The following is a 117,958-nucleotide window of genomic DNA, read 5'->3' on the forward strand; positions in this document are numbered from 1 at the left end:
ACCCTCAGCCTCACCAGGTACAGGAAGAACCCTACAGAATCATCTCCTTTCCTGGAGACACCTGAGCCAGGCTGGATTCATTATCCCTGGGCTGGGAGGGGAAAGGAAGGGAGAGAATGGAAATAAAATGTGTCATCAGTGGAAAAAAACATCCATTAACTCAAAGGGGTTTTGATGGGGAAAAGAAGGGGACAAAAAGGTTCAGATTCTCTCAGGCCCAGTTTGGGTAGCCAAACTGAGATGCAGCTACAGTAATACAGTGTCCAGTGCTAAAAAGCCCTGGTATGATGCTCTGGAAAGATCCATCCCAGTTCCTGGGGTTACAGGAATTAAAAAGCCCCAACTTTTTCTGACTAACCACAGCAATGCTTGAGCTCTCCTTCCCTCTGGCTGCCTCTCATCCAGGGGGCTCAGGATCAGAATATAATGAACCTCTTCCCTTGCCCTTCCCAGCACCAAGGTTTGTAGAAGAGGGTAATGAACGTCCTTGTCTCGCAGGGTCTGGGGATATTTTACACGAGCCTGACGGAGGAACACGGCCAGCAGCACGCTGCTAACAAAAGATGCTTTATTGCAGGAAGATGAAAGGCAGGATGGATCGAGGCAGGGGCTGGATTAATTGGATATGGGAAAATACCTAAATATATACATGGAGGGAGAAGCAGCGAGGTGCTCCTGCAGGACTGAGTTCAGGAAAAGCCAAATTGATGTGCTTAGATAAAGACGCTGAGAGATGATTCCTCAGCTGCAAGTGGTGCTGTCAGCCTTCTGCAAAAGAGGTAAGGGCAAAAATGTCCCCAAAACTGCTTAAAATAGCCCCTGTACCTTCCCAAAGGGCCCCAAGGCATCATGGCAGGGGAAGAATACTCAGCCTGGGGCTCAGGCAGGACCTTCCCTCCTCCTGGCCTAAGAACTTGCTAATGAATTCAATGAAGTCAGTCCACAAGATCTGGGAAACACAAAAGGTTGAATGAATTTGAGTTGCTTAACCCAGAGAGGAGAGTGTCAAGGGCAAAACCCAGTTTTGCAAATACAAGTGGTGATGGCTGCAAAGTGGGAGAGAGAAAGGTGTTCCCTGCATCCAGGGTGAGAGGGAGAGGAAGGGACAAGTTAGATGTTAGCAATCCTCTTTCCAGCAGCACTGGGGAGGATCTGGGCAGCCCAGGTCCCATCAAAGGGTAGTTTTTATTGAGGAAAGCTGCAATTTTTGAAGTTCCCAGGGCAGGTGGATTGCTGGTATGTCGTGGGTAATTACACCAGTACATCTTCCCACAGCATCCCACACCCAAACAGGGCAGCTCAGCCTCTGTCAGAGCAGGGACTGGAGGAGGAATATGGCCTGATTCTCCATCAGCTCAACAAACAGGTGAGAAAATAACATGCAAATAACACTGCCCTTCACCTCCAGAGAGCAGAGATTAACAGGGATTTATCTCAGCACTCCCCCTGATAAGCAGCCCCTCTCTGAGCTGGAGAGATGCTGGGTGCAGGGAAAAAGGGAGGAAGGCAAACACCCGTGGGACCTTGAGAACCACAATTCACTGCTTTTCACCTCTCACTGAGGATAATTCAGTGGCTAGAGTTCTTCTGGAGATCCCAAACCCATCTCTGCCTTCCTATGTCTCACTTCTGCCTTATTACAGTGCATTTCCCTCTTCTTCTCTCAAAAAAGCAAAGAAAACCCAACCCAACCCTCCAGCTTTTCTATGATGAGGTAAGAATGTTTCTGCTCACCTGAAAGCCTTCAAAATCAATATATAACTTACCTGTAATAATCCCACACTTCAGAAAATTGCTTCAAATCACATCTATTTGGGGGAGACAGTAATTTAGACTGGCTTCCCTCAGGAATTTCTCCTCTGTAGGTGCATGGCTCAGTCCTGGGAGCAGCAGGTTGATAGAGCAGGCACATAAATACCCTTAGATAAAAGCCTGGCTGTGTCTCACCCACCTTGCAGCTGACCATGCCTCTCCTGGCTGCAGCCCCAGCTGATTTCCAGGCCTCCATCACTTCTTAACACATTTTTTTTTTATTCCCCCTGGATTCTTGAAATTAAATGCTGCTAATTTATTTTGCAGAAAACTCTGCAACCTGCTGGTACGTCTCTGCCAGCTGTGACCTCATCCCCCAGTGATTGGATTTTGGAGTAAATTAATAGAACCAGTTCATTAATTAATTGCAACTAACTTGTGCGGTGAACTGGACACATCTCTCATGTTCCCAGGCTGCCCAGGAACTGCTCCAGATTCCAGCTCAGGAAGCATTTTCTGTGTTTTAATTTCAGCTGAGTGGTTTGGATGATCACTTCCTGGTGTTCCAGCTGTTAGCAAACCTTAAATTACCCCCACTCAGCTCCTGCATCTGACCCCCAGAATAAAGGGAGAACGCTGAAAACAGCATCCCCAGGCATCAAAGCTTCTACAGGCAAGGATAATACTGAACATCTACATCCTGTTGTAGACAGGAGCTAGCAGCAAGTGAATGCTCCAGCAAAATCTCTAAACACTGCACATATATTTCGGGTTTATTTGCTGGGCTTACCACTAAATCTTATTTGCTGGCGTGGTTTGCGTTTTTATTTTATTTTTTTTTTTTCTTTCCTTCTTTCTCCCTGGGAGAACTTAATAAATCTTTGAAATCATCAAAAAGAAATGCAGCTTCAACACTTAGAGAGCACGGTTAAGTTACTTCCCGGCAATATAAACTAAGGCTGTAAAGTCAAACATTTCCACGCCATAACACAAGGCAAAAATGAGGGTTTGGGAACAGAAGGAGCAGGAACAGCCCAACCTCAGCTCTGCTGTCCCCAATGCTGAACAAACCTGGAAAGCTGGAGGTGGTGACAGAGATGTTGCTTGCCATGGTTCCCCTCCTGCCACATGCAGAATTTCAGCTGCTCTCATTTTGGTGGCCACCTCTGCACGACCCCATGAACCTCACCTGCACCGAGGGACTGGCAGAGACAGAGTGAATAACCCAGGGGTTCCCACCTCCTCCCTCTCTCTTCATCTCTTACTAATGTTTTGTCCAGTGGTCTCAGAGATGGGAGAACTCCTTTGAGGGAGAATCCTGGTGGCACTCACTGGCTGCAGGAGCAGGGAGGGAGGCAGGGAGGACCGAGGGTGGAAGCAGGACACAGTCAGGACCACGGCAGGATGGAGGCAGACAGGACCAGGGCTGGATGCAGGCAGCATTTCCATGGCAACAGAACAAAAAAGCAGCAGTGCCACAGCTCCAAGAGGAGAAAGGGGTCAGGAGAAACTTTGTTGTTGTGGAGGGCACAGGGACACAAGCGCTGCAGCACCAGGGAGGAGCTGAGGTTCCCACCCCAGGACACGTCACCCACCAGCATCTCGGGGTGCTGTGGGGACCCCAGCTGCAGGTCCTGGTGCTGGGGTCCCTCACCCTTTCCCGGTGCCAGGGAGCTCTGGGTAATTGGGATGCAGAGAGCTGAGGCTGCGCCGTGCCCTTGATTTACTCTCTCCAGCCTCCTGCTTTCTAAATCTCTCTTTATTAGTATCACCACACAGCAGAGTGCAATTAGCAGTATATTAGCAATAAAAAAGCAGCCAGAGCCAGAAGTACCGCAGGTTATGGCTTTAAATCCTGCATCTGACAGGGTGGCTGTGGACACGCACCCTTCCAGTGACCCCAGCCTGGGCTGCCATGTCACCCATGGCCACAGAGGAGGGGAACCCCAGCACCCTCCTGCAGCTCATCCCCCCTCTCCAGAGCTTTTACAGGTGCTGCAGCAGAGCTAACACTAGTCCTGGCCACATTTAACCATTGATATTGATTACCCTGTCAGCTCATTTGAATAATTAAAACCAGATGGAGTCCTTTTAAGCATTTAAAGGAACAGCACCAGGAGCATCCCCGGAGCTCCGTGGTTTCGGCAGATGGGTGCAGGGGAAGCTGGGCGGCTTTTACTGTCAAATCTTCCTCTTGGTGACATTTGCCACCCTGAGTGGCACCTCCCATGCCCCTGCTGTCAGGGATGGGGTGGTGGAATCAGCACAATTCCCACCCCTGGGCAGATTGGTGGGAATAATTGCTCTTGTACAGTGCTACCGTTCCTTATGTAAACAGCATTAAAGCTGCCAGCCAGCCACGAGCCTGATTAACAGCAGCAAATAAATGAACCCAGTGCCAACAGCCCAACATCCCAGTGTGTGTAGAGAAGGAGGAGCCCACCATCCAGCCCCAGCTCAGCATCCTGACAGCCAGCTCCTGTTCCAAATTTCACCCACCTGCAAAGCTCTTACAGCAGGCCTCTTGCCAGGGACCTCTGCTTCTTGCAATGGATGGGTGATACCAGCTCAACCCTGGGTACTTGTTATTCCATCATCTTTTCAAAGGGAGTAAAATATTCCTGGCGTGGTGCTGGTTATGCACTCCTGCCATCACGCAGGGATGAGTTATCTTTACAGAAAGAAGCATAGATTAATACGTCAAATGAAAATGAACTATCGGCAGAATAAGATGAAAATGCAATGGCCAGTGACAGGGAAAAAAAGAAGAGAAAAAAGGAAGCGATGCTTCTTGGGAGGACAGGAACATTAAAAACAGGAATTGATCAGGTTGGTGAGGTTGGATGGAGTTCAAACACCCTGCATGGGCCAGGGACCTTTTTCTCCTGCCCAGATCAGACCTCCACAGCCTCACCGAGACTGGGGATTGTCCTTGAGACCTGGTCCCACCATCCCCACCTCTGCCCCGAGGTAAAGGAGATCTCCCAGGGGCAGGTGAGCAGCTGGGGCGAAGCTGGGGTGCTCAGAGCAGCTCTCCTCTTGCAGGACACCACCCCTGACCCTGGGTCTGCTCAAAACCTCCTGCTCCAGGCTGCTTTGAAGCTTCTGGAGCAGTTGCAGAAGGCGACCCTTCCAGTGAGTGTCCACCCCACCATCTGACATGTGCTCCCCTTTCCCATGCCTTGCTCCCCACTCTTGCTCTCTCTCAGCTCCATCCAGCCCTGCTGTGACTTCCCAACCCCAGAGCTAACCACCAGAGATAAACACTACTCCAAAATATTCCTCCAAGTAGGAATGGGTGTGCTCCAGCAGCGAGGCACAGACACCTCACAGTGTACAGGTGTTTATTGTCTGGGATGAGCAGTTGAGCCGAGCTGGTTTTATTTAGACACACTTCCAGTACCTGGAAATAACTATTTATATGTCCCAGTGTTTTAACATGGTTAGGAGCCTGGATTTTGATGGATCAAACCTATGAGCAGCAGGCTGGCAGGTTTCTATTTCCTTTCCTCCCAGCAGATTCCCGTGCTCAGGCGTCAGGATGGGAACTGGGAGCCCCTCTGCTGGGCAGAGTCCAGCAGCCTCCCTTACTCTTCAGCTCCTCAGCATGGAAAAGCCAAAAAAATCCCTTTTCCTGCCTGCTGCTTGCTGCCTCTGTCAGAGATAAGAATTAATTAAATTTCCCTGCTTTTATAACTGCCTGGGGAATTTTTCAGCTCCCTCCACCACAGGGTCCATCTGATTGAAGGGGGGAACAGGGATATACTCCGTTACACGTGTGCTAATATTGCAGAGGGGATATCACCCCTGAGCACTGAACACATTGCAACAGGAATATTTGCAGAGCTACTTCTTCATTCCCCAGTCCCCAGGGTGCCACAGCTCCCTCCAGCAGTGCTGGAGTGGCCAGGGCCCAGCCTGACCATAAATCCCACAGGCCTCCACCGCCTCAGGCTCATGGCCAGGCAGGAGCTTACACAGCAGAATAAGGGATGGCTCCCTTCAAAGAAAAATCCATCAGTAATTTGGCTTCCCCTGCTCCCTGGGAGTTCAGAGCTGAGGGGACCCTTCCAGAGCCACAGAGGTTGGTTCACCCACACCGCAACACCAGGAAAAAGAAAGAGGCTGCTGTCAACCAGAGGAAGAGGACCAGACTGTCCCATCTTCATGGGACACCTGATGCCACTCAGAGCCACCCTGGTCAAGAGCTTCAGCCCGTGAAGAGCCAGTGTGCCTGGTCACAGCTGTCCCCCAGCTCAGCACAGGCCACCCGTGCCCTCCGCCCTGTCCTTGCCTGCCCAAGGGTGGCAGGGCTGGAAGTGCTTTTGGTGGAGGGACCTGCCATGAATCACTCTGAATTTACAGCTGAACCACAGGAAAGGGAATTATATAACTCTCAGGAGACAGGCTGGTGTGGAAGGAACATCCATCAAGCACAAATTCTGGATTATTTACCACTGCTGGATCTTGCCAAGAGAAACTCCCCCTGCGCCGGACAGCCTGTGAATGGAGTCAGCCATGGGGGAATGTCCAGCAGATGGAAAGTTTCTGTCCTCCTTGTCAGAGGAAACTGGGATGTTTAGTCCCCTCCTCTGCCCACAGGATGAGCCCAGTGCCTGGCAGAGGATGGGTCTCAGCTCAGCATCTGGATCATGGATCCTGGAGCCAGAGGAGTCCGACAGCAGTGCCAAGCAACCCTTTTTATGAGCAGTACTTAATTATTCACCCTTTTAAAACGTTTTGCATCATAAACCTGGAATGGAACAGAGGAAGGTGATTACTCTGCCACTCGTTCTCCCTTGCTGGAGGCCAGGGGTGTGTGCTGGGCACAGTGGCCACAGCCTGGGGATCCCATCTAAGCCAGCAGCCAGTCTCAGTGACACCTGCAGCATCATTTTGCACTGAGTTAAGACCCATACAGAGAGATTTAGGGAGGTGAGCTGTACCTCAGATAAGTATCACAGGCAGCAGAATCCATCATCAAATCACTGTGTCCTCAACACCAGCAGCCTTAAATCGAGGCAAGGTAAGGGGGCAGAAGAACTCTCCAAAGCACAGCCTGGGTGGCCACGGGGCTCCCTGTGATATACAGGAGCCATCTTACAGGCACAGGCTGGATTTTGTTCTCTCTGAGTCCATGCCAGGCTGTTGATCCCACCTTTTGGGAACATGGCTTTTCTGCTTGGCTCTAGCAGCTGATTTAGGAGCAGACCAGTGGGATGGCCCAAGAGCTGAACTAAACCTTTGTTACATAAATATCCCCCTAATTGTGCCCTGTTACATCCCTTTAATTTAAGGGAAGTATTTCCTCAGCTAGAGAAGGATTTGAGCTTTACTTTTAAGGTAGGACTTGCAAATCCCAGGAAACCTGAGCACCCTGGTCTAGTGGAAGGTGTCCCTGCAGGGGGATTGGAACTGGCTGATCTTTAAGTCCCTTCCAACCCAAGCCATTCTGGAGTTCTATGATCTGAGCCATCACAACGAGATTCCCAGTCTCCTCAGCCCTTACAGAAAGAAAAACAGTTTCAATCTGCCCAAATGCTGGCTTTTTAGGAGGGATTTTGGATTCTCTCCCAACCTGGAAACTTTATATCACTTCTTTGCCATTTTCCTTAAATTGGCAGTAAAAATTGAGGGAGACTAAAAGTCTGTGATTTGTACTTTGCACATGGGGAGCGGAACAATCTTTTGTTCATTTACTGTGACAACTGCAGTTCAGATTTAATTATTTACGATAATGTTCCAAGGCGCATTAGGGAATGTTCTCTTAGTTCATAAAAAATAATGACGCCTTGGTGCTGAGTGGCACCTAGCTACAGGCTCTGCTACTGCACTGGGGGAGGCACGTGCAGCTCCAGAACAGAGCAGAATCCATTTGTCACAGCTCATCTGTCCACTGGCTCGGCTGCTTTGCCAAGCACAGCCCACCCCCCCAGCCATCCAAGCCATTCCCAAATGCCACACTCCCCACCCAGAGTCCAAAATAGGATCACTCCAGCAGCACCCTGAACTGCTGCAGCCTCTGCACGAGCAGAGGCTCCTCTCCAGCAGCCCCAGCTCCCCTGGCTGGTTAATAGCTGTATCCATGGGTGCATTTTTATTCCCCTGAATTTTTATTTCCTCCTGAAATCCAGCCTGGAAACCTCCATTCCCTCCTGAAGCTGCTAGCAGCCCTCGGTTCATGTTTTCTTTTTGTCCTTGTCTAAACATCCGCTGCCCCACCTCAGTCTGTCTTCCAGCACTTTTTACCATGTCCTTCTCCATTAGTCACAGGAATTAGGGGAGACAGTTGGTGTTTCATTATTAAATGTCTCACATCCAATAAATAGATCATTATTCTCCTCTGATTAGCAGCTCCACTTCCATCAGTTCTGAATAGTTATGGGTTTTTTTTCCCTTCCCATCTTCAAGGAGTAGCACAGTTTCTCCTAAGATCTGTTATAATCAAAGGATTAGAGCTCTGGAAATGTCCTCTGCATACGCAGGAAGGTTTTTTCCTGCTCTCCCTCTCTCAGAACGAGCGTGCTTTGAAACTCTGGCTCCTGGATACTGCCTGTACCTGACCTGGTTTAATTTTAGTTTTGCCCAAATCTGCCACCAGCTCATTTAGCTGCAGCACTGAGAGCTCTCTATGGAGCTGGCCACAGGTCAGCTCACATACTTTTATTACAATTGCAGAGTCCAGGCGTATCCTGCAGCTCTGAGCTGGCCCCTGGATGTTGGACCCCCTCCCTCTCATGGCCACAAATCCCCTCTCCTCCAGCCAAGCAGCAGCGCTGGGATGGGAGACAGGAGCTGCACCCCAGGCACAGCTCCTCTTCTCTCACAGTACAGCTGCCAACATCAGGCTTCCCATCACATCCACAACTTCAAAGGCTGCAGGGAAAATCAGAGGTGCATGCTGTCTTTTGGGACATTTCCAGCATTTCTGACAGGGCAAGAGATGCCCAGAAAGCGCTGACCCAGCTGCCCAGATACAGCCATGATGGACCAAGCAAGACATAAGGGCATGAAAATTCCAATGAATATTCATTAAAATCTTGCTCAAATATTCCTAAGGTAAATGTGGCTCTGTATTAATTTCACTCTGCACACTGAGCACATTGATAATGTGGAGACAAAGCTGTACAACCAGATAAAAATAGATTTGGGGGTCTCTCACCAGGGCAGGAAAATTTTAGGGCCCCCCAGCAGCTCTCCCTCCACTGAAGGAACATCTTCCCCCAGGCACAGCTCAGGCAGGACTGGAACAGCAGGTCCCACCAGGCTCAGAGGAGAGGGTAATTCCTTTCAGCTTGTGTTTTTCCAGAGGTGTGGAAAAAGGCCACTCTGAAAAGAGCCATGTGAATGCTCTCTCTGGACATTCAGTACAATTAGCTTTGCTGACCTCAGAGGCAAGGCTTTAGCTGAGTCTCACAGGTCACTAGGAACAGGGCAGCATAATTAGCCAGTGAAGTCTGAATCAGCAAATCCCAGTGGGAGGCAGATCTTCACCAATCTTCACTGGAGCTCCTCCTTCAATCCCAGCTCCTCCTTCATTGATTCTCTGGCTTTTCAACACCTGAGGTCTCTCCATGCAGCAAACCCTAGCTGGTCCCGCTGTGCTGACACCCCTTCCACCCATTCCCATTTCTCCCACCCTGCAGCTCTCCCCAGGCCGGAATTGGGATGGTGGCCACGTTTGCAGATATGTCTGTCATCCAGCTCGTCCTCCCATCTCTCCACAACACAAGACCCACTCCTGTGGATGCATCCATCATCCCTGTGTGCTGCTCTGGCACTGATATCCTTGTGACGGGCTCTGGATTGCCCGGGAGATAATAAGTTTGCATCTTTAACAGCTCCTCCAATATTTGTAGCGGGCTCCATCCCTGCCTGGCTGGATCTCTGCTGTTCCAGGAGGTCTCTAATTGCTGTGTGCTGTGTCGGTTCAGCCAGCTGATCACAAATCACTCTGTCAGCCAGGCCCTCAAAGCAGCACCTTGGGACCAATTCGCTTCGGTGACATCTCAGACAGCTCCGCAGAGTCCCAGCAATGGGGATAAGGATGGAGGGGAGGGGGACAGTGGGGACCAGGATGCAGACCCACAGCCAACACAGCTCTCTGCTGTGCAGGGGCTCCAGCAACAAAAAAAAAAGAAAAGATGTGAAGTGTTAGAGCTGGGCAGCTGTAGGGATCAGCAGCCAAGCTCCAGAAAGACAGGCAGCTCCTGCCTCAAATCAGGAAGCACTGGATCTCTGCCTTGTCTCTCAGCCCTGGACACCAGTCCCACACTCAGGGTCAGCTGCTGCCTGGCCCTTCCTCATTCCCATAAATCACAGCTCCTCACTTTCCACTGTAAATCTGGGGAGCAGCCCCTTGTGCTCCATGGGTTAAAAGACACCATGAACTATTTGGAATGCTGGTTGGGCCCCTCCATCCCGTGCCACAGGGAAGGTGGCTACCCCAGCTCTCCCCATATCCCATGTGCACCAGGATGAAAAAAGTGATACCAGAACTGAAAAAACAATGCCCAGAGAGGAGGGATTTGGGGTGGGACCAGGGCTGAGCCACCCCCAGTCCTCCCCTCACCCTGGTGAGGATGCTGCAGCTCTTTCCCTATCCCACTCCTTGTTCCGTGGCTTGTTCTGCTTCGGGCTCAGAGGGTATTTCAGCCATCTCAGTGCTTCTAATCTCTTTGGGAACATTGCTGAGAAACACAATTTCAAGCCTCCCAAGATGTGACATGACTTGTAATTTGAGGCAGAGGTGAGAGCCTACCACCCAAGGGACACAGAACAAACCGCCTCTGCACAATTCTGCTCCAGCCCTCCTCCCCTCGATGCTTCCCTTTCCAACCCGAGCCCCAGAACCTGGGGCTGGGGTCTCTGGGCAGCCCCCCCTGGCAGGAGGGACCTCTGGCCTCATTCCTCACCCCCAGCATGGCAGGAGAGCCAAGCAGAGGCAGGAGAGCAGCCGGAGATGTGGGGCACAGGGGGATGTGCAGGCAGTGAGGGGATGGAGGGCAGGGCTGGAGAGAGCCAGCCCCAGCTCAGAGAAGCCAGGGAAGCCCTTTGGGAGCAGCCTCCCAGAGCAGGAGGCTGAGTGGCTCAGTCTGTGATGCACCCAGCCCCACTCCCCACCTGCCAGGAGCCCCCAGCACCACTCAGGTCCCGCTTCCCTGGACCAGGATGGCTCTGCAGGGATCCAGGGAGCCTCACACCCCGCTGCACCCCCAAATCCCACCTGCTGACCAAACCCCCCTCTGACAAAATGTGCTCCTGCAGCTCCACTTGGATTTTCTCTCCATAAAAACAGCTCTTGGATCAGACCAAGGCCCCAGCTCTCAGCCACAGTCTCTGGCTGAGCATCTCATGGGAGCACTCCCCAAACTGAACTGTCCCCAGCCCCTGGAGCAGGGGCTGCCCACACTAGCACCAGCTAATTCTGCTACATTCCACCTGATGTCCCAGTGCTCTGGTGGGTGCTGCTAAAACAAGAGGAGAAATAACACTGCCAGCTAGCCTTCACATTTCTGGGGCCAAAACAAAGCTGAGGCAAGGTGGAAACAAATCAAACATTAAATCTCAGCACTGGGCAAAGCCAGCAAAGCACCCTAAATTTCACTCTTTAAAAAAAACCCTATTATTGATTTTACTTGAGAACACAGGGATTTTGCAAATCCATGGACAGGTGCAGGCAGGACCTCAAAAATCCTCAAGCCCCCCATGAGGGCCTGCCTGGATGGAAAAGGCATGGAAAGGAAATGAGTGGGATGGAGCTGGCCATGCTGGCACATGTGCCTTTGTTTCACATTAGAAGAGGAGATAATAACCACCTGTGATCCTGTAAATTTTGATTTACTCTGCAGCATCCCCAGCAATGCTCTGTTCATGGCTCAGGTGTTAATTGGGAGAGTCGTCATTTGTGAATGTAGCAGCTCCCCAGCCTCTTGGCTGGGTGATGGTTTCATTATCATTTCCTATATGTTAGCTTTAAATCCCCAATAATCCCACATGACTTGAGCCCATTCCAAGTGAGCAGCAAAATCCAATTTAGGATCCTATTCTCTCAGACTATGTAACCAGAGCCTACTCCGTGCAGGCACAAAAATCCAATTCAGCTTCTTTGCCTCTCAACAGCTGCCCCCATGAGAGTTTTCCAGATGAAAAAAAGCATAAACACAAAACCCCACAAGCCAGACTTGGAGGTGAGGTGAGCTGAGCCCCTGTGGGAGGACAGGCACTGGGGGAAGGGGGCTGTGGGGCTGCAGGCAGCTCTGCTCCTTCATCTGCCCTGAGCTTTTGCAGGGTGAGGTCCTCTCTCACATCATCCCCCAGCTCCCCTCACCATCCATCCATCCCCAACTCCATCCTCTGCCAGCAGCCACCTCCCCAGGCACTTTCCAGGTAACATTTCTCCCTTCCAGCCTATTCCCAGGGCAGTTCAGTCCTCTCAGACTTCTCAACCATTCTCATTTAATTTCCATTAATTCCCATTAACCACACAACATTCACAAGTCACTCCAGCGCAGAATATTTAAAGACTGTCCAAGTTCAGTGCCTTACCTTGTGTCAATACCAAGCTGAGGATGTTCCCTACATCCCAGGGCTGGAGCCATGCTGGAAAATCAGGGTTGGGGGTCAGTGACAGCACTCCCAAAACCAGAATTTGGGCAAGACTGAGTTTTCAATAGAATTGAATTTCCTGTTTCCTGAATCCCCTTCTCAGGGTTCTGGATTTCAGACACTTTCTTGCTAGAAATGACAGGAAAGAGCTTTGTTCATGCAAAAGGACTGTTGTCCTCCCTGCAAAGACAGAGGTGGCCAGGAAGAGCTGCAAGGAAAGAATAGGAGCCAAACCCACCCCACCAGAAATCCTGACTGGATTCAGTCATCAGGGTTTGCTTCATTTTTTGTCTTCAGAAGTTGCACTGCAAATTCACATTTCCTAGGCAAAAAGTCCTTTGAACCAACTCTTCACTGTTTTGGATGCTTACAAATCACAGGAATGGACATTCCAGGGTGTTTCTGGATGCCTGCTTTCAAACTGGGGAGATTTATCGAGCCTGACCTTCCCCACACACTCTTTGTTTGACAAAGGAGCAGTTTCCAACAAATAAAACCCAAAGCTACTCCAAAAATCCATCCTCACAGTCTCTCCATGCTCTCTCTTCCTTTACATCCTTTCCTCCTCCTGCCTTACTCTTCCTCCTCCAACTTGAGTTCTTCCTCCTGTGGGTCTGGGTTGTCAGGGCACCATCTGCATCCCAATGAAGATTTCTCGATCCTTTCTCCACACATATCCTGGCAGCCTTGGCTTTCACAGGAAAGTCTTCTGGGGTGTACCTGGCCCTTCTAACAAGCTAGAAAATAAAAAAAAAAATGATGACCTGTACAGGAGTTAAATTTGATGTGCCTCTCAGAGTCTGTGGAATGAGCAAAGTCAGTAACAACTGGGAATTTCCATCCATTTAAGGAGACGGGATTAGGAGAGGGATGCATGATTTTGTGGAAGCAGGTACAGCTCCATAACTGGAGCTCCTGATGGGCATGGGAGAGGGTGGGAATGAGGATGGGGTCAGCTGGAGAGATGCAGGGGATGGGGCAGTAGGGTGAGAAGAGGGACATTGACTGGAGAAGGCTGAGGAGGTGATGGAAAGGCTGAAGCAAACCCATGCCCCAGGGGTGGGGGCTCTTCTCTCACCTTAAACATTTTCACCCCATTTCCTTCTTGACTTAGTGTGTCTTTGGTGGCTCTTGTCCCATTTCTGTCATTTCTACTTCCCTCTCTTCCTCTGCAGTGTGACCCAGGCACACCCGAGTGCACAGAGCCGGGGGTTCACCGCGAGCACATCAGGTGGAAACAACACAGAGGATGTTTTGTCTGATTTTTTTCCCAGTAAAACAGCTCTATTTGTGCCATGTCAGTGGATGACAGCTTTCCAGAGGCTCCGTGAAGCTGCTGCTGGGCTGCAAGGTCCTGGCAGGAGATGAGCTGAGATGCCACTCTCCCTGAGATTTTTGGTGTGCCCAGAGAGCAGCTCTCCACTGGGCATCACCTGAGGTTTCAGTGAGGCTCCCTGCACCCTTACTGAGTGCTCCAGCCCTACCAGCAACTCCCCATGCACAGCACATCCATGGTCCCACCAGGTTTTGAAGCTCAAAGAGGTTCAAGATACCTCAGGAATATTTTTCATGGGTAAATAGACCCTTTTCCCTCCATGTCCCTGGCTCAGCTCCAGCCCAGGGTCAATAGAGACAGAAAGTCATTGCCAGCTGATGAATTCATGCAAGGGAATAAGGCATTGGTCTCACTCTAGTTATGAGGAGACAGATGTCTATATTGCAGCTGCTCCTGTCACACCACTGCTAACCAGCACCTTCTGCCCAGGCCAGAAGATTCCCATGCCACCAAGACAAATCCAAGTACCCACAAGGGGATTACTTCTGGAAGCATCTTCTCCACTGCCTTGTACCTTCACTGGCTTGTTCCTTCCCACCAGCACATGACCTGGATCCTCCACATTGCCAGCTTTTATCGGGAATCAGCTCTGCCTGCTCAGGCAGGGAACATTCACAGAAACCCTGAGTGGTCTGGGGAGAAGCTTATCCCCAGGACCTTCTCTCTGACTCTTTCCACAGCTACTGCATTGACAGGAAAATGTCACATGCTGGGATTCACAGCTGGCCCCCATCCTCATACCTGCCATCTAGAAACTGCTGCTTGTCTTTGTGGATTGAAACAGCTCATGGAAACTCCAACATTTCACCCTCCAGAAGGAAAAGTCGATGACCCAAGCAGAAACCATCCTGTAAGCATCTCCCTCTTGTGTTAGTGGAGTGTGGACACCAGAGAGTCCCTACATGCAGCCAAAGAGGCAGTTTCTGCCCCAAAAGTCCCAGCTTTGACCCCTGGATTTATGGAGCCTCCTCACTGCAGGACTTGGGTCCTTCTAGCACCAGTCCAGGTGCTCCAGGGCAGTGCAGGGCTGAGAAGGAAAGGGCAGGGAGAGGAGCCAGGAAAGAAGGCAGCAGGTGATGGGTGGGGTGAGGCTGCTGTCACAGAGAGGAGGAGGGCATAACACCAATGTGTCCTTGAGGACACAGCCCCACTTTGCCACGCAGCCAGGGGGACAAATCCTGCCAGAAATAAGTCCCTCGTTACTATGGTGATTAGTGCTGCCTTGCAAACACAGCCCCATGGCACCAGCTGGGTGTGACAGCACCAGGAGATGAGACAGGCAGGACATGGTCCCACCACCCTGAGCCCTCCCTGATGGGGACAGTGCAGAGGAGATTCCTGGCAGAGATCCATCTTCCAGCCCCCAGTGACACAGCCTGGGGGCTCCAGCTGAAAAGCAGGTTTAATTGAATGTTTCTCTCTTTATGTTTCTCTTTCCAGCAAATAAAACCAGAGCAAGATAAAAATATATGACGCTTAAAGGGGACACTGCCAAGGAATTTTTATCTGTTCTAATCTGCATTTTACTCTTCGTTTGTTTGCAGCACTGTGGCTGCAAAACCTCATTTTTTTTTTTTAAAAAATATTTCCTGTCCTGAGTTTTGTCATGTTTTTAGCTGGCAAACAGTGACTGAGGGCCCTTGTCCACTGCTGTCCCCCGGGCTGCTCCCAGAGAGAGGTGCAGGTAACCCTGCAAACCACAACAGGGTGATGTGGTTTGTCCCACCCTTGTTGTTATTATGGCTTCATTTATACCCTGGCTCCTGGAATTAACAACTGGAAGGAGGATATTAGCTTTTGGATAAAACCCCAATGCTTGAGAGAGCCCAGTTATTCTGCCCTGTAAATTTTGATAGAATTTATTGCTCGCTGCCACATCAGGACCTGAAGGTGGAAATCCAAGGCTCTGGTTTTCTTCTCAGGACAAACTAATGCCAAGCTAGAAACAGTCCAGCTAGAATTCCCCACAGCCTCTACTTAGAGCTCCAGGACAAGCCCAGTTTCCCTCCTCCCTGCTCGGGCCCTGCTAATTTCCCCAGCCGCCGTGATAAATGGCTGTGCCGGCAAAGTGACATCTTTCTAATCTGCTCCAAGACAGATGGGTTCCTCTGCCAGGAGAGAAATCCCACGGTTAAACCTGACTGGGAGGGAAACCACACCACTGGAAGCTGGAGCAATGTGAAAGGGGGGGTGGTGTCATCACATCCTTCTCTGCTTATTTATCCACACATTAGACGGGAATGAATAAAAGCTTTGGGGGCTTCAGGCACCGTGAGCTTTGCTGGGGATGGAGAGAGGGAGTACAAGCATCTTCCCCGAGCAGGTCAGTGCACCTGGAGCAACCACCACTTTCCCAGGTAAAGAAGACACCTTCACCTTCCCCCGAGAAACAGGTGAAGCAGCAGCCAGGGCTTTCCAGGATCAGGGCTTCGAGTTGCTGCTCTTCTGGTGCTTCTGATCCACCTGCAAATGCGTGTTTGGGAAGGCAGCAGCTGCTGAACACCTTCCCAGTCTGGATTAGTGACACCAGAGATGGACAACAAGGGGCCAAATAGCGGCAAGGCAAGACCCTCCCAAATTAGCACGAGTGCCAAACCAGGAGCAGGGGGATCAGTCCCCAGCCTGTCCCCACCCAGACCTGGGAGAGACAACGGCCCGAGCTGGCAGTGGGGTCTGCATGGCCCCTGCCCGCCCCAGCCCCGCCGGAACATCGCTACCCTCCCCTCCGGGATCATCCATCCCTCCATCCATCCCTCCCCTCCGGGATCATCGCTACCCTCCCCTCCGGGATCATCCATCCCTCCCCTCCGGGATCATCCATCCCTCCCCTCCGGGATCATCCATCCCTCCCTCCCTCCATCGCTCCCGTTCCCGGCCGGGCGAGCGCGGAGCGCTGGTGCCATCTCCTGGGCTCCCGAGCCCTGCCCGCTGCAGGAGGGTCCCCACAGTGACATTCCCTGGGACACCGAGACATCCTGAACACACGCTCCGTGTCGCACCCAGCCGAGCAGGGCCGCCCCACACTTCCTCCTGCAGCAGCAGCAGCAGCACCACATCTTCCTCATCTTCCTCACCTCCCTCCCTGCTCCCAACGCCCCCAGTGCTCTGCCCAGAGCCTGCCGTGGCCCCAGGCTGGTTTCCATGGGCTGTAGCTCTGGCTCGGTGAGGAAGAGCGTTTCTCCAAGCTGACACTGTGCTTGTCTCATGGAGTGACAGGACAAGGGGGAACCGCTTCAAACTGACGGGACAGGGTTAGGTTGGAATCAGAGAGAGAAATTCCTCCCTGTGAGGGTGGTGAGACCCTGGCACAGGCTGTCCAGAGAAGCTGTGGCTGCCTCACAAAAAAGTTCAAAACCAGGTTGAGTAAGGCTTGAAGCAGCCTGGGATAGTGGAAGATGTCCCTGCCCATGGAAGGAACTGGGTGACCTTCAAAGTCCCTCCCAACCCAAAACCCTCAACAATTCTATCACGAGGTCCCCAAGCCCAGGCCTGCCCCAGCCCAGTGAGATCCCGAGACCTCACTGGATACACAACACCAGCCCAAGCAGCCAGCACAGCTCACCACTGCTCTCCCACGTGCTCCAAGCCCTTCCCATGCCCTCAGAGAATTCTCCACTCACACAGGGAGGCATTTGTTCCTTGAGAACACATCAGTCAATATCTACCTGGTGCTAAAAGCTGGATCCTCTGTCTGACAAGCTCTGGAGAAGATGGTGAGTCTGCTGCCTCCAAATCACAGCTCAGTTCCTCTTCCAAAGCATCCTAAATCCAGGCTGAAAATAAATGGGCTGTATTGATTTCCCTTTTAAAACTAATGCTGGGGAGTGATGTGTTCTGTGCTCAAGGAAGAGCACAAGGCATTAGTCACAGGGAAGTACAGTCACAGCCCTCCAAACCCCCAGAGGTGTAAATAAAGCCCATCTCACATCAAACCCCTTGCAGGGTCTGGGGGAGCAGCAGCAGTGCTGTGGGGCTGGTCCAGAGGGGTTGTCCCATTGTCCAGCACAGCTCCAAAACCCCAGCAAGTGACTTTTCAGGGATCTAAGACCCCATCCCTGTACAGAAGCTGCCTGTGAGGTTACCCAGGTGGCAACACTGCAAAGTAGCACCAAGCGAACAGAGAGGAGAGGTTTATTCATTCTTGCTGGGGACACATCCTCACCCCAATCCTCTGAGGGCAAGGGACTCCCCCAAACTGGGTAAGACCCTCTGCCCAGGCCTAGCATCTGCTCAGCACCACGGCACAGCTGTAGCAAGAGCTGAAGGCACCTGAATTTAAAGGCAGCGTGGGGGGTGTGGTGAGAGCCCAGTGCAGCTTGTCAGGACAATTAGCACCTCCAGCCCAAATGTTTGTCTCCTTAAATTAACAGCACCACAAACAAAGTCTGGTTTGTTGGTGGTTACAGAGACGAAAAAGGCTTCTGATTGTGCTTCTCCCATCTAACAGAGGCAGGCAGCCTTCCCAACTTCCCTGCAGCATCCCTGGCTGCCTACAGCACCCCCAACGCCCTGCAGCATCCTCTTCCTCCTTGAGTCCATCCCGAGACAGGGCAGGCAGGCAGAAACACCAAACAAACCCTGTGACATCCCCCTGTACTCCCCTGGGTGAGCCCAGCACATCTGGCCAGCTGTTTCAAACCACAGACACAAGGTTCACATTGGCTTTTGCCCTGAGCACACAGAGGGAACCCACCTTGCTCCCGGGGAAATGGGTGCATGGCCAAGGCTGCAGACGGCCAGGGCACTGCTTCAGCCAGGTCAGATCCAAGGGCTTTGTTTCTTTTCCTTTTATAATCCCTCCAGCACATGAGAAGGCAGATGCTGAGCAGCTAAATCCCAGCAGCATTCATGAATGTTCTCTCTCCTGCCAGCGCCGGATGGGATATTCCTTCCAGGCGCTCGCGGTGCGCTCCAAGCACGCTTCCCTCAGATAGAGTTGCTTCCCCAGCTGCAGCCCCTCACATCCTCACTGTGCTGGTGGTGGGATGGCAGAGGGGAGCCTGAGTCTGGCACAAAGCCCAGCCGGGGTGCAGCAGTTTTGGGGGGAAAAGGCAAAGTAGAGGAGCTGAGCTCTGCTTTATTGAAGGGTGCACAGGGAGCCTTTTCCCTGCAGGTGAATGTTGGCATTCCAGGGAAAAACAGTTGCCAGGGATGGCTTTGCCCATGCCAAGAAAACAGCCCCACAGCTGTCCAAGGAAAGGGCTCTCCCATGGAAAGGGCTCCCAGCTTGGGCAGCCCACACAGGGTTTAGGTGGGGTTCCCGTGCAGATGGGGTGGCCGAGAGGTGCGCATGCTGCAGGCTGCCCCGCAGGCATGGCAGGGCTCTGGGTGCAGGGCTGCAGCTGCAGACCCCCTCGGCAGCCCTCCACACCTCCCTCTGTACCGGCTGCCCTGGAAACATATCCTAAATAAAGCTGGGATCGGATAAATAAATGTGTCCGGAGGCCGGCGGGTCAGCCAGCACCGAGAGGAGGAGAGGAGCAGCCAGAAGGGATGGGAACTGTGGCTGCCTCAAACACTGGCCCCAGGATAGCAGGGGAAGGAAAGAATTTAATTTCTCTTCTTCTTTTTCCCTCCTCAAAGTCCCCGCAAGCCTCACCAAAGGGCACTCACCAAAGGGCAGGGGCAGCCCCTACTGCCTGGAAATGGAGCTGGCGTTGGCATTGGCTCCCTGGGCTTGAAGCTGCCTTGTGGGGGCAAGGACAAGGGTCCCTTGTGCAGAACCAGCCCTGCCCAGAGGGCAAAGACACCGCTCCACACCGCCTCTGCCCCTCTGCCGCTCAGCCAGATGTTGGCTGGGAAAGGGAAAAACAAATCCCTGGCTGAGGGATGGGAAATGTGCTGGCCAGATGTGGGGCACAGGGCTCGGGGCTCGGTGAGGGGGGCGGCCAAAGCTGCCTGCGGCAGGACTTGGGGATGTTCCTCTGGATAACACAGGAAGTTTCAAGCAGAGGTTGTGATTTCCGTGTTGGAGGGGGGAAATTTAATAATAATTTAAAAAGCAGTGGAAGTTTTCCTCTGTCCTTGCTGTGGACAGGTTTGTCTTGGATATTTTCCCACCAGCCCCCTGCCTGTGGAGTGGATCCTGAGCATCCTTGAGGGGGAGGATACTCAGGTTGCTTGGAACCATTTCCTTGCTCAAGCTGTACTTGCTGCCCTCATCCAAGCCTGATGTTCCCCTGGCAAAGGGTGGTTCATTCCCAGTGGCCCCGTGAGCAAAGCAAACCTGAGGACAGAGAACATGAAGTAAAGCCAGGGATGCCTGTTGGTGGGTTGGAGGTAATCATGGTGATTTGGGGATTGTCCCAGTGAGTTGGAGGTGGTTCTGGTGGGTTGGAGATGGTCCTGGCAGGTGGGAGAGGAATGGATGTGTTCAGTCCACCTGTTGCCCGTGACATGATGGGGACAGTAGAGATCGAGCTCCACCCTGAAGGCTAAAGCTCTGCGCTCCCTCTTCCTTCATCAGTCCCTAAAATGGGCAAGGAGAGAGGCCTGCTGGGGACAGACAGAGAGAAAAGCCTCCCAGAGTCCTTGGTAGACCCTAAGATAAAGAGCAGGAAAGGGAATACTTTGCAAAATTGAATCTGTACAAATCAGCCAGCCTGGCTAATATGAAACCCCCAGACTAAACAGAATTAGCTAATGAACTTACTGAGCCCCTGGCAATTACTCAGAAAAAGTTACTGAAAAAACAGCACATCTCAGGTTTATTTAATGTCTTTATTAATGATCTGAAAGCAAAAGTAAACAACAAATTAATTATGTTTGCAGATGACTGTACGCTGGAAGGTGTTGCAAATGCTGCCAAAGACAGCAAAGTCACGCCGAGGGCCCTAGAGGGGTTAGAATTAACCCAGCAGGAAACAAGCCACATGTAATCCATCAGCCAAACATGGCACGGGGGGAAAAGGGGCTGAAATCCAGACATCCATGAGGAAGGAGGGGTGTGCTGCACAAGAGCCAAGGAGGAGGATGGGAGCATCATTGGAGAGGGTTGGAAAGATGGGACATGAGCAAGGAGCAGGTTGGGTGGGATGCTGGCTCATGACTTGTCCTGGATCAGCTTTGCATCAGAAGAAACGGAAAGCTCTTTTTCCCAGTGTTGTTGGAGTGCTGTGAGCCCTGAGGGCCAAAGGTCATCCTGATTGCCAGCTGAGGGGGGTGTGAGGTTTGCAGGGTCACTTCAGGAATATGGCCAGGGGTGGGTAACAGCAGCTTTGGGACCAAGTCACCGATTTAGGTCTGTGTGGACACCAGGAACTGGCTTTGCCCCCCCACAAGTGCCCAAGGGACCTCCAGAGATTAGCCCAGTTGGTTAGAGCATCATGCTAATAACAACAAGCTTTGCTCCCTGCACGGGCCATTCACTTAACAGTTGGATTCCATGATCCTCGTGGGTCGCTTCCAACCCAGAATATTTTGGGATTCTGTGGCATCCTGCTTAGCCAGGAGCAGGCGGTGCCTCCGGAGCCGCCCCTCGCACCCCACGTCGGGCTCTTTCCCCGCTCCTCCCTCTCCTCGCCCGGCCGGGACAAGGCTGCTTTCAGGAGCGGCTGTGGGTGGCGAGGGCCTCTAGCCCTTTAAGAGAGAAAATTTGGTTTGTAATCTGAGCGAATTTCTCCTTTCTGACAGGCGGGAGAAGTTACAGATCCCTCCCTCGCTCCGCTTTATTAAATATAGTAGTAGCAGGAGCCCTGGAAGCAGGAGCCGGCCGAGGTTGTGCCGTCCCGGAGCTCTGCTCGCTGCTCCAGCCCCGGGGACACGATGGGTACCCGGGCTGGCATCGCCCCGCTGCTGCTGCTGCTGCTGCTGGCCGGGCACCCGCAGAGCCTGAGCGCCGGACCCCCGGCCGGAGGTGAGTCCTGTCCACCCGGGAGTGAAGGGGGGAAATCCAGCTGGACAATCGTCCTGGGAGAGCCGGGGAACCAGCGGGGAGCGGTGTGGCCGTGGGTGACCCGCGGGTGCGAGCTGTCCCTCCCCGGGGGCTCCTGTGGCCGAGCCGGCAGGAGCGCTGCGTTTTGGGGCAGGGCGTTCGGGGAAAGCCGGGGGTGGGAGGGGAGCGGCTCCCCCAGCGGGGCTCGCAGGGTGCTGGGTACCTCGCAGGGTGCTGGGTACCTCGCAGGGGGCTGGGTACCTCGCAGGGTGCTGGGTACCTCGCAGGGTGCTTTCCCGCAATGTGCTGCTCTGTGGGGCGAGGCTCGGAGCAGCTCCCCGGCTCCAGGCGGGGGAAAGGCACGGTGGCTGCCCCGCCGAGCCCGGCGCCATGCGGAGGGAGCTCGCCAGCCCTCCCTGCCCATGTTTGGCCTTGCCACGGGAACCGCCTGCGAGGGCAGCCCCTCTTCATCCTCGGCAGCACGGCCGGGGCTGGGGCGGCTGCCGGGTGTGAGTTACCCCGCCCGGCTGTCCTGAGCGCTGGGTGCCGGCGGCGAGGGGTCAGCGGCTCCCCTCTCCCACCAGCACAGCCCCAGAAGGGCTCGGGAACACCCCTGAGGTGACAGAACACCGGGGACCAGCTGGGCTGAGGCTCCCCCCGTGGTGCCACAGGGCTCAGCAGTTCCAGTGAGACACAAGTGGGGGATTTATACCCAGTTTTCCCCATGTAGCAGGAGGGTTTGCCCACCCAGCTCTTGTCACAGGTGTGTGTCCAGCCTCAGCATCCTGACAGCCGTCCCACAGCCCTGCTCCCTCCCTGCTCCCTCCCCTGCTCCGTGATGCTCAGAGCTGCCGTGCTCTGATCCTCAGCAGGCTCTGTGGGTCTGGACAGAGGTCTCATTCCACTGGGACAGGTCTGACCCTCCCAGCTGTGCCTGGGATCTGACTGGGCACTGCACTGCATCTGCAGCATCTACAGCTTTGAAATTAAGGGAATTTAAAAAGCACTTTTATGTTCCTAACTCACCCAAAAAATAATATATCATTTCACTGAGCAGTTTCTCTTCCCCAAACTTCCCCCCAGGGACCAGGACTCTGACCAGCAGTGAGGCAGGAGCTTGCTCCCAGCAATTCCCAAAGGAATTACTGAAAACCTCCAATCTTTTGCTTCCCATCCATGCTCTGCATCCCAGCCTGTGTCAGTGCAGGGAGGAGGATGATCCCAGAGCCCAGCCTTGTGGCCCTCAGCACCTGCAGGGCTGCTGTTTGTCTCTTGTTGTCCCTGTTCCCTCCCAGAGAGCAGGTGGCCTCTGGGACATGCTCCTTCATTATCTTAGGACTTGTTATTACTATTTTTTGTCATGTGCCAAAATAGGAGGGTGCCTGGCAAGCTGAGTGGAAAAAAATCCCTTTTGTTAATGAACAGAGTGGTCTCCTTCCTCCCAGCCCTGGCCTTCCCATCCTGGAATGGGATTTCCCCACATGGATCTGTTGCTTGTGCGGTGTCCAGGGTGGGTCTGAGGGCTGCCCTGGCAGAGCCAAACTCTTTCATGGTGAATGGGCTGGAGAAACCCCCAAAAAATCCCTGAAACCCCCATGGCTTTCACTGACATCTGCCAACAACCCCAGCCTCCCCCCATGGCTGTAACACAGCGCTGGGGATCTGTGGACGTCTCCCTGGCATCAACACGTGGGGCTGGGGAAGAAAAGGGGATTTACACCCATTTTTCAATACTGGGGACTGTTTCTGCACTGGGCTGAAACAGATGTGACAGCTGTGAACCTGGGTCTGGGTAGCAGCTTCCCACAGGCTCCCTGCAGTTGAGAACATCCCTGCTGAGACCAGCAGCACTTCCATGGGCTGCCCACTGTGGGACATCCCCGTGTCTCCATCAGGGAGAGCCACGAGCAGCATGCTGAGCATGGGGCTGAGGGCTTTGGGGGTGTTTTGTGTTCCCTCCAAGCTCAGGTTCAGGAACCCAAGGGCTTCTTGCCAAGCCCAGCATGGGAAAAGTCATCATGCACTTCATCAAATACAGGATTATAACAAAAAGAAAAAACACCCATAAAACTTGTCCTCTTGACATCAGAGTGTGAAGCTTTAGTAAACTGTTTTTCGACAGCCTGGCTCCCCTCCGGTTCCCAGAGAGGTCACCCACAGGCTGGGCTCCCCCTTCCCAAAATCCCTGTTACTGGAGGTTTGGAATGAGGGGGGAAGAGGGAATTGGATGTGTAGACTCCCCGTGAGCACCATTCACCCCGAGATTTCAGCAAGTGGGTGCCAAAAATGTGACAGCCTCCAAAGTTTAGGGGGACCCCAGAAGCAGCGATGGGGTCCTGGGGAGGCGAGGGCTTGTCCAGGATACCTGGCCATGGATTGGGAACAGTGTCTGCCCTGGGGTATCCATCCAGGATCCCTTCTGCTTTCTCCAGGCTCCTCAGCTCCACGGAGCCACCTCAGCTCTTCCTTTCCTCCACTTTTGGAAATCTGACCGATTTATTCAAACTTTCTTTTTTATGATCGCGCCACATGTTTTAAGGTCATAGCTCAAAGCAGCTGGAAAAGTTTCCAGCTGATGGGAAAGAACAGGAAAAATGCTGAAAAGGGGGAGAACGCAAACTGGTATCGTGGGAATCGGGGAGGAATATTCCTGTCTCACTCATATTTAGCAACAGAGGGCTGTGGGCAAATATATAATAAGCGCATTCCTGCAGGATTGCAGGACAGGGTTAAGCTCACCCCGAGGAGCTCACGTCAGGTTGAAGGCTGGACAGGAACAGGGCCTGGGAGGCGGGAGGGAGTCTGCGTGCCTAAATAAAGCTCAAAGCACAGACTGTTCGCAACAGGCGTTGGCTCAGCCCAGCCTCGGCTCCCCGGGGCTACTCCCGGGGCCCTTTCCAGGTGCTGAGCTCGGTTTGGTTCCTTTCTGGGAAGCCAGCTTCCCTCCACTGTGAGCATCACCCCCAGGTGAGGCTCCTAGAAACTCCTGTGCCCTTCCCAGCTCTCACCTGGGCTTCCCAAGCCTCGTTTGCCACCAGCCCCAAATCCCCATGAGACACAGAGAGAAGAAGGTGTCCATCAGAGCTCCTTCATCCCCAAACCAGCCCTTCCCTGGGCTGTCTCCATCGTGCCCTGTGTTGGGTTGGACAGTGCCATGCTGCACAGGGATCTGACACCCCTCAGACCAGATAAATAGACCAGAAAAAGGGAGGTGGAGTTTTAATGTTGTGTTGACCAATACAGCAGAATATTGATAGATATTTTTATATGAGGATAATTTTTAGTCTGTTGTATTGATGGAATATCATAGATACCTTCTATAAAGAATATATTCATATATGTATATAAAGAATATATACATCATATAAACATTCTGTAAAGAATATTCCAAATACATTCTATGAAGTCAGAGAACCTTTCACAAAGCCTTTGCTTCTCAAAGCAGAGCTGAGAGTCAGGGCAGTGCTGGACTCTGCAAAGCCAGGCTCAAATCCTTAGGAGCAGGATGGCTGTAGCTCTTCCCAACACCAGGATGGGGACAATGCAGGTTTGCTGCCCGATTTGTCACACATTACCAGTGGTTTATCCTCAGGCCAGACCAAACAGAGCCTCTCAACTGTCATCAGGGTGGGGTGGGAGATGTTTATGCCCTGAGTTGTGGATCCCAGAGGGTGATAAATTCCAATTTTCCATCCTTTTTCCCTGGGGTGTGTCGCCCGTTGCGAGTGGCTCCGGGCAGTACCTCTGGGAGCTGCCCTGTGCCCAAGGGCTGTGCTTGGCTGCCTGACAGCCGCTCAGACAGAAAGCAGCCTGGAGCAGGACGGGCACTGCCAAAAATTGCTGGGAGTGGAGAAAGTCACGGGGCAAACAGCACGGTTTGGAGGTGGCCAGGCCCATCATGTGCCCCCCAGACAAGGAGATGGAGAAGCAAATTCATCCATGGCCGTGACTCACTGGCTGGGGAAGGAGCTGCCGTGAGCTGTGAGTCAGCTTGGGACGGCCCTCTGAATCCCTGCTGCTACTTTTGACCAAGACTTGGCTTTCTGGAAGTTGTTTCTCCTCTTTGCTGCAGGCAGGCGAGGGAGGGAGGGTTTGGAGTCATCAACTGCTTGTGGTGCCATCCCCAGCTGTGTTGATGGGTGCTCCCCATCCTCAACCACCTCGTACCCCTGGCTTGCTGCAACACTGGCAGAAAGAGGGGCAGCAGTAGGAATTTCCCTTTCCCAGCCTCTGGCTGGGCTTCAGAAGGGCTTCAAGGTTTTCAGCATCCCATCCCACAGAAATTTCTGAGCCCACCAGGGTCATTTCCTCTGGGAGCTTGGGAGAAGAGAGGGAAGTCTCGGCCCGAGGTAGATGTGGCTGAGAAAGCCCTGGGAGGGGATGTGAGCACCCGCTTCCACACCCCCACAGCCTCCCCCCGCCAGCCGTGCCTCCACCCCGAGCTACAAATAGAGCAGGCATTTATTTTCTCGATAAACATCACCCCAGAGGATGTTTCTCATGGATGGAAAAGTCAGGGGATGGCAGGAGTGGGGAGGGGGAGGAGAGGAGAGGAGAGGAGAGGAGAGGAGAGGAGAGGAGAGGAGAGGAGAGGAGAGGAGAGGAGAGGAGAGGAGAGGAGAGGAGAGGAGAGGAGAGGAGAGGAGAGGAGAGGAGAGGAGAGGAGAGGAGAGGAGAGGAGAGGAGAGGAGAGGAGAGGAGAGGAGAGGAGAGGAGAGGAGAGGAGAGGAGAGGAGAGGAGAGGAGAGGAGAGGAGAGGAGAGGAGAGGAGAGGAGAGGAGAGGAGAGGAGAGGAGAGGAGAGGAGAGGAGAGGAGAGAGCTTTCAGCTCTAGAAAGAGGGGGAAAAAAAGAAAATGCTAATTTTCTTTGCAGACAGTTTAACATGTCAACCCCAGAGGAGCAAAAAATATCCTCTTTCCCCCACCCACACTGCAAACCCCCATCTCTGTCAGTGGAGACACTTTTCTCTGCCCCTCACAGCACCCAGCATCACCAAAAGGCCATCCTGGCCCTCAGGTCAGAACACCTCATGGTGCCCTGTGAAGTGCAGGGTGCTGTGGGCGCTGTCTTGCCAGCACAACTAAAGCTGAATCACCCCAATGTACACGTTTTACACAGCATTTGCATGTTTTACCACCTCTGTTGAAACATTTCCCCATCCCTGAGCACTGGGTGCTGCAATGAAGGCAAGCAGGTATCTTCTGGCAAGTTCTCAACCCTCCCGCTCGTGCTCATTCTTCCCCCACAGTTTTGGCTGATAACTCCCCCCGATCCTGGCACGTCAGGAGCCACTTGACACCAGCGAGGCTGGGAAACATCAGAGCCGGGCGGCTGGAGCCGGGCCCCTCTCCGGCAGCTGTTTGTTGACACCAGGCGAGGATCTCTCCGGTAACACCGAGCCGTTCCAGGCATGTCTGTGAGCATCCTCTGGCCTGGCTCCTCCAATCCCCCCCGCCAGCTCCTTCCCCTCACCGGCTCTGGGGATGAGCTTGGGAACAGGCACTGGCTCTGTTGGACAGGCAGGGATGGGATTCAGGGATCTGCAGGTGGGATGTGCACCCAAGTGCCCCATTCCAAGATCCCCCAGCACGGGGCTGGCCGGGATTGTCCCCTCGTGTGCCACCATATGCCCTTCTGCAGCTCTGCAAGCTCTTCCTTCACTGGCTGGGAAGCAGCTGGGGTAGGGAACGCAGTGGCAGCGGGTGCCAGGATGTGCAGGGTGGAGCTGGAAAACCTGCCAGCCTGCGAGACAGGGAAAGAGGGCTTGGGAGAGAGAGAAACAGAAAGAAAAAATAGAACAAAACCCGTCTTCAAATGGTTTGGAAACCACGTCCTCTGGGGCTGATACAATATTTCCAGGCCAACTTCTCCTGGCAGCAGGAGCCTGAGCGAGCCTGAGTGAGCCTGAGTCACGCTGCAGGGGACAGCACAAAAGCCCCATTGAGCCTCCCGCTTCCCCAAATCCTCCCACTTTCTCCCCCCGCTTCACTTCCCAGGGCAAACACTCCAAACACTGCTTCCAGCTTGGGCTTATTCCTTAAGTCCCTCCGGAGCCATTGAGCCACACATCATTAAAAGCTCCTCATCCCTGCTCCTGCTCATGCCAGACTTTGGGGCTGTTTGCTCTGGGGCCGCATCCCCCCAGCTCTTCCCAAAAGCACTGGGACCCTTGTGGGGGGCTTCAGACTGGCTCCCAGCTCCTTGCCCTCCCCTCCATGGCTCTGCATCTGGCCAAGCAGGAGAGCTCAGGAAATACCATCAGCTTTAGGGCTGTGCTTGAATCATCGTAAAACCATGCCGGATAAGCGATGGAGCTCTGGAGCTCTGGAGCTCTAGCCAAGCTTCCCGGACCCTGCTTTATGGCCTCCAGCTCCCACAGCTCCTAATGCTGCTCCATAAGGGCTGGGAAGGTGGGCAGCAGCAGGCACAGGTGCTGGCCAGGGGGTTGGGGACTGGCAGGACATGGGAGGGTACAAGCAGCCCCCATCCCAGACCACACAGAATTAGCAGGGGGCATGTTTTCCTGTCTTCCCCTGACCCCAGAGTCCGTGGGCTGTAAAAAGGCTGTTTTTCCCCAAAGCTGTCAGGCAGGAGGCTGGGGAAGGCGAGCGGAGAGCAGCTGGCCAGGGAACGGGGGAGAGGAACTGGATGAATAAACACAGGGGGAGGGGTTCAAAGCGATGTGGTGCAGCCAGAGGCCACCGGGGTGGGATGGGGGAGAAGCAAAGCACCCCTGGCCAGGACTCTCCTCCCACGCCCAAAACAAGGGTGATGGCACTTGTGGTGGTCGGCACACCTGGGAAGGTGACCGGCCACGGCTTCTCTGGTGGTTTTGTGGGTGCTGCTTTCCAGCAATCTCTGCTGGCCAGCACTCCTGGAAAGCACCGGCCCCTGGGAGCTCCGCAGTGAGGGAGGGCCAGATGGAGGCTGGGAGGTGAGAACCAGAGCACTCATTCCCATCGCTGGGGTTGGAAAAGCACGCACAGCCCTTGCTCAGGATGTGGGAGCAGCAGTCACTGGAATCACTGGGACTGGGGATAAAAGAAAAAGTCCTCCTGCATGCCAGGAGCTATCACAGCAGGGATGGATCTGTGCCCATGACCATGCCCATCCCATAAATCTTGAGACAGAACCCCAAGCTTTCCTGGGGCAGGCACAAGGGGACTGTGGTGTGATCCCAAGGTCCCCACTGGGTTTGAATGCTCTTGCTGCAGACTAAACCCAGCTCATCCTCATTGCACTGGGATTCTTTTGCTGTGGAGACCCAGATGGGTGCTCAGCTCTGGTCTCAGGGCATATCTGATGGCAGCAGCCCCCCATTTGTCCCCCCAGCACACCCTCCCCTCCCCAGCAAAGCCCCAGCCAAAGCCAAGGGCTACTGTGTTTGCCTTAAACCTCCTTGCAAGCTGCTCATTTCCTTCCCTGGCCATAAATAAAACCACACCGGTAAACGAAGGGAATGTGGAACATAATGAAGCCTTTCTCCAAAAGCCCCTTGGATCCCTTCCTCCCGTGGCTCCTCCACCCTGTGTGGGGACAGGGGCAGCCCCAGCTCCGGGGGGCTACAGGTCCCGTTGGGCATCAGAGAGCCAGGCTGGGGCCACGGGAGCCTGAACCCCCAGGACCACCCAGTGTGCTGGTCCTGCCCACCCTGCCTGTGCTGGGAGTGGGACGGGAGCCTCATGCACACACATGGGGGGAACAGGAGGGGATCAAGCTGCTGAGCAGCATCCCCAGGGCTGGGCAGCCACCCCCGAACCTCTCCAGTGTTTGCATCTCCCTGAACCCCTCTGATGTTCACATCACCCAGCCTCCCTGCTGTTGGCATTCCTCTGAACCCCTCCAGTATCTTCATCCCCTGAACCCTTCCCGTGTTCACATCCCCCCGAATCTCTCCAGTGTTCACATCCCCCAACCCCTCCAGTGTTCACACAGCGGGTGGGGGTACCGCACAATGGGGCTGGCAACGGGTCACTTCACTACCTTAAATTAAAAACAAAAACAAAAACAACCCCAAACAACTCAGGGGGCCTCAAAAGCAGCTCCTGAGAAGAGAAGGAACGCAGCTGGCTGTCCTTGGGGTGGCCCAGCAGCACCCCAGCAGCAGCAGCAGCAGGCACAGCAGCGGCACAGGGGCCGCTTGTTGGCACAGGTGGGCAGGAAAGGAAGGAGGCAGCCGGGGCCTGGGCTGCACCAGCGGCCGCACAAGCCCGGGGCTGTTCGGGCAACAAGGAGCATTCACTCCCCGGCTGTTTTTCCACCGTCGGAAAAGCGGTGTGGCCGGGGTGGGAAGCGGCTGCGAACACAGGGAGTCTTTCAGGGGGGCGCGTGTGTCTGCACGGGGCTCTCCTGGCACCCGCTGCGGTCATTAAAGAGCTGTTTTAATGAATTCCAGGTTCCTCCCTGCAAACACAGCCGGCCCTGGCCCCCACCTGCCCCACCGCAGCCTGAATGGAGCCTTGTTGAGCATCCAGCCCCTCCCCGGCTCCACACCCCGATCCCCAGGCAGGGTTTGCTCCGCTCCTTCCCCCTCAGCCTCAGCGTCCTCCAGGGCCAGAGCAATGGGAGACCCTGCAGCCCCTCAGGGGCTCGCTTGTACCCCAGACATGCTGTGCATCTCCTCCTGCACACCCAAAATGCGGCTGGCTGGCCTGTGCTGGGGCTGGGGATGCCCCACGCTGGGGTAGGAGCCTTCAAAGCATCCAGCCACCCACATGTCCTCCCACACAGCCAGGAGACATCTCCCTGCTCCAAAAACCCTTCGTGTCCAGTGCTGGTTCTCTATGAGCTGAGCTTTCCGAGTACTTCCCCTTTGCCTGGGCCTGGAGTTGGCTCCTTCAGCCTCCTACGTGCTGGGAAGGAGGTGGGAGAAGTTTTTGTTCTGAGCTGTCTGTTAAAACACAAAGGAGAGCCCAAAGGAGCCTTGCTGAGCCTCAAGCTCAGAGACCCCCCAGCCCAAAGCCCCTTGAGCGGATGGGGATCCCCCCAGGCTCTGCTCCCCCAGCCAGAAAACTCTCAGAACACACACACAAAAAAAAAAAACAACCAAAACCAGCAACTGGAGAGGCCAAAGCAGCCGTGTTTTGAGCTGGAGGAGCAGGGGAAGAGGGCCAGAGCGGCCTGGAGCGGCGCGTGTCCGGCGGCTGGGCTGGGTGCCGGGGCAGAGCCGGCTCACACACAGCCCTCGCTTGTTCGCCGGCCCCAGGAGCAGCCCAGAGCACCCGGGGCCTCACTCCCAGACCCCTCCTTAGAGCTTTTGGCTCATCTCCTTGTTTTTGTCAATGCAAAAGAAAAAACCCCAAGCCCAAGTGACACTGCAGTCTATAATCTGCTGGCTGCTGGCTGGCTGCTCGGAAACTGTGACGGAGGCTCCTCTCGCCTCGTCAATGCCTTTCAATCGGCTTGGCAAGGCAGGATGGTGATTTCCTGTGGGACGAAGCAAGCTGGGAATGTCAATTGTTTTTATCTGGGGTGAGTGGGACATCCGGGGTGTCCAACCCATGGCCAGGACGCGGGGATCTGTTGCTCCCCATGACAGGAGAGGAGGGTCCACCTTGGCCATCCAGGGATGAGGGGTACAACACTCCTTTGGTATGGTCATGGCATCCTTAGATCACTTGAGATAGGTGCTTCTGGGGCATGGGAACTCATCCTCATGGGATGATCCCAGGAGCTCCCCTGAGCCTGCCCACAGATGGGGATGGGTGCATGGAAGTCCCTGCTTGCCCCAAGGGATGAACCAGGATGGGGCATCCTGTTCTATGGAGGCTCCTCCAGAGCAAAATGCATTTGACAAAAAACAAAACAAATCCACATTTTCTGCGTCTTTTCCAAAGTGGAGGGCAAGGAAGAGGGGAGATGGAGGTGAGAAGCTGAAGGTCCCTTGTGAAAGTGAAATGTCACAGGCCAAGTGGATTCACATCCTGGCTGGGCTGATGAGGGAGGAGGAGAGTGGCCCTGAAATCAAGCAGGAATTTGGGAAGACAAACAGCAGTAACTCACATGGCTCTGCTGCTGGAGAAAAATCCCAGCACCTTCTGGATCCGGGCAAGGGTCCTTCCTCCTCCCCAACGAACAGCACCACTCCCCTAGGCATCCGCACCTCTGGGAGCTTTTTATTATTAGTATTTTATGAGAGAAGAAGAAAAACACTTCTGGCAGCTTTGGGAGAGTGCAGGCAGGACAGAATGTGCTGGCTGCAGGAGCTAGTGCCCCCTGGCACACTGGAAACAAGCTGGTCTTGCTGGAGCAGCCCCAAACCCTCATCCCCAGCACCCACGGCAAGACACTGCCCAGCCCCTGGGTGGGCATGGGAGCTGCTGGTGGGTCCAGCCCAGCCAAGTTTTCCCTCCCCGTGAGAGCAGCCGCTCAGTACCCAACTGAAAAACGTTTTTTTAGTTAGGGGAAGCCACTAAAATGTAGTAAAATCCCGGTGGGAGCTGGAGCACAGAGCACGCACAGGGAACCTCGACGGGAGCCAGCACATAACGTACAGGGATGTCACTGGGGACCACATGCGCACACACGTGTGCCTGTGGTTGTGCAAGGAGGGACAGCAAAATTCCCTTTTCCACTGTGCCACGTCACTCCTGCTCACCAAGCCCCAGGACAAGGCGGTGCTGAGAGCCTCAGCACCCACCACCCTTGGCCAGTGGGCAAGGCTGCTTTTGCTGGGACCATGGGAAGGAGGGAGGTCAGGGAAGGACAGAGCCCTGCAGAGAACAGCACAGCTCCTCTGAGTCACTGGCTGGGCTGAAGAGGACAAGGGAGCCAAAGTGCCCCATGCCAGCAGCAGGCATGAAGGCCAGGGAATGAGCAGGCACCCTGACAGCCTTGTCCTGGGCTGGGCAAAGGGCTCAGTGTTACAGCAAAGGCCAGATATTTCCATGGTGCCATTTCCTCCCTGTCCAGAACGGGTGGGGTGATGGTCCTTGCAACACCCACGTCATCCTCCCAGACCACAGGGGAAAACTGAGGCGCTTTTTTCTGCTGCCAGTGGCAGGAAATTATTTTTTGTGGTGTCCTGAATGAGGATGTCTCCCCATTCCCAAAGGGCTCAGAAGAGCTTCCCTCATGCAGGGCACTGCAGGGCTCAGCTCTGAAGAAATTGTGAAAAGCTAAAACAGAGCGCTCCAACTCTGTCCCTGCCACACCAACTTTTGCCATCACCTCTACAGATGGTCCCCTTCCAAATGCCTCAGTGACTGTGGCTGTCTTGCAGTCTTCCACTTGCTGCACCACCCTGTGAGCAAAGCCTGCATTCCCCTTTCCCACCCTGGTCATCCCACAGAAATTTGGGCAAGAGGAAAATGGAACCAAGGAAGCAGTTGTAAGAGCAGATGTGAGTGTTTATACCCAGACCTCACTGTGCAGAAGATTGGTTTCACACCAGCATCCAACATCCACCCCTGCGTCCTCCAAAAGAGATCAGGGGCTGGGACTCTGAAAGCCAAATTCCTATTTTTATTTGCCCATGACATCTCAGCAAGACAGATCTGGGACTCCAAATGTAAGGGTAGGTTGGAAGCTGGGTGGATCTGATAAGTGCTCTAGTAAAGCACAGCAGGAAAACTTCACATAACAACTCCAGCAGAGTCTTGACTACATATGGACTGAAAATGTGCATTTTTCCCCCATCCCTGACCTATCCTCCCCAAACATTTCCAGTTTGCAGGGCTGGAGTGTTTATGCTTAAGCACAGAGTTTTGCCACAGGCTGAGCTGGAGCCAAGCAGGATGGGTGGCTGCACACCCCAGCCACACACATTTAACGTGTGTGAGATGCACATGCATGCATTGAGTCAGCCAAAAACTAAAAGCGCTCTAAAATTAAGCCTCGCCGCTCCCTGTACTCTTAATCCTGCACTCTCCTGCCTCTGCCCTGTGACACAGTCTGTCATTTCATGACCACATGCCATTGAGCTGAGTCCTCCAGGGCTGATGTATATTGAGCGTTGAACATGTTCCAGATACATCTCCAGGCACCTACTTTGAGCCAAGGTTTCCATACACTCTCACATCCACATATGGATCACTGGCACTCATGTTTATTCCTCCAGCACTGAGAAGAAACACAATTTCTTTAATCAGAAGGTGCTGAGGCCCTGGCACAGGTTGCCCAGAGAAGCTCTGGCTGCCCCATCCCTGGAAGTGTCCAAGGCCGAGTTGGACAGGGCTTGGAGCAACCTGGGATAGTGGAAAATGTCCCTGACCGTAGCAGAGGATTTGGACTAGATGAGCTTTAAGTTTCCTTCCAACCCAAACCCTTCTAGGATTTCTTTAGGAAAATCAGAAAAACAGACTGCCCTAAGGGTATTTTTAGGCTGCTGGACTCCAGCAACCTGTCAGATGGCAAACAAGGGAAGAGCTTGGGATGTCTTGATGGATGAGCTTGGGAGTCTCCATAATCACAGCACCCACCCAGATGGGGCTTGCAGGAATCGTCCTTCCCTGCCTGACCTTTCTCTCTTCTCTCCCCAGCCTCTTTCTTTGGGGACAGCTTCGTGGAGATGCCTCTGGCAGATGCCTCGCGCACAGTGCGGCTCCACCTGCAGCTGTTCACCAGCCAGGGGAATGGGCTGCTCTTCCTGGCTGCTGGCCAGCCCGACCACCTCCTGCTCCAGCTGCAAGCCGGCCGCCTGCAGGTACACACCCCAGTCCTCTCCCCAGGCTGGGGTCTCTGTGTCATGGTTTCATCCAGTGAGAGGATGACGGGGCAGCCCAGCTGCCAGGACCCCTGACAGGGAATGCCAAGAGTACCAGAGGAAAGCGGACACAGTCTTGGAAGATTTGGTTAAATACAGAGAAACAGGCTCCATCTGGGGAAGCAACTCACCCACTGTCTGGGTGATGCTGGGGGTGGTCATGGGGGCACCCTGGCACTGGCACCCTGTGTGCATTGCATGGTCAGACACGGTGCACAGCACCCTCAGGTGTGAGGAGGTGAGAAAAAAGGATCCAGGGAAAGAAGTTCCCAACTGGAACATGGGAAGCAATCAAGACAGAGGAATAAAATTCCCTGTTGTGGTTATGGTGTTGGCATCCACCACGAAGGAGAAGCGCAGGGAACATCTGAGGCACACATCCTGCCTCTCCTGCAGCCTGGGCTGGGCTACCAACCACATTAAACCAAAGCCGAAGAGCTTGTGAGCCACTGGCCAGAGGTGTCCCTAATGCAGGCCATGTGTCTCCAACATGTGTCTCAGCTAACCCTCTACTTAGGCAGGCTCCAGGCTGCTGCCCACGAAGAGCAAAGCCTGCTATTTCCCCTGCCAGTTCCCAGGAAAGGGCTGGAAGCAGCCCAGGTTGCAAGGTTGGAGGGCAGTGGGCAAGATAGAGCAGGGGAGGAGAAGCCAGCATCTGGCAGGGCTGCTCTGTGAGGGGAGAGGAGAAGCCCCCAGTTGTGGGACTGGGAGATGGAGGACCCTAGTCCTGAGACGGGTTTGCTGAGAATGAAAAAGGAGAGAAATTCAGAGAGCGGGACAAAGAGGGCAGGCCCATGGGGAGGATGAAGGAGGAGCACATCCAGAGGTGGAGGAGTGAACCGAGGGACCTGGGTGTGGGTCCATGCTTCAGCAGGTGTTACTGGAAGGTGGAGAGGTCTCACTTGAGCTGAGGATTTTGTGTCTTTCCCTGCAGGCCAGGCTGCAGTTGGGCTCAGAGGAGGCGACCGTGCAGTCCCCGGCAGGGCTGCAGCTCAATAACCTGGCAGTGCACAATGTGGAACTGCTGGTAGAAGATGGCAGGATGATGCTGACTGTCGATGGCGTCTTCAACAGCTCCACAGACATTGCAGGGCCAGCGAGGGAGCTGGACATCCAGTATGGCCTCTTTGCCGGCGGGACAGGCAGCCTGGACCTGCCGTACCTTGCCGAGGCCAGCCCTCCCTTCAGGGGCTGTCTTCACTTGGTGACATTCAACGGCCTGGATGTCCTCTCTCATCTGTCTCCTGACGGCAGCTCCAAGACCTTCTACCATGTCCAGGAAGGGTGCAGCACACAGTTCTCTGCAGAGCCTGAGGACCCCTTTGGCTTCCCAGGGCCACACTCCTACATTGCTTTTCCCACTTGGGACGCAAGGCAGGAAGCAACTATCGAGTTTGTGATAACGACGAGCATCACTCAGGCACCCCTCATCTACCACGCAGGGCTGGAGAATGACTTCTTCTACCTGGAGATCTCCAATGGGCGCCTACGAGGGTTTGTGGAGAAGGGGAACGGCGTCATCGTCCTGCACAACAACGTCTTCATCAGCGACGAGCAGCAGCACTACGTCAAAGTCCACACAGACATCCACAAGTTTGAGATACTGATAGATTACTATGCTTCATCCACATCCAACCGGGGCATCAACAACTACCTGGACCTTCAGGGAAACCTCTTCATTGGAGGCATGGATGAAAAAGCTTTGCAAAGGCTGAGGGAGCACCATCTTTCTTTCATCTCATTGTGGACCATGACCAACCACTCATTTGTTGGCTGCCTGGAGGACCTCCGGATAAACCTGCAGAGGAGGAGCCTGCAGGACGCCGTGATCACAAAGGACATCACAGCAGGCTGTGGGAAGCAGGACCACTACTGGGACTATGAGGAGGTGTACGAGCAGGATGAGGCATCCACCTCCCCGCCTCCAAATGGCTTTTCGGGAGCACCAGGTCTGGTGGTGGAACCATGCCAGCCCGACAGCAGCTTCCCACCCACCTTTGCCAACATCAGCAGGCTGCTGCACGTCAGCCCCCTCATCGTCTCTGAAGGGGGCATGGCCTACCTGGAGTGGAAACACGCCCAGCCAACGGTAGACTTGAGCCTGGCCAACATCCGTCAGTCCCAAATCCTCTTCAGCATCACCAGTGACCCCCGGCATGGCCAGCTGGAGCTGGACATTCCTGGCTCCAGGAGCAGAAGGAAGTTCACCTTGTTAGACATCGTGAATCGGAAAGTCAGGTATATCCACGATGGCTCCGAGGGGCCCATGGACCAGCTGATGCTGGAGGTGACAGTGACCACCCAGCAAGGGGTTCCAGAGTGCCTGAGGCAGGGGCAGGTGTACCTCCTGCCCATCATGATCAACCCTGTCAACGATGCCCCACAGGTGATCTTTCCCCGTGGGAACCAAATGACAATCCTGAAGCACACACGGAAACACCTGACCACCGAAATCCTGCAGGTCCTGGATGACGACTCATCCTGCGATGCCCTCGAATTCCAGCTGCATGGTCAGCAGATGGAGGAGGGTTATGTGGAGTTAGACTTCCACCCTGGAGTGCCCATTGAAGAGTTCTCCTGCAGGGACCTGGAAGCTGGCAATGTAGTCTACGTGCACCAGGGTGGGACAAACTTACAGCTCACCTTGCAGGTGAGTGATGGCACAGTTCCGAGCCCCACTGCCACCCTGAGGATCCTCGCCATTGATCCTGACATCCACCTGCTCAATAACACCGGCCTTTCCCTCTCCCAAGGAAGGGCCGCACTCATCACCACGGCCAACCTGTCAGTGGAGACGAACGCTGTGGAACAACAGGTCTCCATCCTGTACGTCCTCACGGAGCCTCTGAAGTATGGTGAGGTCCAGAAACAAGGGAGCATGGGAGGGGAATGGAAAAAAGTTGAGTCCTTCCACCAACAAGACCTGGAGCAAGGGCGCATCCAGTATTTTAGCACAGACCCAGAGCATCGTCTCGAAGACAGCGTGGAGAAGGTGAGATTCAAAGTCCAGGTGGGGCAGAAGCTCTTGCCAAACAACACCTTCCTCATAAGGATCAAAAGAGCCACCATTAAGATGAGGACCATGGCTCCCCTCCAGATGAAGAATAAGCGGCACAGAAATATCACCAACAAGGAGCTGGAGGCAATGTTGGAAGATCCAAACTCTGCCCCGGTTCCCTTCCACTACGTGATCATCCACGCTCCCAAAAAGGGAAACCTGGAGCTGCTTGGCAACAGGCTGACTGAAGGCTTTGGATTTACTGAAGAGGACCTGCAGGGAAACCGCCTGAGCTACAGCGTGACCATCAGGAACTCCCAGCAAGCCGAGGACTTCTTCCAGTTCCGTGTCCACGCCGGTGAGCAGCACTCGCCCATCTATACCTACAGAATTAGCATTGGTGGGGACCCTGATGCACCAAATTTGACCAACGTGCTCCTGACGGTGCCGGAAGGTGGACAGGCTGTCATCTCCAAGGATCACTTGTTTGTGCAGAGCATGAACAGCATGGACTATGTCTACGAGGTGATTGAGGGGCCAGCACATGGGAGGCTGGCCTGGGCTGCGTCCCATGGTTGGGCCTCCAGAGAGGAGATCACGGAGTTCACCAATGACGACATCCTCCAGCGGCGGTTGCTGTACCAGCACGATGACTCCGAGACACTGGAGGATGATATCCCCTTTGTAGCCATCAAGCAGGGTGAGGGCAGCGCTGAGCCCGAGGCTGAGGAGGTGAGGGGCGTTTTCAGGGTCTCCATCCAACCCGTCAATGACCACAGCCCTGTCCGGGCAGTGAATAAAGTCTTCAACGTGGTGCGCAACGGGCAGCACCTGCTGACCACTGACGACATTGCCTTCACTGACAAGGACTCCGGCTTCTCCGATGCGCAGCTGGTGCTGACCAGGAAGGATATCTTATTTGGCAGCATTGTGTCTGTCGATGACAGAAGCCACCAGGTCTATCGATTCACACAGGATGATTTGAGGAAGAAGAAGATCCTCTTTGTGCATTCTGGAGCTGACCAAGGCTGGATCCAGCTACAGGTCTCGGATGGCCTCCACCAAACCACAGCCCTCCTGGAAGTGCAGGCATCAGAGCCCTACATCAAAGTAGTCAACAACACTGGTCTGGTCATCCACCAGGGCACCCAAGGGAGCATTGACTCCTCTGTCCTCAGCCTGGAGACCAACATGGACATCAGGTCAGATGAAGAGATACGGTTCCTGATAACCACCCCCCCAAGGTGGGGGACTGTGCTGAGAGGGGAGCAGCCGGTCATGGCCTTCTCGCAGAGGGACCTGCTGGCAGGAGAGATCTCCTACCACCATAATGGGAGCAGGAACACCCAGGATGAGCTCCAGTTCACTGTAGAAGCAAATGAGGTGGCAGTGGAGGACACACTGGCCATCAGCGTGTTCTTGGATACCCATCCCAGCCCCCTGAGCATAGTCAACCATAAGGAGATCTATGTTTTCCAGGGGGAAGCGGCTGGGATCAAGGAGGAAGACTTACTGGTGAGTATCCCCTTCTCTAATCATTCCCCATGCCTGCATGATTTCCCTGGTTTGATGGCCACCCATGGGACTCCATTTTACTCCCATCTGCTCAGAGCCAAGACCTTGTGTTCTTGTTAGGCTTTGCCCAGGGGCAAAGAGGCCTGCAGGCATGGCCTCAGTAAGGTGGTCCTTGCAGTTCATCCCACAGCAAAGCTTTGAGGGATTGATTGCACAGCAAGTGAGCTGTGGCGCAGCCCAGCTTCAGTTACCGGCCCTCCCACTCATGCCTTGTCTCCTCCACACTCCCAGGTGACCCACGAAGAGATAGCTTCCCGAGACATAGTCTACCTGGTGAGCAGCCCCCCAGCCTCCGGCTTCCTGGCAATGCTTCAGCACAGCCAGGATGTGAACGAGCAGCCCAGCCTGGACCCCATCCAGTCCTTCACCCAGGAGGACATCAACAGCGGCAGAGTCCTCTACCTTCACTCCAAGCCCAAGGAGGAGCGTGACCGGTTTGTCCTGGACATCACAGCCCGCAGTGCAGACCCTCTGGAGGGAGTGGTGGTCAGCCTGATTGTGCTCCCCATCACCGTCCCCTTAGATGTCCAAAACATCACGGTGCCAGGAGGTGGCTCTGCCACCATCTCCTCGAGCATCCTCCATATTCCCAATGTCTACTACCCAGCTCTTGGCATGCAGTTCAGCGTGCTCGAGCCCCCTCGGTTTGGCACCCTCTGGAGCAGCCAGCAGCCGGAGCAAGGAGGGCTGCACAGCTTCACCTGGAGCGAGGTATAGCACCCACGGGCACCCACCTGCCCAGCAGGCTGCTTTCCCAAGAGTTTGGGGAGAGCCCGGGGCAGGCTTCACCCCCCAGCCACACTGGGAGTTTGGGGAGGCTGCAGGAGTCTTCTCCCCATCAGAAGGGACGGAGGCGTTTGGGAGTGATGGGTTTGCTCTGCAGCCCCTGGGGATACAGGGTGGGGATGCAGGCAGTGCACCCGCGCTGGCCTCCAGGTCTGCTTCCCAAAGAGACCCCGCTCCTGTCCTGTGGATCCACCCTGCAGGGCTGCTCCTGAGCTAGTGGTGGGTTGCCATCATCCTCCCAGGATGGCTCACGGTCCCCTCTCCAGAGGGGCCGGTGGCCTGTGTCCTCCATGGAGGATCACCCGGCCCTTGCCCCGCAGGTGAAGAACCAGCAGATCCAGTACAGGCAGGATGGTCCCCGATCCCTGACTGACAGTTTCACCATCCTGGCCAACGCCTCCGAGGTATCCCGACAGAGCCATCCCCGGACTCTCTTCATCACCATCCTGCCCCGCAGCACCAAGGGGCCGCGGCTGAAGGTCAACGCCGGTTTGCAGGTAAGGGTGGGACACCACGGGGCCGGGCGGCCAGCCCAGCGTGGAGACCCCCGTACACTCGGGGTAACTCGCTCCGGGGATCTGGGGCTCTGCGCGGCGGGGCTGCCTCCCAGAGGCGGGCCACGGCGAAGGGGGAAAGGAGGAGCGTTTTCCCGACGGGGCGAGGCTCTGGAGGAGGCGGAGAGCGATCTGTGCCCGTCCCGCCCGCCGCTGCTGCGGGGATCGGCCGCGAGGTGGGAGCATCGCCCCGCGCTCCCAGCGCGGCCAGCGCTGCCACGGCGGCAGCGGCGCCTTCGCAGCCCCGGCTCCAGGGATAATCCCCGGCAGCTCCGGGAGTAGCTTGTCCACGTTTCGCCAACGCAGGCTGGAATTACTCAATCGTCTGGGCAGCTTTCACACCTCTCTTTACGTCCATCCCAGAAAACGGCAGTAGGGAAGAGGTCTCACCTGCTGCTGAACTCCCACCTTCTGCTTCCAACACCTCCCTGTCCCATTCGGGGTCTCTAATGCAAAATTCCAGCAAAGAATTTAGTGGAAAACATGGAAGCACAACCATACCCCCCACCCCCCCTGCACCTACTGTCACTATCCCAGGATTTCCACAGCTGGCAGCTGGAAAGCTGTCTGTCCATCAGGATCATCACACAGTTGCCTTGGGAAGGGTTCTGGGAGCCTGGACTGTGGAGAAGATGCCCAAGGGGAAGGGGCTGCCCTGCCTAGCCCCAGAGACAGACATTTTGAAGGATACCAGCAAAGTTTGGGAGGTACCCCCAGCCCCAGCTCTGTGCCTGCCCCAGTTTTTCCCCTCCAGCCCAGGAAGTTTCCCACCAAATCCCTTTTGTAGACCTGCCTCACCTGGACCAAAATTCAGGGAGAAGTTGACCCCTCAGCTGCTGGGCTCGGGCCAGCCCCTTTTCCCCACTCCAAACATCCAGTGTAAGCATGGCCTTCCCTCCCCCCCAGCCATCATGCTAAGAATAAGGGTGAAAAGACAGAAAAACCTCCTAAAATAAACTCAGAGGCAGCAGCTTGTCTGCCTTTCCATGGGAATCCCTTTGCACCCTGGGAAGAGTAACCACGGCTGCCCAGAGGAGCTCTGGAGCTGGGAAAGGCTTCCTTCCCCCAACGGGAATGATGGGAGAGGCCCGGCTCTGCTGTGTTTGTGCTCTGCTGGGGGATGACTTCAGTGTTTAAAGGTCAGGCCAGGCCCGGGACAGGGATTGCACAAAGGTTTCCAGGGATGCCGAGTCCTCGCAGGGCTGGGAGACAACAGGCTGGGTCTAGATACCAAAGTGGAGCCCCTTGGGAAGGAGCAGCAGGTTTTGGGCTGGATCTGAAGGAGGGATGGCTGGATGCCACCAACAGAGACGCTTCCACCGCCGCCCCAGAGCACACGGCCACGCTCCCGGCCCTGCTCCGCCACCTCCCTGCATGCTCTCCCCGGGAGCAGAGGCGACACGGAGGCTGAGCAAACACAATAAGCCCAGCAAGCGAGCGCAGGAGCCAGGCGGAAGGCTTTAATAATTCAGGGAGGATGAGGAGCGTGGAGAAATGGGTCAGCTCCCGTGGCGCGGGCTCTGGGCGGGGAGCAAAGCTACTCCAGCCACTCTGATTGTCCCTTCCCAGTGGACAGCGATGCCCTGGGGCTGCCAGTCCCCCCCTGCTTTGCCCACAGGGAATTTTCTTTGGCTCCAAGCCCCCATTGTGATTGCAATTCCAACTGCTGTGGGTGCTGGGGAGACAAAGTAGCCCAAAAAACTCAGGGCATGAACAGTGAATCTCCTGTCCCGGCTGTGTCCAGCAGCACTTCCCCCACCCTGCCTCTCCAAAGCTGTGTTTTCCAGCCTGCCTCTGCCATCCCGTGGGGACGGCTAAGGGATTTAGTTTCTCTTTCGGCACCCACACCCACTCAAGCAATGTTTTGGGTTAGGCGAGCTGAAAACAGCAGAAAAGAGCTCAGCCAGCAGAGCACCTCCTCCAGCGCCTGCCTGGGTGTTGTCTTGCAAATTCCCAAGATCCCAACCTCATGATTCTGTGGGTTGCTGCACATCCCACGTGAGCCTTGGCACGGCTCCATCCATGCACCCCACAATTTCCAGGCATCCTAAGGGCAAAGGGCAGCTCTGGGCTGTTTGGGCAGAACCTGTTTGGCAGCACAAGATTCATCCCTGTGGTCTGCCAAGGTGGAGATGTGGCACAGGGTCACGAGCAGGGAAAATTGTTGCCTCCAGCTGCAGATGGGAGACACCAGGGCTTTGGGGTGGCAGTGTTCCCACAGGAGGGTCGGCACCACTGGATGGGAGGAAGTGGTCCTGGGAAGTTCCTCGATGGCTCTGAAATCAGCTACATATTTGTCATTCCTGGAGGGTATGCTGGGACAGGGGGCCTTGCTGCAGCCTTGTGAGGGGGTGGTGGGACCGGGATGGGAGCAGGAGCGAGGAGAAACACCCAGCCAGGGGGAGACAGGGCTGCTTGTGGTCATGTGTACCCAGCAGCAGCTTGTGCACCCCACTAAAACCCCTTCCCTGCAAAGCAAGGTCTCAAAGGCACAGCCCCTGCTGCAGGAACTGGGGAAACTGAGGCACCCTTGCCCTCCAGCACACACCGTGCAGAGGCACAGACCCAGCTGTGTGGCACGTGCTGGCAAACACGGCAGCGGTGACGCGGGGCTGGGAAGAGGCCAGATGATGGAGGCATCACCCGGGACACAGACAAGGCGCCCTTGTTGGGCTGGGATGCGCTCTGGCACCCAGCAGAGTGGGCTGAGCTGGGATGGGAAAAAGGGGAGAGGTGCCAGGGGTATCACAGGGGGGTTACAGCCTCTCCCTGTCCCCCAGCTGCGGGAAGGAGCCACGGCTGTTCTCAGCCCCCACATCCTGAGTGCCGAGGATGAGGACTCCACAGCGGACGAGGTGACCTATTCCATCCAGCCCCCAGCCAACGGGAAGGTTGTGCTGAGGTCAGCGCCCGGCGCTGAAGTCCAGAGGTTCACTCAGGCCCAGATAGACAACGGCCTCATCCTCTTCGTGCACCAAGGTAGGGCAGGACTGAGGTGCCTCAGGCCCCCTGCACCACCCCAGGGTGATGGGGACACTGTGCCACCACAGGGAATGCCAACCCCATCCCTGGTCCAACACTCTGACAGGTTAATGGGGAGCTGCATCTCCTCTGGCCCCAGAAAATTCCCAGGTCTGTGCTTTCCACAGGACCCCTGGATGGCGGCTTCGCCTTCGATCTGTGGGATGGCGAGAACTTATCTCCTGGGCACTTCTTCCTCATCAGGGCCCAGAGAGAGCCCATCATCAGCCTGGCCAGGAAGCAGAGCCTCACTGTCTGCCCAGGTGGGTACCAGCACGATCCCCATTCTCCCAGCTCAAATGGGGCCCCCTCGGACCTCCTACCCTTGTCCAAGCACTGCTGAGATGCCCCTGGCGGAGGCTGCAGGTGGGTGGCAAGGTGACTGGTTGAAATCCATACTGGATGTGTTTTCCAGGTGCCCTGCAGCCCATCACCAGCCACAACTTGCAGGCAGTGAGCAACAGTCCCACGAGCTCCACCACTCTGTACTACAGCATCGAGCAAGCCCCACGCCTGGGCAGGCTGACCACCTCACAGGGGGAGGAAATCAGGAACTTCACCCAAGCCCAGGTGAGACTTCAATTCCTCCAGCCCCTCAGAACCCCAACCACAGCCCTTCATCACCCCCCACCACAGCATGGGGGTCCCAGTCTGAGCCCACTGCCACCACAAGCATCTGATCCCAGGCAGGAGGAAACACAAGGCTCCAGCCCTGCTGTGACTTTCTCAGCTCTGCCAACAGCTGCTAAGAGGGATTAAGAGCTGCTACCCCAGCCATGGATTTAGCACTGGGGGAGGCTGAGGGAGCTCTAATCCCTTTTCCTAGGCCATCTCCCTGCTGCAGAGACAGCCAGCCTGACTGCTGCTGAAGGGAAGAGCCAAGCATGATTTTTTCACTCCTGCTCTGAAAAAATTTGGCTGCCATGGGGCCAAATTTTGCGGGGCCCAGCAAGGGTCTTATTTTATTCCATCACTGAGAGACACACAGGTTTATCCTCCCTGGAAGCTCCTCTGTGCTATGCTTACCCTTGGAGGATGCTGAACAAGCTCAACCCTTCCTCTGAGCCTCAGTTCCTCTAACTGCTGGGAGAAACATCATAGAGTGACAGAACAGTTTGGGTTGGAAGGGAGATTAAAGGTCACCTTGTTCCCCCACCACAGACAGGGACACCTTCTACTATACCAGGTTTTTCATATCCTGGTAAAGAAACACCATGAGCTCTCCATGGTCACTACCATGCCATGCTTAGTGAAAATCCCCATTTCTTACCTAATTAGAGCTTGGTTGCTCCATCCTAGAGTCAAGATAGGAGCTGATCAAGGATTTTTTTTAATTTTCAGGTGGACAGCAAGCTGATTTTCTACCAGCACAAGATGCCAAGCAAGCCCTTCTGGCTGGCCCAAGATGCCATCCGCTTCCGTGTGGTCACTCCCACGACCATCTCAGATTCTTTCATCCTCCTTGTCCTGATCTCCTTTGAGGAAAATTGTCCCCAGCGCTTGACTCAGCTTTGGAAAAACGCAGGTAAGGGTAGGATGGAGAAGCATGGGACAAACCAGCTCTTCAGAAGGGCTTGTTTCTCTGAAGAAGACACCATTTTGTTGTTTTCCATGGTTGATACATTACATCAGACATCTAAAACTGCATCCAATTCCTTCCATCGTTGCATCAAACTCTCACCAACTTTTAGAATTTGATTCTTATGCCTTTTCTCTCCAGGTCTGCAGCTCACAAGGGCTCAGCAGGCTGAGATTGACACCTCGATGTTGGATGCCTCCAACCTCCTGAGCCAAATCCTGGTCCCTGAGAGGGCTGGATATGATGTTGTCTTCCTGGTGACGGAGCCACCAGCTCATGGACAGCTCTTGGTGGCCGGTGTGCCTCTGGAGCAGTCACGGCCCTTTTTCCTGCAGTCAGACCTGGCAGTGAGGCGTTTGGTCTATGCCCATAGTGGGGACAGCATCTCCAAAGATCATTTCAGTTTCAAGGCTTGGCTCCAGCCCCGGGAACAGCAATCTGTCCGTCCTCCACAGGATAGGGTGGTCATCTCTGAAGCATTCAACATAACAGTGACCAGCAGCACCAAGTCACCGGGGGTGGTGAAGAAGCAAGAAGTGCTGCAGGTCCCACCAGGCTCCGTGGTCACTGTGTCACAGGAGTACCTGGATGTGGCAGACCCAGTGGTGTCCCCACAGGAGATGGTGTACAGTGTCCTCCAGAGACCCCTCAGTGGCCACGTGGCCAGCGCACACAACCCACGGGAGCCCATCAGCCACTTCACCCAAGCGGATGTCAATGCCGGCCACGTGGTCTTTGTTGCTACTGGGAGCTATGCCCCAGGCTCCTTAGTCCTGAGTCTCTCCAGTGGCCACCACCCACCCATCCAGACTTCACTGGAGATTGAGGTGCTGCCTGGTCTGAGCACCACTGCCAGCCCAGCACTGCTGGAGGTGCCCCAAGACCTGAACAGGGCCCTCGTGTCCCACCATCACCTGCTGGGTGCCGCCCCACGGGGGGCAGGCAATGTCCTGTACAGGATCACCAGGGAACCCAGGTTTGGACAGCTGCAAGTCAACCAAAAGCCATCACGGGGCTTCTCACAGAAGCAGCTGGATCGCAGGGAGGTGACGTTCACCTTCAGTGACCTCAGGTCACCTGAGGACAACTTCCAGTTCGTTGCCATTTCGCGGGCAGGAAACAGGACCGGGGTGGTGAACGTGACTGTCCGTGCTGCGGTGAAGAGCCGAGCGGGCAGTCTGTGGCCCCGAGGCACCACAGCCCTCCTAGACACCAGTGTCCTCGATGCCAGTGAGCTGGCCAACCGCACCAACAGCATCCCAGTCTTCAAGGTGCACAGGGCGCCCCGTGCCAGCCGTCTTGTGAGGGTATCCAGGGATCCAGGACAGCCCACCTCCCCAATCGAAACCTTCAGCCAGAGCGAGCTGGAGCAAGGGCTGGTGGGGCTGGAGGTGCTGGATGCTGGGGACACTCACCAACCCCTGCAGAGGGACAGCTTTGTCTTTGAGCTGGTGGCTGCCGGTGTGCCACCAGCGTTGGCATCCCTGGAGTACAGCATCGAGCCCTACAATGCCTCAAAATCCTATGGTGTCACCCTGCTCACGGTCCCGCTGGCACCCTCACCCCGAGTGCCCCATGGCACGGTGTGGAGCAGCCCCAATGCCAGCGAGCTGGGCATGCCCCCCACTCCCTGGTTGGCCCCCAGTGCCACCACGAGCCCCAGCCCTGGGGCGGGGGGAACCTTCCTCAGCTTTATCGAGGCCAACATGTTCAGCATTATCATCCCCATTTGCCTCATCTTCCTCCTGCTGGCCCTCATCTTGCCCCTGCTCTTCTACCTGCACAAGCGCAACAAGACGGGGAAGCACCATGTCCAGGGCACTCCCGCCTCCAAGGCCAAGAACGGGGCTGTGCCAGACCATGAGACCTTCCGGAGGACAGACCCCAGCCAAAACATCCCCCTAACGACTGTCACCACCCTGGAGGGCAAGGGGACAGGTCCCCCACCCTCAGGGGCACCTCCAGACCCCGAGCTCCTCCAGTACTGCCGGACTTCCAACCCCCCCCTGAAAAACAACCAGTACTGGGTGTGAAGGGCTCAGGTGCGGTGGCACGAGGCCACCTGGGCGTCCAGCCCCTCCTGCAGCACCACCAGCCACCTCCTCCCGGCTCTCCTCCTCCTCCCTGGGAGCTGGTATCCCACAGATGCAGGAGGGCCCTGGAGATACAGGGGCTGCTGCTCCAGCCCACCTTGTAGCCCCACATCTGCTTTGGGCAGGGCAGGGGGACACTGCATAAGCAATTGGGGACAGGCAAAATTCCTGAGCATCACTGGGAATCGCTGACTTTGGGTGCTCATTTGGGCCACCCTGATGGAGGCCACAGTGATGGGGGGCACCTGATGACACTGGCCCCCACAGAGTCACCCAGGCTGGTCCAGTGGGGGCTCCTCTGAAGGCAGCATGGTCACCACAGGGGAGCTTTTCACAGCTCTTGGTGAGGGAGGATGAGGAGCAGCTTGTGCTGAGTCAGGCTGGGGATGAAGCTGCCCAAATTCCCCAGGGCTAGGAGGGCTTAGACACTGGAGCAGAGGCTCAGAAAATATTCTGTGGCCAATGCCAGGGGAATTTAGGAGTCCCCACCCACTTGGAAAAACACCCGCCTCGCTCTTTCTCTACTTGCCATGTGCTGCATGAAACCAATTGCACGGAGCCCGGGGGGGTTGCACAACAGGTAGAATGCCCTTGGCAGGGAGGGATGGCTGGAGCTCACCTGGGCAGTGTGAAACCAGAGAAGAGAACACAGAAACAGAGCCAGCATGGTTTTCCACTGTATAACTCCAGTATGGCAGAAGTAAACAGAATAAAGTGCCTTTTCCTAGGTGCATCACTGTTTTCCTAAGCTGTGTCCCTTGCCAGCCCTGTTTTAAGCTGCTGAGCGACATTTGGAGGTAATGGACCATATTCTGGGCTCTTGCTCAAATTTTCCCCAGCCTGGAGTCTTAAAAACTTAAATAGAAACTGTCTGAGGGAGGGCAGAGGAAAAACTGAGCGCTGAGCTCAGGATGGGACCCAACAATAATACCCTGCACTGCTCCAGCTGGGAATCTCATCACAGGGCACATCCTGCTCACACATGTCTGATGGGAAGCTGACATGAGCCCCCAGGGACCACAGGGGACCACTTGCACCCCTCTCACCCAAGATAAAATCCACCACATGATCCCTTCCCAAACAGCGACTCTGTGTGGTCCCACTCCAAGGCTGCAGCAGAGATGGGATGTTTGTGTGGATCATGCCAGCAGCTTTCCTGGCTGTGTTTATGGGTTTACCTTTTCTGAATAGCAAATCACACCTGTCCTGCTTCAGCTGGTGCTGGCACATCTCATGGGCACTTCATGTCCCCACATCCCACAGGACAGGGCACGGTGGAAACTTGGCATCTCTGAGCCTGTTTGGTCCAAGGGGGAGGTTGATGGATGTCTGCTCCTCACCTGCGAAACCTTCTTCCTGCCTCATCTAGTGGGAAAAATGAGGTTTCCTTTTGCTCAGAGGCAAATTACACCCTCTCCCCTCTGTGAAATGGGGTCAGGGTGACCAAGCTGCCCACGCCATAGCTGGGAGATTGCCAGGGCTGTACTGCTCCCCAAAGGTTGGGACAACTTCTGCCATTGACTCCAGATCACAGCTCTGCACCTCCCCATCTCACTGATATTTTTATTATCTTCATTATTTACATATCCCCAGTGAGGGATGGGGGCTGCATCCACCTCCATCCACCAAGGGCTGCCCTGGAAGCATCGCTGTGTTTTCCTTCCCCGTGATTCTTGCCTTGTGCCCAGGGATTAAATAGAAGGAACGTGGCCTATTTTGTAGGGAACGCTGAAAGCAAACCGGGTTATTTTTAAGGCTTGTGGTTGTATCCCTGCTGCTGGGAAACATCCCCTTCCTGAGGTCAGGGGAGGACAGGCAGTAACCTGGAAAACGGCAGTGAGGACAGCGGCTCTCCAGGGCCAAGCTCTGCTGGCAGGGTTTAAATCCTCAAAACTGAAGGATTGGGTTATTCCGGGTTTGCAGGATCAGAGTGCTGCCACTGCCACTCATCCACCTGAGGAAGGGCTGAGGGCCCAGGTGGGCTCCTGCCTGGACATGAAACACAAAACACAGCCCAAACAATCTCAGAAGTTTCCTGGCCAGGCCCTTCCCCGGCACCCTTCCCTGCCAAGCTGGATATAAAGCTAGCAGAGGTTCAGGGAAGATAATGGAATTTGGGTTGGAAGGGGTCTTAAAGGTCATCTTGTTCCACCCCCCTGCCATGGGCAGGGACATCTTCCACTATCCCAGGTTGCTCCAAGCCTCATTCAACCTGACCTGAACACTTCCAGGGATGGAGCAGCCACAGCTTCTCTGGGCACCCTGTGGCAGGGCCTCATGACCCTCACAGGGAACAATTTCTTCCCAATATTCCATCTATCCCTGCCCTCTGTCAGTGAGAAGCCATTCGCTCCCTGTCCTGTTACTCCAGGCCCTTGTCCAAAGTCCCTCTCCAGGTCTCTTGGACCCCATTTTGGCCTTTGAAAGGGCTCTAAGATCTCCCTGGAGCCTTTTCCTCTCCAGGTGAACACCCTCAGTTCTCCCAGCCTGTCCCCAGAGCCCTTGGAGAGGATCTCGGGAAGAAGGAAGGGGACCATAAGCCCACGGCCATCCCACCTGTGCCAGGCTGGATCCAGCACCTCTCCTGGGTAACAACAGCAGTGTGGGCCCAGGTCAGGTTTCAGCAGGAGCTGGAGGCACTGGGGCTCCCAGGTGGGGATGGACACGGAGCAGGAGGGGAGGTTGTCACAGCTCCAGTGACATGAACCAGTTTCCAGGCACCTATTCAAATGCAAACAAAGAATCCACCCAGGGCAGGTTGGATCCTTGGGTTTTGAAACCCGCCCTCACCCTCTCCTCTGGGAAGCTTTAGCCATGCAAATGTAGGGCTTCAACAAATGTGCGACTTTATTCCCAGCCCGGCTTCAGGCCAGCACAGGAGTCTGGGACCCATGTAAGCATCACATACCTCCAAAATCCCCCCCTGCTCTGGACCAAAACAGCTGCAGGACCTTGGAACAGCATTGTCCACATTTCTCCTGGCAGTGAGCACAGGAACCCCCTGTGCTTAAGCAGGGAGCCCCACTGTTATGGGAAGGCTTGGTTCCATGGCTCTGGCCTCTATGTCCTAATCCCAAAACCCCCCTGGCAGCTCTCACCAGCCCCAAGAGATGCTCTGGACTTCACTGGGAGTCAGGAGCAGCATCCCCTCGGGGGGCACAGGTCATGCTGCCTGATGGCAGGTGATGAGGAGCAGTCTCCTGGGAGGGCAGGAGGACACCAAGGCAGGTGAAGGGGGGGTCAGGTCCTCCTAGGAGCTGTCCTATGTGGAAAGCTCAGAGCCAGACCCGAGGCTGACTACAGCTGCATAGTGTGACGAGGCTCAGCACCTCCACTTGGCTCCAAGCCCAGCCCAGTGCCCTGGGATGCCAGGAGCCCTCCCTCCCTGCTACGTGCCTGTCTGATTTGGGCCAGTCATGCCCACAGCCTGCAGAGCAGGCTCAGCTGGCAGCACGCCCGGCAGGACGGGATGGAGCCCGGGGGAAGAGCTGGAACATCACCCTGGGAGCACCTCAAACAAACCCACACAGGGACAGTGCTGGCCCCAGGAACCCGCCCACGTGAGATAAAGCACACGGATTTATGCTGCAGGGCCAGAGGTGATTCCCAGGTCCTAGGGAAAGCGTGGAGCGGTGAGGACCCGGACACCAGAAAGCATCCCCCATGCCTGCCATCGTTCCCCAGCCCAGCTGCGATTTAAATTTCTGACAAATCGAGCCTGACCTCTGTTTCCACACCCAGCAACTCCAAGGCAGACAGACAATGACGGAGGGATAACCACATCCCAGAGCCTGGGCTCCCCACCCCTCCTGCACAAACAACACACCCAGAGACACAGCTCCCTGGCAGTGCAGGACCTACCTCCCTGTGCTCAGCACCTTCCCAGGGACCAGAGAGAGCGAATCCAGGCTGGCACAGGGTCTGACCTGAGCATCACACTGACTGTGCCTAGGAGGGGGAACCTGGAAGGCTGACACACCCCCATTAAAGCTGATTCCCATCTTATTCTCTGAAACAGACACTGCTGATCCCCCATAATTTCCCTGGGCTGGGAGCAGGAGGGAGCATTTATAGCCACAGCCAAAGGAACCAGCTGGTGCTCGTATCCTTGCCTGGAGGAGCTAACTCAGGGTCATGCTTCGGAAATATTTGAGAAGCACAGCAATTAAAAGATTGGAGCTGGCAGGCTGAGCTGTCTCCCTCTGCCCTGATCCATGCCTGTGTCCTCCCACGTGCATCCGCCCAGAATCACTCCTCAACACGGCCACACGCTCATCCATCTCCTGACATGCTGGGGGTGGCAGTGAAACTCCAAAACCCCACTTGGCTCCATCCCCCGAGTTACTGCTGACCCTAATGGGCAGGCAAGACTTGTCCCCACTCCCCCAGGGTGCTCCCTGCTCCCCGTTAGCAGCTGTGCCTCTCCACCCTCCTTGCCAGCGTGTGCCAGCAGTGTGGCGTGCACAGCAAGCCTCATCCTGCCTGGCCGCCCCGCCAGCAGCTGCACCCTGTGCTCCCCCTTGCATGGGAGGAGCTGGGTTGGGTCACTGCGCTCCTTTGGTGCCTGATCCCGAATTACTGAGCACTGCTGGGTGTATCCTTGTGGTTGGCAAGGCTCTGATCGGCGGCTCTGCTTGTCCCAGCATTCCCATCCTTCACCCTCCAGCTGTTTGGCTGGTCCCTGCGGGCCCCCAGCTGATTCTGCCCACCCTGGAGCATCTTGCTGGGCTCAGGATACACACACAGGTTGTCCCTACAGCATGACAGTCTGGCCCACACACAAACCCAGAGCTCAGAACAAGGATGCCAGGTTTTCTTCCCATGGTGGAGGGAGGCCCAAAGAGGAGAAGATGCAAGACAAGAGCTCCAGGAAGCCACAAGCAGGAACAGAGGCTCTCTGATGCTGGCTGCAGAGCTCTCCAGGGAGGATGCTTCAGCCACCACCACTGCTGCCACCTCCCAACCCTGCTGTCAACAGTGGCAGGACTCACACAGGGCCTACCTCAGCCTTGGCTTTCCCACGCAGGAGCAGCCTTGGGAAGTGGGAGGAGGAAATGGATCTGCTCCATGTTCCCGGTGCTTCCTCTCAATGCCCTGATTTTTTTCTCTTGTGGGAGCAGGGAACAGCCTGTGTCACAGATAACAAAGGCAGTGACAGACACTGCTGGGGCACCTGAAGCACTGTGAACATCCCCAGAGTCCTCCCCACCATCATCCTGCACCCCAGGACAGCCACCAAAATGCTCGGAGATGGTTCTATCCTCCAACACATTTGCAGGATGCTATCAGAGGTGTGGGGGGCAGTGGCAGGATGCTCAGCCCCCACATCTGGCCAAGGCAGGCTCTGAAATGCCCAGCCATGGACAGTGAAGGCCCAGCTGCCTGCTGCCAAGTGGCAGAAGGAAAAGGCAGGAATGCTCATGGAATACAGGTTCTAACCAATGGATTTGCTGTGTTCTGGGAGTGTGGTCCAGACATGAGGGTACAGAGGGGATGGATGGTGGTGCAGGGAAGCCTTTGTGGATGCTGAAGGACCACAGAGAGCACAGGTCCACCTTTGGGGAATCTGAGGCACAGCCTTCTGAAGGGGGGCACACAGCCCACAGGGACCTTAGCCCATCCCTGTCCCCCATTCCAGGACATGGAGGATGAACTCCTGGGACGCTGGGACATCTCCTTGCTCCAGCTGCACACCCCATCTTCAGGATATCCCAGGGACTGAGCTGCCACAGGACACCCCAGGCAGGGGATCCCCTTGCCAGCCAGGTCCAGGGGAGCTGGCATGTTGGCTCAGCCCTGGAGGCTGCTTGCAGTGCCAGAGGCTGGCTGCCTGCCCGGGGACAGCAGTGGCAGGCTCAATCCCAGTGCCCATTGTGCTCCTGAGGGAGCAGGGCTGGGGGAAGGGACATGTTCTGGCCTCAACATGGGGACAAGGCCACCAGGATCACCCAGAGCACGGCCAGCGGGGCTGGAGACCCGGCACTCCTGCAGGATTCGCACAAGGTTAGACATCATTCCCACGGCAGCTGAGCTGGGATGGGGCTGGGATGAGGAGGGAATGGGGTGAGACAGTGCCGAGGAAGGATGTGGTCAGGTTAGGATGAGGACGGGATGGGATGGGGCTGGGGCAGGATGGGACCAGGGCGAGACAGTGCCAAGGCAGAACACGGCCAGGGTAAGATGGAAACGCACTAGGAAGGGGTTGGGATAGGATGGTATCAGAGTGGGATAGGACTGGAATGAGAATGGAGTGGGATGGTGCCATGGAAGGATGCAGCCTGGGTTGGATGGGACTAGAGTGGAACAGGGCCAGGCTAGGATGTGACCAGGCCAGAATGGAGCTGTGGTAGAATGGGGCTGGGATGGGATGGGATGGGATGGGATGGGATGGGATGGGATGGGATGGGATGGGATGGGATGGGATGGGATGGGATGGGATGGGAATGGGAATGGGATGGGATTGGGGTGGGAATGGGAATGGGATGGGATTGGGGTGGGAATGGGATGGGATGGGATTGGGGTGGGAATGGGATGGGATGGGATTGGGGTGGGATGGTGCCAGAGCATGCTGGGAATGGAGTAGGACGGAGCCACGGCAGGAGCCACAGCAAGGGTGGGACTGGTGTGAGATGGACCCAGGCTGGGACGGGGCCACGGTGAAGGGGCCTGTCCTGGCTGTGGGATACAGGAAGAAGCATGTCCTGCCTGGATGGAGGCTCCGTGCCAGGCTGTACCTCAGAGTGCTCATCCCTGCAGCCTGGGGCTGGGGAGGGCTCCGGGAGGATGGAGCGCAGCCCACAGCATTCCCAGCGTCGCTGTTAGTTTAACAATACCCCGCTGGCCTGCATGCCGGGGCTAATTTTATCCCTGGAGCCAGGCCAAGACAGCCCTAACTTTCCTCGCTGTGATTTATCCCAGCCATTTCCCTTCAAAAACAAGGCCCCCGTGCCAGCCCTGCAGTCTCCCAGGCAGCGGCACAGTGTCCTGGCCAGGGCAGAATGGGGCAGGATTCGCCCCTTGGTGGGCAAATGTTCAGAGAGCAGGAGGGGGGTTGCTGTGGGAACCCCTCCTGGGGTCATTTCCCCCACAGCACAGGGATGTTCAAAGCTGGCAGGAAGCCAGGGGATGCTCAGGCAGAGCCTTCCCCAGGATCCTGGAGCAGCTCTGTTTTCCACAGACATCTCTGGGAAGGAGGTGGGTGTTTTTTCTACCAATGATTTTATTGAAAAAGCTGTGGGGCTATTTTTTTTTTTCCCTTTTTTTTCCTTTTTTCTCCCTTTTCCCAGTCAGCAGCCATACTTGAGAAAGAGATTTCTCTTTGCTTCTGTGCATCTAGTTAAAAACTGATCGGTAAAAACACTGCAGAAAAATGGAAAATATTGAAAATATCTCATGACAAACAAAAAAATCTCTTCCAAATAAAGATCTCTTTTCTTCTCCTTTTTTTTTTTCCATCAGAAAAGCTTTTAGTGTGCAAAATGTCGACCACTTGGATTTCTTCTCCCCATGGGCTGGGATTCACCCACCCCTGCTCCAGGAGAGTGGGTTTTCAGAAAGCTAAAAATCCCTGGGCAGAGACCCCAGCACCGTTACCTCCACATCTGTCCCTCTTGTGACCCCCCCTTGCTCCTGCCAGACCCGTGGCAGGGTGGGAGGTCCCCAGGGAAAGAGAGAGGTGGCACAGCCAGTCCGTGGGTGAGCCCTTTCCTGCCAGCCTGGGAAGGGGGAAGAAAGCCCCGAGTCATTTGGTCACTAGCGTGATGAGTTCCCATCCATTCTCAGCCTGTCCTGGACACAGGAGGCCCGAGGGGCTGCAGGCAGAGCGGGAGGAGGCGTTAGAGGTTGTCGTACATGCGCAGCGTCTTCTCCAGCTGCTGGCTGACGCGCTGGTAGAAGACGATCTGCTGCCTCAGGTAGGACTGCATCATCCTCTTGAAGTCGGCCACGCGCCGCTCGTGGAAGTGGTTCATCTCGGCCTGCAGGGCGAAGCCCACCACGCGGCAGCGCTTGCGGATCCCGTCCGCCTCCTCCTGGTCCATCCTGCCCTCGTCGCTCATCCGCTGGCTCTCCTTCACCTTGGCGAAGGCGCCTGGCGAGGCAGGGAGCAGCGTCAGGGGATCCGTGCGACCCTCGGGCCCCCTTCCCTGGGCAGCCCCGCTCGATCCCATCGCCTCCCCCGTGCCGGGGCGCTGGCCTGGCCCCAAAGCAGAGGCACAGACCTGCCCCATGGAAGGGTGGGATCTGCCTGCATCTCCCCTTGCCTGTCAAATCCATCCCTCTCCTCCAGGCAGGCAAAGACCAGGAGCATTTTCCCTCTGGACTCTGGCATCTCCAGCTCTTTTCCCATCCCATCCCTGGGCAGTCAGCCTCATGTATAGCTGGGGGTCTGGGCTCCTGGAGTGCTGTGACTCGAGGCTTGGGGCGCCAAGCTGACGTGGGGCAGTGCTAGCACAGCCAAGCATCCCAGCCAAGCCTGCCCTCCAAATATTCCATGCCATTCCATGAATGGGAGTCAGGAGCAGCCCTGGGAGACCCCAGCCCCAGGAAGCAGTGAACCAGGATGTCACAAGGGCATGTGGTGGTGTCTGGAGCTCGGCTGGGAAAGCATCTCTCAGAGGCAGCTGATGCTCTGACACCAGTTTTTCTCTCTCCTTCCATGTGTTTTTACAGCTCGGTTTCGAAAGAATCCTGCCTGGATCCAGCCCTGCATTCCTCCCCCTCATTAGTACAGAGGCTAAAAAACTAAAAACAGGATCTGGCCCGCGCTGGGCTTTTTTCCCTTCTCACTGCCCCTTGCCAGGAGCACCAGACCCGGGGTTACAGTGCTCCCGCTGCGCCAGCCCTGCTCCCAGAGGAGAGGAGGAGGAGAAGGAAGAAGCAAAGTTTGGAGGCCAAATCCTGCCTTCCGCTCTGCCCACGCGGCCTCGCTTCCGGACGGGATCCAGCCCCTCTCCATGGGTAAACAACACTCAGAGGAAAGGCAAGGAAGATGCCTGGGCAGGACTGAATCCTCCCGGGCCCCCTTTACCTTCCCAGCCTCCCCCAGGGATGTGGAGTGATGCACAGACATCCCTGCATTCTTGGACTCAGAGAGCCCTGGCTGGAAGAAAACCTGGGAAAACCTCTGGAAAACCTCCTTTTCTGGGGAAAACCTCTCCTCCAGACTCTGGGGACACTGGTGTGGGTGTCCCCTCCCTGCTGCGGGGAGCTGGGCGGGGAGGAGTGTATGGACTTTGGCCCCACACTGGTGGCTGCCTGGGTGCAAAAGGACACTGAGCTCCTCCCTGCCTGCTGCCTGCCCCAGGGAGAGAACAGCAGACACTTCTCCCCACCTCTGATCCCACCAAATCCAGGGAGCCGGGAAGAATGGGACATGGGGAGCTCTGATGCCCTGGGGGTGCTAACCTCTTCCTGCTGGGCTTGGAGGTGCAGGGACATGCTCCTGAAAAGTGCGACCCTGGCTGCCCCCAGAGGCTGTGTGTCCTCTATCCCACTGCCCTGCACAGCCCCCTTGGCCCCTCTGGCCAAGCCAAGGCCGTGTCTGGCCATGTCCCAGCCCTGGGGGAGCAAGCTCTGGTATCCCTGCTGGCCACCCATCCACTGCCTTGGCAGGAAGGGAGGATGAGGAGGGACAAGTGGCAGTGGGTGGGGATGCACAAGAGGTGCCAGGCAGGTCACCCCAGAGCCAACAGCAGCAGTGCTGGCTCCTGTGCATGGTCTGGGGGGAAGTGACATCCATGATGACCCTCCCAGCCAGTGCTTTGTGTAGCACCAGCAGCAGTTATGGAGTCCACAGCATCACTGGGACAGACTCTGGAGCCCACAGCCCTAGCAGACTCTCCCAGGCTGGGGTGACTGGAGGGCTGTGCTAGCAGGGACCACACTGCCTCCCTGAGAGGCACAGGCAGTGGTTCCCACTCCCACCCTCATTCCCCATTCCCTTCGTGACCCAACAGAGGATTTCCTCATCCCACTTGCCACACCATTCCCACTCACATGGGGCCATTCCTGGGGAGAATGCCACCTTACCTTTCTGCAGGTGGATGATGTCTGGGAAGTTGGAGAGGAGCCCTTGATACAAGGAGAGAGTGTCCAGCATGAGGAACAGGTCATTCTTGGGCTGCTCAGCGAACATCTCCCCCACAGTCTCGTACGTCTTGCCCGTGTGGGAGATGGCATTGTTGAGGGCATCCAAGCTGTAGGGAGGGTCCATGTGGAACGAGTGGCTGATGGCTTGGAAGGCATTGCCCAGCTTCTGGAACTCCTTCCGGAAGCCCCCGACGTGCTTGCGCACCAGCTCCGACGCCACGTTGGTCAGCTGCATGACGCTGTCGTCCATCTTCTTACTGAAGGCCTTGAAGGCATCCACGCGGTCTTCCACATCCTGCAGGTCCTGGTGCTCCGTGGGAATCTGGATGGTGAGGAGGAAGCTGGCGCCCACCATCTCATCCTTCTCTGCCCGGCGTTTGCCCAGCTTCCACTGCTTCTCGTCGCGGCAGCAGAGGAAGTGCTGGAAGCCCTCGTACTGGGAGAGGACAGGGTGGCTGGTCATGTGCTCCATCCAGAGGATCAGCCGCCGCTTGCGCTTCTCGATGAAGTCCTCCTCGAAGCGGCCAGTGGCCTGCTTCTCGGGCAGGTGGGGCACCGAGATCACCGTGAACTTGTGCAGAAGGCGGTTGTAGAGCCAGTCGAAGTGCTTGTACCGCCGGTACACGGGCGAGTTGATGTTGCTGGGGGTCAGCTTGTAGGAGATGTAGCTCTTGATGCCCTTGAACTTGGTTTGCTTGGTGGGGTCCTCCACGGAGCAGATGAACGGGTGGGGGTTGGCCCTCCATTGGGGGCCTCTGGAGCCCATCTCGATGCAGTAGGTCTCAGCGATCTTGGACATCAGGGGCACGTCGCCCAGGATGAAGGCTTCCACCCCAGAGCGGACGAAGCAGGAGAAGCGGTTGAGGTTTCTCCCCACCACACTGCCCCTCTTGGAGGAGCTCATGCTGTCCTGCCTCTCCAGCACTGGCTTGGGCCGGTACCCGGCGTGCTGGGGGTGGCCATAGGCCGCTGGGTACTGAAGGCTGGGCGAGGGGTGCCCGTTGGTGCCCGGCGCGCTCCGGGGCTCCTCCACCACCGTGCACGCATCGTCCCAGTCATCCCAATCATCATCATCATCATCCTCAAAACTGCCCTGGTAGGAGATGCCAGGGTTGGGGGATGCTGAGTACAAGGAGGAATCGTGCCCCGGGGAACCGACAGGGCTGCTGGAATAGTCCGTGTAGTTGGAGCCCGAGCGGGAGCGGAGGATCTCGACGTAGGAAGCAGGGAAGAGGCCGGTCTCCCCACGGCTGTTTTGGCCCTGTAACCACCCGTCCAGGGAGTTCTCGCTGAAGATGACGAGCTCCTCGTTCTCCTGGATGCTGATTTCCTCTTTGTTTTCGCTCTGGAAGTTGTAAAGCGCTCTGGCTTTCAACGCCATGGCCGGTCCCGGGTCGGGAAGAGGGGGGGAGCCAGCGGAACGCAATCCCCCCCGGCCAAAACAGCCCCCCCACCCCCGGCAATACCGCGGGCTCCGCGGCTCCGGGATCACCACCACGCGCTGTGGGAAATGGCTTGGCCGCTTTCCCAGGAAAATAACAAAAAAAAAAAAAAAAAAAAAAAAAAAAAAAAAAGAAAAAGAAGAAGAAATCCCTTACGAGGCGACGCCAATGTCCCAATGTCCAAGTGACCCCTCCGATCCCGGCGCCCCGGTTAAAAAAAACATTCCCCGTTTAAAAACGACATTCCCTGGATAAAAACAAGATTGCCAGTCAAGCGAGCGGCGTTCCCCTGGCTCCTCCGGGATGTGAGTCCCGGCCGGCCCAAAAGCCGGGCTCTGCCATGTCCACGCAGGGTTTATCTCTCTGGGAGGCTGATCCCGAGGTTTCACTCTCCGGGAGGAAAACCCCTGGCTGCCAACGAGGAAATAAATCCACAGCGATTTTTCTCGGGGCTCCTGTGAATAAACCACCCTAAATTTCCCGTCGGTGGGGGCTGAGAGAGCGCCGGGAACGACCCCAAACCCTGCCCAACCTCCCGGCGATCCCGGGATTTTGCAATTCCTTCCCGGGCCGACTTTCCTGATGGTTGGCGCCGTTTGGTTTTTCCCCGAAATCCGTAAATCTCACGCAGGACGGAGGCGGCGCCGGCGGTGGTGCCCGTGTCGGTGTCGGGGCCGGTCCCGTTGCCACTGGCTATGGCGGGGTAGTGCCGGGGCTGTTCCGCTGCCGCTGCCGGGGCTGCTCCCGTTGCCGAAGGGGTGGCGGAGCCGGCCGCCAGCCTCCCGTGACGCAGGGCAGCGCCGCGCTCCCCGCTCCGCCGCCCGGTCCGCGGCGGGGAGCGGCCCGGCCCGGCCCGGCCCGGCCCGGCCAGCCGCACGCTGCCCTCTGCAGGCAGCCGGCCCCGGGGGCACGAATCCCCGCCCGCGGGGGCTGCGGCCGCTCCCGCGTCCCTGCCGGGGTGTCCCCCTCGCCCGTGCCCGGTCCCGGCCCGCAGCGCCCCGTCCCGGTGCCCGAGGGAAACTGAGGCACGGGACGAGCGGGCTGTGGGGGCGCGGGGCCTCCGCGCCGCGCAGTGGCGCTGCGGCCGGGGGAGCGGCGCGGGCGGAAGCGCGGCGGCCGCGGGGTTGCCATGGAGGAGCTGAGCGCGGCGCTGGCTGCGGGCGTGGGGCTGGCGGGGCCCTGCAGCCCGGCCGCGCCGCACCCCCGGCTGGCCGCCTACAAACCCCGCGGCGGCCCCGGGCAGGCCGAGCGCCGGCAGCGCCTGCTCCGCATCCAGAGAGAGTGAGCGCCGCAGCGGGCGGACGGGAGAGCGGGGCGCGTTACGCCGGCCCGGGGCTGCCTGTGGGGAGCGGGCCGGGCTGGGGTGCCTGTGGGGAGCGGGCCGGGGGAACCTGCCTGTGGGGAGCGGGCCGGGGCTGGGCTGCCTGTGGGGAGCGGGCCGGGGCTGCCTGTGGGGAGCGGGCCGGGGCTGGGCTGCCTGTGGGGAGCGGCCCGGGGCTGGGCTGCCTGTGGGGAGCGGCCCGGGGCTGGGCTGCCTGTGGGGAGCGGGCCGGGGCTGGGCTGCCTGTGGGGAGCGGCCCGGGGCTGGGCTGCCTGTGGGGAGCGGCCCGGGGCTGCCTGTGGGGAGCGGCCCGGGGCTGGGCTGCCTGTGGGGAGCGGCCCGGAGCTGCCTGTGGGGAGCGGGCCAGGCCGGGGCTGCCTGTGGGGAGCGGGCCGGGCTGTGCGCGCTGTGAGTGACCTGCCTGCCCGGCGGGTTGTTTCCTCGACCCCAGGAGGCGGCTGGACTATGTGAACCATGCCAGAAGGCTGGCGGAGGACGACTGGGCAGGGGTGGAGAGCGAGGACGAGGACAGAGAAGGGGAAGATGCGGAGGAAGAGGCAATGGACGTGGATGCTGGCAAAAAGCTGCCCAAGCGCTACGCCAATCAGGTGAGGAGCCATCCTCATGGGGCAGGGGTGTGCGGTGGTTTGAGGCCCCGGTGGTGGCCATTTGGGGGCTGAGAGGAGTGTGTCCGGCCTGGCTTGGTGCTCACAGAGAAACTGTGCTTAGTTCACCTCCAGAACACTCTAAGTTCAAATGGAGAACACATGGAGATGGGATGTGCTTTAGAATCACTTAGGTTGGAAAAGACCTAGAAGGTCACTGATTCCAGCCTCTGCATTGCCGTGTTCTCCACTTTAGGAGATTTCAGCTCAGCTAGAAGCATGAGTAACCTGTTAGGCAATATTCAGCTAAAGATTTCTCTTTTTCCCTGTGTTTGGAAAGGAAAGAAGGGCAAACTCAGCTGGGTTTCATCAGCCTGGGTGCTGTATTGGTCCTAGATAACACACAGCCACTTAGGCAACCTCTGAAGAGGTTAACTTGTCCAGGCTCTTTACTCCTAACATTTTGAAATCTCTAATCCCTGCTATGTTTTTAAAAATAAAGTGTTGGAGTGGGGACCAAGGTGTGGGCTGCCCAAACAAGGGCTGTGAGCCCTGTGCTGTAGTCTGAAGCTCAGTCAGCAGCGGGGAAGCAAGAGAAGGACTTGGGGAAGAGTGTGTTAGGCAGGTTAGACTTCATTAGAGGGGAGGAAGAAGCCCTTTGGTGGGTGACAAGCAGTGCCAACTGCCTCTAAAGTACCCAGTGTAGCTGTCAAAGCAAAGTCAAAACCTCCTTGCTTTACCCTTGAGCTGTTGGTGTCCATAACTTCAAGAGAGTTGTTACTGACTGGTTCTTCTCCCTGGACTCTCCGTAGCTGATGCTGTCAGAGTGGCTGGTAGATGTCCCCTCAGATCTGGAGCAGGAGTGGCTTGTGGTGGTGTGTCCCGTCGGGAAAAGGGCTCTTGTTGTGGCCTCCAGGGTAAGTGGGCTTCCACCAGCTGCTAAAGGACCTGTACCCATTCACAGCCAACGTAAAACTGGCTTGACTGGGTTTTTTCTCTTTTTTTTCCTCACAGGGCACAACAGCAGCTTACACCAAGAGTGGCTTCTGCGTCAACAGGTTCCCATCCCTGCTGCCAGGGGGAAACCGGCACAACTCAACCAGTGACAAAGGTACAGGTGTGAGGAGGCATTTGGGATAGAGAGAGGGGAAGTGCCTGGGAGTTTGTGTGTGCTGACAGGCCCAATGTTGTTCCTGCAGCTCCCCCAAGTCCCACAGCTGTGCCCCTTTTTTGTGCTAGGGGTGGTCAGCTTCAGGCCTGTTTCTGTATCTCTGGAGATAACTAGATGGGAACAATATCAGATGCCTTTATGCTAGATAAGCACATAGAATCCCCCAATAGTTTGGGTTGGAAGAGACCTTAAAGCTCATCTTGTTCCACTGTTCTGCCAAGGACAGGGAACCTCCCTCTAAACCAGGTTGCTCCAAGCTTTGGACACTTCCAGGGATGGGGCAGCCACAGCTGCTCTGGGCAACTTGCGCCAGGGACTCAGCACCTTCACAGGAAAGAATTTCTTCCTAACATCTAATCTAAAATTGCCCTTTTCCAGTTTAAAACCATTGTCCTATGTCCTGCCACATCTTTTAATAAGCTCCCTGTTTGACTGACACTCTTAAACCCTGACAACCTCTCTGTCCTCTAACAGAGACCTTTGTATGGTGTCAACTTCCTTAATACCTCTTGGAACTAATTTTTTTTGCCCCACAAAGAGAGGCTTATTGTCTGGCAAATGCCATTTTCTGAAACATGCCCTTACTTCTTGTGCCTCTGACTGGACCCTTTGCAGCCCTGTGGGACTCCTCAAGCTCAAGGCCTTCTGTGGTTGCAGTTTCTGTTAGCAGAAGGGGATCCCTCTGCACGCTGCAGTCTCGCATCAGGGCAGGATTCATGTTGGAGAGCTGGGACCTGGTATTTGCCAGCTGGGTTGGACAGTGTTTGGAGCAGGTCTGGAGCTCCCTGTGTTTGTGTGTGCAGTGTACAGCATCCTGGACTGCATCTACAACGAGGCCAAGCAGACCTACTATATCCTGGACGTGATGTGCTGGAGAGGACACCCTGTTTATGACTGCCAGGTACTGAGTCCCTGCCCTCCCTGGTATTTCCTGAGCTGCTTTGCTCCAGCACTGCATGTAGCTCACTCTGCAAAAGGTGGGTATTTCTCCTAAGCACCAGCATCTTTACAGCTTTAGGGCTGCTGGATAACTGTGTACATGTTCTGGGGGGAGCAGCAGGGTTTGGGGTCTCTGCAAATGAAGTTGAGTTTGTAAATCTCCCAGGTGAGTGCAGAAGAAGAGAGACACTCAGCAGATGCTGTCAGGTGATGAGTGGTGAATGGTCACTAACTCTGGCTCCTTTCACAGACTGACTTCAGATTCTTCTGGCTCTCCTCAAAAATCCAAGAGGAGGAAGGGCTGGGAGAGAAAAGCAGGATTAATCCGGTAAGTCCTTTTGTACTCAGGAGAAGGCTGGGGGAGGAAGCTCTCCTGTTCAGCAGGCTTCAGCAGTTTCTTTCACAAGTGGAAGCTTTTTTTCCTGTTCTTCCTTTCCCCTCACAGATCAGGCTTCAAAGTGTAGCTCTTATGAAATGGGATGCCATGGTCAGGATGTAAATAGAACCACTGCATATTGTAAATGAGTTCAGTGGGGTTTTATCCCCCCATCCAAAGTGCTGAGGGAGATCACCCTGCAGGGTATCAGCTAACTTCCATGCTGTTTTTAGCTTCCCCTTGTAATGGAATGGAAAACAGTGTGGTTTCTTCAGGAGCAGCATTGGTTGGCAGCCTGACTACAATGGGGTTTATTCTTGCAGTCTTGTGGGTTTGTAAAGCTTTAAGCCTTCCCGCTGTTTAAACTGATCATTGAAGTTGTCAGGATGAATGCTGGCTTGCCACCCAGAGTCCTTGCTGAGCCAGAATAAAAAGTTGTCTTTGAAGACTTACACATGGGGGTCAGACCTAGAGCCCACTGCAGCAGGGAACGTGATTTTTGGGCACAGACACGAGAGATTTGTCTGCTCAGACACGGCCAAGCAGAGCAGCTCCTGTGAGCTGAGCATCTCAGTGATGAATTGGGCTGACTGCAGTGAGGGTGTCTGTGTTCAGAGAACATCCTGTCCTGACTCCCAACAGGAATATCCAGAAGATAACTACCTAATGAAGGGGGGGTTCGTTTCAGCTTTCATTTCCTGGGTGGAAAGATTTGCTTGGCTGAGCCAGCAGCCTGGAGCAGACATCTGTCTGCTTTGCATCCTGCCCGGAGGTCATCATTTTCTATTTTGGTTAGAAGAGCAATTCTGGGTCAGGTATCCTGAAAAGTCCTTCCTGCAGTCTTAGGTGCTTGGGAAAAAAAGGTATCAGGAGTACATGGGAGCTGTTCCTCACCCTTTCCCTCTTATGCCAGATCCTGCACCAGAGGAATCCTTCCTTCTTAGCTGCCTGCACACCAGCGCTGGATTCACCAGCTTGTTCTCCTGTAGACCAGAAAGTTGCCTCTTCTAACCCTCTCTTACTCTTTCAGTACAAATTTGTGGGCCTGCAGAACTTCCCCTGCTCCTCGGACAGCCTGTGTGAGCTGCTGGCTACAGACTTTCCCTTTGAGGTGAGAACACACAGGTGGGAGCCTGGACCCCAGCCTTAGCAACAGCTCTGCCAGTACTGGGAGAGAGGTGTATCTCCTCTCTTTGGGAATTTGCTCTCCTGAGGCTGCAGAAAGTTTGCCAAGTTGCTGTTTCCTGTATGTGGGATGGATGCCTTTATGCCTGTGTTTGATCTGTTGCCTTGTCACCAACCTCATTCAACCACACAAATGGGCAAGAGTTAAACCATGGCACTCCCTGAGTTTGTGCTGCCCTTGCTGCAGTTGGCTGTGCCTGAAAGAGCCTTTTGGGATGAGAGGACACTCAGGCTGCTTCCAGAAGCAGCACAACTCAGGTTCACATAGCAGTGTAATGGACAGCTGACCTTTTTAGGGCCAAAACTGGTACTGACCACTGCCCTGCATGGCGCTGGTTCTCTCAACAAGGCACCTGGCTGTTTTTTGGGGAGGAAGAAGAAGGGTGGTGGTAAGTTCCCAATGGTTTCTGGGGGGTTCATGATGGGTGCCTGAGGTGTACTGGAGCTGGGGACAGTTGGCTGTGACAGAAGTGACTGAGCAGGACACCTGTGTTTGCTTCATCAGCTCTAAAAGTAGAATCATACAAGATTAAGTGGAAAGGGACCTGCTAGTAGCATCAAAGTCCAGCTCTGGCCCTGCATCAAGAATCCCACCTGAGATTGTTGAGATTGGCCTGAGAGTGTTGTCCAAAGGCAGCCTCGGGGCTCATGACTGCTTTGGGGAGCCTATTCCACTGCCCGACCACCGTCTGGGAGAAAAACCTTTTCCTAATATCCACTCTAAACTTCCCCTGACACAGCTGCTGTGCTGTTCTGCCCTTTGGGGAAGGGCAGAACAGGAAAATCCATGTGCCACCCAGCTCTGTTCCATGTGGTTGTGAGCAGTGAGTTGCAGACCCTTGTGGAATCAGCTCTGGCTGCTTTTGCCTGCCCTGGCTGACTTGTCACTGCAAGGGAAGGGGATGGAGGAGGCAGTGGCATTCCAACCCAGTGACAGTGACAACATCTGTGAGCCAGAAGCTCCTCCAGTGGCTGCAAGCTGTTTCTGGGAATGCCCAGTCTCAGCCCTATGTCAGGAACAACTTCCACAGAGATTTCTTGTCCCACAAGAAGCCAAAAGCCACATTGATGTGACAGTGTCTCTCATGCTCTCCAGTCCCGAGTTAGCCATTAAAATAGTGTAGGTTTAAGTTAAGACCACTAACTTGGCTGTGAGGGCTGGCTTTGCTTTCTGCTTGTGAAAGCCAGGACAGTCATCAGAACAAGTTGGAAAGTCCCAACCCCTTGCTGGTTTTGCCAGACCCTGCTCTGAACATGGATTGAAGGGGCTTCCCAGCTTTCTTACAGCTGGCTTGCTCAATAATAAATGCTCTGAGTGCCTCTGTAAAAACAGTCATTCCTGGTTTTCCCACGTAAAGTCTTCATTCTTTCCTGAGGCATCTACTCCCATGAGGTAAAGCTGAGGAGCATTTACCCGCTGCAGTCAGAGCAGCAAACTTGTATGCTACAGAAGAGGCTGTTGCAAAACTGTGGAGCAGGAGATGGAGCTGAACAGACTCCAGCTGTGTAATCCAGCAGTGATTTGCCCCCTCCAGGCCCTCTGCTATATCAGGGTGTGACCCCAAGAAGCAAAGCGTGGTGTAGGTTGGCCCAGAGCAGCCCCAAGAGCACAGGAACCTTGGTGCTTTTTCCAGGAAGAAGGGAGCTGTGGGTCTCTGCGGTGTGCCACAAGAGGGAGCCCAAAAATCCCTAAGAACACCTTCTACCATGGGCATAGAGCAGAATAAACTTTACAGGAGGCAAAATACATCCTGACTATGGATGAAGGGTAACAGAGGTGGTCTTAGGTCTGGACCCAGCATCTGTTGAGCCTGACAGGGATCCTATGTGTGTGGTGGCCACAGAGGAGGTCAGTGCTTTTAGATCCAGGTCTTCAGGGTTAATCTGTAACCTCGGAGCTGATGCCTGATCCACTCTATCCAGTGGGCTCTTATTCCCCAGAATTCAGGAGACTTTGGATCAGTTGACTGGCTCTGAATCTCAAGTGGTTTTTGGAGTGGATCTTAAGAGCTACTGTCTTTCTCACAGATCTGAGTAAAACCATGCTTTCCATAGAGGCAGGGGAGCCAAAGCCTCTGAGAAACCCTGATGTTTAGGAACGGGAGGACTGTTAAGCACCTAAAATCTGGAAAACATGGCTGTGGAATGTTAACTCCTGCCAGGCCAGTCTCTCCTCAGGTTCGGTCATTTAGGGACAGTGTCAGTCCTTGTTCTGATGTGGCCACTGTCACTGTGGTGACTCAGGGTAGGGACCCAGCCAACAAATTAAATAAAAGAGAAGGAATATAGGAGTCACTTAAATCAGGCAATGGAGAACATGACCTAACTCCACCAGGCTGAACTCCTTTGAATTCTCTAGCTTGGGGAAGGTATTTGGAGTGATCTGGAAGGCCTTTCCAGGCTCTGATCTTTACCAGAACATTCCTGTGGGTGCCAGAGAATCCCCATTGCTCATCAAGTGCTATGCATCCGCAGGAATGGGCTGGATATGCTGTAGTGCTGCAGAATCTGATTCTTCCTGGGAGGCAGGGTGGGGGAAAAGCTTCTCGCTTTATATATCCAGAGGGGTTGCACAAGCTCATCATGATGTTTACTGTTCTGGTTTTACATTTTCCTAGCACAGAAATCCCCCTTTTTCTGTGATTATTTTGCGAGATGTTAACAGTGACTGAAAATTTTGGACAGAATATTGCCAGAAGTTTTACCCTCTCTGCCAGAGGTTAGCATCTGTGTAGTAGAAGTGGATATATGCTGCTTGGTGCTCAGCCAGTGTTTCTATTCTGGGGGCTGTAGGATCAGGGAGGGGCCTGAGAACAGTTCCTCCTGAAGTAGGCTCTTGTTCTCCCCTCTTCTGCCCACTCAGCCACTTTTCCTTATAGCCAAATGGCCTTTTAAGAGCTTGTGAAGCTGAGCTAAGAGGAGCACCACCTCCAGCATTACTCAGCCTGACAGCAGGATCCAGCCTCACAGAGCACACCCCTGGGAAGTGTGGGAAGAGGGGGGATGAGAATCCCTGAGCACGGTGGGGAAGTGGGGAAAATGTCAGCCAGCTGCAGCACTGCAGAGTGTGGAAATAGTAGCACAAGAGTTAGGGCCTAAACCTTTAAAGTCCTGAGTACCCTTAACTGTCACTGATTGCTAAGAGAAGCTCTCTCCTGGGAAACATTAAGAAATTTTTTGGCATAAGCCAGTTGAAAGAGCTGTTATGAATCGGGGCTCCTTGGCGTCACACACTCGGGCTAATTACTTTCCAAATGTATTATTTAAAATAACCCTAATCCAGTAAAGTGGGCTGCCTTATTCAGAAACTCTCTGGCTTTTCTGCAGAATGGGATGAAAGCATCCAGAGGACATTGCTCTGTGCTGACACCAGACTGGACTCATTTGCCTTTGACAATTTAAAGCCATCTGGGAGCCGCTGATCTTTCAGGGCAGGAGCTCTGCAGGTTTCTTCTTTCCCATCCGCTATTTATTGCACTGCTTGAGGAAAAATGATCCAGCTGGTGGTTTTGGCCAGCAAACAGAGAGCAGAGCCATTGTCTGGTGCCTGGTCATTCACCTGCAGGAGCCTCAGCTCTGCCCTTTCATTCATTCTCTGTCCTGCCCACAGGTCGACGGGCTGCTTTTCTACCACAAACAAACCCACTACACCCCTGGCAGCACCCCGCTGGTGGGCTGGCTCCGGCCCTACATGGTCCCTGAGATCCTGGGGCTCACCGTGCCCGCCACCGTGCTCACAGCCAAGCCGGACTACGCCGGGCGGCAGCTCCAGCAGATCATCGAGAGCAAGAGGAGTAAAAAGCTGGCGGAGGAAAAGGGCCACCCTTGCGAGGCGGCTGAGAGGAACGGACACTACGAGCTGGAACACTTGTCCACCCCTCAGCCAGAAACGTGTCCAGAGGCCCGGGATGGAGCAGTGAGCCAGATGGAGAGTTAAACTGCTGGGACAGGCCAGTTGGGCAGGGAGCAGGGAAAAGGCTCCCTGCTTCTCACTGTGCCTCGTGTTACTGAGAGGGGGCAGAGTAATGATGATAGGATGGCTTTGTTAAAGGGGATGACAGTGGAATATCTTGCCTCAGGTGTTGCTGGATTCTTTTTATTTGTTGTTATTACATACTTTTTGCCAAGACTTCTGTGAGGCCTTAACAGGATTGTCTGGTTCTTCGCTAAAGCAGTTGGGAAATGATCTGTCCCCATAGCACAGGGATACAGTTCAGCTCCTGACCCTGTTTCTGTTAGAATCTTGGCAAAACTCCAGCATAGGAACAGTGCTTGGACCTCTGAGGTGCAGCTGCTGCTTGTGACCCTTGCAGCAGCCCCACCTTCCCAGCCCTGGAAATCGGGGCTTGTCAGCCTTTGATCCAGCTGTCTTCTGAGGCCTTTTCAATGAAAGTTGTTACTAACAACAAGTTTGCAGTGAGCTGCTGTAAATCCAAAGGCTGGACTTTCCACACCCACACCTTCTTGGGAAAATCTAAATTTCCTTGCGTTGCAGCAGGACCTGCCTCGGAACAGGGTTTTGTGCGGTGCACGCACAGCAGAAGCCTCTTTCTCCTCGAGGCTTTTCTCAGTGGGGGGAGGAAGGAATGGGTTTGCTCTGAAAAACGCTACCATTGATCGTGCCAAATAAAAGGTTTCTCAGAAAGACAAATTCTTGAGCGTCTTCCTGCTACCTAAGGGTGGATGCGTGCTGTGCCTCCCAAATAGGGACTGAAAAATTGGTTCCAGTGCTGACTGGAGCAGAGGAAACGCTTGTGTGGGTTTAATTCTCTGCACATCGAGGTACTTCAGTTTTTTGTCCTGTCTTATCCCAGCCCAATCCCACTTTTTAAGCACCAGCTGCTCCCCCTGCCTGGTTTTAGGGGGATGAAATGATTGTTCTCACTGTCCCCAGGTTGGTTTCCAGAGGGGGATGAAAAGGAGAGAGATGAAACATCAAGCTCAAGGCAGTGTTTGGGACCCTTCTCCCAGCTCTCTATGGAAATGCCCCAAAGGAGATGCTGAGAGTGGGGATGGCCACCTGCAGATAGGGGTGCACTTGTAGGCTGCCCTTGCAGCCTGTGTTTTTCCCAGAAAAGCCGGGTTTCTGTGTGTGACCATCTGGCTGTGCAGCCACTACTGATGATACCAGTGGGCAGCAGGAACTGGCCTGGCTGTGGGAGGGGGCTGCCCTCTGCTCCCCTTCCCCAGCAGGGAAAGGGGAATCCTGGCCCCACAGTGTTCGGAGCTGTCTCTTTCAATAAATTTATTGTTTTCAGTATTATTTTTTTAGCATGTGAAGCAGCTGGCCCAGGGAAAGAGGATGAGCACCTGGGCTGCCTTAACCTCCCCATCCCTCAAAGGGTCCCACCTTCAGGCTCCTTGGCTGGCAGATATCTGCAGGGAGAGCACTGAGCAGGAGACCACATTCAGCCTCCTGTCAGCACGCCTTTCCTTCCATCGGGCAATTAAACACGGAGGGGGGCATCTGGATGGAAGATTTGTGCATCCCTTAGGGCAGAGAAAGCTGCAGCTCAGGTTACTGCCCTCCAGCAGTCTTCCAAGGTCCTCCAGCGAGGGAAGGAGAGGTAGTACAGCCGGAGAGGGGCTGTGTGCGCTGATGGAGGAGAGCAACAGGGAAGCGACTGCAGCTTCCCGCCGGCTCCAGATGATGCCTCATAGTTTCCCTTTTAAAAGCATGAGCTGAGCTGGAGAAATAAATATTTGCGTTACAATTCCTGTTGGGAACGAAAGGCTGTTTTTGGAGGGAGGGTGTCAAACGGAAGTCGCAGGGGCCAACGCAGTTCGGTGCCGTGACTGTTCTGTTTGCTGGGTGTGATCCCACTCCCAGCTGGAACAGGCAGCAGCTCCACTGGAGGGGTCACCCCACCGGGGGCTGAAATTCGGCCTGGGGCAGGAGAGCTGAGCAGGCAGCTCGACCTGGAGACGTGGCCTGGGGGGCTGGGGGTCGGAGCCAGCCTGGAGCCCTCATCCAGCCGGGGCTCATTCCCTTCCCTCTGCCCTACTTCCATTTTCTCCCGGTTAGGTGCACAGGCTCCGGCTGCAGGCACGCTGCCAGCACAGTGCTCCTCGGCTGAACAAAATGTCCCCTTGTCCCAGGGCCTGGCTTTATGGAGCGACCGCGGCTGTGCTTCCCGGGATCCCCGCTCCTTCCCGGAGGAGCTTCGGGACTCTCCATCCAGGCGCTGACACCTGCGCTCAGCTGGGAAATGCAATTTAGGGATCGTAGAGGAGGGAGTGGAAAGAGACGCCTGGAAACCCCGGACTGCGGCTCGTGGGGGGAAGGCTGCGAGGCTGGAATCCCGGCAAGGGAGAATGCTGTGCCGGGAATTTTATCCAGTAACAGCAAGGGAGGATGCGGCTGCCGGGAATCTTATCCAGCACCAGCGAAGGGAGGAGGATGCTGCCACCATTTTAGCGGCGGTGCTCCCGCCTGCCGCAGCCGGAACCGGGGCTGGGGGAACCGGCGCGGAGCGGGGGGAGGACCGGGCCCCTCCGGCCCCATCCCGGCTGCTGCTCCCCGCTCACCCCCCCGCCGGGGAGGGCTTCCTGTCCCCCGCCCGCCCTGCGGGGTCGGCAGAGCGCGGGGAGGGGACGGGGAGGAGGGACCGGGGGCTGCGGGCGCTTCCTGCCGCCGCCCCCGCCGGGGCAGAGCGGAGCGGGGCGGGAGCTCGGCTCGGCCCGGCCCAGCGGAGCGGCGCTCCCGGGCCGAGCCAAACTTCCCGGGGGGGCTCACACATACACACACACACACACGCACATACATATATATAGAGAGATTTAAATTTTTTTTTTTCTATTTTATTTTAATTTTCTCGGCACTTTCGGCGGGGCCCCCGGGGCGGAGCCGCCCTCGCCGCCGGGAGGGGCCGGTGCCCGCAGCGCCGGGGATGGGCTCCGCCGGGGCGCCCTCCGCCTAGAGCAGCCCGGCTCGGCTCGGTCCGGCTCGGCCCGGCCCGGCGCGCAGCATGGCCGCGGAGCTCAGCGCCGAGGAGGAGCAGGTAGGTCCCGCCGGGCTCCTCTTCCCCGGGTCGGGCTGGGCAGGACGCCGGGGGTTCCTTCCCCCCACCCACCGCTCCTTTCCCATCGTTATTTGGCTAGCCCGGCTTGCAAGGCTGCTTTTTTTCCCAGCGAGGCGATTCTCCCGATGGGAAGCCCGCCCACCCCCACGCAGCCCCCCATCCTCGCAGCGGCCAAACCCACGTAGCACCCACCCTACAACCCCCATCCACGCAGCCCCCCCCACCCTCCCGTTCCCCAGGAGCCCTCGCAAGGCCCGTGCCGTGGGTGCTGGGGCGTGGGTCCCACGTCCCCGGAGCAGCGTGTCCCTGCTGGCAGGCCTCCCTGCCGTGGGCAGTGGCGTGGGGATGGATGCGTGGGGATGGATGCGTGGGGATGGATGCGTGTGCACGCGCTTCCCACGCCCCAGGCCTCCCGTGACGTCCCGGCTTCCTCCGCCGGCCTTGCGTCACCGCGGGAGGATGTTGCCGGGCTCGGGGAACGGGGCCCTGCAGCCGGCCGGGGCGCCTCGGCTGCCCGGAGCAATCCCAATCCCTGCCCGGGTCCCCTCCTTTGTCCTTTTCCCCAGGCTTGCCCAGCCGCGGCCGCTGGGCTTCCCTCTGGATGGGGATGTGGAGGCTGGGAGCGGCACTGGGAGAGCTGCCGAGCTTCCTCTGCCCCCTCGGGCTGTCACATTGGCCACGTTGGTGGCGCTGGGGACCGCAGAGCGAAAGCAAAAAAGATCCTGTTTTCCTTCCAAAATGGTCGGTTTTCGCCTTTAAAAATCCTTCGTTTCTACAGGCAGGTTTAGGAGAGTTGGGAATGGAGATGCCGAGTTCTCAAAACCTCCGTGAAAGAGCCCCTCCTGCAGCCTGTGCTGGTGCTCAGCAAATGCAGAACTACCAGGCTTTTTCCTCCTGGGAGCAGCACTGCTCTCTCCAGGGTGATAAAATCCCAAGGAATGGGGAGTGTCCTTACCCTCTGTCCAACACAGGTTGCATTTCTCCTGTGTCATGGAGGAGGCAAAACTTCCAGAAATAGGGTTTTTGGAGATCCTGCAGTGGCAGGGAAGGCTGGTTTGCAGCGGGAGCAGATCCTAGGAAAGGGATGTGAGATGATTGGTTTGTTTGGGAATATGGATGGAGAAGGTGGAGATGTTTGCAATAATGGCTCCAGGTTTGGGTCATCAGCTTGGTGTGGGGAAGGCTGCCTTTCACGCTGCCCTTGGTTGCTTGGATGCCAAAATGATGGAATTTTCCTTCTTTTAATGGGTAAGTGGTGGTTTGGGCTGGAACATGCCCTTCCTGCCATCCCTTCATCCTTCTCAGGACCATCAAGATTTCCTGTTACCAACAGCAAGCCAGGGAGAAATTCACCCTTCTCCTCTTAGTCCAGCCTTGGGACATCTCTTCTGCTGGCTCTCTGCAGTTCCTTCTCCAGCCTATCCCCAAGGAGCCAAACCAATTTTCCTTGAAGGTTTTCAGCCTAGCTGCAATTTTCACAGATTTATCCCCCACTTCCTCACTCTGAAGAGGAAGGATATGTTTGCTGCCTGGGGGAGGAGGGCTGGAAGAACCCCTGGATTCCAGCGGCAGTGGCTTTGTCACCACCCTGCCCCAGCGGAGCGGGAACGTGGATGACGCCAGCACTCCAAAGACCAGCATTGTTCCAAGCACCCGGCCACGGACAATTTCACTCCCAGTGCTGCCAAAACAGGACTTCTTCATGCAGCTCTGGGTCACAGGCTTTGTTTTCAGCACATGGAGCGATCCCTGCTCCTTTGGGATTGACATGTGTATAAATCCATTCGGGACTGGGGCTAGGAATGATGATGAGACCCAGTGGAGCGCACGAAGGGGGCAGAGCTGTGGCTGGCATTGATGCTCAGCCCCGTAACGCCTGGCTCCCTGCTGTTGAATGGCGGTACTGGTAAGTCTGGAATTTGGTTTTGTTCCCAGGGAAAGCTGGAATTCATGGCTGGACTGCCCTGCAAAACCAGTGCTTGTTCTGGTGCATATTCTCCTTGCAAAAATCCCGTCATCCCTTGTGATGGCTGCTGGAAATGTGAAGTGTGATGGGCTAGATGTTGAGGAAGCACACCTGAACTACAGGTTGCATCCTCTCTCCTCATCGCCATCATGCCCTTTGGGCCCCTCTTCCCATCATCTGGGCACACCCTTGCCATCATTTTTGGGAATCATTGCCATCTCAGGCTGTGGTGTCAGCTCTGCTCTTTGTCCGAGGGAAGTGGGAGTTGTGCCTGGCGCTCACTCCCATACCTTGACCATCCTCAATGTGCTGGGGAAGGATCATCTTCACTATTATTTTGGATTTGTATCTGCAAATCCTGGATTTTGGGCAGCTGGGCGCGGTGGAGGTGTGCCCAGGATATATTGGATAGGATATGTTTATGGATAGGATATATTCCTATACGTGTGGATCTGTGCTGTGTTAAGGCTGAAGGTGGTTCCTGTATTGCCCCATTTATTTTCCTGTGGTGCTTGCCTGGTTGCTTTGTGCGACTCTGGGACCAAGGTAGGGAGTTCCTGGTTGCAGTGTGCTGGGAGACAGACCCCTGGGATGAGCTGGGCTCCTTTGGCTCGTCCCGTGAGAGGGGCTCGCTGTCCCTGCCGAGCCTCGTGCTGCCGATAAACCTTCGCTTCCTCCTGTCGGAAGTCATTAACACCGGCAAGCTTTTCTGGCTCAATAGCTCCCAATAACACTGAATAGTTCCCAGTAACTTTGTGCTGCTGCCTGACATCCTACACCGCTGCCTGCCTGTGCTCCCTGCTCCTGGAGCCAGCCTTCAGCACTCCCTGTCCCTCCTCCACATCCTTGGGCAGCATTGCCACCCTCTGCTCTAAGGAGCATGGAAGCTGTTTCATTTTGGTGTGTGCCTGGGTGAGAGCAAGGCATTTTGGTGTCTCCCTCCATCCTGCCTGCATCCTTTGTGCAGGATGTGGTGGAAGACTGGCCTGCCCCGTCTCCCTTTGGGCTCCTGTGTGGGACAGGGGATCCACAGCAGAAGGCAAAGCTGCGTCCTGGGACCCTCCTGGTGTTCCGTGTGTGTGAAACTGGTGTTACTGGGCGAGCTGGTCCATGTCCTGTAGCAGGTTGAAGTGTCAGCCCTCCATGTTCATTACCTGTGTTCCCACAGTCAAGTTCTCTGCTCTGTGGTGGAGCTGCAGCCCCAGGAGGCCACTGCCAGTTGATGGGGCTGTGCTGGGGATGCTGTGTCTGAATGGGAGATTGTTGCCTGTAAAATCCTCCTTTTGCTCCCACTCTCCTTTCCATAAGTGTCCCCGAGCCTCCAAGCCATTTTTCCCATCCCTTGCTCCCTCTCCCATGCGGCATTTCTGTCGTCTCCATCACCACTGCCCTTATGCCTTTGGTTGTGGAGCTCCCTGCTTCACCCCGAGAAGCTGCTGGGTCTCTTGAGGGTTGGAGCTCCACCAATGACCAGCAATGCTCCTTGGGCACCCCTCCTCCTGCTCCTCCTCCTTCTTCTCCTTCTTCTCGTTCTCCTCCTTCTCCTCCTTCTCCTCCTTCTCCTCCTTCTCCTCCTTCTCCTCCTTCTCCTCCTTCTCCTCCTTCTCCTCCTTCTCCTCCTTCTCCTCCTTCTCCTCCTTCTCCTCCTTCTCCTCCTTCTCCTCCTTCTCCTCCTTCTCCTCCTTCTCCTCCTTCTCCTCCTTCTCCTCCTTCTCCTCCTTCTCCTCCTTCTCCTCCTTCTCCTCCTTCTCCTCCTTCTCCTCCTTCTCCTCCTTCTCCTCCTTCTCCTCTTTCTCCTCCTTCTCCTTCTCTCACCTTGTCTCACCGCATGCCCCTGATCTCTTGCACAGGCAACCAAGCAGTTCCTGGAGGAGATCAACAAGTGGACAGGCCAGTACAATGTGTCCCCCCTCTCCTGGAATGTGGCTGTCAAGTTCCTCATGGCCCGCAAGTTCGACGTCCTGCGGGCCATCGAGCTCTTCCACTCCTACCGGGTAAGTGAGAGGGGCTGGAGCCTCCCCATCTGAGGGCTTCCTGCTCTGCAGGAGATTCCTGCTCCCTAGGACCACTGTCCCCCTGCTCCTTTTTCTTTTTCTCTCTCCCTTACAAGTTTTATCCAGCTGGAAAATCCTTTTTCAACCAAGGTGGGTTGCCATGGACATCTCGCCAATCCCAGTCCCCTCCCCTCCTCTGGGAGCAGCTCATGGGGTACTTTCCTGGCTGGTGTGTGCTGCCCACAGAACATTTCCCTATATATTAAGGATATAGATCCACGCATGCCTTCTCCAACCTGCTGCTGCAAAGCTGCTCCTTCAGTTACTGTGGGGTGTGCTGGAAAATGATCCCAAGGAGCAGAGATTCCCTTGGATGGCTGGGTGTCCCGTGGGGCAGAGGTGCCTGTGCCCCTGTCACTCCTCTCCCTGCCCGCAGGAGACACGGCTGAAGGAGGGAATTGTGAAGCTGAAGCCGCACGAGGAGCCGCTGCGCTCGGAGCTGCTCAGCGGGAAATTCACCATTCTGGTAGGTGGGGTGTCCCCCACGGAGTTATCCCAGCTGGGTGGCTTGTCCCAGCTCTGCTCCACATGGGTGCTGTGGGAGCCTGACCCAGTTTCCTCGGCAGAGCGTGCGGGACCCCTCAGGAGCCTCCATCGCCCTGTTCACAGCCAAGCTGCACCACCCCAGCAAGAGTGTGCAGCACGTGGTGCTCCAGGCACTCTTCTACCTGCTGGACCGAGCTGTGGAGAGGTGAGCCTGCCTCTCCAGGCGTACTCTGTGTCACACTGGAAGGTCCCAGGGAGCACATTCCCCGCCCCAGGGAGATCGCTGCTCCCTGTGGCTTGAAATTCCCTGGTTTGAGCTCCAGCCAGTCCTCCTTATGGAGTTGTTCAGCAGGGGAACAAAATTCCCCAAGCCCTGAACCAGGCTCTTTGCAGCCTTGCCCTGTCCACGCCCTGGGTTCAGTTTAGCAAAGTCCCAGATTCCTGCAGGCTCTGGCTGGGGAGGAGGCAGCCCCACCATCAGCCAGATGTAACGTGAGCCCTGCCAAAAATATAAACCCAGGACATTCCCCTGCCGTTTATCCTGCTGGGCTCTTTCTGTTTTTGATCTTACCCATCACGGGTGATGCTGCTGAGGCAGGCTTAAGGCACGAGGCAGGCCTAAATCAGGGCTGTAGGAAGAGGTGGTGGAGCAACTGGGAAGTGCAGAAGCAAGGTTTGGGTTGGTGAGTCCTGGAAGCATGGGAAGGGATTTTTGTGTGTCGGTGTGGGGCAGAGCTGGTGATGCAGGAGCCAGGTGGTTGCATGATGTCAGGTTGACATTGTTCATTTCCCCCTCTCAGCTTTGAGACACAAAGGAATGGGCTGGTGTTCATCTACGACATGGCAGGATCACAGTACACCAACTTCGAGCTGGACCTCAGCAAGAAGATCCTCAATCTCCTCAAGGTGGTGCCTGGGGGTTAACTGGTATTAACTGGGACAGTGCATGGGCCACTCGCTCACCAAGAGCCCAAAGTCCTGTGGTTTTGGCATCAATTTGCACCCCAGGCCACGCTCAGCACATCTCAGCCGAGGAGCACCGGCTCCAGCCCTGCAGGACCTCGGGAAGGCACTGGGAGGTTGCCAGGCTGGACCCGGCTGTGGCTGCGGTGTCATGCGGGTGGGAGGGATCGGCTGTCCCTGGGCTGGATTCCTCTCACAGCTGCTGGCAGCACTTTTGGGAAAACAGATGCAAATTATTTTTTAATCGTGCTGGCATTTGGTGCCTCCTCCCTTCTCCGGAAAAAAAAGCAATAAGAGTAAATACTGGCCGGGGTGTATTCTTTGCATAATCCCGCTGCCCAGACTTCACCTCTCCCCCGCCGAGCCAAACCTTCTGCCTACCTAATTCCAAGGAGGTAATTTGTTTCCTTATCGACTCTTAAAAACAAGCATGGCTCTGAGTGTGTGAGGCACACTTCAGATGTGGAACTGCCATTATATGGTCCCTTTGCTGGTTGTCACCTCTGCTGGGGTATGTCCTCTGCCACAGCAGAGTGGATCTAACCCCCATCTCACACTCTCAGGGTGCCTTCCCAGCTCGGCTCAAGAAGGTTTTCATCGTGGGAGCTCCCATGTGGTTCCGCGTGCCCTACTCCATCATCAGCCTGCTGCTGAAGGAGAAGCTGCGGGAGCGGGTGAGTGGGGACCCTCCTGGCACGGGACTTTCCTGGCACAGGACCCTCAGTGGGCAGGGCTGTGGCTGCTTTCCCTTTGTGACAAGGTGGTGGAAGCGGCTTGTGCCATTCAGTCCCATCTGCTGGAAGCTGCTGAGCACCAGACCTTTGGCATCCCTGTCCCTATCCCCAGTGAATCTTCTCCAGCCTTCTTGGAGTCACGTCTGCCTTTCCTCTTCCTCTCACAGGTGCAGATGGTGAAGATGTCAGAGCTGAAAGAACACCTGCCCCGGGAATGCCTCCCTGAGTACCTCGGAGGGTCCCTCAAACTGGACCCCCTGAGCTGGAATTGCCGGTTCCTGCCCCAGCAGAACGGGCACCCTGATCCCCTGGATGAGCTCATCCTGGTGCCGCTGGCAGCCCCCAAAGATAACGGCTCTGTCCATGTCCCTGGGCCCAAGTCCATCACCCTTCAAGAGCTGCTGGATCACGTTAGCCACAAGCAGAAACGTGGCATCTACGAGGAGTACGAAGACATTCGGCGCAGGAGCCCGGCCGGCACCTTCGTCTGCTCTTTGTGAGTCCGTACGAGGGAGCCGGCTGCCCCTCTCACCCCAAAAAGCTGGGTGTCCCCCCACCCCACGCTTCTGCTGCTGGATGGGTGTCCCTCTGCCTCTTTATGGTGTAGTGCTTTGGGTTAGCAACAGAGAACCCCGGCCCGGGGATGGTGTGAGCCCCCTTTGTGGGTCCTGCAGCCTCTGGGAATAGCGGGGAGCCGCAGAGGACAGCAGGGACCAGGGCCTGGCTGGGACTCTGCTTCCCGAGGCTTTGGCCAGGTGATGGCAGCAGAGCCCAGGCTACAGGCCCCAGAGGCTTGCACAGAGAGAGGGATGCTGCCTTTGCCTTGCCTGGAATACATCCTTACTTCCCTCTCCTCCGCCTTCCAGGGCACCCTACAACCAGGACAAGAACCGGTACGGGGACGTGCCCTGTCTGGACCAAACCCGGGTCAAGCTGGCAAAGCCTTACAGCCGCCCGGAGGTGAGCTGGCCCAGGAGGGAAACTCACAGTCCTGTGGGAAGCTGGCACAGCTGTCTTAGGATTCTGGAGGCTTTATCTCATCCATGCTTTTCTCCCTGCAGCTGACTGACTACATCAATGCGAGCTTCATGGATGGCTACAAGCAGAGGAATGCTTACATTGGCACTCAGGGTATGGCTGAGCCAACAAGGGATTGTCTTGCTCCTGATGCACCCGTGGGTTCCACCTCTCTGCTCTCTGTCAGCCACTGGCCATGAGGGACATCCCAGGAGCAGGCCCCCTGCTCTTCTCTCAGGGTGTATTTACTCCTCCCTGGGTGTATTTATTCCCGTCTCAGTTTCCAGCTGAGAAGTTGAGAACTTCAGTGGACTGAAGTTCTTCCTAGGAGAGAACAAGGGGATCCATCTTCATCCATGATAGCAGCCCTCTCCCTCTCCCTGCCCCTATCCCAGCTCTGGATTTTCCCCATCTGCCCAAGGATGAGCAGAGAGGTGGGATCAGCGCTGAGCCACAGGGACTCGGTGCTGGGGGTGGCAGTCAGTGACAGCTCCAGGCTGTGTTCGTGGATCCGCACCTGGGACAGCCCTGACAGGAAGGGGCTGTGGTTCCCTGTGGGGGTGATGGGGTGCTGGTAGATGCAGCTGGACAAGGGGTTGCCCAAAACCATGAGGTTTTGGGCTGATGTGTGGATTGTCCCTGCAGGGCCTCTGGAAAACACTTATGGTGACTTCTGGCGCATGGTGTGGGAGCAGAACGTCCTGGTGATCGTGATGACAACCCGGTGAGCGCTCATGGAGGGATGTGGCCCTCTTTTTCTGTGCAAAATGAGCATTTTTGATGTGGGATGAGCGGCACTGGGCTCAGTACAGTGATTCTGTAGCAGTGGTGCCAGCCAGAGCCCCATAGATCGGGGACATTGGGTCAAGGACAGACTGTTTGGTCCCTGTGGGATCCCCAAATGACCAAGGCTGCATGGCATGGGCGATGTCTCAGGGCAAGGATGAGATTGCCATCTTGTCATTGTCCTGCTTCCAGGTTGGAGGAAGGAGGCAGGAGGAAGTGTGGCCAGTACTGGCCCTTGGAAAAGGATTTCCAGGTGTGCTTTGGGGCCCTGACCATCACCAACCTGGGTGTAGAGAACCTCAACCATTACAAGAAAACCATCCTGGAGATCCACAGCTCAGAGGTGCGTGGCCACAGCTGCCTGCTGGGGGAATGGCATGGGGGCACCAGGGCTTAGAGGAGGAAAGAGGGTCTAAACCCCCTGCTTTCCCCAGACCAGGGAGCGGCGGCTGGTGTCCCACTTCCAGTACCTGAGCTGGCCAGACTATGGCGTCCCCTCTTCCGCCGCCACTCTGATTGACTTTTTGGGGGCCGTGAAGCAGCAGCAGAGAGTGGCTGTCAGCGCCCTGGGACCTCGCTTCAAGGGTCACCCCGGAGGACCCCCGGTCGTGGTGCACTGCAGCGCTGGCATTGGCAGGACAGGTAATGGGTGTTGGGGATGGTGGGGTGACAAGTCAGCTCCTCTTGGGCATTTCCATCCCGGGGATCCACGGTGTGTTTAAAAGCTGGTTCACCTGAGACACGTCCTCAGGACTTCCCACAACCATCAGACCTGGAAGAAGTCCCCAAACGCCCATAGGACATCAGTGGGGGGTGAGCACCACCACTCCAGTTCTCACAAGCAGCAGCAGTGGTGCCATTTATTGTCTGATGCCATCCCCATCGCCGTCCCTAGGTACCTTCTGCGCGCTGGACATCTGCCTGTCACAGCTGCAGGATGTGGGCACTCTGAACATCTACCAGACGGTGCTGCGCATGCGGAGCCAGCGCGCCTTCAGCATCCAGACCCCCGAGCAGTACTACTTCTGCTACACCGCCATCCTCGAGCACGCCCAGCGCGAGGGCCTGCTGCTCACCAACCACAGCCGGGCCGCCCAGGAGAAGAGCTCGCCAGGGTACTGAGACCCTCCACCTCCCTGCAGACGCTGCTGCCCATCCTCAAGGGCTGCCTGAGCCGCCTCGGTGCCCGCCGGGACTCAGCAGAGCCGTGGGGGCGGCGGTGCCGGAGCACCTCAGCTGTCAGCACTGCTATGGAACTGTGCCTTATTCAACCCAAACGGTGGCTGGCATGGGAAGGGGCTTTCACTGCTCCCCGTCATGTTTCGGTCGGGTTTGGTTGGTTGGGGAGGTGGTTTGTCTTCTCTTCAAGTTGTTGGGGTTTTTTGTTTTGGTTTTTTTTTTTGTTTGTTTTTGGGGTTTTTTTTGTTGTTGGGACCACCTGAGATGTACCTAGAGAGGGGCTTTGCAAAGTCCTAGGAAATGTATTCCCAGTAGTGGAGCTGAGGAAGAGGCACATGCTTCGGTCTCACCTGACGCTCCATCTGTGTGTCTGTATGTATGTGTGTATATAATATACCCCTGCTGTGACCCCCCTGGCTATTATATAGATACATATATACAACTTCCCCTTTAGCAGCTCCCGAGGGTTCCCGCTGTCCTGCCACCTCACTGCTGTGATCTCTGGAGCGGTGAGTTTGGTCCTGGCTCTGTCTTGTCTTCCCCCTTCCCCTTATTTCCCCTCATGGGCAGCGCTGGGACCCGGTACCCACTCCTGTGCTGATCCCGCTGGAAGCACAAGGATACTTGATGGTGTCCCCCCTGTTCCTTTGTCTCATCTTCCCTGTGGAGAGAGATAGCAACTGTGCTCCTAGGAGGATCTGAAGGATTGGGTTGTCTGGAGGGTGCTGAGCTTGCAGGCATCCCCTGCCCCTTGGGCACCGCTGTGGGAGTCACTAGGTACGAGGTGACGGGGCCATGGGGACCGACCGGCTCTCCAGGTTGTCTGGCTTTCCCAAGCTGCCACTGGGAACCCGCAGGCCCAGCCCTGTGTTGAGTCATAGGCTGGGAAAGCGCTGAGCAAGAATAAACCCCAAACCTGGAGAGACAACGAGCCTCTGCCCCGGCCCCAGCCCCCACCACTGCCTGGGTCTCCCCAACTTTATACTGTAATAAGCTCTTTGAATGTGTATATTCTTATTTTTTTATAATCTTGGGGGAGGGAGGCACAGGGTTTGGGAGGTTTTGTTTTGTTTTCTTTTCGGGTATTTTTTTGTGTTTGTTTATTTTTTTGTATTTAACATTAACTTGATTCAAGCCAGAGCCAGAAGTATTTGTAAATGTTCCTATTTTGCTCTCAGAGAAACCTTTTTGTTGTCGTTACTTTTTTGGGAGTTGTTTTGTTTTTATTTGTATTGATATATAAATATACCACCAGTGACCAGTCCTCTTTGCTGTCGTGGGGGCACTGGGCAGGAGAGAAGGAGGGAATTCAGGGCTTTGCACGGGCTGTGATCTCCAAAAACTAGCTGACCCCATCCCTGGCTACGCAGGGACTTGGAGGAGCACAGGGCTGTGTTTAGGGCTTCTTCTGGCCTGGGTGAGGCTGAGACAGGGATAACCAGGCTGCATGAAGCTTTCCTGGGCAGGCAGGGTAGTGTCAGGAGAGAAGGCAGCACAATGGGCTGGTGTAGCCAGGGGGCACACAAGCCACCCTGCTCCAAGCTCCTGCCTCTTTTCCCAGGGCCTTGACAAGCCCCAGGACATCAGTCTCCTGTCTGGCCATGGTATCTGCCTGCTGCTGCCTTTTGCTGCAGGATTTGGGGGTGCAGGCATCACCTCTGTGCTTCTGGATCCCCTCTGAGCAGGCATGTAGGGCACAGAAATTAGGGGGAACTCCTGGGCTGTCAGGCAGCCCCAGTGCATTCAGGTGCAAGTGGTGCCAGTCCCAGAGCAGCAGCCACAGCCTGAGGCTTAGGGATGAGGGAAGAAAAAAGGCAGCTTGTGAAAATGAAGCCCTAGAGCCAGTGAGAGCTCGTGCCCCAGAGCAGGGCAGCTGGCAGGTGTGAAGAGCAGCACCTGTGTTTGCTCAGCTGGAGCCTAAAATAGTAAAGGATGCCAGTGTCTTTCTAGGACTAGCACAAGGAGAAGCTTTCCCCTGTGCTCTGGGCATGGACTGGCTTGGCTGTGCCAAACCCAGGTCAGACACAAGCACTGGAAGGCTGGAACAGAACCAGAGGCAGCAGGGAATCCGTCTGGAAGGGCTGCATGTCCCAGTGCATAGGAGTGCATGAGAGGTGAGTGCTGGCAGCATCCCTGGAGCTGTGCACTTCCTGCTTGCAGAGTGGTTCTGCTTCAGCTGCGGTGTCCCATCCTTCCAGGGACCTTTTCCACCCAGCTGTCTCCTGGAGCAGCATCAGCCCAGGCAGTGTGATCTGTTCCTCTGGCTCAGGCTGCCCCAGAGTTTCCCTCCAGGCACCCACTGCAGAGTGGCTCCTCTGAGAGACCTCTCATCCTCTGAAGAAATGTTCTTGGGGCCCTCCCTCCTCACTGCCAAACTTTTTCACCCAGCTGGGCTTTCTTCTCAACACACGTGCAGGAAGGCAGTGTTTGCAGTTTATTGTTAATCCTGTGCTGTCAGCAGCAGCTCTCTGTGGCTCAGCGGGGCTTTTGGCAAAGTGTTGGGTCCAGATCCGAAAGCTGCAGGTGATGCCAAGTGTCCCACGTGGCCCCACAAATGTGCCCAGCCCATGTCTCTCTCCCACAGGCTGTGAAATCCCAACCAAGCCCGCTCTGTGCACATGGTAAAGGTGGTTGTGCCTTCTAGCTCAGTTCCACATGGTGTGGACACAGAGAACCAGAACTTTTCCAAGACTCATGGCCTGGGTGTCTGGTAGGAATAACCAGAGGAGAGGGATGGAGATCACCAACTCTGGCTTTGAATGGGAAGAGCTCAGATACGCTGCACCCTTTAAGGAGGGATGAAGATCCCATCTGTGCTGGAGGCGGAGGAAAAGGTTGTAAACCTTTTCCATGGAAAAACAACCCAAACACTCTCCCTTACTATTTCCAGGGCTGCGTTTCTTCTCAAAGCCAGCATTTTCAGTCCTCTTGCACAACACAATGTTTTCTTCCATCCCTTCCTTCTGTGCCAGCAAGTCCTGTTCAGCAGCAGAAATAAGGATTTCTCTGGAAATGGTCACTTCACGCAGCCAGCCAAAAGTTACTGGAAAGAAAAACTGTATTGTTTGGAAAGCGGTGGGAAAAACGGGCTGTTGAGTGCAAGCAGCCTGATTGATGCCTGCAGGATCTCCCCTTCTCTGGAGTGGCCCAGAGATGGGGATCAGCCACCACGGGCAAGAGTAACAGCACAGGCAATTCCAAGAACAAAATCCAAAGTTCCGCTGGAGTTTGGAAACGGGGATTTAAAGGCATTGCAGAGCAATTGTAAAGCGGCGCTGCCATCGCTGTGCCCACCTGTCTCATTTGGCTTTCTTGGCTGCATGCACGCTGCCTCGCTAATGACGATTACTTTAGTGCTTGTAATTTTGCTCCCTGGGAGTTTGGAAAGAGCCTAGCTCCAGAGCGCTTCATTTCCCAGCCCTTCTGCTTCCTCACCTCCTGTTTCCAAGGCTCAGGCTCGATCTCCAGTGGCACTGCAGCCCGTGCAAACTCAAACCCCTCTGTCGAGAGCCCTTCCAGGGGTTACACCGAGCTGCAGCTCCCGGCTCCCTCCTCGGCTGTGCCTGCTTGTCCCGGCACCACCTCACTGCCTGCTCCTGCAGCGCTCTTCCAGTCTGAGAACGGGATGAACAGCTGGAAAGAAAAACAAACAAACAAAACTACGAGATTTATACCTTGTTTGAGTGAAGGTGCTTGAAATACACATTTTAATAGGAGTGTGGAATGTGTGTTTGTATTTCAGCCTTTCCCGAGCACACTTTAGATGCCCAGATGAGCACTAACAGGCGGCCAGGCCTGGCTCCTCCAGCCTCCGTCTGGGGAACCCAGCAACACACTCCACAACTTTCCAAACGGAGAGAAACACGATGATCGTAGGCATTAACCCCCACCCCCATCTCGTGTTTAGGGGAGGGGAACGCTGGCTACCTCCGCGGGGGAACCGGCTCCCTCCCGCCCTCCGCCGAGAGGCCTTTCCCTCACACCCCGCTTCCCCGCGCCCCCCCTCCCGCCGTGGGCGGTGCGGCCGTGACGATCAGCACCGCGGGGCCAATCCGCCCCGGGGGGAGTTCCCCCTCCATTCAGGGCTGCTCGCCTGCGCGTTGAGGGTATGTAACAGCTGCTTCCCCCACACACACTTTCCCAGTTTTGCCCCCCTTCACGGGAATCGCTTCCCAAGGGGGCGGGCGGGCGGGCGGGCGGGAACCTGAGGGGAAAGGAGGGGGGGGGAGGGAGGAGGGGACAGAAGCGCGCGCGCGCTCCGGATCCCGCCGGCGGGAAGCGCGCGACGGGCGGCGGGCGCGGGCGGAGGGGGGAGGCGAGTGACTGAGTGTGTGTGTGCGGGGGGGGGGAAGGGGGGGGCCATTGCCGCGGTGGCCACGCCCCCTGCCTGGCACGCCATTGGCCGCAGCGGCTGAGGGCAACGCCCCCCCGCGGCGCGCACCGCCCACGGCCCCCCCTCCGCGGTGCGTGCGTGCGTGAGTGTGAGTGTGAGCGAGTGTGCGGGCCGTGTGCGTGAGCGAGTGTGTGCGTGTGCCGTGTGCCCCCCGCCCGCACGTGTAACCGACCCGCCCCACGTGGGGCGCCGCCATCCCGGAAGTGAAGGGGTCGGGGACAAAAGGCAGCGCCGCGCCGCCCCCGGGCCCGGGCCCCGCCGCCAAGTCCCCCCCCACTCCCGCCGCCGAACTGGTTGGCACCGGGGCCCGTGGCCGAGGTGCGGCGACGGGAGCAGCCGCTCGCACGGGCCGCAGTCGCGATGTAAACATTCCACAAAAGGGCTCCCCAGAGAGGGGGGCGTGGCCTCGCCGGTGGCGGGCGGGGCCAATTCGCCGCGTGGGTGGGCTTCTCGCCGTGACGGCGGCGCGGCCCCGCTCGCCAATTGGCCGGCGCTTTGGTCTCTCAGCCAATAGGGCGGCGGGGGAGGTGGGACGGGGGCGGGGCGCGCTGCTTATACGGACATTTTTCTTCGGCGGTCGCTCCCCCCCTCCTCCCCTCCCTCCCTTCCTCTCCACATCCCCTTCCTGGGGGCCGCGGCCAATAGGGGAGGGCCTGGTGGGCGGGGCCAGCGCTGCCATTGGCCGAAAGGGTGACGGGCGCGCGTCTCGCCCAACGGGCGCTCGGGGCTCCCCCCCTGCGCGAGGAGGGGCGGGATTTCCCGGGGAACAGAGAAGCGGGCAGCGCTCCGCCGCGGCGGCCGACAGACGGTTACTCCATCTTACCTCCCCCGCCGAGCCCCCCGCCCCCGCCGGGGCATCGGCGCCGCCCCCGCCCGCCCCCCCCCTCCGGGAGGAGGGGCGCGGGGACCCCCCCCTTCTCACTGCGCCGGGGACAGCCCGCCCCCGCCACCCGCCCGGGAGGTGCCCGCCACCCCCGGACCCTGAGGGAGACCCGGCCGCTGCCAGGGCCCGCTTCGAGGTAAGGAAGAGTGGGGCGGCGGGGACGGGAGGCCGCCGGGCCCGGGGCCGACCCCCTCCGGCGATCCGTAGGGGGCGGGGCCCGGCGCCGGTGCGGCGGCGGCGCGGGGTTGGGGGAAGGGGGCCGGTCGGTGCCCGCGGCGCGGCTCCCCGGGGAGCCCCGGCCCGCGCGGACGGCCGCGCGTCCTCCCGCCCCGCCCCGCCCCGCCGGGGTGTCCCGGCCCCGGCATGGCGGGAGCGGCGGGCGGAGCGTGCGGCGGCCGCTGGGCGCGCTGCGAGCCGGGCGCCGCCTCCTTCCCCCCGCCCCTCCGCCCGCCCTCCGCTCGGTGCCGCTCCCGGGCTGCGGCGGGACCGCCCCCGGCAGCGCTCGCCCGCATTGCACGGCCCCGGTACCGGCCGCACCGCGCGCCCGAGCCGCCGCCGGGGCTCCCGCCCGCCCGGGGGGGGCGTTCCGAGAGCCTGGCCGGGCTCTCCCGGTCCCGGTGTGACCCCAACTTCCCGGCGGAGTTGCCATGAAAGCGCTTTGCCGGGCCGGCTCCCCCCGCCGGCGTCCCGTTCTGCCGCGGCGGCTCCGGGATGGCCGAGTGTTCCCCCCTTGGCTTTTCGCAGTTTTCCAGCTCCAATAGCGCAGCGCTGCGAAAGGACCTGTTGGAGCGACGCGTAGATACATGGAAACCCGAGAGCTCCTCGTGCACCCATTAATTTTCCAGCGATTTCAATAGCGAGCCGGATCCCTCTGCTCGTCCTCCCGTGCTGAGAACTTGGCAGACACTTGCATTGGTATTCCATCCCCTTTTTTTAATTCTTCAGGCTGCTATACATCCCTAGAAACTAGGGTGGTTTTTTTTCTTTTGATAGTAGGAGGCTGGTGGAGTTCAGGTAGCTTTAAAAGTATGACTGTGCTTTGTGTCTGCTTGACTAAATCATGTTTTTTCTGCCTTTTCCTGGCCTGGGTTCAGAATGAATTTTAACAGTCGTTTTTTTGTGTGAATAGCACGTGTGTTCAGGTAGAAGTTACATCCCTGAAGAAATCAGTTTATTTGGACCACTGAAATGGGACAAAATATGTTTTGTCAGCTCTATTTCAAACTTAATTATCAAAGGCATCTCCAGCTGTGCATGGATTTTCAGTCTCCCATGCTGTCCAGAGGAATCTAAACCTGCTCTGTGTGTTAAAGTGTAGCTTAAGGCTGACATAACACCTCATGTTTCTCTTTTAACTTGCCGCTTTTAGTTGTGCTAAAAGGTGTAGGGTCAGTAAACAAGTGGGAAAAGCCCAACTTAATTCAGTACAGCTGTATCTGTGCTGGCCATTTTCCACTCCTAACTTGTAATTATTTTTAAAAATGCAGTTTCAGAAAAGTAAATGTTACTGTATAGGATTAACTATATCGTGCAGTATTTTATATTAAATTACATTTTATTTTAATACACTAATTTTAAAGCATCTGTAAAACTTCATCACATAAAGTGCCTTGGGTTCCTGGTGTCAGCCTGTGCTGGATCTCCAAGGACACAAAAGCACTTTTTAGGGTTTTATTTTTTTCGCCTGCTGAGGTGAAGTTTGCAGTTTTTCACATGGGTGTGCTCTTTGCAGAAGGAAATCTTGCTTTCTCCCCCCAAAATATCTTATCCTCATCCTTTCCACCTTCTGCTTCTGGTGCAGACACATGGTCTCAGCATGAATTTGTTTGAGATGCTGCAACGTAATCACTCATCCAGAAAAATAGCATTAATTTGCTCAAGTTTGGAGAAACTCTGGCTGATTCAGGCTGGTTTTGTGAGCAGTGTGGGGAAGGGGGATGCTCTGCACAGGCTCCTGGCACGTGTGGGTCTTGGGACTGGGAGCATCGTGTTGGAATTGGCAGGCGGATCATTTACGTTTCCAGGATTTATGAATCGTTTTCTGTCCAGATTGCTGTTCTGGACTTCTCCAGCGTTGGAAAGCTTTTATGGCTGTTGGAGCTGGAGCGGAAAAGAGCCCCATAATAACTGTCACTTCAGCCTGGGGTGTGCTTTTAGGACCATGCTACTTTTTTCCAACCCCACTGGAGTCTTTTCTTTTTTCATTTGTTTAAATAAAAGGTTTCTGATCATTCTCTCTGTGCATGGGGTAGGTGCAGTCAGGGAACTGGGCAAAACAGCTCTCTAGGCTCTGTAGAGAGTGTTTTGGGTTGTGTCTGTGTGGTGGGGTTCAGCACCCAGGCCACTTTTTGGCAAAGCAGGGATCAGTGCCTCACCAACTTTTTACCCATCTGGAAGACTGGGGTTTTTTTGTGTCCCAGCTGCCTCTTGGTGAGCGCTGGCACAGCTGTAACGGTGCAGAAAACTCTCCCAACTGCTCCCAAAGCTTCAGGTCATGCTTTTCCAGCACCTTTTTCTAAGGATGCTTCTCATTCCATTTTGGAATGATGCTCTGGTCCTGGATCTGCCTTTCTGTAGCGTGGGCTATCCCCGTGCTACAGGTGGGGGATCCGGGCTGCGTGGCACCGTAAAAGCGAAGCAGGGCAGTGACTGCTGAGCAAGCTGGGTCATGTTCTGGAAGTTGTGTGGCTGTTAGCAGCGCTGCCAGAACCTGAGCCGGCTCCTTTCCAGCGGGCACTGCCGTGTACTCCTCTAATCCTATGTGGGATGTGTCCTGCAGGACATCTGTGGCTGTTCCCAGGAGCAGAGTTGAGACTTACGCTTGCTGCTCCCAACTTTTGAGTCCTCTCTTCCTCGAACAAAAACCTTTTCAAAAGCCCTCACTTGTACTAAACAAATCTTCTGCAGCTCTGCAATTTCTCTGCAGTTTTTCAGAGGAACCAAAATCCTGTCTAGTGAATCTTTTACAGCTTTTTGGTGAAGGTTTATCCATAGGTGTGTTGAGTTTCCAACAGGCATTGAGGCACCTTCCCAATTTGCTTTCTTCCTAGTCTCTATTTGGCTTTTTCTTTTTAGTTTACTAGCTAATTTCTAATGCCAGAAGACCCTGCTTATCTGGAGGGAAAACCTGCAATAGAAATAATGGAGATTTTTGGTATATTATGTGGTAAAATGCTGGGGAGCGGAGCTGCCACCAGAGAGGCAGTTTTGCAATGGAAGAGGAGAGCACCTGGGTTCTTGTGCCTCGGTTGCTCCCATGGAGCAGTGATTAGGCAGGAAGAGAGCCCTGCAATGCTCCACCAGTTGAACCCAGCCTTGTCCCCACTCCTCTGCTTTCCTCAGTACCACAGGGAAAGGGATGTGCTCCACTTGCTTTTATCTGTCCTACCGGCTTGTGTGAGGGAGATGGATGGGGAAAGCCTCTGATGAAGTCAGTGAGGTAGAATTGCATAATTCTAGAGTTGTTACTGAGATGCAACAGAGCTTTTCTTAGTATTTCCTTTGCTCTACCAGCTGAGGATCCTGTTTGTGTGTATGTGTGTCTGCCTGATGCATCCTACCTGTGGCACAGGTGGGAGGATCCAGAGATGTGTTCCCATGCAGCATCCTTTTCCTACAAAGGAGAACACTAAAAACCCCAAGAAAGAAGAACTCCAATAGTTTTCAACCTCCCCTAGATGGAATGATATGTGCTCCTTTTAAGGAGTTAAAAGGGAGTTTGGGTAGAAATGCTGCTGGGGAAAGAGAATTCAATTTCTGACTTGGTCTGCTCAGGTGGAGCTAAGATCTCCTACATGCATCCCATCTATGATTTTAACAGAGGAAACTACCTGAATTTTGTGACTTATCTTCAATCCCTGCTATATTTTGAGGGCTTTTCAACCCTCAAATTAAGGTTTCAGATGCTGCAGTTTGAATTGGGGCTTTCTAAATCTACACTTCAAAGTCCATGAGGGGTGCTGCATTTCTGAGATGACGACATAAGCGTAGTATTGTTTGTAATGTGGAGGGAAAATGCTTCATACAAGTCTTTGATGTTGCATGCTTATTCTCAAAATACCTTTCCCTTAGCTGGGCTTTGCCATCATTAAGGAAAAATCCGTTGTTACTGGGGGTGGAAGTGGGTGGAATTGCCCCTTTGAGCTGCACGCTTTGGCTAAATCAGTTCAAAATGACATGTCTGGTCTTGGGTTTCACCTCACTGTTCCTTCCTCAGCTTTTTGGTAGGCTGTAGGAGGATCAGATGGACAGATCTCTCCAGTTTTTGAACAGAGGAGATTGGCGGGAGATGCCAGGTTAGCAGGACTTCAGTGAGAAAATGAGTGCACTTCGGGACCATGCAGCATCACATCTCCTGCAGGATGCAGACCAGTCACTGTTCTGGTGCTGGTTTGCTTTCCCCTCTCTGTAGAATTTGGGTGGTGGTGGATGCAGAGTTACCATCACTTGTCTCTGTCTAGTACAGCAGAGCTTTAAGATTGTCTCTCTGCTAGCATTAATAAAGCCTGTCAATTAGCAATCTTCATTAAGGGCTGGTTTGCTGTGAGACACTCTTACTCAGTGGATTGCAGACCCTTGGTAGGAGTTAGTGTGGTGTTATCTGGGAAGACTGATCAGTGCTATTGGCTATTACTTATATAGTGACTATATAAATATATATATATATATATACACACCCCCATATATAATACAGAATTTCACAGTTGAGGCAAGTCGAGTGCTTGGATAAAAGCAGAGTCCAAGCTCAGTTGGTAAAAGTGAAGGGAATTCAGAGGGAAGGTGAACGTACATGAGCATTGATTTTTGCTTTACAGAAGTTTTAATATCAACCGTGAGCAAACCAAATTTTTGGAAGATTTTACACTTGGGCTGCAAGAATCAGGAGCTTCAGAAACTGATGTTCATGCTGCTGGTGTGTGTGTGGTGATGGATCCTCGGTGCTGTCATGATTCACGTGGCCTAACAGGCCAAGAATTGTGGTAGCTTCATGGGGAAAAGTCTTTTCAGACAGCCTAAGTTGGCATTTTAATCCTCATAAGGGCACGTGAGTCTTCCAGCCACCTTCTGCCCTCAAACAGCCTCTGCTTTAGGAGCTGGTGAGTGTGGAGTGTTGCTTTGGGAAATGAGACCCTGAACAGCCCCCACACCAGTTACTTACAAAGGTGAGAGGAGAGCCAGCCTGGGAGGGCAAGAGCGAGTGACAGGAATGGCTGAGGGACCAGTGTTCAGAGCAGAAGGGTGTCCAAGTTGGTGAGCAGGCTGTAAATAGCTGCCACCAAAGCTTTCCCCAGACTTTACTCATGCACTCAGCCATTGTCATGCAAAGTCCTGGCCAGCTCTGTTCTGGGTGGATGGTGTGAGGCCAGATTTACTCAGTTTAGTCCCAGCCTTATTAGCATAAAGCTATGTTTTTGCAAAGCGAAATGTGCTCTGTGCCTGAGAGAAGCATCTCCATGAGGGGAGTAGCTCCATGTTAACCTTCCTGACTCTTCATTTGGCAGTAGAGACCAGTTGAAAAGACAACCAGTGCAGGCACCATTAGAAAAGTGTGTTCCTCGAGTGTGTTCCTCTGCTTGCTGGGGGTCAGGCTTACTTGGGATTTGTAACTTGCAATTAAGATGCAGTTGATGAGCTTTCCCCTTTACTTGGAGCAAGGAGTCCTCCTCTGCTTCCTGTCTGTGGCCTGCCCTGTGATTTGGGGACCTCTTTAAGAGTAACTTCAAAAATAAATGAAATCATTTTCCTTGATTGTCCTATCCTCTGCAAGCAAAAGATAATAGAGGGAGTTTATATTGGATACTGGAAAGCAGTTTTTTCCTGTTGAGGGTGGGGAGAGGCCCTTGCACAGGTTGCCCAGAGCAGCTGTGATCCCTGGAAGTGTCCAAGGCCAGGTTGGACAGGTCTTGGAGCACCCTGGGACAGTGGAAGGTGTCCCTGCCTGTGGCAGGGGGTAGAACTGGATGATCTTTAAGGTCTCTTCCAACACAAATCTTTCCAAATCTTTTCTATGCGTTATGTCACGGAGGGGAAAATCTGCACCTCTGTCCTGCTGATTCCCGTTTCCATATTTGACATGAGATATTAGTTAATGATCTTTGGGTTATTTGATTAATTAGATTTAGACTGTGAAGAGCTGCCCTGACTTGGTAGATGGGGAGTGGCTCAGTTGGCTGTTGTACCATTATTCTGGGGGAACATTGTTCCCTCTCATTTATCCGTGTGCTTGCCTTAGCAATGAGTGTGTCTTAATTGCACTGAACTGAAAAGGCCTTGCTTTGGAGAGATCCTGAAGCAGAAGAGGGTGGTTTCACTGTTTTCTGTCCTTCAAGCCTCTTAACAGGCTGCCTGTGATTTTGATAAACAGCAGATAACATCTCAAGGATGGCAATAACTGTCAATGGACAGAAAGCAGCACTGGGAATTTGCTTGCAGTAAAGAGCACTGAGGTGACTCGTTCAATCCAACAGAGGCAGGAATTTGTGGCTCCTTTAGGAATGGGACAGTGGCAGAATGACCTGTCAGATTTGAAGTGAAATCAAGTTGCAGAAAAGCAACTTGAAGTTGGGCAGGAACATGAAGAAAAGTATGGGGGAGTAAGTGAGGGAGCTGCTGATCTGTGCTCCCTGGCAGGCAGGCAGGACTCCAACTTCTGAGGGGGGCCAGGGTGCTGGCAGGACCACAGGGGGGTTTGTGGTATCCAAAATACTCCTATACAGACCTATGTCTTTCTCCAGAGTTACACATGAAATGTGTTTGATACACATGTATTAAATGCAGAACGCTTTGGGGCTTTATAAGTGACTTCAAACTCTAATTCTGCATCCTACTTTTGTCCATGTTTTAAAGCATCTCTCACAGCTGTCCTCCTACCTGGACTATCCAAGAGGGCTTTTTTCCTGTTGTCAGTATAAATGGTGTGTAGGTAACACATCCTTCCTCGATCTTTGGTGTTCAAACACTGCGTTCACAAGCTTTGCATTGCTCAGGGTCTGTGTGTGCTTCAGATGCTCCAGTTAGCCACATCCTTTAGGTGAGACCGAAGAAATCATTAACTTTCACATTACTACAACAATAAGGCTGTACTTTTTGTGGTGAGATCCGCTTGCATGTTTTATGCTGAAAGCTAAGTCTTTAATTCCACTTTCCCATCTCAAGATATCAGCACCCAAACAGACAGAAACTCGCGGCGATCTCCGCATCACCCATGGTGCGGGACAGGAGCGCTGAATCGATTCCCTGTGCAAAACCAATCTTTTTTTCCCCAGGTTTTGTAGTGCTTCCCGAGCATGAGTTCAGCATGAAGCGGCGATTAGATGAGCAGGAGTCACCCGTGTACGCGTCGCAGCAGAGACGTATCACCAGCAGCACCGAGGCTTTCCCGCACCAGCACCGCGTGCTCGCCCCGGCCCCGCCGGTCTATGAGGCGGTTTCCGAGACCATGCAGTCGGCCACGGGCATCCAGTACTCCGTAACTCCCAGCTACCAGGTGTGTGTGCTCAGCCTTTAGCTCCCTGGCCAGCCCAGCACCGTGTTGTGGCTGTATTTGACACGAGGTTTTGTTTTGGTAACCAGGGTTTCCTTTAAAAAACAATGTGTATCTCATTGTCAGTGCTTGCTTTATTGGCTTCATTCGTGAACCAACGTGGTGTGACTTGGCTTTCTTGAACATGATTCTTCTAATGATTCTCTCAGACCATGGTCTCTGAATCACAGAGTCAGGTTTGTGGAGGATTTTTCCTCCATTTTTCTGTTTTTCAGCAGGGAAAGGTTTGCTGTTGTGAAAGACATATGGTGTCTTGGGTGATCTTAAGTTTAACAGACTAGATCAGCATGTAGATTGAAGACTTTCAGGAAAATTGAAATGTTTCGGAAAACATTACCCCAGAGTCATTAGGTGGCACTCTTCCCTCTCTTGCCTCCTTTACAAAGCTGGCAGCTGGGAACAGGGGAAAAAAAAAATAAAAATCTTTTTAAGAGTACGCTGGAGATAGCTGTCAGTAACAGAGCAAGGAAAGGCTATTTGTGGGATATTTGTCTTTGCCACATTTCTGGCATGTTTAATCTTCCACACTTGTGCTGCTGGTGAGCTGCTTTCCCTGTCTAGTGCCTGATTCTACACACAGCTTCATCCTTGCTTCTGCAGAAAGGTATTCACAATGATAGTGGCAGCCACAGAGCTGAAGAGCTGCAGGCAGACCCTTGCAGGGGCTGGAAGAGGGTGTGTTGATATTGGCAGTCCTTCCTAAAAAGAACTTAGATGGACCGGCAGGCAAACCTTATTTTTTTCATGAGGATTAAATTAAGTATGTCCCATCTAAAAGGGGCTTGAATGGAAAACTGGACTTGTGAAAATGATTTTCCAAATCAAAACTTTCCTGGTTTATGGTATGCAGGAGTCCCAAAAGTGATGCTTTCTGTTCTTTCCCTGGTTTTCTAGGGGAAATACCAAGCTGGGTTTTCCCCTGAGCCTGCTGATGCCAGAGAGCCACAATTTGACTTCCAGTACCCAAACTGAATTATCAAGAATGTAGCAGCCCATAAAGATTCATTCACTCAGAATATTACTTGTGACACGTAGGGAAAGGAGAGAACCATGACTCTAGCCAGATTAAAAATTGCATTTTACCCTCCTTTTTCAGGTCTTTATGTCAGGGGACGTACTGGACAGCCAATGTTTGGAATGTGTTTGCAGGGAGGACTTTCCTGTATTTGGAGGATAGGATGGAGAGTTGTCTGGAGTTTGTTGAGTAAAGTTGTTAGCAGTTGTGGTTAAAGCACAAACCGACTGCCTTGTGCTTCCTTGATGTGTCTGGAAGCCTGGGAGGCTCTGTGCTCCGTGCCACGAGGCCGTGCCTGACGTGCTGTTTGCCTTGGCAGGTGTCGGCCGTGCCGCAGAGCTCGGGCAGCCACGGGCCGGCCATCGCCGCCGTGCACAGCGGCCACCACCACCCCGCGCCCGTGCAGCCCCACGGCAGCCAGGTGGTGCAGAGCCACACACACCCCACGCCCCCAGCCGTGCCTGTGCAGGGCCAGCAGCAGTTCCAGAGGCTCAAGGTAATGTCAGCAGCTGCCTGATGTCAGCCATCCTCTCCCAAAATTCTTTCTGCGACCAGGTTCCTTTTTCTATCCTTCCCTACCTTCCCCCTTTCCCAGGATTTGAGGCTTCTCGTATTTGGGAGTCAGTTGAATGCAGAAATGGACTTCTCTTTCTGCTGAAGCCCTGTTGTTTCACATACCATCATGAAAAGAAATTGGACTCGCCAGAAGATTTGTGGCGGGGAGGGAAAAGGAAAAATGTATTGCTTAGAGTGTTTGGATGAACGGGTTAAATTACCAAAACATTTGGTGCTTTTCTGAACACATGGTATATGTGGGTGGTTGTGTGGGAGTAATTTGGGAGTAAGGAAGGCTCTATTCTCAGATTATGTGATGTAAAATCCTTAAACAAAGAGAAAAGTCCACCAAAAATAACCCCTTTAAGTTGCTACTTTTGGAGAAGGCACATAGATACAAATTGATGCCTGTTTCAGCTTCTTCCAAATACGGTGTGAGTCTTTTCCAGTTTTGGTGGAAACCACTACTCATTCCTTTTGCTGAATGTGGGAAACTTCATTTCTACAAACCTCTGAAAACTGGTTTCAAAAAGAGTATTTCTTCCTCACAGTGAAATCCATGGAAAATCCTGTGCTAGTGCAAGGTTGGGGCTATACACAAGTCTTTCTTCCGTTGCTGTTGTTGAATTTCAGATGTGAGAGAGGTCCCATGTGTAGCTCTTGCAGCTGCTGAGTGCCTGGCTGGGCTGCTGGAGGCACAGGGACCTCTAGAGCTCTCTCTTTAGGCCGTGGCTGTTCTTCCAGCACCTCTGAAAATTGGCTGTTGGTACATGAATCATGAACCTCTTGCTGTTTGAGGTGTAAAACAATTTGCCGCCCACAGTTGCCATTTTCAAAGCCCTTCTATGTTGAACTGAAATGTCTGGCTTTTTGAGAGAAGTGCAAGCGTGTACCTGGCAGACATCTACTACACTGAATATGTCATTTCCACTTTCTGCTTATTCTTAGACTTCCATAATAATTTCCACATATGAATGCAGGAAAAATACTCAGTCTAGTTCTGTTTATCCTAGCAGTCACTTCAGTGATGGTAAATTTGGAGTGTGTTGGATTTTGGGGTTTTTTTGGGGTTTTTTTTGGTTTTTTTTTTTTTATTCTGAGTAATTCTGCTTATCTGTGTTGCTTTTTTTTTCCTTTTTTTTTCTCTTTTTGGTAGTTTTGTCTTGTGGGCCAGGAGTGGGGAGTGAGTACCTCTTATTCAAACAGTGCTGGTGGTACACTAACCAGGTTCATGAGCTTTTTGCTCCTTAATTCTCTGCCCGGGCTCAGGGCTAACAGCTGTGTTTTCAAATAATTAGTGTTTTACAGAACAATGGGAGGTGAAATCATATCTTCTCTGCTAATATAACCTGTCTGGCCTGTCTCCAGGTGGAGGATGCATTGTCTTACCTTGACCAGGTGAAGCTACAGTTTGGTAGTCAGCCACAGGTCTACAATGACTTCTTGGATATTATGAAGGAATTTAAATCTCAAAGGTAACAAGCTCCATTTTGCTTCTTCCTTCCAGGTTAGAAAGAGTGTGTGTGGACACAGGAGCACAGGGCAGGAGCTGAATTCTGTCCTTTGTGTACACAGTAGCACACCTGGACAATGATGTAAAAGCATTTGTGTGCGCTATTTTCTGAGAATGAAATGCAACCCTTCATTTTTACTAAATCTCTGCTTAGAGTGGGAGTTCACAAGTTCAGCCTTGACAGCTGATTGATCTGGCTGTCTGGTTGTCTGCCCATTAATAATGGTCAGACTTGGGACTGGATCTTGTGGATATAAAACTCTGTCTGGGCTAATAAAATAATGCTAATGTCACTCTGGAGTTGAGCGGTGTGTTTATAGGACTCAGTTTTTTCATAGGTTAGAGGTGATAAGGGGGGAAAAAAAAATCGAATGTAAGATTGCAGTGTGGAGAACCTTGTCCCCACTGAAAGGTGACAGAGGATGGTGACATTGTGATCTTATTCCTTCCTCAGCATCGACACTCCAGGGGTGATCAGCCGTGTGTCGCAGCTCTTCAAGGGCCACCCAGACTTGATCATGGGTTTCAACACCTTCCTGCCACCTGGCTACAAGATTGAAGTGCAGACCAATGACATGGTGAACGTGACAACCCCGGGGCAGGTTCACCAGATCCCCACCCACGGGCTGCAGCCCCAGCCCCAGCCACAGCCACCGCATCCGTCGCAGCCTTCGGCGCAGTCGACCCCGACACCAGCACAGCCGGCGCCACAGCCCACACCTGCCAAAATCAGCAAGGTGAGAGGCTTTGGGTGACCTGCACTAAGAGCACGGGGATCCTGCTGCTTCCAGCTGAAGCTGGTGTGGAGCTAGAGAGTGAAAAATTAACTTCCACACTGCTTTTCCACAGTATTTGTGAAGCTTCATGTGTTCCCTTTCTGCTGCTGGGTTAGTTTCTCGTTTCCAAACTTGAAGATGCAGTCATAGTTAATTTGACAGCAATTCAAACAAGCTTTCCAAAACATTAAGGGTTTGGAAAAGCCTTGTTGCTGGCAGTGGGGAACTGAAAGACAGTCAGAGCATCTGGTAAATGGCACACACATTATTCAAGAAGTGATCCAGCACCCCTAGGGAAAAGGTTCCTAGTTAAAGCACTGGGCACACATTCTCTGCCTGCTTTTGTGTACACTGTCTCAGACCTAAAGTCCCAAGAAATTTCCCATAAAACAGAGGTTGTGATAAAGGTGTTCTCTTTGGTGTGAAAGTGTGTGTGTGTCATTTGAAATGCTTGAGGCAATTAAGCCTTTAGGAAACCTTCGTTTGTTATTTGGTGGATTCTGCATTGTTTGAAATCTTGTTCACAGACTGAATGGTTTTTGTAGAGAGGTCTGGTTCAGCTGTCAGCTGGAAGGATTCAGGAGTTATTGGCAACATTTAAAGTGCAAGAGTTTAGCAAGATGACCATGCTGTTGCCTGTAGGTATTGATGTGTGTGCCCAGAACAGAGCCCTTTCAGTAACAAAGGAAATTTGACTTTGGTTTAGGTATAATCCAGATGCTACTGTCCAAATGATATTTTTTATGTGAAACAGAACAGGATAATAGTTGTTCAAGGAGATTACTCCAGACAAAATACTGTGTATTTTAGTCTCAGAATGCAAAAATATTTCAGAGCCTTAGGGAGGGGAGCTCCAAAATTTCAAGGGTTAATCCCTAAACTGTTATATAACAATTGCCTGGAAAAGGTAAAGGTAAAGGTAATACACAGTTTAAAAGCAGCAGGATTTAAAGTGTGCTGGTTAGCTGATCTCTGGACAAACATTGTTGGGACATGCAACTTCCTGCTCAGAAATGGCAAACAAAAACACGCTGAAAGATTTGCTGAAAGATTTGCCAAACTGGACACTGCAGATCATTCCAGAATGAACTTGCCTGTGTCAGATTTCAAGGATTTTTTTCTGAAGAAGTACATGCTTTCAGTAAAGATGTAGCGGTCTCCTTAACACTATGGGATAAGTGGTTTTCTCCATATCAACCTGCAAAATGTTGAAGTACTTTTGCTGAAACTGTAAAATGAAGCTGAGGGATAGGCTAGGCAATAAGGTAGGATGTCCCTGCCAGGCAGGTAAAGCTGTACCTGAGCAAGGCAGGACCTTGTAACAGGGTATTTATGGCCATCCTGTGACAAGTTGTTCACATTCTCAGTCCTGAAAACTCTGTGTGATACAAGTTTTGAAATGTAAAACATGAGGGGAATAAGTACTTCCATTTCCATTTAAAACTGCCACATCAAACCTTAATTTTCACTGTTCGATGTCCATTGAGCGTATTCGAAATAATTACTCACTGCCTGCTTTTTGCCTGAAGAAATTCCAGTTTTCCCTTGCCATTGCCTTGATACATCCCACAATTCTTCATTAGTGCCAAAGTAACTTGCAGTCTTGGAGCCAGCCATACCTATGCATTTCAGTTCTGTTCAGTTTTTGAGGTAGTTTGTGTCTCTTGTCAGGTTTCAGTCCAAAGCAGTTAGCAAGGAAAATCAACTTAATAACAACCTCTGGAATGGTCCAGGCATTTTGTCTCCCTGATACCATTTAGTCTCTGCTGGCCCACTAAATATTTATCTATCCCTAAGTGGATTAAAACTGCCTTTATCCCTACCATGAGGGGATCTGCTGCTTCCTAACACAGCTTGTGTTCTCCTCAGCCATCGCAGTTGCAGGCACATACTCCTGCCAGCCAGCAAACCCCTCCGATTCCGCCGTACGCGTCGCCACGCTCGCCGCCCGTCCAGCCTCACACACCGGTGACAATCTCTCTGGGCACCACACCATCCCTGCAGAACAATCAGCCCGTGGAGTTTAATCACGCCATCAATTATGTCAACAAGATCAAGAATCGGTTCCAGGGACAGCCAGACATCTACAAAGCCTTCCTGGAGATCCTCCATACGTATCAGGCGAGTGTTAGAAATGGGAATTTGTGTCTATGCGTGGTTATTTCTCTTGCTTTGATTTGGGGAGGGTGCCCAAAGCTTGTATTTGGGTCTTCTGCTGTACTAGCAGTGGCTAGCAGATAATCATAGGCTGGTTTGGATTGCAAAGGCCTTAAAGATCATGTAGTTGAACCCTTAGCCATGGACAGGGGCACCTTCCACTAGGTCAGGTTGCTCCAGGCCCTGTCCAGGCTGGTCTTGAATTCTGCTTGAACTAAGCAGAAGTCTGGCAAGTTAAAAAGATTACATAGCAGTATGAAGTAATAGATTTCAATCCATCATCTTTGCTTGGAAGTGTCTGAATGCTTGTTTAAAAATTTGATTTGGTGTTTTTCTATGAGCGTGTGTCAGGATGAGGCAATGTGGCTGCAGCTCTATGTTAAATGCAAAGAAATCACTTCCTTGGTCAGTGTCTTACTGTTCCAGGGCCCGTTGGGCATTTAGGATGTATTTATAGTTTATATAAGTATAGATATTTTGAACATATGAGAGTCATACTATTAATGTAGTATGATGCTTTACACAAGAAGCTGAGACCTTTGCTGTTTCATTATTTCTGTCACTGAAAGTTGGTTTATTTTTTCCTTGAATAGTTGGTGCATCCTTTTTTCTGACACTTCTTTCCTCTGGCAGAAAGAGCAGCGTAATGCCAAGGAGGCAGGAGGGAACTACACACCAGCTCTGACAGAGCAGGAGGTCTATGCCCAGGTGGCTCGACTCTTCAAGAACCAGGAGGATCTGCTCTCGGAATTTGGGCAATTCCTGCCTGATGCCAACAGCTCTGTGGTGAGTACCCTTGGAGAGAGGATGAAATACCTAGTGCAAACTGTTCTGTGTGAAGCCAGTGTTCAGAAAAATGTGCTTTTGCTGTTACTTTCTTGGGGTGTAGGAAGGAGATCAGGGGGTAGACTTTGTTTTCTGGCTACAACTTGTCCCTTAAATAGCTTTTATTTTAAATGCAGTTCCTTTGCCTAAAAGGGTTGTTCTAAGTTAGTGCCATAACTGCAGTAAAATCCATTGATCATTTAGAGCTAGGAGAGGCAGCAGACTCCCCTGGACTGCTGCATCCAGCTTTGGGGTCCCCAGCACAGGAACAGCATTGATCTGTCAGACCAAGTCCAGACGAGATCACCAAGATGATCAGAGGGGTGAAGCACATCTCCTGGGAGGAAAGGCTTGAGAGAATTAGGATTGTTCTGCCTGGAAAAGAGAAGGCTCAGGGTCTCCTGATTGTGGCCTTCCAGTACCTGAAGGGAGCCTCAAAGAAGATGGAGAGAGACTTTACAAGGGCATGGAGTGACAGGACAAGGGGAAGTGGCTTCAAACTGAAGGAGAGTAGGTTTAGTTTAGATACTAGAAAAAAATTCTTCCCTGTGAGGGTGGTGAGACGCTGCCACAGGCTACCCTGAGAAGCTGTGGCTGCCCCATCCCTGGAGGTATTCAAGGGCAGGTCAAATGGAGCTTCTAGCAACTTGGAATAGTGAAAGGTGTCCCCTGCCATGGCGTGGCATTGGAGCTGAGTGATCTTAAAGGTCCCTTCCAACCCAGACCATTCTGTGACATTTTGTGTGGAACGTGGCCCTAATGGTCTGAACGGGTTTGTCTCTGAACAAGCTGTTGAGTAAGACAACTGCAGAGAAAGTGGAATCGGTCAGGAATGACCATGGGGGCACAGTGAAGAAGCCACAGCTCAACAACAAGCAGCAGAGACCCAACCAGAATGGCTGCCAGATCCGACGGCACTCGGGCCCTGGAGCAACCCCTCCGGTGAAGGTAAGAGCCTGTGCTGCTCCTTCAGAGAGTGCCCTGTTCCAGGAGAATGGGGCAGAGCAGGATGAGTTTTCCAAGTCCTTGTGATTTTTGTGGCACAGGCTGCACATGAGAACATGGAAAATAATGTTTTTATTTAAACCTTTCAGAAGTCCTTGTTTCCAAGTCTTTGTCTCTTTGACACTCTTTGAACCAGTGGTGGTATCTGTTCCTGAGGGTGGGACATAGTTACTTTAATGGCTTGGGGAAACAGAGTTTTCATCACCTCATTAGAAAGATGTAGTATTATTAGCAGTGTTTAATGAAGGGGAGTTGTGGAGTATGGAGACAAAAGTCTCAGTAATGCCACAGAATAAATTTGTCCAGTATTTGTAGCAAATGTTCCTAAGGCAGGTAGGAAAAGACGAGCTGAAAAGGTGTGCCTGAAAGCTTTGTTGTAGTAGAACTTGGAGCGGATGCAGTAGAATCTTGTTTGCTCATCTTTCCTGTGATAAAGCTTTTAATACAATGATGAATGATTATTCTCTCAGCAGAGTTTGCCCTTTTCAAATGACGCACGATTTGTGAGAGCAGCGAGGCTTTGTAGTGCAACAGAAATTTGTCCTGTGGCCAGGTGCCTTCGTGTTTGTGCATGAAGGATAAATTTGTCTGCTTTTTTTTTTTGAAGCCAGTATATCTTCCTTTGTCATGAAAAGCATTAGCAGGCATAATTGTACCATTTAAGTCCCCTTCTGCCCTTTCTGCCCTTGAAATTGAGGTCACCAAAATAAAGCGCGTTTTGGAGGCGCCTTTCTGAGGATGGGGAAAATAAAACATCTTACAGTAGAATGTAAGAGAGAAAAAAATTGTCATTCTGGGGAGGTGTAAGACTTGCAGAACTGGATGAGTGATAGGAAAATCATTTATTCTGGCAGCTTTCCAAACTGGTTATCCAAGTAAGATACGCTGTAGTGTGACTGAAAGAATCAGCTAGTTACAGGAAAGGGTGCAACAATGTATTACAAATATTTGGAGTAACATGCTACTTATTAACATTCAGTAAATTAACTTGTAGCACATTTTAATAGACTTTTCCTCCCAAAAAAGCTGCCTTTTCCTTAATGGCAAGCGTAGGGTGGGGTCAGGGAGCTGGCACTCATGTGTGATAGATAACCAAATTATCTCAACTTGCTGAACACCCCTTTTATTTTCAATTGCCTTTCTTTTTTTGATAACAGAAGAAACCAAAGCTGCTTGGTTTGAAAGACCAGTCTTTGGCAGAAGCCAGCAAACATGGTGTGGGGACAGAATCTCTCTTCTTTGAGAAGGTGAGAGGCAGGATGAAGATGTTGCACGTCCTTGATGTATGTTCTTCCTGTATACACATCTGGATTTCTATCACAGTGAAGTGTGTGAGATTTACACCACCCTGATAACATTTCTCAGCTTTTGACCTCAGATATACCCTACAAACCTCTACATTGGATCCATTGAATTTTTTAGAAATTGGTGGTATTTTTTTACATGTGTCTTTTCCCCAAAGCTCCTTCTCCAGCTTTCCACCTGCTGCTGCTGCATTTGATTTGAGGGAATGGGAATTTTTTCCTGTAACCCACACTCCAAATTGTTTTCCCCTTTGTAAGATCCTGGTACAGCTGATGATGTGCGTGGCGTGTCTTGCTGTGTCGGCACAGCTTGTACCCATCTACAGCCAGCTGGCTGCAGTGAGGGAGCTCAGTTTACAAAGCACCTGATTCATATTTACATTGGGTTGGTTTTGTTTTAATTTCCCCTCAGAGATTAATCTAATTAATTGCACAGTTGTTACCTGTTGCTGGTTTAGCACACAGATCAAGTGAAGGAGATATGGGATGTTTCCAAGTGGCACTTCGGTGTCTTCTCTGAGATGTCCATACATTGCCTTATAGCTCAGAGGGGAGTATGGAACAAACTTAAAACCATCCTCTAAAGCAATATTCATGCATTGATGACATTCTTGGTTGCTCCCTGCTGATCTGGTGAATTCTGCAGCGTGATAGGAACCAGCTAATGGTAACTGGGAACCAATTTATTGCTTGGAGGATGTGTAGGTGTTAACACAAGTAAACCTAGAAATCCCTGCTGTGGAATTATAAGCATAATGATGAATAACTTAACAATGATAGATCTCAGTCTGATGTGTAGATCCAGCTGTTCTTGTGGGAAAGGGAGTGGTGGTGGGATGAATAGTTTGGCTTCCTCATTCTGTGAAGATTTGGGTTACAGAAGGAGGATTGTCTATGATAATCCAAGCTGGAAGCAGGCAGAGGCTGGAGAGGTGTTACCCAGGGCATGGGTCTTATACCCCCCACTCCCTGCTTGAAATACTCTCTGAAGTTTAAAAGCAGCCTGGCTGGGTTTGTGGTGCTGTAGTTACAACTGATGTTGTCCATGGTTCCAGTGTTTTGTAATCCAGCTGTTACAGAGTTCTTTGAAGGATTTGGTTCATCACTTGCAGTTCCTTTCTTAGAGTAATGCCCCAGTGCTGACATTGCAGGGGATCCCAGCGTGGGGATGGCTCCTGTCAGTACCACTTTGTCTGGCCCTGTGTACAGGGCACGTTCTCTCTGTTCAACTCACTTAAATATTTGTGTGCCTCGGTGGGAAACAGCATCAAATCCAGGTCTCCTGGACCTCCCCCTGCTTAGTCTCACCTTGACAGCTCCTCTTTTCCTCTTGTCCCCTCCCTCAGGTCCGCAAAGCTCTGCGTAGCACAGAAGCGTACGAGAACTTCCTGCGCTGCCTGGTTATTTTCAACCAGGAGGTGATCTCCCGAGCTGAGCTCGTGCAGCTGGTTTCTCCATTCCTGGGGTAAGTGCAGCCCCATTCCTGGTCTGTTTCTGTTGTGGAGCTGGGAAAGAAGCACCTTCATGGTCTTCTGCACTGCCCTTTCCTGTTCCTTATCCCAGAGAGATTCCCAGCTGTGTTTTGACAGGCAGCATGCAGGAGCAATACAGGTGTTGCTTGCTATGTCTATTCCTTTTCCAGTAGGGCAAACAAAAGTATTGGTAGCCTGTTACTGCAGTTTCTTTCTCTGGAATCATAGGTTATGTCATTTGAGAAAAGATTGACTGTCTAATTACATAGGAAATGTCCCCCCCCAAAAAGCAGAGTGCTGATATTAACTAACTAAAGTTTCCAAAAAGCATCTGAATTCTGTCACAAAGCCAAAAATGTTAAGGAGCTCTATACTTTAAATAGGAATTTACGACTTCCATGATTGTCAGTAGTGTACAGAACAGCTCCATTAATTGGTTAAAACTGACAGATATCGTCTCATCAGCTTTGGGCAGCAGGATTGGTTTTGCCTGGGCACTGAATTGCTGGTTCTAAGGGAGAAGGCAGTAGCAACATAAATTGGGTTCAGGACCCTATTACAGTAGCTACTGTGCAGAGAAACTGCCCTCAGGAGCTTCCACTCGCTCTGGAGGTCCACTAGAATTAGTCAGGCATCAGCAGGATGCCTGACTTTATGTAGAAAAGGTGCAATATTTGACAAGAAAATTCTGCATTTTTCCCATCTACTGTCTGTGCTTCTAACTATAGGGAAAGCTATAATACAGTTTTTTTTTATCCTGGAGTTGGACATTACTTCTTGCCATATAATGAACAAGCAATGAATAACTAGTGATTCAATTAGTAACAGGTTCAGTTTATCCTATTGTTAGTGCTTTGCATGAGATAAGAGGTCTTGAACAAATACTGTATTTCAGATGAATAAATTTTTCAGGAAACTTTGCAAACAGGCAAACTTGGGCCTCACAGGCAAAGGCTTCTCTGTGAAGTCTGGTTGAAGCAATTGCTTGGCACTGAAACCTTTTGCTGTGTAATTACAGAATTGCATTTTGGTTTCTTCTCGCTGCCTCTGGAAAGGAAAGGTCTGCTTTAAGGTTCAATCCAATGGAACAAAGGAATCCAATGGAGTAAACAACAAGGAATCTGGCCTGAGTTTACTACCAGGGTAGTTTGGGGAGACAGGTGTGACTGTGCCATGAATACTGTTCCTGTAGGGAAAGCTTTGACAGCTGCTCATTGCTAATCCTAAAGCACCTCAGTTGCACCGAGAGAGCAATTCCCCACCTGATCAACAGCAGGTGCTTGCTTCCCATTTGGTCAGGTTCTGTGGAAGTGGGGTTGAGCAGAGAGGGTCTTCTCACCAGACTGATAATTCAGAGGGTTGTCTGTAATGATGAGTTCAGCAGCTCAGCGCTGTTTGCGCTCTTCTTAGCTCATTTTTCATTTAGTTCCTTTTATTTTAGGAAATTCCCAGAACTGTTCACTTGGTTTAAAAACTTTCTGGGATATAAGGAGTCTGTTCACATGGAGACGTATCCGAAGGAACGGGCTACTGAGGGGATTGCCATGGAGATTGACTATGCCTCCTGCAAGAGGCTGGGCTCCAGCTACCGAGCCTTGCCCAAGAGCTACCAGCAACCCAAGTGCACAGGGCGGACTCCACTGTGTAAAGAGGTAAGACAGGAGCTGTGCCACAGAGGAAGGCTCTTCCCAGCCTTCTTAAAGTATCGGAACAAAAGCGAGCAAAATGGAGCAAGATGGAGAATTTAGTTGGTATCACTGTGTTGGAAAGGTTCCTGGGGATGTCAGGGCACGTCTGGTGATGGTGAGCACGGAGCTGGGGCCAGGCAGCTGCCAGCTCAGCACTGATCCACGCTGATCTGTGCTGCTCCTGCACCCAGGCGTGTGTGGGCACTCCCTTCCTGGCTCAGGATGGCCGCGGTGCGTGTGGCAGCCCGAGGGGAGCACACCTAAGGAATTCCTAGTGGCACTCCCCTAAACATCTGGATCATATCCAGGAGCTGTTGCACAGGGTGAGGCGTCAGTCTAGGAATTGGGTTATGCTGGAAGCTGGCTGGGAGTTGTGGTACCCACGTGGCTTTGATGGTTGGCATCATCTCTTCTCCAGCAGCATTTGTGAAAGGTTTGCATAGAGCTGGAGAAAAGCCTGCTGAATAGTTATGATGGTTAATTACTGACATACCTAACGCTCCTACATTTTATTTATGATGTGTCACGTAGTACAACCTGTGAAAGGAACATTAAGATTGCAAACTTAAGTACGAGATGACAGACCTGGTTTTCTGTGTAGTCTTAATGTGATCTCAGAGGTCCTTTACAAGGTAGTATGTAATTCAGGGTTATTGCTACCTTTTTACCCAAATTCCCACTTAACCTGCTTTCAGAGTTGTTTCGAGGCCAGCTTTAAAAGCAAATCATGAATCTGTAGAACGATTCTCCCACGTGTTCCCTCAGATGCATCTTTCTCCATGAAATGCTGCATTTTTAATCCATGTCTTGACACATCTCTCAAAAGCTTCTTGTGTGATGTAGTTACAAACTTTTCCCCCTGTGAGAATCTAATGACTCTGTTGTTCAGGCTTTGGGGTTTATGAGAACTGGACCTGGCTTTCAAGACTGCCTGCCAAAATCGTTGTTCCTTTGCCTTCAGCCTCTTTGAGGTTGTTGGTTTGTTTGTTTGTTTTTAATGTTCTGCTCCTGTATTGAAAGCTGCAGGTGCTGAGCTGATTTGTCAGGAAAGGTGATGTTGGGGTATGGTTTTATACTTCCAATTAGCCTTATTTGGAGGCAGCAACTGTGTCCTGTCTAACAGTTAGGTCTGCTGTGGTGACCACAGAGTGCTGATGGTGAATCACACATGGGGAACCAGCTGGTTGCAGCTGACTAATCCAAAATAGCAGAAAAGCTCCTTTCATCTTTATTTTCCTCTTCTCTTGCAAGTTTTTTCCTCACAGCTCCATCCTATGAATTTTTCAGCTGCCTGGCTGTTTGGGTTCTGACTCTTTGGGGTTGCCCTGTGAATGCTGGGCTTTGGAAGGGGCTTTTCTAACTGGGAATTAGACTGTGCCATCAGAAGACTGGTCTTGAAGCTGACCAGGTGTAATCTCCTTGAACACTGACCACAACTCTTGTTCTCCCTGTGCCTCCCTCAAAGGTTTTGAATGATACCTGGGTCTCCTTCCCATCCTGGTCTGAAGATTCCACATTTGTGAGCTCCAAGAAGACACAATATGAAGAGCACATCTACAGGTGTGAGGACGAGCGTTTTGAGGTAAATTGCTTTTCCTTGGTTCATGTCTCGGAAAGCTCTGTTCTGTGAACAGTTAATGAGCCTGGTGTTAATAATACCTTTAATTTTGCATCTTTTATTGTGTCTGCCACCTGGTTTTTGGCATAAAAGCTTGTTTTCTCTTTATGCAAGAAGCAGTGGCTGCATAACCACTAAGTGGCCACCCCTGCCCCTCACGTTTTATGGGGAGCTCTTCATTCACCCTGCTCCACATGAAATTGTTGAATAGCCAGCATGGAATTGTTGCATCTTTTCTGTTCTTCCTGCCCATGTAGTGCATGAGAGCATGCATTCCCCTGTAATCATCTGCAAAGCAATATGTGCAGGATTTTAAATGACTGACATTTTGACTGGAAATGGAAGTTAGCTGGGCAATTACCTGAATCTGCACAGATTTGGCATGTCCTTTTGTAGCGTAACTGTCAATTGTGTTCTGTTCCCAGCTGGAAGATGTAATTTCCGAACAGTATCATTCTGGTAGCCTTTAAATTCTTCCACAGTATTATTTAGGTAGCAGATGAAATATAATTGGATTATTTTAGAGCAGCTGAACACCAAAGTGCTTGAGTACACCTTGTTAAACAGGCGCAGCTTCTTGTTTCGTGTCGCTTGAACGTTTGCCTCTGTGAAGTATCATGTTTTGTCTATTCAAATGCTCCAGCTAATGCACTGTTCTCTCCAGCTGGATGTTGTCTTGGAGACCAACCTGGCAACGATCCGTGTTCTCGAGGCAATCCAGAAGAAGCTGTCACGCTTGTCTGCGGAGGAGCAGGCCAAATTCCGGCTGGACAACACCCTGGGGGGCACCTCGGAGGTGATCCACCGCAAGGCTCTCCAGAGGATATATGCTGACAAAGCAGCTGACATCATCGATGGGCTTCGCAAGAACCCGTCTGTGGCTGTTCCCATTGTGCTCAAAAGGTACTGACTGCCCCAGGCTCCCATCCAAAGGGTAATGCACTGTGTGCCATCCAAATCTATGGAAAAGTGGCTAATTTCTGCCCCTAAGGAGTGTGCCCCCCCACAAAGCTATAAATTTGCCCCAGAAAGTTGTGGCTGTCCTGCCTCTGGAAGTGTTCAAGGTCAGGTTGGCAAGGCCTGGAGCAACGTGGTCCAGTGGAAGGTGTCCCTGCCCATGGCAGGGGGTGGAACAAGATGATCTGTAAGGTCCCTTCCAAACCAAACCATTCCATGTTTCCATATTCTGTGAAACTAAGAAGTTAATTTATATTCTGGACAGTTGGTGTAATGATTACCTAGAGGGAATTGCCCTCCTGAAACAAAATCCTTACAGCTCAGCTAGAAGGATTTAGAGCTTTTGTTGTGGCCTCTTAAACTTTTTTCTTCAGCACTGTGTGTAAGATAAGGGAACTGCTGTCCCAGGCTTTTCAAATCCTATGGGTGTATGTGCCCAGATCATGGTGTCTCTGCTATCCTCATTCCCAGTCCTGTTTTTGTTGGCAGCCTCCCCTTCCTCAGTTAAAAAGGAGTGGATGCTGCATCTCCCTGGGGGAGGTTGAGGGGATGTGTAAGCAGTACTTGCTGTTTTATCTCTGTGGGACTCTTGGTCCTGTGTTTTGGAGTTCTGGAGCTGGGCGTAGCAGCCTTCCCAGGATACCTGCAAGGTCCCCTGCCCTTAGACTGAATCGGGGTGATTTGCTTAGGATGCTGAGTCAAGGCTCAGGAGTGTGTTCCCAGGATACTCAGGTGTCCATGCTTTGTTCATTGTCCAAACTGAGCTGTCCCTGTTCCACAGGTGGAGCTTTCTGGGGATTTTTGGGAAACCAGGGCCAGCTTTTTTGCTTTCCCTGTCCCTTTATTCCCTCTCCTGGAGCTGCTTTGTTCCTGTGTGGCTTTACCTAAATGTGAAAGAAACCCAGAGTGGTTTCTCCAGAAGAGTGTGTCCAGGGGGCACCTCCTGGAAAGCTCCTTTCTGTGGCTTGTCTTTAATCCATGCCCATTTAATTGGGAGTTCAGCTCTTGTCAGCACTCACCAAGAACCATGGGCCGAGGTTTTTTTGTATGCTCACCTCTTAGCTCACCTTTGTTTTCTTGATCCAAGGTTAAAGATGAAAGAGGAAGAGTGGCGAGAAGCCCAGAGAGGATTTAATAAAGTCTGGCGAGAGCAGAATGAGAAGTATTACCTGAAATCCTTGGACCACCAGGGCATCAACTTCAAGCAGAATGATACCAAGGTCCTAAGGTCAAAGAGTCTCCTCAATGAGATTGAAAGCATCTATGATGAGGTGAGATGGTCACCAACAGTTTCCTTCCCTCAAGCTTATGTACTTTGCTAGTGCAGTTTCAGTTCCTGTTCCTCACAGCTTGATGAGGGAGGAAATCTGTTCCGCTGGCAGAGCTTTCAAGCAGGCTCTTGGGTGGTGGAGTGGGATTGTTTAGGCTGATTTTTTTGCTGTTTCTCCTTTGTAGAGGCAAGAACAGGCTTCAGAAGACAATGCTGGAGTCCCCACAGGCCCACACCTCTCACTAGCCTATGAAGACAAACAGATCCTGGAGGATGCTGCCTCTCTCATCATCCACCACGTGAAGCGGCAGACGGGAATCCAGAAAGAGGACAAGTACAAAATCAAGCAGATCATGTATCACTTCATTCCAGACCTGCTGTTTGCTCAGCGAGGTGAACTCTCGGACGTGGAAGAGGAAGAAGAAGAGGAAATGGATGTGGATGAAACTACTGGGGCTGCAAAAAAGCACAATGGTGTTGGGGGTAGTCCTCCCAAAACCAAGCTGATGTTCAACAACACGACAGCCCAGAAGCTGCGGGGCATGGATGAGGTCTACAACCTCTTCTATGTGAACAGCAACTGGTACATCTTCATGAGGCTGCACCAGATCCTGTGCTTGAGGCTGCTGCGGATCTGCACCCAGGCCGAGCGGCAGATCGAGGAGGAGACGCGGGAGCGGGAGTGGGAGAGGGAAGTGCTGGGCATAAAGCGAGACAAGAGTGACAGTCCTGCCATCCAGCTGCGACTGAAGGAGCCCAGTGAGTGACTTGTGGTGGGAGGCTGGAGGGGAGGAGGTGCTTCTGTTTGTAGTGTGGTGACAGGTTGTTTGGTGTCTTCAGGCACGTGACAGCAGTGACCTGTTAAGATGGGGTCCCTGGGGAGATGGGAAGATGTGGAGAACATGGGACTTGGAATAGCAGAAGGATACGCAGCAGTTACTTCATAAGAGCTTTCATTTTATACTTAAATATCCTTAAGTAAAAGCTTTCAGAAATAAAAAGCTCATGGTGGAGGCCAGAGCTAGAAAGCAAGAGATTATGAAAATACCCGTGGCCTTAAAAGGACTTACTTAAACTTATCTTTTATGGACATAAATAACTCTTCAGCTTAAGTGGGCCAGAGCTCCCAGCAGCCCTTCTGAGGGGTGGTGTGCCCATGTCTCCCCTTCTCTCTGCTTGCAGTGGACATCGATGTTGAGGATTATTACCCGGCCTTCCTGGACATGGTGCGCAACCTCCTGGACGGGAACATGGACTCGTCGCAGTACGAGGATTCCCTGCGCGAGATGTTCACCATCCACGCCTACATCGCCTTCACCATGGACAAGCTGATCCAGAGCATCGTGCGACAGGTGCTGCCAGTGAGGCCTGGGCACTGGGTGGGGCAGGGGGCAGACCAAGCAGACAGGATGTTTGCTGCAGTGAGAGCCCAGGCTGGCACTGGAGGCCAGGTTGTATTGCCTACGTGGGGAATTGCAGGGGTAAGCAGGTAAATTCAGGGTGTTTCCTCACCTAGCTCTCTAGCCAGCGGAGAAATGATAGAAGGTGATTTCTGATCTGTTTGAATTATTGAGAATATCCTCTACAGAGTTTTCCTTGTTTTCCAGATGTTGTAGGATATAAGTATTCAAAGCATGTCCAGAGCTAATCTTGCTTTAGCTTTGAAAAAAAAAAAAAAGGAAATGATATCTAAATAGTTCCTTTCCTTTCTCTCAGTGCTGTAGGAGTGCACACTTTTTCTAAAAGCCTTTTGTCTCTTTTATCTGGCTGCTGGAGTAGCTCATTTTGGCTGTTAAACTCCAGTCCTTTCATTGGGTTGGTAGGAAGAATGTGTGAGCAAAGGAAAATTTCTTGTGCCTTTTTGTAGCATAAAGAGCAAAAAACAGACACAAGGGGCTGGAAGTGGAATAACTTCAAAGGGCTTTCTTTCAGAAGGGTAGAGGAAGGGTAGAGCTGCTCTTCAGAAGCCCTTCAGTCCAGAGATTAACTGAATTCAGAAGACAGTTGGGAGACTTTTGATTTTTTAACTTACACAAAATGCAGATTTGATCTTAAACCTTCCACCCCTCTGCTCAGACACAGCAGCAGCCCCTTGGTGAGGAGAGGACACACTGTGTCATGGAGCTCTGGCCCTTCCTCCCCTGCTGCTGATCAGAATGTTCTCTCTGTGTAGTTTTTCTCTGAGTAGCTGTGCTTTGCCACCTGCTAATTTTTCTAAAGATATTGTGGGTTTTTCACATAGTAGCAGAGACCATCTCCAAGTGGAGGAAGCTAAGGGTTTTTTTTTCTTGAGCCCAACCCCAAAAATTGTTATTTTGTTCTGTTTTGCTGGGGGTGTAGCAGCCTCCGTGACAAACCCCTTCCCCCCGTTGCTCCTGTTTGCAGCTGCAGCACATCGTGAGCGATGAGATCTGTGTGCAGGTGACAGACCTGTACCTGTCAGAGAACAGCAACGGGGCCACCGGAGGGCTCCTGGCATCCCAGTCTTCCCGCACGCTCCTGGAGGCCACGTACCAGCGCAAAGCCGAGCAGCTCATGTCTGAGGAGAACTGCTTCAAGGTAAAGCTCTGAACCACAGCGTAGAACCAGCTCAGGGGGTGCCTTTTCAGAAGGAGAGGAACCAGTCCTTTAAAAAAGAGCCTTGATCAGGCACCCAAAAATGAAGGAAATTAACTCCATTCCAGCCAAAACCAGCACACATGCTGCCGGCTTTTGGAACACAGGTTAAAACTTCTGTAAGGGCCCCTCAGAAGTGAAGTTTCGAGGTGGAATTTATTTCCTGGAACAGCAGTGAATACCCCCTGTGCTTTACAGCAGCTTTGGGCTGTATCATACTGACTGCTTGGCTGCCACTGCTTTTAATTTGATAGCTCAAACTCTTCTGTTTCTTTGGTGTCTCAGTTTTGTTGACTGTTGGGAGATCTGCCACTACTGACTGGGCATTAAATCACTGCTGCCTGCATACATTGCTAATAAACCTTTGCTAATCAAATCCATACTTCCTTTGCTGAAGAGGCAGGAAGTGGTCAGGCCCTTTCTGAGCCAGAGAAGTACTTTGGATAAAAGCCTGAGTGTATAGTATCTTTTCCTGTGCCTTCACACTTACTTTGGGGGCTCGAGAAGATTTCTTTTAAAACGGCCAACTTCGCTTTGCCCCACTGAGAAGTGAAGGTGTTTGTTTCTATTTCAAACCTCCTGTTACTGAAGTTCCTTCTGCTTTTTCTTTATAGCTGATGTTCATTCAGAGCAGAGGTCAAGTTCAGTTAACCATTGAGCTGCTGGACACAGAAGAGGAAAACTCAGATGACCCTGTGGAAGCAGAGGTAAGGGCAGCTTCTCCAGAAAGCTGACTGTGATGGTCAAGGTTGCTCTGGATCAGAGTGTCTGGTTGACTGGTGGTGTGGTCTGTTAGCACAAGACAAAGGAACATCAAGGACATTCCATAAAGCTTCCAGTGATGTGAGCAGACAAATCCTTGTTGGTTTATTTTGTATTAGAAAATACTCAAAACCACATAAAGAAACACTGTATCTGCCTTTTTGGGCATAAGGTGCACAGAGCCTTCAGAAGGGATGTTGTGCTCTTCTGTGTGACTTCCAGCTTAGCCTCCTCAAGCCTGGCACGTTGTTTGGTGGGAGGGCAGTAGCTGATGCGTGCTCTGTGCTTGCTTCCAGCGCTGGTCCGACTACGTGGAGCGGTACGTCAACTCTGATTCTACCTCCCCCGAGCTCCGGGAGCACCTGGCCCAGAAACCCGTCTTCCTGCCCAGGTGAGTGGCCAGGCTGTGCTGGGAAAGGCCCTTAGAGCTCATCTCATTCCACCCCCTGCCATGTGCCACCTCCCACTAGACCAGGTTGTTCCAAGCCCTGTCCAGCCTGGCCTTGGGATCCAGCCAGGTTTGCAGTGCCAGGGGGCGGGCGCTAATTCCAAGAGCGGTTCTCTGGCTTGCAGGAACCTGAGGCGGATCCGCAAGTGTCAGCGTGGTCGGGAGCAGCAGGAGAAGGAAGGGAAGGAGGGAAACAGTAAGAAGTCCATGGAGAACGTGGAGAGCCTGGACAAGCTGGAGTGTAAATTCAAGCTGAACTCGTATAAGATGGTGTACGTGATCAAGTCGGAGGATTACATGTACAGGAGGACCGCGCTGCTGCGAGCTCAGCAGGTAGGAGCCAGCCAGAGAACAGGATGGGCTGCTGGTGTTTCCTGGGACCCACGGGAAGGAAGGAGGCTTTGCCTCTCCAGCTGTTTGGGGAGCTGTAAAGGTTTGGGTATATCCAAGATGAAAAGAGCTTGTGACACCAGATGTGTGAAATTTAGGAGGAAACTGATTTGTTCATCTGGATGCTTTGACATGCTCCTTTTCTCACCTTATGGGAATATTTCCATCCACTTTTACCATGTATTTAGATTTATAAGACAACTACTTATCATGTTTCTTGCTGACAGCTAGTGGCTTTACTTCATTAGTTGTAAAGTAATTCTCTTAAACTTTGCATCCACATCAGATGAAAAGTATTTTAAAAGTATTTTATTGCAGCCTAGTGACTCTCTGAAATGCTGATACTGGGGATTTTGATTGAATTCCGTCTATCTCATTCAACTGGCACAAACCTCAAGGAAATATAAGCTTATAAGCAGGATACTGTGTGCCAGTGCTCTTCACAGAGAATCTGAACATAAATTCTTGAAGTGTTAAATATGTAGTGTGCAGCTTAGCCCTTGGTTACTGGAATACACTTGAGGGAGCTGTAGAAGCTACATTGGATTTTGGAAACTAATCTATTGGATTTAGCAGTTAACACCCCAAAGCAGTCAGTCTCTTCTCTGGGAGAAGAACAAACAAATAATAAAATCTGTAAGTTTTAATCTGGAGATTTAATTATCTTGGCTGTTTTCAATTATGACTGTAGCCATGGCTTTATACCATCTGTCCTGGATTTTACATTCCTTAGGCAGATGCTCTTACCCAAAAAAGTGCACAGTTCTTCCTCTCCTGAAGTTTCTGTTAAATCAGAGCTTCCTGAGCCTGTTAGACCTGGCCTTGCTTGGGTCTTAATTTTCTGTAGCAACTGTGTCCCCAGTATGTGTGGCACGTGTTGAACTTGCTCTTTCCTGGGACTGTGCCCCTCTCTGGGGGCTGGAGACAGACCCTGAGGGCTGGGAAGAGCAGGACTTGCCTGGTTCTGGGTGCTAGCAGAGGAGGCAGCAGCATCTTGGGCAATGTAGAAAGGACTCACTCTGAGCTGGGCATGCAACTTTAAGGCTCCCACTGGATATGTTCTGTGTCCCCAGCCCGTGAACTGCTGTGTTAAACAAAGAGCATCAACTTTTTTGTATTTCTGAGCTCATATTGCCACAAATTTTCTTGGAGAGGAGACCTGGGGGACCTCCATCAGAGCTTTTCCCTCTGTCATTAGTCCAGTGTCCACGTTATGAATTCCCTCTGTGTTTGATCCCCTTGCCTGTCTCAACTTGTAGCCAAGCTTTGTGTTGTGCTGCAGTTTGGGGGCCAAAGCTGCCTTTTCCTAACACCTCTCCCTGTTTCTGCAGTCCCATGAAAGGGTGAGCAAGCGGCTGCACCAGCGGTTCCAGGCCTGGGTGGACAAATGGACCAAGGAGCACGTGCCCCGCGAAATGGCAGCCGAGACAAACAAGTGGCTCATGGGTGAAGGGTTGGAGGGCTTGGTGCCCTGCACCACCACCTGTGACACAGAGACCCTGCACTTTGTCAGCATCAACAAGTACCGCGTCAAATACGGCACGATATTCAAGACGCCCTAAGAGTCCCCCGGGGCGAGGGAAGAGCCCGGGAGATGTGTGTGTGTGCGTGCATCCAGGGAAGGAGGGAGATGCCTTTCTCCCCTCACTGTGTATCTCCGTAACGTGGCCACTTGACTAGTGCGTGGCTGGTACAAGCTGTCCCGGCGGGATTCCCTGCGGGGACGCGGATCTCCGCCCGGGGCCGTGGGCTGCCGGCCCTTTTTGGGCAGGAAGGACCCTTCTCTGAACTGAGCCATCCCAGAGAAACACCACGAGCTCGTACACACCAGCAGCGTTGAGGCTTTGACTCCCCAGAGGCCCTGAGCGGCGAGGGAGGGGAACAGGATGCTCTCCACCACCGGACCGCTTGGATGTGTCCCCAAAATCCCCAGGTGCCTGTCACCGTTGGATTCTCCTCTCCTTGCGGGCTCCGGTGTGGGGCCGTGGGGCAGCAGACCCCGGCTTCCTCTCGCTCCCTCCCCTCCCTCCCAGGCTGGACTCACCCTGTGCAGATCGGTCTGTCCTTTCTAGTGCCAGTGGAACTGTTTTATTTTTATTTTGGGTTTTTGTTTTTGTTTTTTTGTACCTGCTTGTTTACTAGTCTCTCCTAGTGCCATGCACCAGCTTTTCACACACATGTACGTACACACACAGCAGAGAACAACACGATTTTAACATGTTCCCCTCCTTTTTTGTAAATAAATGTACAAATTGTCCATTTTTTTCTTTTTTTTTTTCTTTTTGTTTCGTTTTTTTTTTTTAATTAAAGGAATTATGCTTGATGTGCTAGCATAACTGTACTAGCTTCTTGTGTACCATAGTACCAGGTGGCTTGAGAATTAGTACCGACAGACAGACCGATGGAGACATTTATTACACTTTTTACCAAAGGGAGTTATCATTGTAGTGCTTTTGTGTGGAAACTTTTTTCTCCTTTTTTTGTAAATAAAAAAAATAATGTCTTTGTTCTTAACCTGGAGGAAGACGCTCGCTCACCCACAGCCGTGTTCCTGGTCTGAAAGGTGCTGTTGCAGCACGCAGGTTTTGGGGTGGGAAAGGGGAGGGAAAAGGGAGGTGTAATCCAACCCCTTTTCTAAGGCTGGCAAGAGGAAACAGCAGAGGCAGCGTGTGTGTTTGGGGGTTTAACAACTGAGGTATAAGTAGCCTGAAAGAGATATAAATACAGAGTATATAATTTTAATTTTTTAAAATTTTTGGCTTTTTTTCCTGGTGGGTAATTTTTATCCACCTTGTCTTCCAGCTCCAAGGATCTTCGCTTTTCAGAAGTGTTGCTGAGCAACTTAGCTGGGGCTGATTGTGCTGATGTATTCTCCCTTTCTTTGTTGGAGAAAACATTGTGGGAAATACCAAGCCAGAATTTGACAGAGCTGTTCTGCGTGTGTGCAAGAGAAGGAGGAGGGACTGGGGGGTGGGGGGGGGTCTCAGTGCGTTTCTCTCCAGAAATCCACATATGGGATATATATTTTTTTAAGTAGAGAAATGTAACGCTGGCAGATATTTAAAACACGGGGAAATATTTTGATTTTAAAAGTAAAGAAGTCAGCACAGACTCTGTAACCACGCCAGCCACCACTGCACTGTGTCTTCTCAAAAGGAGGTGGCTTTCCTTGCAAAAATCCGTGCTGCCAGTCCTACACACCTGGATTGGCTTCCATCGTCCCTGCATGGGGAGCCACGAGCAGGGCTTTGCCACGGCTTCAGCCTCTCCCAGGGACTTGCTTGTATTTTGAGACAGCAGGTTCACAGAATCACAGAACGGCCTGGGTTGGAACGGACCTTAAATATCATCTAGTTCCAGGTTCTCTCCTGCCACCACAGCTCCTTCGCTTCTGTGGAGAGAGGCCGGGGAGCAGGGCTGGAGGGGGGACCTGGAGCAGGGCTGGAAGTCATCCCCGAGGGGCCACGAGTCTGGAACGGGAGCCTCCTATGGAGAGAGGGAGAGATGGAAGAGCCCAGCAGGGGATTTTCACACTTTGCAAGCAATAAATCACTCATCTGTTTCTCCTTTGCTGTAGCCAGACAAGAAGGGGCTCTCATTTGTCCTCTTCCATTCCAAAGGTGTCGTGCACACTCTCCTATAATTTCCCCCCCTTTTTTTATTCTGGTGTTGTGGAAGGGAAGATCTTTGGTGATTTAGACTTCTGGCCAGCTTGGAAGTACCAGCTGCTGCTGCTTGGTGGGGGTCCTATCCCAGGAGCCTGTGCCTGCATGTCATTGAGCCAAGGGGGGCCGGTGCAGGTCCCTGGGACACACCGTGGGGACACCTCTGGTGCTCCAGCTGACATCCCAGCTCTGCTCCCAGCCTGTACAATAGCAGAGATTTTCTTTTTCTCTAATTTTCTTTTTATTTGATCTTGCTTTTTGTATTCTGTACCGTGATCCTCGGCCCACAACCCATGTGATTTCTATACCGATGTTGTAAACTTGACTGTAGCGCAGTATTTCCATTAAAACATCAGGGCTGAGCATCGTGTACAGATTCTTCCTTCCCTCCTGATGATAATGACATTTTGGGGCGATTTGGAGGCAAATCAGGACCTGGAGAGGAGGGTGCAGGATTGCTTAGGCTGAGGGATAGCCATGAAAGGGTTCTGCCTTCTCCTCACTCGGGGAGCACTCAGGGTGGGTAAGAATCTTCTCCCAAACTCGACAGGCAAACGCACCCTCCCCAGAAGCATCAGAGACTCAACTGTGGTCACAAATAGCTCTCAGCAGAAACGAGAAAGAAACTTTGTTCCCTCATGAACTCCCTTAGGGTTTCTGTGCAGGCACCTCCAAGCACCCACCACGGAACAAGATCATCATCTCACGTCTTCACCAGGGAGAGCTTGAACATCCACACAAATAACTCTGAGACACGAGCTCCAGCCCTACCAGGGGCACAGCACCACCGAAACCTGCTACTCACGGAGGCCCGAAAGACTCTCCACTGGAGCCGGCCCGAATTCCTGCACAGCAGCCTCCTCGTACGCCGCGGAGTCTGCAAGGACGA

At 53.5% G+C, this 117,958-nt stretch overlaps 5 protein-coding genes across 7 annotated transcripts; 4 read left to right on the forward strand and 1 right to left on the reverse strand.

The window, feature by feature from the left end:
- The first annotated feature begins 20,667 nt into the window (after positions 1 to 20,667).
- CSPG4 (chondroitin sulfate proteoglycan 4) lies at positions 20,668 to 47,603 on the forward strand. Its single transcript, XM_058846717.1, has 10 exons — positions 20,668 to 21,551; positions 34,050 to 34,213; positions 35,208 to 38,786; positions 39,078 to 39,557; positions 39,953 to 40,129; positions 42,967 to 43,165; positions 43,336 to 43,470; positions 43,623 to 43,777; positions 44,549 to 44,732; positions 44,928 to 47,603. The coding sequence occupies exons 1-10, from the start codon at positions 21,461 to 21,463 to the stop codon at positions 46,817 to 46,819; spliced, it is 7,056 nt and encodes a 2,351-aa protein (XP_058702700.1). The 5' UTR covers positions 20,668 to 21,460; the 3' UTR covers positions 46,820 to 47,603.
- Positions 47,604 to 54,078: 6,475 nt separating this feature from the next.
- Positions 54,079 to 58,494, reverse strand: SNX33 (sorting nexin 33). The gene is made up of 2 exons (XM_058846726.1): positions 56,909 to 58,494; positions 54,079 to 54,968 (listed from the first exon to the last, which is right to left on the reverse strand). The coding sequence occupies exons 1-2, from the start codon at positions 58,347 to 58,349 to the stop codon at positions 54,715 to 54,717; spliced, it is 1,695 nt and encodes a 564-aa protein (XP_058702709.1). The 5' UTR covers positions 58,350 to 58,494; the 3' UTR covers positions 54,079 to 54,714.
- A 100-nt stretch (positions 58,495 to 58,594) lies between these two features.
- SNUPN (snurportin 1) lies at positions 58,595 to 68,657 on the forward strand. The gene is made up of 8 exons (XM_058846730.1): positions 58,595 to 59,691; positions 60,183 to 60,339; positions 61,149 to 61,253; positions 61,351 to 61,447; positions 62,311 to 62,408; positions 62,697 to 62,774; positions 63,853 to 63,933; positions 67,618 to 68,657. The coding sequence occupies exons 1-8, from the start codon at positions 59,540 to 59,542 to the stop codon at positions 67,942 to 67,944; spliced, it is 1,095 nt and encodes a 364-aa protein (XP_058702713.1). The 5' UTR covers positions 58,595 to 59,539; the 3' UTR covers positions 67,945 to 68,657.
- A 1,240-nt stretch (positions 68,658 to 69,897) lies between these two features.
- PTPN9 (protein tyrosine phosphatase non-receptor type 9) lies at positions 69,898 to 81,478 on the forward strand. The gene is made up of 13 exons (XM_058846725.1): positions 69,898 to 71,008; positions 74,846 to 74,989; positions 75,426 to 75,515; positions 75,616 to 75,740; positions 76,336 to 76,441; positions 77,062 to 77,172; positions 77,400 to 77,728; positions 78,099 to 78,192; positions 78,294 to 78,363; positions 78,895 to 78,973; positions 79,228 to 79,378; positions 79,470 to 79,677; positions 79,931 to 81,478. The coding sequence occupies exons 1-13, from the start codon at positions 70,976 to 70,978 to the stop codon at positions 80,155 to 80,157; spliced, it is 1,767 nt and encodes a 588-aa protein (XP_058702708.1). The 5' UTR covers positions 69,898 to 70,975; the 3' UTR covers positions 80,158 to 81,478.
- A 2,815-nt stretch (positions 81,479 to 84,293) lies between these two features.
- SIN3A (SIN3 transcription regulator family member A) lies at positions 84,294 to 115,663 on the forward strand. 3 transcript variants are annotated; one of them, XM_058846720.1, is made up of 21 exons: positions 84,294 to 84,320; positions 92,756 to 92,976; positions 94,368 to 94,544; positions 95,972 to 96,078; positions 96,571 to 96,853; positions 98,762 to 99,013; positions 99,683 to 99,835; positions 100,664 to 100,822; positions 102,037 to 102,126; positions 103,530 to 103,648; positions 105,097 to 105,307; positions 106,809 to 106,925; positions 107,626 to 107,864; positions 109,006 to 109,189; positions 109,374 to 109,947; positions 110,371 to 110,540; positions 111,574 to 111,747; positions 112,419 to 112,511; positions 112,863 to 112,957; positions 113,140 to 113,347; positions 114,736 to 115,663. In XM_058846720.1, the coding sequence occupies exons 2-21, from the start codon at positions 92,788 to 92,790 to the stop codon at positions 114,964 to 114,966; spliced, it is 3,825 nt and encodes a 1,274-aa protein (XP_058702703.1). In that variant the 5' UTR covers positions 84,294 to 84,320; positions 92,756 to 92,787; the 3' UTR covers positions 114,967 to 115,663. The 3 variants fall into 3 exon arrangements, with proteins under 3 accessions (XP_058702703.1, XP_058702704.1, XP_058702702.1); XM_058846721.1 differs by lacking the exon at positions 84,294 to 84,320 and adding an exon at positions 85,495 to 85,626; XM_058846719.1 differs by lacking the exon at positions 84,294 to 84,320 and adding an exon at positions 85,975 to 86,405.
- Positions 115,664 to 117,958: the final 2,295 nt, after the last annotated feature.

The sequence above is a fragment of the Poecile atricapillus genome, chromosome 11 (genome assembly GCF_030490865.1).
Source record: "Poecile atricapillus isolate bPoeAtr1 chromosome 11, bPoeAtr1.hap1, whole genome shotgun sequence".
Taxonomy (NCBI): Eukaryota; Metazoa; Chordata; class Aves; order Passeriformes; family Paridae; genus Poecile; species Poecile atricapillus.

Bases quoted from the DNA above. Each gene is read 5' to 3' on its own strand.
- PTPN9 (XM_058846725.1), top strand. From the start codon at position 70,976: ATGGCCGCGGAGCTCAGCGCCGAGGAGGAGCAG. The intron at 74,990-75,425 runs GTAAGTGAGAGG...CCCTGCCCGCAG, and splicing joins AGCTCTTCCACTCCTACCGG to GAGACACGGCTGAAGGAGGG. The intron at 78,364-78,894 runs GTATGGCTGAGC...TTGTCCCTGCAG, and splicing joins TGCTTACATTGGCACTCAGG to GGCCTCTGGAAAACACTTAT.
- SNX33 (XM_058846726.1), bottom strand. From the start codon at position 58,349: ATGGCGTTGAAAGCCAGAGCGCTTTACAACTTCCAGAGCGAAAACAAA. The intron at 54,969-56,908 runs GTAAGGTGGCAT...CTGCCTCGCCAG, and splicing joins CATCATCCACCTGCAGAAAG to GCGCCTTCGCCAAGGTGAAG.
- CSPG4 (XM_058846717.1), top strand. From the start codon at position 21,461: ATGGGTACCCGGGCTGGCATCGCCCCGCTGCTGCTGCTGCTGCTGCTG. The intron at 40,130-42,966 runs GTAAGGGTGGGA...CCTGTCCCCCAG, and splicing joins AGGTCAACGCCGGTTTGCAG to CTGCGGGAAGGAGCCACGGC. The intron at 43,471-43,622 runs GTGGGTACCAGC...TGTGTTTTCCAG, and splicing joins GAGCCTCACTGTCTGCCCAG to GTGCCCTGCAGCCCATCACC.
- SIN3A (XM_058846720.1), top strand. From the start codon at position 92,788: ATGAAGCGGCGATTAGATGAGCAGGAGTCACCCGTGTACGCGTCGCAG. The intron at 94,545-95,971 runs GTAATGTCAGCA...GCCTGTCTCCAG, and splicing joins AGCAGTTCCAGAGGCTCAAG to GTGGAGGATGCATTGTCTTA. The intron at 110,541-111,573 runs GTGCTGCCAGTG...TCCTGTTTGCAG, and splicing joins TCCAGAGCATCGTGCGACAG to CTGCAGCACATCGTGAGCGA.
- SNUPN (XM_058846730.1), top strand. From the start codon at position 59,540: ATGGAGGAGCTGAGCGCGGCGCTGGCTGCGGGCGTGGGGCTGGCGGGG. The intron at 59,692-60,182 runs GTGAGCGCCGCA...CCTCGACCCCAG, and splicing joins CTGCTCCGCATCCAGAGAGA to GAGGCGGCTGGACTATGTGA. The intron at 60,340-61,148 runs GTGAGGAGCCAT...GACTCTCCGTAG, and splicing joins CCAAGCGCTACGCCAATCAG to CTGATGCTGTCAGAGTGGCT.